General features: G+C 41.2%; 3 protein-coding genes across 6 annotated transcripts in view; 1 reads left to right on the top strand and 2 right to left on the bottom strand.

The window, feature by feature from the left end:
• Window positions 1–641: 641 nt before the first annotated feature.
• LOC129521207 (uncharacterized) lies at window positions 642–3,013 on the bottom strand. The gene is made up of 2 exons (XM_055342487.1): window positions 2,671–3,013; window positions 642–2,475 (listed from the first exon to the last, which is right to left on the bottom strand). Exons 1-2 carry the CDS (start codon window positions 2,996–2,998, stop codon window positions 2,357–2,359), a joined length of 447 nt encoding a protein of 148 aa, XP_055198462.1. The 5' UTR covers window positions 2,999–3,013; the 3' UTR covers window positions 642–2,356.
• A 140-nt stretch (window positions 3,014–3,153) lies between these two features.
• Window positions 3,154–121,374, top strand: LEF1 (lymphoid enhancer binding factor 1). Of its 4 annotated transcripts, XM_055342484.1 has the most exons (12): window positions 3,156–4,059; window positions 6,553–6,619; window positions 8,053–8,186; window positions 86,187–86,319; window positions 92,319–92,409; window positions 94,022–94,105; window positions 96,242–96,364; window positions 97,361–97,523; window positions 102,364–102,471; window positions 107,458–107,506; window positions 108,154–108,194; window positions 120,687–121,374. In XM_055342484.1, the coding sequence occupies exons 1-11, from the start codon at window positions 3,835–3,837 to the stop codon at window positions 108,186–108,188; spliced, it is 1,212 nt and encodes a 403-aa protein (XP_055198459.1). In that variant the 5' UTR covers window positions 3,156–3,834; the 3' UTR covers window positions 108,189–108,194; window positions 120,687–121,374. The 4 variants fall into 4 exon arrangements, with proteins under 4 accessions (XP_055198460.1, XP_055198461.1, XP_055198459.1 ...); XM_055342486.1 differs by lacking the exon at window positions 94,022–94,105 and having other exon boundaries at window positions 3,155–4,059; XM_055342483.1 differs by lacking the exon at window positions 108,154–108,194.
• Window positions 121,375–131,813: 10,439 nt separating this feature from the next.
• HADH (hydroxyacyl-CoA dehydrogenase) overlaps window positions 131,814–144,179 on the bottom strand; it is a 44,713-nt gene continuing 32,347 nt past the window's right edge. The window contains exons 5-8 of the mRNA XM_055342462.1: window positions 143,325–143,414; window positions 139,676–139,748; window positions 133,797–133,913; window positions 131,814–132,680 (exon numbers count right to left, since the gene is read on the bottom strand). Coding sequence (XP_055198437.1) covers window positions 132,562–132,680; window positions 133,797–133,913; window positions 139,676–139,748; window positions 143,325–143,414 — 399 coding nt within the window. The 3' untranslated portion in view covers window positions 131,814–132,561. The remainder of the gene's footprint in view (window positions 132,681–133,796; window positions 133,914–139,675; window positions 139,749–143,324; window positions 143,415–144,179) is intronic.

Consider the following 144,179-nt stretch of genomic DNA (forward strand, 5'->3'; position numbering starts at 1 on the left):
CTCCCGGCGGCAGAAATGCCTTCTTTGGCTGGTACAGCGCCGAACCTGTTCGGGAAGAAGGACCGTCTTTCCTAGGGTTCCTTCACCCCTCCCGAAGGACCCCAGCTTCCCAGCACCGCCCCCCCCACACACACACCCGCCACCCCCACCCCAGGAAAGACAGACTTCGCGGGGAAACGTCCACCTCTCTCCCGGATAAAGCTTTAAATGAATTTGGACGAACGCTTTCTCGCCTCGCAAAGCCCCCGTTACGTTCAGCCCATCTCAAGATCTGCAGCAATGCTAGGGACAATCCGTCAACAACCGCACGCCGCAAGGAGGACAAACAGCCACAGAGAGAGCAAAGCGCTGGTGATTTCGTTAGAAACGTTTCCGTAAGAGAGGGTTACCGAAAAATTCCAAACAAAGCCACCTACCCTCGGTCCTTCTAGTGAACAGTTCCTACTAGTTATTATTCCCCAAACTCCCATCTCCTCGAGCTCCTAATCTCCAGGACACCTGGAGCTGAGCTCCCCAAAGACTCTGGGAGTCCAGATAATTAACATGAAGGAGAAAATGGGATTCGAATGAGTTGCAACACTTAAACAGGGAGATGTAGGAGTCGTCATTTAATCTCTCCTTGGCTCCCAGAAAATATTCTATGGCCATTCTGTGTGCCCCCGCCCCAATTCCACGCCCTCTCAATATTTTGATGAAAAGGAACCCTCACTCTGGCTACTTTGGTGAAACTGCATTTCCCAGCTCTTTTCCTACCAGCCAAATTGGCACATGTATTGGGAGGACTTTTGACTTTGCTTTCCCATATTTCTTTTAGAACAGAGGGTATTAATGTCTGACATAGCTACATGTTCACATCACCGGTACTTTACACTCGCATTGGTGCATGACTTCAAGGGAAGTTGACTACCGCCATCAATTAAAAAAAATGGTTTCTTTCCAATCTTTTTTTACTATTGTCTTACAGACATATTGTAGTAGAATATTCTTTTCTTCTTTAAGGCTTTGCATTGTCAGCTATTTAGAGTGTGTTTAATGTTTTACTCTTCCTGCCTTCCATCACTAGCTCCCTAATTTTGCCCCAATCCCCCAAATAGAATATGTGTGACAACTGACCATGCTGTATATGACCAATAGAACCCTTTGATAGTATTTAAAATTGCTTTTTAGTAAATTTCCCATCCTGGGGCAAAGTTTTAAGTGCTCTTTTGGAGCACTGTTAAGGTCTTTACTTATATATAATGCCCAGCAGCATGCAATTTTCTCCTTAGGAAAAGAGGGACCTTTGCATGACTATTCCTATAAAATAGAGCTAACGTCTGATTCTGTAGAGTTTTCCTTATTTTCAATTTAAGGTAGATGGAGACACATTTCTTCCTGCCTCTTGTTTACTGTTCTGAGGTTTTACAGATGGCTAGTGTATTAGGTATAATAATTTTGCCTGGATTTTTAACTGAGGGGGTTTGAGAGCCAAGGAACAAAATGTAATGTGTTTTCAAACTTCAGCTTCGCTTATACTGTAACTTTCACAAAGCATCTCCTTAAAAGTCCTGTCCTTGTACAAAATGCATCAAAGAGATGGTGGTGCCTGGGGAATTTTTGAGGTTGGATTTCGGATTTGCATCTTCAAGGGTCCCTTTGAGTGCGCAGTCCGAGGTGCCAGAGACTGCCCAGTCCTCCCTCCCTCTCTCTACTGGCATCCCTCTCCTGGGTCCCTTTGCCTTCCCCCTCCTTGGGTTGATCTTCCATGCTCTGCGAGGTTCCCATACGTTGTAGCGTGTATCTCCTGAAATCCAAGAGAGACCTAGCGCAACTCTCTCTGTACATCTCACGGTGAGGATGCACAGAAAGAGATCTTGTTTTAAAAGGCGATAATTAACATCCAGTCTTCAGTTTTTTCTTCTTTGTCCTATTTTTCTCGGTTAAGACCGGAGATTTAATTTTTGCTAACATGTGCTCCCTTGTCCTTTGACATTATAGTTTAGGAAAGTCACAACTCTCTTCCTTGTCCTTGTTTCCGTTTTCTTAGTTGGGCAATCTCTGTTATATTTTCCCCTTTTCCTTCTCTCTGTCCCCAATTCCCGCCTCATCCGCTCTGTCAGAGCATCTATCAATGTGGTGTCGATCACAGCTGCGGCGGCTTCTCTTTCATCTTCTTTGCCCTGCCAAGGGGAGGGAGGGAGAAGGAGGCGGGAAGGGGGGGGGGCGGGCGAGACTGGCAGAGGAAGGTGCAGGGGGTACAAGAGAAAAGATACTTAGATGATGAAGTTAAACCGTTCTGGCAGAGTTTCTTGTCAATTTCACGCGGGCAAAGGGTGCTTCTCCGTGGGTTACAGGAAGCGCCGGGTCCTTCCTCCTCTCAGCGACTTTCTAGATCCTTTAGGCGCGCGCGCACTCGCTCGCGCGCGCGCAGACACACACACGCGCCGACACACACACACACACGCACACACACAACTAGGACTCGTCCTACAGGCTCTGGGAAAAGAAAAAAAAAAAGTCCTCAATCACCACCTCCTTCTCGCCGCCCCCCCCCCCGCCCCCCCAGCGGGCGGCCAAGGAGAGCTGGAGGCGGGGGAGGGGAGAGGGAGGAGAAGCGACGCAAGTGGGTAGCTTTTCAGCGCCAGCGAGGCGCGGGAGGAGGAGAAGCGGTGGGGAGGCGCAGCCGCTCACCTGCGGGGCCGGGTGCGGAGGAGGGACCTGGGCTCAGCACTGCACTCTCGGTCCGAGGGCCCGGGACGCGCCCGGAGCCTCGAACGCGGCCAGGCTCGGGGCACCCCCCCCTCCCCTCGGCCAGGCGAACCCGAAGGGTGCAGCTCTTTGCCTTGACAGAGCGGCCCGGCGGCGGCGTGGAGCGCGGCGAGCGAGAGCGCCAGGCTGAGAAAGTCGAGCCGGGAACAAAGAGGGGTCGGGCTGTGAGTGCGTGTTTGTCGGCTCGGGCGCCCGGCAGAAGCACTCGGGTCCAAGGCCCCTGCTGTGACTCCCCGAGACCCCGCCGCATCCTCCACTGCCGACTCCCAGCGCCCGCCGGCACAAACTTTATTCTTGGCAAACTTCTTCTCTTTCTCTTCCCTCCTCCTCCTCCTCCCACCCCTCCTCCTCCCCCACCTCCTCCCACCCCTCCTCCTCCCCCACCTCCTCCTCCTCCACCAGCAGATTAAATGCGCCTGGAGAAGGAAAACTGAAGCGAAAGGGAAGGAAATAAGAAGCTTTAAAAACGGACATCTCAACCCGGTGGCTCTTTAATTTTTTTTTTTACCCTCCAGGAAGCGGACATTTCGTTATCTTCTGATTCTCCTTTGCGCCCTGTGTGCTGGGGCAAACGGAGCCTTTGCGCCCAGGTCGCCTTTCTCGGAAAACAAACTCCCAAGTCGGCCACCGGGGAAGCGAGGGTGGAGAGGTTTGCTAGAGACACACGGACCGACCCTCCTCGGCGCGTGGGAGAGTCTTGCCTCCTCCGGAACCGGCGTCCTCCGCGCAGACCCTGGAGGCGCCGGGGGCGTGGGGTGGCCGCCGGGGCAGCCCAGCCTAGCACGCGCCCCGCAGCTCAGACGCCCCCAGAGGCGCCGGCGCCGGCGGCCTTAGCAGCCCAGCGCCCTTCGGCCGCGAGGGCGGGCGCCGGGCTCCGCGGAGTGGAGCGGAGCGGGCCGCCGGGGCTCGGGCACCGCCGCAGCTGCGCCGGCCTGGGGCCGCGGGCCCGGTTTCCGCCCGCTCTTCCCGCTCACGCATCCTTCCAGTTCTCCTTTTCCTCCTCCCCCTTTCGTTGATCCTCTGTCTTTCCTGCTGTCGCCTCGGGGGCTCCTCCTCCAGCGGAGCGGAGATTACAGAGTCGTCGGGATGCCCCAGCTCTCCGGGGCCGGCGGCGGCGGCGGCGGCGGCGGCGGGGGAGACCCGGAACTCTGCGCCACCGACGAGATGATCCCTTTCAAGGATGAGGGCGATCCTCAGAAGGAGAAGATCTTCGCAGAAATCAGCCACCCCGAAGAGGAAGGCGACTTAGCCGACATCAAGTCCTCCTTAGTGAACGAGTCCGAAATCATCCCCGCCAGCAACGGACACGAGGTGAGCGGGCCGCTGCCCCGAGGTCCGAGAGGCGTGGCGGGTCCCCGGGAGGAGCAGAGGAGGAGGAGGGCAGGCGCCGGGCAGCCGGGCAGCCGGGACCGCCGGCCCCGAGGGGGTCCCCCGTTGGCGGGGGTGCGGGTGGGGGTGGGGGCTTGGACGGGCCCCCGGTCAACATTCTTCGCGTGCATGCGTGTGCGTGTGTGTGCATGTGTTGGTGGGAAGCGGAGGAGTGTGCAGGGAAGGTTACGGATCAGTGCTGAGGTTCGAGGAGGAAATTGTTGGCTTGTGGGCAAGACAAGCTGCCCTTAGCCCGTAACGTGTCGCCTGCGGACTTTTTAGCGGGGTTGAGAGGGTGCGAGGCATTAAAGCGGAGATTCCCGAACAACACTAAGAAGTGCTTCCGTGGGACGGAACAAAGTGCACCCCGCGCTCTCCCTCGGTAGATGTCTCTGCAAAAGTGCGTTAAACCACCAAAGGCTTAGGTAGAGAGGAGCAGAGCTGCAGGCGGAGAGGAAGAGGAGGCGGGCGTGGGCCGCGGCCAGGCGGGGCGGTCCCAACCGCCGGGGAGCGCGGTTCGCGCGGAGCCGGCCAGCGGCGGGGGCGCGCGCCTGGGTCTCTGCGGCCGCCGCATCCCTGCGCCCCGGCCGGCGGCTGCTGGGAGCCGTGGGCGCCGCGAGCCGAGCCGAGCCGAGCCGAGCCGCCCTGCGGGGGGCGGGGGGCGGGGGGCGGGGGTGGGGGGCGCCCGGGACCGCGGGCAACACTCGGTCTCTCCAAACCTGGTCACTTAAAGTACAAAAGCGCTTACACTTGGTAAGTTTGAGTGCGGCTCAGGCCTCAAATCTTTGCAGAAGAAAGGGGGGTCAGAGTCGAGATGGGGCGGAACAGGGCACCCACTCAGGGAGTGTGGAAAGCGCTTTATCTGATCTCCTGGGCCGCTGCGGGCGACGGCGCAGGTAACCCAAGTAGAGTAAATAGAGACACGTGAGTGCCGGCGAGGGCGAGCCGCGAGCAGGGCCGCGCGGAAGGGCTATTTTCAGGCGGTGGAGAGTTTCGGGAAGGGGGGTTGGGGTGGGCGGATGGACCCTGATACCCGACACTCCACCGGCCACCCTCGTTTAACAACTGGGAAACGAGCGCTTTGGAGGAAATCCGGTAGAAAAGTCCTGACGCTCAAATGATTTCACCAACGCTTTTTCCCTCCAAAGAAACTTGGAGGGTATACCCTTTTCCCTTAAATGGCATCCTTCTGCCCCCAAAAAGAAAGCCTGTGGTTTTGGGGGCGGGGACATTTTGGGTTTTAAACAACACGTTTAAGAACACTTCAGACTTACCTTCTTAATACCAATGGCGGGGGTGAGTACGCATTTGGAAGCCTGGGGGGCCTGGGTTCTAAGAACACAAGGGCGCTCGCGATCCTGATCCTCGTATCTTTCATTACAACACTCCAATTTGAAGGGGGGGGGGCTAGGGTGCACGCAACTCCACTTAAAGGGTTTGTGAATATGCATTTGGGGGAGAAGGTTACCTGGAGGACATATGTCCAAGGAACCAAATGACATCTGAAACAGAAGCAAACTCTTGCATTTATAGAGCAGCATCTTTTTCTGCTCGTTTTGCTTGTCCTTTCGTATTCCATGAATAAATCTGCCACCCACTTCACATTTTCCGTTTTTGCTCTGGGAAGAAGGGTCCTACAGTTTGAAGCATAGAACCCAGGGATTAAGGCCCTGTTAATCTTTGCCAAGGTTGTAAGTGGGCATGGGGCAGACCAGGGAAGATGGTGAATGGGTAATACCACTGATTTGCACGTGGTTGAGTCTGGGTGGATGGTGGTTACCAGAACTGATATTAACTGGGCTACCTTTTAGATGTTTATAACTCAAGTCTCGAATTTTCCTCCCTTTAACCGCAGAGTAGTTCACTTTTTTTCTTGTCAGCTTGCACTCAGCCAGCTGTGGTAGGTTTTAGGGAGGGGGTCTCCTGCTGGGACTGGTTTAGGACAGTCACCTTAAGACCCCTACCTGTAAGTGCCTAGTTTTTATTTTATTTTAGTTGCAAAATGGTATTTCTGCCCAATTTTAATTGGCTCTGATCGACCGTTCACAGTGGTTAAAGAAGCTATCAAAAGAATGAACTCCATTAAGTCAAACTCCTATCATACTAGGTATCTAAGTAGCCTTGATGTGTTGTAATAATCAGCAGTCAGAGGAGCATGCGGATCTTTCCCAGATTTACTATACTGTTACTGTTTTTCTTAGTATTATTTATACTTTCTAGTCTTGGGTATATAATAATCACTTTAAAAATATGTGTTGAAAAGAAAAAGCAAAAGATTTCCAGGTTCTCAGCCCTAGCCTATCCCACTTAGGTTGATAAGATAGGTAGGTTGAGCCTCACCCAGTCCTCCTCCTTTGAATTACCAGTGGATACACACTTAATCACAAACTCACAGTTGGTTTTCTTTTTTTTGGGGATGGGGATTCTTGCTGTTAGGTGGCCAGACAAGCACAAACCTCTCAGGAGTCCTACCACGACAAGGCCAGAGAACACCCTGATGACGGTAAGACACTAATTCTGTTTCTCCCAAGTTTATCATTTAATAGGTGCAATTTGTGAATATAGGTATATTTCTGATTTTTATTTGAGCCCAAGAAACAGGAATCAGATGTGATAAGACGGTGCCCACTGTTTTAACAAAATGGGAAAGAAAACCCAGGAAACTCACTGCCTATTTCTCATGTATGATTTAAAAACTGTCTCTGAATGAGTTAGGGGCCTTTGGATTTTAGTTGGCTTCTAGATTCTCTGTGGAAGAGGAAATGTCTATAATTTTTCCTTTTTTCCTTTTTTTTTAGCCCAAGTTCTAATTGGCTTCGAACTTTAGTACTTTTTTCTGCATTGTACAGTGACAGTCTATACCAATTTATTTTCCAACAAGAATAGTTTCAAATGGATTTTCATTTGTAAAATTGCTGTTTCTTGTTGTAGTGAGAGGGCAGGCAGTGAACGTACAGACTAAATATGGCTCAGTAAATCAGAATCTAATTTGTAAAAATATAAAACTTTATTCTTAGAATTAGGACCTTTGCATGTGGAACATTATTATAGACTTTCTCCCCGTTTCTAATTCTTACTCAAAACTTTAAAAATTGCATATATTTTTTAGATTTAACTAGAACTCCTTGTGACTTTAGAATAATCAAGTAATCTGTAGGGTTTTCTTGTTGAATAGTCTGCATTTCTATTTTCCTTTGCTTACAGTTGGTTTGACCAGAATGGAGTGTTCATATACAATCAGTCAGCTAGGAAAAGAGGGAAGAGAAGTATAATATCAGACTTTCTTCAGAGCTGCAAAGGAGTTATACAGATTAAGAAATGTATATGTTAAACACACAGATTTCTTTGGCAGAATGGTGTAGTATGTAAAAATAAGTCTCCTGGAGTTGATCCTTCATAAATTTGGGTAATTGTCCATCTACTAGATATAACTCTTTCTCCCTCAATAAAATCTAGAAATTTTTTTAGAAATCTAGTAGCACAGGTAGAATTTTTTACTTTGTTGCTAAGGTGGAGCATAACTTCAGGTGTGTAAATATATGTGTGTGTGTGTGTATGGCTAGATGGCCTAATGTGTTTATAAGACAGCTTTAGGTTTTGTGTGTTCTTTCACATGTGTATGTTTCTTGGTCCAGTTTGTTAGTTTTAGAACAAATTAAGTTAGTTGAATAACACTTATTTTTGTAAAAACACCAGTCAGTAGTGGAAGTAAATTGAACCACATGTTTTTAAAACATCTGTTTCACTGCTAAGCCATTTAAGAGAATAAATGCTGTCAATCTAAAATAGAGCATAATAATCCAGTTACAGTATTTTGTAAACAAATCCATTATGTAAGGTCTGGTTTGTCATAGAACTATTAGATTTTCAGATGAAAAATACACTGATATAAAAAGGAAGTCAGTGCATCATTGATTGTTATTTGGATTCCCTCAGGAAAGCATCCAGATGGAGGCCTCTACAACAAGGGACCCTCCTACTCGAGCTATTCCGGGTACATAATGATGCCAAATATGAATAATGACCCATACATGTCCAATGGATCTCTTTCTCCACCCATCCCAAGAACAGTGAGTAACACAATGATGATGCAAATTATTTTCAGAAGCGCAAGCTAATTTATATTTTAGCAAAATAGTTGTTTTTTAAAACACATTGGAAGTACATTCATTCTATGTGAGGAGTTATTAGTAAATAAGACCTGCTGTGAGGAATGGCTGCCTTAAGAGAGTGCTACCTTTGATGTCTTACACTTGGAATCTTAGCTTTTGTCTTACTGGTTAAGATGCATAAATAACAAATCTCCAGTTATCATGAAAGCAAGCAAAGTTAAATCAACAAATTCATGATTTTATATGTATTGTGCTTTTTATGCTGATGAGAGGAAAAATTGATTTAATTTTTCAGTTAGCTATGTACTGTATAGCTTTCACTGCCCATAGCTATCTAGAATCAGAACTACTTTAGCTTATTTGGGGCTGAACATTTAGAATGTTACTTCAGCTTTTAAGATAGTGTCTCATTTTGTTGCATTATCTGATGTTTTTTAAAAAGTCATTTGGGGGGGGGGTGCCTGGGTGGCTCAGTCAGTTAAGCGATTGACTGGGTTTCAGCTCCAGTGATGAGCTCAAGCCTCTGGTCAGGCTCTGTGCTTAGCATGGAATCTGCTTGGGACTCAATCTCTCTCTCTCTCTCTCTCTCTCTCTCAATCTCTTTCAAATAAATACATTAAAAAAAAAACAGTTGGCAAGGGGGTGGGGATAAGTGTTGAGAAAATACCACTTGAAGATAACTCCAATGAATATTGTTCTTTTTATCTCATGGCTCAGTTAACTTTCAAAGTTCTAAAAATGCAATAGCAACATAACTGCATTTTGCAAATGTTTAGCACTGTGAAGAATTTCAAATATATCATTTGATGATATTTCTCTTTTGTTGGGAAGTGGAAACATCATTTATATAGTAAGAAAACACCTAAAGGGTAACTTACATACTGTGTGAATGTGAAATGTGCTGGTGATGGAGTTCTCCCTGAGAATCGTCTCTCTCATGGTAGTGATGGATTTTCACTGATCTGTCAATATATTTACCCTATTTCAGCCTTTTTCTCCCTCTATCACCTAGCCTCCAGTGAAGAACGTGTGTGTGCGTGTGTGTGTGTGTGTACAGGGTCTTGAGGATTAGGGTTTCAGTATGGCTGGCCTTCTAAGGAAACCCAGGATTGTGAAGATGGAACCCTATGGTCTTAGCCTTATTAGTCCAGTGCTTTCACAATGTGAAAAAAAATTCAGTCATGGACATCTAGGGAAAGTACTACTAACAATACCTCAGTGAACAGAATCTGGGATCTAGAAGATCCATCAAAGTAGCAGAGAGGAATCAATTATCAACAAGAGTATTTGTGTGATTATTTGTAGTCTCCAATTGTTAGAATGATAGGTATATGAAATAAATATGCTCTGTGTGGGCACTGTGATTTGGAAGTTCCTGTAATTATTTTTCCATAAATTTCAAAAAGATACTTGAACTTTCAAGTAGGAAATAAGATATTTCTGATTTTCATATAGCAGTTAAAATGGTGACCTTGGAGATTTTATGACGGTTGTCATAGGAAATAGTGTTTTCACATTTTATTTTAAAAGGCTTTTCAAATATTTAATGGTAGAAGTGTCTGTTGTGCATATGAATGTCCTGCCTAAGAAGTGACTAATAAAAGCAAATACAGTTTAATAATTAGGGACTACCCCCAAATAAATGCTTCTGAGTTTTAAAACTTGTAGGAGATTTTTCTGTTTGTTGAACTAAATAATGCAAACGTATCAGATACTTTTTTTAATAGTTGGGACTGTTTTTTTTTTTTAAATGGTGAAGAGGAGAATATGTTTTAGATAAGGAATAATTGAAGATTTTTGTTGAAAGGCTTTTGAGAACAACAAATAATCTTTCTGACAAATCTAAATTGTAGTCTCTGACTTAGTAACATTAGAAAATAGCCCCTAAAATGATCTTAAAACATTTTTCAGCTGTAAACACGGTTAATGCTTAATAAGTATCTGTGGGCTTTATTCCTTAGTTAAGGCACTTCTTTCAAAACAATAATCTATTAAAAGTCAATATAATAAAAATCTGGTATAAATTATCCCTCAGCATCTTGAAAATTAAGCATTTCTTCTTTATTTATTTTAAAGATTCTGTTTATTCATGAGAGACAGAGAGAGTGAGGCAGAGACACAGGCAGAGGGAGAAGCAGGCTCCATGCAGGGAGCCTGACATGGGACTTGATCCCAGGGTCTTTAGGATCAGGCCCTGGGCTGAAGGCAGTGCTAAACCGCTGAGCCACCGGGGCTACCCAGCATTTCTTCTTTAATCAGATTTCGCCTTTAGGTCTCCTGCCCCCCCCCCATACTAATCATTTTGAAATTTTGATAGCATAGAAGGTATTTATTGTTAGTACATATATTAAAATTTTGAGGTCAGTGAATTGAACAGTCATTCATTGTTTAGGAAAGATTTTGTGGCCAGAACAATGTTGGTGGGTGTAGGGTGGAGGAAAGGGGTGTGGTCAGGAAACAGTTACCTTACCTTGTTATCTGCTTTGGTTTATTCTGTTACATTTTAGAATGCATTTATTTTAGACACATCGTCTTGCGATATTCTGCAGTTTGCACAATTACAGAATCTTTTCCGTTTTAACCACAAGGCTACATCCATTTTTTTTTTTTAAAGGTCCTACCAAAGTGAGTTGCAGTCTTTGGTTCTTAATACCCAACAGCTGTTTTTAATGTGTTTGAGATCCAAAACACTAACCGGAAGGCAGCCTCTCTTATTCACCCCTAACCATGCTTCTGCCTTCTAGTTCTTTAACTCTGTCCTTAGCAGGACTTGGTGTTTGTGTAGCTGACATCCTCAGTGTTAAGTTTTCATCTAGGGTGTCAGGAGCAGGGTGACCATTTGTGTTTGAGCTTAAGGTGAGACCATACTTGAATTTGCATTACAAACGACTGCTTGTTTACTACATCTGCTGGTTGCAGGTGTTAGGGCCGGAAAAACATCTGGGGGTGGGGAGGGCCCTGACTGTCCCTTCCTCTCATAGAATTCTCTTTTTATATGTAACTGCATATAAATTCAGTTACATGCAGCTAGGGTCAATTGGCATGCACAGAAGTGTTTCTGTTGGTAGCTCATTTAAACGACTCTACATGCTTTTGCTCAGTTTTAGACAAATACTGACCTATGTATGCTTGCGCAGCTTTTTACTTATGACCTAACTACAGTATCACCTACTCAAGAGAATGAAGCATTTTTTACCAATACAGCTTTTTCCCTTCTGTAGGGAAATTTTAATTGGTTAATTATATCCTTCAAAACTGGAATTCTTAGAGGTGTGTTTATACCAAAAATCTTATGAATGAGTGTCTCACAGAATTTTAAATAAGAATTCTTAGTTCAGATAAATCAGGCCTAACAAGAAAGTACCTATAATAACACATTTGGTGTCAGTTCTCATAAAGCACAGTGAACCTTGGCTTGAGTTGGTGGTTTTCATAGACAGTAAGAAGATGCCGAAGCTTGTTAAATATTTCAGAGCAAGGACCCTAGAGAATTTATTAAAAGCGTACTCCCAAGCCTTTCTTTCCGCGAGTGTTATTTATGGCAATCCCTGTAGGCCAATGGTAAAGTATTAAAAGAAAAAAATAATTTGTTACCTCCGTTGGGTCCTAGCACTTGGGTGCCTGAATACCATGTGAGCAGTGAGTTTGTCTTCAACATAGTGAAAGTTCCCACTGGCCTAATACGCTGTGGTTATTAATCTTAGGTGTCAAACTTACATCTGTCCTTTAGGCAACCCAAGTTTTTAACACCTCTGAAGGGAAACATCTCGTTTCTCTTCAGACGCTCGGGGAGGGCCAAGCAGCAGACTTGGTGCAGGAAGCTACAGCGAATGTTGCAGCGGGGTCACACCAACCGCAGTAACACCTGGCCAGCCCGTGCTGCTGACTTTATTGTGTTTGTTTCTTTGTGCTCTTTCTGAGGATCGACTTTTAGGTGGGAAAGGAAGATGCTGTTTTTTGTCTTTCCTGTTTTCCTTCTTTTTAGTAGACATTGCCATTAAAGTGTTTCAGGGAATCTTTTTTCATTATCTTGAGCATCTCAGTTTTACTCTATGGTTTTTACTTTAAGGGAATCATTAATTTGATTTCTGATGAACAGAATTATACCATTATAACTACATCTTAACCTACCTCCATGTTTGTATTTGCTTATAAACAGCTGAAATTTGATTTTTTTTGTTATTGCCATATCTGAATTAGGAACTAAATATGCTTATGCTTATCAGGATGCTTATGTTTATGCCACTGTTTATTCCACTGTACTTCACATTGCTGCATAGCTTTGAAAATACAGAAATAATAAGGAATAGAGGGAGAGTATGGCATATATTTTGAGCAAGATTTTTAAGATGGAGTATCTTCACCTTACTACAAGAAGCTACTTAATTTGACTTAGTGATAAATTATTTTAAATTTTCTAATCTAACTTGCATACTTCTGAAGCTAAGTATATTAAATTTTCCTCTTTACCCCAAGTGTGGGAGAAGCTAAATTTTAGAAGGTGCGTTTTATCTCAGATTTGAATGTGAATTATCAGGAGAATGTGTGGGAAATTCCTCAGAGCCTTCAAACTCTTCTGTTTGATTCATTTTTAATTGTACTGCTGCTATAAAGTTGGGAAGGATCTCAGTCAGAATAATTGGAAGCTGTTGCCACCCCCATTCCCCCAACTTCATATATCTTAGATAATCTCATGACCAAACAGTTTGCTTATGCAAGTGTCCCAGGGAGCCATACTACCTACATATGATCCTTCAGGAGCTAATACTGTACTTGTATGACTTGTGTGGCCAGAGTATGATCCTCATTCATCAATGCTTTTTTTTTTTTCAGAATGACTCTAGAAATTTCTTGTTCATTCAAAAACATGGGAATAACCCAATTCACTAAAACAAGACCATTAAGCCAACCTGCCGAAAATCTTACTCTTTGAAGTACCTGCTCGCATATAGGTCCTGAACTTGCTCTCATCAACCCCAGTATTTTGACCCAGTCTCTCCTGTGGTCAAAGACTCCTAGGATTTAACAGGACAGAAATGGGTGTTCACAAGTGGGTTCACCTGGACTTGAACTTGTAGCCTCACAAGTATTTTTCCATAATATCAGTTGAGAAAATTTTTCAGCTTTTGAGTCTTGTTTTGTTGTTGTTACTGTTTTTAACAAATCTTGTTTGTTCTTTAAGCAGAACCATTTTTGGTTTATGTGACTGTTATTTCTTAAGGCAGTCAGATCATTCCATTCCTCTCTGACTCCTTTGTTCCTCATTTATATATTATAGACATGATTGGAATTTTATAAAACTAATTTCCCTTTGATTTCACGATAGACTCGGAATTTAAAGAGAAAATAAGGCAGCACTGTCTGTAAGTGAGCAGAAAAGCATATATGTTTTATTCTTAGACAAAAGTAGAGCTCAGCATATATAGATGCTGCTGTCATGGGAGTGAAGGTGTTTTTCTTTTTTTTTTTAAGAGTTTATTTATTTATTCATGAGAGACACAGAGAGAGGCAGAGACATAGGCAAAGGGAGAAACAGGCTCCACGCAGGGACTCTGGGGAACTCCATCCCAGGACTCCAGGATCACGCCCTGAGCCAAAGGCAGACACTTAACTGCTGAGCCACCCAGGCATCCAGGGAGTGAAGGTTTTTTTAAAAAAGAAGGTATTCATTTAAAACTTGTGTATCTTTAAAATTATTACTTAGGGGGGTGCCTGGGTGGCTTAGCTGATTAAGCATCCTACTCTTGATCTCAGGTCTTGATCTCAAGGTCGTGAGTTCAAGCCCCACTACTTAAAATAAAATAAAACAAAATAAAATAATTAAGTAATTATGCCAAACTGAGAGAGTCTATAGAAAGCTAATATTGGAGGTGGCTGTGTGGCTCAGTTGGTTAAGCGTCTGCCTTTTGCTCAGGTCATGATCCCAGGGTTCTGACATTGAGTCCCACATCAGGCTCCTTGCTCAGCAGGGAGCCTGCTTCTCCCTCTCCTTCTGTCTGCAGATCCCCTGCTTATGTGTGTTCTCTCTCTCTCTCCTAAATAAATAAAATCTTAAAAAAGAAGAAGAAGAAAGCTAATACTATAGCAATCAAGAGACTTATACTACTTTGTATTGTCCTGACAAGTCCTTACTCATTTGAAAAAGACAGCCATTGGACTTTGTTAAAATAATTTTTAAAATATGTTTTAGATCATGATGACTTTCTCAATATTAATTGTGACTTTTTGAAGTCACAGTATAGGAACTGTAGACTTTGCTATAAGCTCTTAAGTCATTTTAAGCATATAAATGATTCAATCTTTATAAAATTTGGAAATGCAAAGCCAGAAGATGACCTAGAGACCAACCACAAAGGTTAGATGGGGTATAGGAGTAGGCAGAGAGGGGTATTAAAATACACTGAAGTAGAGAGTGGGGAGTTGAGTAGAGGATGAATAGGAAATAGGGATTCCTAATTCCAGAGATTTTGATGCTATAGCCAATCTAGCCCAGACTATTTGCAGAATATTTAACAGGATGTTCAGGGGATTTTAAAGTCTTTGTGAAATGACACATTTACACGCAATACCCACTCTAGCTAAATTTGTAAACCTGCTGAAATTAACTACTTGTTATATGTAGATCACTCACAAAGGCACTGAGAATTTGCATGGGGAATATTGCAAGGGCATTACAGAGCAAACAAGAATTTTGCATACCTGTCCCCTTTTTCCCATCTATGGTGGAAATATGACTGAAAGAGATGTTGCATCACAGGGAGTCTAGAAGTATCTTTTATTCTTGCAGCTACCGAGGGGCAAGTAGACTCTAAAAAACTTTTGATTGTTCACCTTTGTTTCTAGTTATGCCCACAAATGATTCTGTATGAAACTTGATGATAGTTTTTCAGAATCAAGTTTTGATCTGCATCACAGTAATTTTATTGTTGATGTTAAGTTCACTTTAAGGAAGAGGCCTATTGCTACTTTACTCAACATAGAGAATGGTTGCATGAGGGATAGATAAATGGAAGTCTCTATAATATAAAAAGAGGAGTGGCTCTGGTATAGCTTTAATTTTCCTTTATTATTGTCAACTTCTGAAAGAAACAGTAACCAAACAAATCTTTTTTTGTTTTTTGTTTTTGTTTTTTTTGTTGTTTTTTTCAAACAAAAGTTTTTAAGTAGTCTCTACACCCAGCATGGAGCCCACTGCAGGGCTTGACATCATGACCCTGAGACCAAGACCTGAGCTGAGATCAAGAGTAAGATGCTTAACAAACTGAGCCACTCACATGCCCCTCAAAACAAATTTTTTATGCTAACATACTAAGATTTTTTTTTCAATCCTAAAAAATTTTATAGTAAAACCTATCAACTGTTGATGATAGTTGAAAATCTAGTCAATTGGTCAGGGACTACTGATGAACTATGAAATAGTTCTGTTTAGCCTAGCACAGAATAGACACTTTAGTCAATTTGCTGAATAAAAAAATGTACTAGAAATTTTTCCATGTATGTGTTTTGGATATTTCCAAGGGATCTTTCTTTATCAAACCAAATGTTAAGTGAAAAGCAAAATCTGACAGTGTCTACTACATAATCCTTAGTATTTTGTTACTTTTTCTCTGACTTGTTGCATCAGTGAAAAAAAGAGAACATTAGAGTCTTTAACGCAAAAGTTAAAGTTGCTCCTTATAAACTGTTAAGTTTCCAAGTAACAGGTAAAAACAGTCAGCCAGGAGCTTGCTGCAATAATGAAAAAGAATGGGACTCGGCCCTCATTTAAGGACTGGTCATAAGAAGTACTTTCTTACTTAGTCCTAGAAATCTAATTGAAGAAAAAGAGGTGACAGAAACACTTTCTTCCAAAGGGTGCTTGAGATCCAAATATGACAGTAATAAAAAGAAAACCACCTTCAATTATGTTTTAGTATCATATGATTAATGCTCTTCAGTGAATTTTTTTTCTTTCCCAGATAGAAAGGACTTTTTTTTTTTTCAGTAACACTTGAGGTATTTTCAGATATTAAAAAATTCTGTGTGTTCTTTCTAAATATACGTGGCAAAATCGGTGCTGACTTTTCTAGGCCAGTGGGTACTGTAAGTTGTGTCCTGCAGTGTTGAGAACATGTTTGAATCCTGGGTAGGTGGAGGTAGGTAGTCCCCTGTGAAGGGGAGCCTGTGGAGAAGAACAGTACTGGGTGAGATGTCAGAGACCTGGGGGCTTGTCCTAAGTCCACTATTCTTCCCAACATCCATGGGGGGGAAGTATTTAACTTTCATCACCTTTGTTTCTTCATTTATGAGATGGCCTATTTGTATTGTGCTTGCCTACTTTATGTGATTGATGTAAAAATAGTACAAAGCCTGTGAAAGTACTGTTTTCTGGTGAAGGGAGCAAAGCATGAATGTCAGATGATGTGAGCCGGTGTGTGGCCCCCACCTGGTGGGAATTGTTTAGCCACAAGAGGTATTTGGCTGTAACAGGAAGCTCCCGAGAAAGGGAAGAAGGTTTTGGTTTTTACTATGCCATCATGCTAACCTGGAATTTGGACGCTGTGTGAAGGCCTTCCATTCACCTTTAGAAAGTACTTGCACAAATAAATTTGGGGATTGTCCTTGCATCCCTTACAGAGGTGGCTTTATTCTCTCAGGCTCCTTTTTCTCTCCAGTCATGTTAGGAGAGACCTGATTTTTCTCTTTAGCACCATAGAGAATGAGATGTGTGAAGGAACAGATTTCTAAATCTCATATCCGTGAAAAATCTCATGTCCTTCTAATACTTGATATGAAATTGCCAGATAACTCCTAACTCCTTGGCTGGAGGTAATATTTTTTTTTGGTTAGGAGACTTTTCTCTTTAATCCTTTAGGAGCCACGTCTCTTCTCTCCACTGCAAAAATTATATATAGATAGGATATCCAAAAGCCATGTGAATGTAGAGGGTGACAGGCAAGTTATTTTTTTCCCCTTTGAATTTTCTTCTAACTTAAATCTTTCCAGCTTTCCTGGCACCTACAAGGATCAGGTCCAAGGGGATATGTTGGCCTAGCAGCAAGGAGAAATCAGTGGTTTTCTAGCTTCATGGAAAAGTCCAGCTTCCATCCTTCAAGACTTGACTTTTTCTCTCAGTAAAACCCAGTAAATGTAAAATGTATTTCAACATGAAGTCAGCTTTCTTGACAAAGAATCCTTCCATTTTTAACAGTATGTATTATATTTTATAATAATTATGATCACATATCATCATGGTGCACTGGTACAAATGACTTGGATCAAGAAAAAGTACTGTAATCTTATCTCCAGGATGTTAGACTTTGTCTTTGACTCCAACACTTAGATTTTTTTAAGTCTGGAATAAACCCAAAAGTACCAAAGTAAAAAGTTGTTTACTGTTTAACTTAATTGAGCTAACCAGTTTGCTAGCTAGCAGGGTCGGAGAAAGAATTAAGTCACCCAATCCATTGCTTGAATTGGGTTTTGCTCATTTGTATGCATACACTAAAACTCAAGATGTTGTTATTTTGAAAGGTAAAACAACTACCTGTTTTTGTTTTTTTTTTTTAAACTCCTACTTGGAGCTAGATACTGTTCTTCAATTTAATCCTAACTGAAAAACTGTAGGTGAGTGTTACAGTTCCCGTGTTAGAGATAGGGGCCATCCTCAGTGGTAACAGTAACCTGCTTCAGTTTAGCAAGTTGCAGAGTTAGTGCCTTTCCTTAAGGCATAAAGATGTGTTTATTTTCATTAAAAATAACCACATTTGCCATTCAGAACATAAAACACTTATTGAATGAACACAATATTGAATAAAATGTAAAACAGAAAAGTAGTCATTTTGATGACTGTTGGAAATTTCAGTAATGCTTAACTATTTTTTGTGAAAATAAAAATAATACTTTTATTTTAAAAAGCAATAAATACATGGTCACTAGAAAAGTTAGAAAGCTCAGATAAGCAAGAGGAATAATTGTCAGAGATGATCACTCTTTAAACTAGCTATGTAGCCTTTTGGACCTCTTCTGATGCATATATAGAGATATACATAAATATATATTTTATACATTCATGGCAATGGGAACATAATATACTGTCAATGTAATTTGCTTTGCTTTTTTCTTACCAAGATGCAGTGGATATCTCCTTCACTTTTTTTTTTTAAGATTTTATATTACTATTTATTCATGAGAGACACAGAGAGAGAGAGGCAGAGACACAGGCAGTGGGAGAAGCAGGCTCCATGCAGGGAGCCCGACGTGGGATTCAATCCTGGGTCTCCAGGATCACGCCCTGGGCTGAGGGCAGCGCTAAACTGCTGAGCCACTGGGGCTGCCCTCTTTTACTCTTTTGTAACATTTTTAATGATTGCCTAATTTGTGTAATCAGCCTTTTATTGAAGACATTCAGATGAAGTCACCTTTTTCCCAGTCTTAGACAATATTGTGATGAAATGCATATTTTATAACTAAATCTTTGCACAGATTATATTTCATTGGAATAAATTGCTAAAAGAAGAATTTGTAGAGTCAAAGGCAATGAATGCACTTTATTTTTAATTTGGGATTAACCCAACATTGCACTTTAACCTTAAAAAAATACATTCATTTAAAAATCAGTATTTAGGGACGCCTGGGTGGCTCAGTGGTTGAGTATCTGCCTTTGGCCCAGGATGTGATCCCTGGGTTCTGGGATCGAGTCCCATGTAGGGCTCCCTGTGAGGAGCCTGCTTCTCCCTCCCTCTGCCTATGTCTCTGCCTTCTCTCTGTGTCTCTTATGAATAAATAAATAAAATATTTAAAACAATAAAGTTAGTATTTAAAAGTATGTACTTGATGATGTTCAGTTTTGACTATGGTTGATGTTTTGAAGCTGGTAATTTTCATGCCTCTCCAGTCAAGAATCAGTCCAGTGCTAGTGAAGAAGTTGGACAGATGGAAAGCCTTATTGATAAGGCTAGATGGGAGAATGTAGCTTGAACCGTGAGATGAATTTGGACTTCCTTTGATTTCCCCAAAAGAACAACACATCACTAAGCCACAGGCTTCCCCAACAGAGGTGGGGAGCTCACCTGTAGAACCGGAGGTGAGAACAAATCCATGCTTGGAGAAGCTGATCCCAAAAGACAGAACAGAGAGTCAGTCTGTTCTTGCTCACTTTCTCCAAATCACCAGAGCTGAGTAGCTCTCCCTTGGTGGAGAGTGAATGAAGGAACAAGAGAGGTAAGGACTACAGTAGCTGCCCAGAGACCAGAAGTTCCTACTTTACTGTCCAAGCTAGGGAGGAGGGAAGAAGAACAGAGTGTGTATCCGCTTAGTCATAATCCTTGATAGGCTGATGAGACTGTGGGCCAAGGATCGTAATGGTAAAATACATACGCACATGGGATGGGAGTTACAGCAGAGTATTGCTGATGGAGTCCAAAGATCTAGATCCCATTGCTTTCTTACTGATACACTGTGTGTTCCTTAGCCAGTCACTTATTCTTTCTGGACCTTGGTTTCTTCACCTGTAACATAGAGTGCCACCTGTTCTGTTTGTGAAAATATACAGTACTGTTGTGTTAGTGGTGGTGTTTCTAGAACAAGGACTGACTGCATCTGAATTACTAGTGTTCTTGTTAAAAAAAGGCAGATACCTGGGCCCCCTGCAAATGCTCTGAACCAGAAGTGGCAGGCAGGTCATGCATATTTACTTTTAACGTGTTACTTTTTTTATTCTTACCTAAAGTAAGTTTTGGAAAAACACTGATCCAGTTGATGCTTAAAAATTTGACTGGAGTTCAGAATACCTAAGTGACTTGCACAGGTCTCAAACCAAGAAAGCAGCAGTAGAGTACTTTGGGCAGTTCAGCCCGAGTCCACATTCTCTCTGCTCAGCCCTATCCTTCTTCACAGACCACTGGCACTCAGTTCACTTCTAGTCAGAGTTCATCCCCAAGTGCTGTGCTCCATTGGCTACAGAATAAAACCCATATTCTTTAGCATTATTTTCAAAGCTTTCCACAGTGGAACCATCTACCTTTCAAGGCTTGTCTCCTCACCACCCTACCCTGCAGCTTACTGTTAAGCTACATTTCTAGACCTGCCCCTTAAAGTCTTCCCAAATTCCCATCTTCCCTGCCGGCACAATCTTGTTCATCCTGAACGGTCCAGGCTAAATGGTACCTCCTTCATAAAACCCTTCCTGATTCTACCACCAGTTTAAACTAAGTACTGTCTCCTGAGGGTGCCCACAGGATCAGGATCTTCTTCATAACAGTTACCATGTCTTTCAATAATAGTTGGTTGTCTCTGTGTCTGTATTTCTTACTAGTTGTTGGTTCCTTCAGAATAAGGCACATGTTTTATTCATCTCTGTTGCACAGAAACTGTTACACTACCTGGCATAGAGCAGGTTACTTCCCAGATGTTTGTGGAATAAATTCAGAAAATTTAAATTTTCACCAATACAGCGCAATGGTATCAGATGTCATTCCATATTTAAATGAAGACTCTTAAAATAAGCTCATAGGGGCACCTAGGTGGCTCAGTTGGTTAAGAGTCTGCCTTTGTTTGGCTCAGATCAGGGTCCTGGTATTGAGCCCCACATCCAGCTCCCTGCTCTGTGGGGATTCTGCTGCTCTCTCTCCCTCTGCCTTTCCCCCTGCTTGTGTTCTCTGTCAAATAAATGAATAAAATCCTTTTTTAAAAAAATAAAAGCTTACATATAATCACAAAGCTGAAATTGAGCTTAGAAATTCTCTGAGATGGGATGCCTAGGTGGTTCAGGGGTTGAGCATCTGCCTTTGGCTCAGTTTGTAATCTTGGGGGGGTCCTGGGATTGAGTCGTGCGTGGGGCTCCCCTCAGGGAGCCTGCTTCTCCCTCTGCCTATGTCTCTGCCTCTTACTCTGTGTCTCTCATGAATAAATAAAATCTTTAAAAAAATTTTCTTTGAGCATTCAACGTGGAGTCTATGGACTAGATAGTAGCTATCAGTTTTGTGTATATCCTACATAGGAACTGTTGTAAGTACTTTGTATATATTTGCCCACTTCTTCCTCAGAACCACCTGATAATTTCCCAAATATCCCAGTTTTACAGATGAGTCTAGGTCATAAAGACGACTGAGGCATAGAGGCTCTAGAAAGGATTAAGAACCACTGTAATACAGATCAAGAAGTGAGAGGTCGAATAAAGTAGGTCATTTGCTCTAGTCACACAGCTAGTAAGTAGTGGTACCATAATTGGAGCTCCTACTGCTGGGTGCCCTCTGCACCTTCAGTTTCTTATTATCATCACTGTCATTGGCACACAGATGCCAGGTGACCTTGTGATCAGTTAGCTTCTCACCAGTAAAATGCAGCTGATTCTTATAAAGGTTTTATGAGTATAAATGAAGTAGTATATGAAATTATAAATTTCTTTAACATTGTATTTGGTATAAATAGCTGTTGTGCTCATGGAGAATATGGAGTTCAAAGGCAAACCAGTTAGATGCCCAGGGACGGGTGATGTATTTAAAATGATGAAAGTTCTAGCTTGATGATGAGGGGGACAGCATTGGTGGAAATAATGAATTTAGAAAGAGGAGCACGTTTCAGGACAGACATCCATGAGTTTGGCTTAAGGATTATTGTGGTTTCTCTTTCATGCTAAGAAAACAAAAAATTAACCAATATCTGGAACCAAACATTTTATATTATGGCCAGGCTTTGGTCCCTGATTGATTGATTAATTGATTGATTTTTCTTAAAGATTTATTTATTTGAGATAAAAAGAGAAAGCATGAGCTAGTTGGCGTATTAGAGGGAGAGGGAGAGAGAATCTCAAGCAGACTCCTTGCTGAGGACTGAACACAATGTGGAGCTCAATGCCAGGACTCTGAGAACATGACCTGTGGCAAAACCAAGAGTCGGATGCTTATTAACACACTATGCCACCCAGCCACCCCTTGGTGCATGATTTATTTAAATCAGCAGTGCCTCACAAAATCACAGCACTTACCTTTGAAGGTGTCTGGATTTTGAGCAGAAGCCTCTGTATGATTATAAGACATAGAACTGCATTTTGCCCAGAGGTGAGGAGTAATACACTTGTATGTAATATCTAATGAAGGCATTTATATGCATTTTTCTTATTAAATCCTTGAAGTGAATATTACTAGGCTTTCCATATTTCCGATAAAGAAACTGGGGCACAGAGAAGTTATTTGATTTCTATAGTTCCAAAGTTAAGTAAGTAGTAGAACTTAGATTCAAAGCCAGATATCCCAGGGGCCAAGACCCAGTCCATGAATTAGTTCCTCCCTTGAAAAGGTGTTGAGAAAAATTCTTAGTCAATGTCAATAAACTACTTTGAGGATTAGAAGTATCTATTATACATGTGTTTTATTAAACAATGGAAATGGTTCGGCTTTAGTGGTGGCTTAAGTAACAGGTTCTCAGAATATTTAGAAATTGTCTTCTGTTTTTTTTTTTTTTTCTACACATAGCCATGTGATTGCTTTAAAGCATTCTTGAAGATTCCTGGGAAATATTTGTTCTTTGGTATATCAGACACATTTTGATAAATGTCTGATTTTTTGTCGGAATCCCTATTGCTCACTTCTAGGACCCAGTGTCCCCAAGTCACATGGACTAAATAGATTAATAGTTGGGTGGCCAAAGGTTTTATGACTCTTGGGATCTCTTTGATAAGTGATGTTGCCTCTTTATTCCATAAGAACTGAGCATTTACAGGCAAAAATCTACTGCCAAAGTGCTCTTTGCACAATAAGCAATTAAAATGTGGTAGGCGCTTCATTTTTAGTAGTTGTTAGTGGTGATTTTTGTGGTATCATGATGTTAGGTTAAGTAAGAGAAATTAGTTTAGAATTAACTGGAATGGTGATCATTCCTGAGAAGTTGCAACAGTGGGTTTCCTTTAAAAAGTGAAGAAACTTTTCTTATTATGGAGATACTTATTAGGAACAATCTTCTTTCACTCAAAAAAATTGTCTTTTATTTTTTAGTTGTTTTTTCAATAAGTAGTATATCTTTTGTAAAAGTTGAGAGAGCTCATTAAAGAGTTTAAAAATCTGTATTTCCATCATTCAGATATAATGGTTTCATTTATATATATGTATACACACATACACATGTTTTCAGCATCTGTGCTTATTACAATATAAGCATTTTATAAATGGGCTCATAAAGGGACACCTGGGTGGGTGGCTCAGTGGTTGAGCATCTGCCTTCAGCCCAGGGCCTGATCCTGGAGTCCTGGGATCAAGTCCCACATCAGGCTCCCTGCATGGAGCCTGCTTCTCCCTCTGCCTGCATCTCTGCCTCTCTCTGTGTTTCTCTCATGAATAAACAAATAAAATCTTTAAAAATATATACATATATATATATGGTCTCATAAGATTGTTTTATTGTAATCTTTTTACATAAAAAATGTACCATGTGTTTATCTTTTCATGTGAATAAATATAGATCTGTATTATCAGTTGTTAACGGTTAAACACTATCCAGTTTTTTTAAAAAACACTATCCAGTTATAAGAATATTTCAATTTATTGGTTATATCCTCAGTTATAGACGTTAAAGTATTTTGGTTTTGCTTTAAACAATGCTAAAATGAAGCCTTGTTAAAAATATACATAATCGGGATCCCTGGGTGGTGCAGCGGTTTGGCGCCTGCCTTTGGCCCAGGGCGTGATCCTGGAGACCCGGGATCGAATCCCACGTCGGGCTCCCGGTGCATGGAGCCTGCTTCTCCCTCTGCCTATGTGTCTGCCTCTCTCTCTCTCTCTCTCTCTCTCTCTCTCTCTCTGTGACTATCATAAATAAATAAAATAAAAAAAATTTCAAAAAAAAAATAAATAAAAATTTAATAAAAAATATACATAATCTATAATTTACTTTTTATAGGTTATATAGATTTAAGTAGATCTAAAGTTAGGTTTTCTTTGGTTATATAGATTTAAAATAGCAATTTAAATAGATTGTAGATAAATATGTGTATATATTTATGTTTATATGTTTACATATTTATGTGGTTTACATGTTTATGTGGATAAACATAATTTTGTTTCTTTTAAGATTTATTTATTTATTCATTCATTCATTCATTCATTCATTCATTCATTCATGAGAGAGAGAGAGGCAGAGAGACAGGAGGAGGGAGAAGCAGGTTCCATGCCGGGAGCCCGACGCGGGACTTGATCCTGGGACTCCAGGATCGCGCCCTGGGCCAAAGGCAGGCGCCAAACCGCTGAACCACCCAGGGATCCCTGATAAACATAATTTTGATCAACTAATCTTGAAATAATAATGGTTCAAAACAATTCACCAGAATTAATATTTTTCTGTTTCTTCATAACAATACAAATGAGATCTACCTGCTGGTTTTTGTATAAACAATTAGCTACTTAATTAAGGAAATTGCTTTCCAGCATGAGCTTGGCTAATTTCTTGTATTTTATTTCAGGAAAGAAGATGCTAATAAAACTCTTTTGTCCCTGGTAGGATGGTACAGTAACCAGAAAGGACATTTTATCCTATTTGACTATTCAGAAGAAGATACCTGTTATTGTACCTGTCTCACTTGTCTCTGAACTAACCCTAAAGTTCAGAGTTAAGCAGGTATCCTGGTAGAATGAAGACAGACACCAGAGCATGTTTATTTCAGGGATGATTTCTCATTCATCTGAATAATTATTCATTGAAGGTATACCTATTTTTAAAGTCATTGTGCTAAGCCATATTGTGGATATATGTCCGTGAAGACAGGACCCTAAGGGAGCTTGCCGTTTATTTTAGTATTTTTTTTTAAGATTTTATTTATTCATGAGAATCACAGACATATGCAGAGGGAGAAGCAGGCTCCCTGTGGGGAGCTCAATGAGGGGCTCAGTCCCAAGACCCCGGGATCACGACCTGAGCCAAAGGCAGATGCTCAACCACTGAACCTAGGTGCCCTAGGGAGCTTATCGTTTACATGTGAACTTGTGTAGACACCTACAACTTAACACAGAAAGTGAGCAGGAGCTACTTCAGTTGTATAGAACCTGTGGTGCAGGAGGGGCTGAGATGAGCCAGGTCTCCTGGAGGAGTGCAGCCTATTACAGCAGTTCCACACAACTACAGGTTGTACACTATGCCATTCTTTCTTTACCTGCTTGCAGTCCAACATGGCCCATTTGAAGTATGATAGAGAGTATTATACTTGTTCAAAATGGTTGTGTAGATAGCTCTGCTCTGGTCAAGCCAGGAAAGTTGCTTAATAAATACTTTTTAAATTAAAGGTCATGCTTATGAAGTGAATTAGACCAAGAAAATAACTATTTCTAGAGCATTTTATTTTTTTAAATAAAGTTAGTTTAACTCATCCATCCTAAAACGTTTTAAATGAAAAAGTTTATAAACATTGCTGCCAAGTGAACCAGTTGTTGGTGAGAATGAAGGCTAGGGGTTAGACCTTCTTCTGTTTCACATTGTTGGTACTGTGGCACTATTTTGTTAGCACAGACACCAGAAACCTTTACTTGTAAGACATTTGCTCTGTGTGCTCTTTAACCATATTTTAAATAGTAGTTGTCAGATTTGACTACAATTAGACAAGCAGAATCTGATGAAGATAGACAAGAATCTATTTATTTATATCATGTAGTGGCCTGAGCCCAAATCCAAGAAGAGCCACTTGCTAGGTGTCTAATGGGTACTCTTATCTTTATTTTTGTTTCTTTACTCACAATTTGAAACATTGTATGATGGTTGCAAACACAGCTTTGAAAATGATGTCACCTGGTTAACATAGGAAATACTTGATCAAAATCCATAGTAGGGAATCACTGCCTGCTAGGGCTAAGGTGCTAAGATAGATCTATGCATTGTAGGCCTGAGGATGTTTGCTTTCATGCCTTATATACCAAATAATTCTAAGCTAAAGCTGAAGTTAAATAATGCAAAATCATGTTAACTAGATTTTATGAGGGATTCTTATGTATCTAATTGAGGAAATTAGTTAGAAATTAAATTTTTCAAAAAGAAACATTTCCTCCCAAGATGGCTGGGTATCAGAAAAGAACAGAGGTCTCTGTGTAATGGCAAGAGAAGACCTTTAACCTACAAATGAGAAAACAGTTAATAGTTCAGGAACATCTGAGATGCTTATTTTGTATTTAATAGTTTTTGAACCCAATAATATGTATGCAATGCGAAGTTTGAAAATACTTGGCTATATGAGGAAAACCGAATTTTAGAATTTTTTTTTAATGTTGATAATTTCATGGCGGGGCAAAATTACTGATGTGAAGTTAGACAAGTCATTCACTAGCTCTGTGTCTTTAAACATGTTCCTAATTTGTTTGAGTGTTAGTTTTCTTATCTGGAAGAGGTAATAACAAATTGTTGTGTGGACTAAAGGCACAATCATGTTAGTGTGTTTTCCTGGTTTAGAAGCTACCAGGCTTCCTGGTGCCAGACCTTTGAGCTGTGTCAGAGATAGAAACATTTGCATTTCTCTCTAGTTGTTTTATCAGTATTGAAAGCATCAGAATTGACTTTAGCACTTTGGCAAACGGAGGTTTTTCTGCTGTTGGGAATACAGCAAGGTCTGACGGTATGAGAAAGGTTGAAAATTGTCCCAGTACTGCTTTTGCATCCTGTGTGATAGTAACTTTCTGAGGACACCAAACCTGCAAACCTAATACCAGGTGAGATCTGGACATCTAACTGGAGTAATTCACGGGGTTGAATTGCTTACCATTAGAGGTCTGCCTTCAAAGAACCAGCCCATACCTATTTTTTGCTTTCCTCCTCTTCTCACACCCCAATATATTTCTAGAATTCATTGCATGAAGTTCTCATCCAGATACTGCATCTTCATGAGTAAATGTTTTGTTGTTTTAAAGTCACAAGGTACCTCTGTGGACAAGTATTAAGCTCATCCAGGAGATTTTTCCCCTTGCCTTTATTTGTTTATTTTTTAATGGGGGGAGGAGGAATATATTTACTTATTCACCATTTATTCAGTAGTCTTTTATTTTTTAAATAACTTTATTGAGATAAAATTCATGTTACCGTACAGTTCACCCACTTTAAGTGTAGAGCTTATTGGTTTTTAGTACATTCATGGATGTTTGCGACCATAACCACAGTTTTGGAACATTTTCATTATCTCAGAGAGTAACCTCATACGCTTTAGCTCTCACCCCCATATCTCCTCATTTCCTCACCTCCACCCCAGATCTAAGCACCTTCTGATCTCTTGTTTGTCTCAATAGATTTACCTGTTTGGGACATTTTATAAGAATGGGATCATAATATGTGGTCCTTTGTAACTGACTTCACTTAGCTTAGTATTTAAGTTCATCCATGTTGTAGTACATATCACTACTTCACTCCTTCTTCTCTGCCTTTTCATAGCTCTTTATCTTACCTCCCTTAGGTTAGATCCTTTCCCTGATGCATATATAAGTATCAGTGCAGTGAGAAAAGAAGTTGGTTTACTCTATTTGGAGAAGAAGGAAGTCAAAGTTAATTGATAATTCAGATATATAAATCAGTGGTGAGAATTTTTTTGATTGTAGGTCCCTATCAGCTAAAAAATTTGACAGTTTTATAATTATTTATTAATTAAATGCCCAATTGTATAATTGCCTACTAACTCAGAGTACCATATACACTTAAGCAATGTTTATGGTCACTGATGGAAGCTGCAAATCTGTATTTCAAATGAAATTGATAATTTCTCATTATCTTGGTCAGCTTCTTATCAGATCTTGCTATAGATTTTAGCTCTAATGCAAACTCTTAGAGAGTTTGTATTAGACGTAGGATAACTTTGTTTTGCCATTTTTTTGATGTTTGCTTACACTTGCATTAGCATTATTTTCAATCCACTTGGCACTCTTGCCTATCAGAGCAAATGGGGGATCTCAGCGACAATGTATATTAAATCTTTTTGTAAAGCTTAAACTTTTTAATATAAAAATATGTATTGATGTTGTAGTGTTTTATTCCTGTATCCCAGGGGATGATGCTGTATACTCTTTGTATAGTACATTAGAACCCACTGCTGTAGATTGATGGGGAAAGTAAATTAGAACTGCATTCCTATTTGTTCCGACAAGATTCTTCTGACAGTCTGGCGACTGTGTTTCGTGTGAAGGTGTTTATGAAACCAGTAGATTATGCAGCACTATGAAAATACTTCTCTTTTTGTCTGGTTGTGTCAGTTCTTTGTTATGTAGGTTACTTGCAGATTGCTCAAAATCACCTGGATTTCTCACGCCGGGCTCTGGGCTGAGGCTGTATATGACCCTGGTGTGGCCCAGCTAAATCACATCATTTGAGGTTGTGCTTCATGGTGACCTCGTGGTGTCTCCTGCTTATCCTTCTTGTGGCCCTGCCCTCTAGCAGCTGTGTGGGAATTCTGCTGCCTTCCTTTCCCTAGATTAGATGTCTGTGTTAGGGTGTTTGCTATTTTAAACCAAAAATGTACTGTGTGTGCAAGTGATGAAACCACTTGGAAAGAAAGCCCTGTGCTATCTGAGACAGTTCTCAGGCTTTGACGAGCAGGTTGAAAATTGGGCACTGTCCAAATCTTGACATGTCCTTGGGGATCTTGATGGGAGAACTCTTTGCTAGTCCCCACAGAGATCTATCTGCTCAATAAGAAGGTGGTCCTTTAACTTGGAGAAGGCAGAAAGGCGGTTTGAAACATCTCTTAGTATAAGACTGTTTCTTTAACAAAAGTTTGTGACAGCTTTGTTCTTTGCTGAAGAAATATCCAAAGGAAATGGGCTTAAATTGTTGAAAGAATTTAGGTTGGAAGAATTACTTCAGAGGGAGGGATTAATAAACACTCGAATGGTTTATCAAAGGAAAGCATGGAATCTGATTATTTAAGGTTTGAAGAATAAATGTTTATTTGTATCAAGCGATTTAAATGCCTCACCTGGAGGGATCCCAGCCCTTGGGCTGTGCCTGTTGGTCCTGTTTCTTACCCAGCTCATCCCCTCCTCCCCCTCATGCCCCCCAGTCCTTACCTCTGCGGTAGTTTTATTTTCTTTTCAGTAAGCAGCATATAAACCCTCCAGGTCCTCTAAGAGATTATATTCCTTCCTGAAGGGAAAAATAAATAGGCCAGCATATAGATTATGCTATATAACGAGTCTCCTGTGTATTATTATAGTGTTGTCACCGCAATTCTCAATTATGGCAATTTTTGCTGAGGGGTAGTCTTAGGAGTACATGGGGCCCACGGCTAGTGAGGCTACTGAGATTCCACGTGCTTTCCGTGTGTCTGTGCTTCTCTGCCGTGGTGTCTATCTCAAGGTTAGTGGCTAAGTACATGGTGCTTCTGTATATGGTGCACCTCACATGCACTTTAGGTGACTACAATTCTAAAATTCTGAATTCAGGTTTTTCTGAGGAGAGTCTTGAAGAATATTAGATTCACTGTAAAGAATCAAGGAAAAGTGGAATGCTTGTTTGTGAGCAGGGGGCCTGGGTTCAGTTAGCCTCTACTGTACTGACTTACTTAGGTGTGAATGAGAAGCCTGGGATGCTTCCAATGGTTATTTTGCTTGTTACTCTGCTGGAGAAGGCTGATGATAGAATCATAAAAGAAATGGTTTTTGCCTGATATTCCGAAATTAGAATGGGGCCTTGGGATATGAAAAAATGTGATAAGCTTATTAGGAATGCAACCTAGAGAAAAATATTTAATAACTGGAAATTATTTCTGGCCTTTTCTGAAAATGGCAAAATTAAGGAAAGATCATTTTTCTAAAAGAAAAAAAAATCTAGACTTTGAAATGTTATTCATATTTTCTTGCTGATTTTTGCCCTTGCAGCTCTAAATTCATGTAGTTGGCACCCCTTCCTCCAAAACCAAAAAAAAATGAATCCCAAATAAAACAGACATCGGAACTGTAACTCAGTAAACTGAGGTAGGCAAGCTGCTAAGAGTTTTCCAGTTCAATATAGTTTCAGATGAATTTTTCAGAGAAAATTTACAGTTTGGTACCTTATAATCAGGCACGTTGATTCAAAATCCTATCGAACAGACAAAGGCCGCTTTTGTTCACCAATTACTTGGTGTTTCAGAACCAAGAGATTTTGTGCAAAATGAAAGGCAGTTCTTTCAGAGTCACTTTTTCAATGTCAGTAAATTTCAGAACTTCATAGGCTAGGACAAGTAGAAGACTAATAGTTCTTTGACTAATATTTACATAAGCAATATTCTTTGTGTAAAGGGGGCTTTAATAAATGTGATGCATTCAATTTTGTAAATTCTTCTGACTTTTCTGTTCTTTCCTCTCTTATTAATCAGAAATTACGCATTTATAATTTACAAAATAACCTGTGATTTATTACAGATGCAAATTTTAGCTCTGGTTAATAGATTGAAAGGGCACAGGGGAAGGGGGAGTAGTTTTTGAGAAGCAGCACCAGTGGTTCACCTTGCATCAGGTGTCTGCAAAGTCTTCAGACTGAAAGCATGTTAGAGTCCCTTTCCCAATTGGAATCACTTACCCCATCATTTTCGTTTTACCCTTTAGGCTTGAAAAAGTGTGTATTTAACCATCAGTTCATTTTGTGTGGTCTGAGTTATAAAAATGCCCCTGCTGGTTTTTCCATATGAAAGACATGTTTTTCATTTGTGGAAACTTATATAATTTTTTTTTTTTTGCTGGCTTTCTTTTGTGCTGCTTTAAATTAAAAGCAAATGTACTTCCCTCCCCTTCATTCTTGCTTCCCCACCCCCATCTTTGCATGTTCCAATTACAGAGTTGTGAAAATAAGTCATCTTTCGGCTTTTGTTACTTTAAAACAGCTATCGGTGATGTCAGAGTCAATACTAAAAGCATTAAGAATGCTGGCAGAATGTAATGCAGCTGCAATCCAACATGATGCTGGAAATGGGGTTGAGAGCATAAAGGCTTTCCATATTCCCAGGGCGCACAACTGCTTGCGGCCTTGGCTTTGATCTCTTCAAAGGCTGCTGCCTCCTCCTAGATGGAGAGACTTGGCTGCCACTAGCATGCATTGAAAAAAGGCAGAGGTCTCTATTCAGGCAGAAATCAATCACTGTGCAGAAACAATTATGTGTAATTCAACCATCATGAAAACAGGACGAGATTACGGGTTTGTTACCTGAGTGACTGTGTGGAGACGGGGAGCAGAGAACACTGGAGTCCTGCTGACATGCCACATCTCGATGACAATTATAGACATATGAATGATGTGGCAGGCGGGGGAGGCATGATGACAAATGCTGGTCACGCTGTCCAGCAGAGCAGAAAATGAGGTTACAATTGGGAGATAATGTTTGCATATGTAACCATATTTCAGCAAGCCGAAGAACTTCAGGGAACAGACCCTCAAAAACTCTTGTGGGTATTTGTATCTGTGTATACTAGCATTGGAATTTGATAGCTGAATTAAGGCAAAAATAATCCTAGTGATTTGAGAATTATACTGGAAGAGAGAAAGAAAGCTTCGAAGTGAGCTTCACTTTAGTACATTTGCTGATTTGGAGTATATCCTCCTGACACCAAACTGAAAACACAGAAGTTTCTAACCTCATATGTGTGAGTCTTCCTAAACATCTTCTGGTTCAAGAGTAACATTTTTGTTTTGAGTTCATTTATCTGCCTCAAAAAAGCAGTATATATTTTTCATTTTGATTTAAGCCCCTTGGAAAAATGATTTTGTCAGTTGTACTATCTTCCCTTGTTTTCAAATGTTATTTTTCTAAAGCAACCTTCTGAAATGCATTGAAGTTTCCTTTCATTGTGCATAAAAGCAGGGCCTTTTTTTCTACGTAGGAAATAACTCTTTGCTTTAAGTAGAAGTATATTTAATCTCAGAGCCCTGGCACGCAAAGCTGTCGAGGCATTTATTTTTATTTTAACTTGCTCTTGTCACCTAACAAAGGCATAGGAGTAACCTCACACTTTGCCAGCTAGCCTGGCGACGGGGTGGAGTGGTGCGGGGGTTGGGGGGACAGGCAAAATAAGATGAAAACCTAGATGGCTGATTATAAAATGGTATTGCTGCTGCTCAGCTTGCTATCCAGGCCCGGGTTTACCTTTTATGCCGCTCCAGCTTAGACATCAGAGGCGTGAGAGCTGCTTTGAGTTACAGATCTTCAAACAATAAGTCAAAACAAAAAATCAATCCCCTCCGGTCCCTGGGTGCAGTTATCGAAAGATAAAAGAGAAAAATAAAGTTATGCTAAAGTAGATAGAGGAAAAGAGCAGAGATGCCAAGGAAACTCTGAGGACAAGCGCAGAGTTGAAGTGGGCCTCGTGTGAGCCAACATCAATGGATTTTTATCTTATCAAAAAGTTTTAGGGTTGCCAGTTCTTTTCAAACCGGATCCAGTCCGCTCCAGGGCTGCCTGGAGCATGGGCTTCAGTAAAGTTGCCCCTCTCTCTTAAATATAACCACATAGGAATTAGACTGCATTTCACTCAAGGTATAAAACTTGCCATAGACTTCAACAGCAAATTAGAGGTTTCAATAATCCCTCGATACTTTGAATATAAATTGAGGAGAGGGTTTTTTTTTTTAATGTTTATTGAAAGCTGTAGATGTACATGAAAAGTAAGGCAAATCTCAATAGTGTGTGTTCTTTCTTCAAGCCAAATTTCTAAGGAAAGCAGGAAAGCCCCCAGGAATTCTTTTTGAGGTAAGAAATCTGTGTTTTTTCCTCTGTTTCTTGTGGATAATGTCAGATATTTTTGGAGATTAACTTAACTATCTGTCTGAAGCACTTTTGCTAGCATTTTGCTATATGAGCCAGTGTGCATTTTTATGAAACCAAGTTACAGGAAAAAAGGGGGGGAGGGTATCTTATGCTTTTAGATATCTGTTGCGGCAAACATTTTTGAGATTATTCAAAATCTACTTCCTTCATTAGCTTCCCTAAATGTTTTTTGTAAAATGGCAGCTCAGATTTCATTCTTCCCCTTTCCTTGGTTTCTCCTTCTTTTCCTCACTGATAGTGTACCTGAGCTTCTGTCAAGGGAGGGCCAGCTCAACATCCATCTCCCTAACCACATGCGCAGTCCTCTCTGTCCCTTGCTGGGTAATCAGTTTCCAGATTTTAAGGGGGAAAGGGTAGTTAGCTTGGCATTGTAGAACTGGATACCCTGCTATTTAAAGAAACTTGTTATATGTATAACTATAGTTAATCATTTGAGTAAAACCATCATAGCTTTCATTTGCATAGTTCAGATGACTCACTGTTTTGAAAATTAAATAAACTCAAATGGAAAACAACCACACACTGTGGGTTGCAGCTTTTATTTCCTAGTAGAGAATTAATGCACAGAACGATGGCAGAACCATTTCCACACATCTAAGGCTAATTTTTTTGAACTATTAATGAATGTACTTTATTATAAACATTGAAGCTTAGAGTATGTGCTGCAGGCCCTGAGAGAAGTGGAATGAAGATTTCTTATAGTTTCTTAATAATTAAGCAATGGTAGGAAATCACAATCTGTATTTTTAGGCCTTTGTCCTCTGACTCTCCTTCAGGCTAGGTTCAGCTAGCATTTCCACGCCAGGCTCTCTCTACCATTTCCTATCTTTAATCCCTTCTTGTCATTCTTCCAGGCTACTTAGAGGATGTAGTTAGAAGTGGCTTCATGTTTATATCCGAGGAAGGGAAGAAAGGCAGGGGAGGAGAATGAGGCAGTGGTGAATGCTGCACAGAGGTACCATGCTTCAGCAAGCTTTGGCCTGGCCTGCGTGGAAGAACCTTTGAATTCCTGACATCCAAGCCCTACCTTCTGAACTCTTTTACTATCATATAGCCAGCAGCGGCTGCAAGGGCTTGGCTGGGAAGTGGGGTAGCCAGGATGAGGGAGCCAGCCTCCATAATCTGCAGCAATAATATCCTTAACCACCCGAAATAAACACTTATGTTAAGTAAAACATTCTTCAGGATAGAACCTCTGATCTCCTTCAACCAGGTTGCTGTCTCTAACCACCCCCCCCCTTTTTAAAGATTTTATTTATTTATTCATGAGAGACACAGAGAAAGAGAGAGAGAGAGAGAGAGAGGCAGAGACACAGGCCGAGGGAGAAACAGGCTCCACGCAGGGAGCCCGACACGGGACTCTATCCTGGGACTCAGTCCTGGGACTTGATCCTGGGACTCCAGGATCTCACTCTGGTCTAAAGTCAGGCACTAGACTGCTGAGCCACCCAGGGATTCCCTAAACCCCTTTTATGTAAAAATATATATGCTAGGTAAACTGTCAGGAATAGTCACCCGTGTGTGGATACATGTATATATGATGCAATATATCCAGCTCATGAATCTGATTGCCTGTAGTAGAATCCTAGCTCTACCACTTAATGACTGTGGGACCTTAAGCACATTATTTAAGTATTCTAATCCTCCTTTTCCTTATCTGTATAATGAGTGTAACAGTAGTAGCTACCCATGGGCTCTGTGTAAAGGCAATGCCAATGCAAAGCGTATTTGACATTTAGATGCTAATAAATATTAGCTTTTATTGTTGTTAGAAAAGAATAGTCTGTTCTGCACTAAATTAAAACATTATTTGCATTTTCTTACTAACCTTTTGAGGTGTACTGTCTTATCTGTTTATGCACTTTTGATATTTGAATTTCTTCATGTCCCATACCCAGAGTAGAGCCCAGGCTCTGAAGAGGAATATTGAGTCTGGCTTGTTTTATCTAAGCCTGAGTTTCTATTGAAGATGCAAAAATAGGTTTTAGTGTGGTGGTCTTAATGGCTGCATAATGTGGGAGAAGATATATGGTTAATAATTCCTTAAACTCTAAGGTTTCAGTAATTTGGAATTTAGGGGAAAAATAATTCATTTTTTCTGGCCTTTTAATATACCAAAGGAAAAAGCTTATCTCTTTCGAAGGAAGAAAATTTTTAAATTATATGAGTGGCATATCATATTTAGTTATATTTTGTAGGACAATATTAGGTTCTTATTACAGAGTATGTATATATGTAATTCACTAGCATTCGGAATGGTAAAAGGAAAGCCGTATTTCAAATATTTTGAATCAAAATATGGGTTAAAGATCTAAAATTTATAATATTCAGGGATATGGTGGATGACACAAGCAGGATTCAGGTTACTAGATTGTTATAAAAGCAGACTCTGGGCAGCTTGATAAGTAACTAATACCCGTTCTTCCTGTATTCAGACTGCTTCCCTTACCTGCCAGCACACCCACCTCATGCCATCAGACAGGCCATGCATGCAGACAGGCCTTTCTCTCCTCAGGTCTTTGAGGGCCGTTTTATCACATGCAGACTCTACATTGGAAATCTGAGTAGTAGTGTAAAGGTGATTTTATGTTTTACAAAATATTACTTGGCTCTTCTGCTTTAGTAAGAAATCTCTAACTTTGAGATGTTTTGTGTTGTTTTTGAAAAAAATAATGCTTTTAAACTTATTAATTTGCCCCTTTCTGCACTGTTTGAATAATAGACTTAGTCTGAGTTAAATAGCTTTTCCTTAGCAGAAATGATCAGATAACCTTTCAGATTTTTTCCATCTTTATTGAGGTAGAACTGACAAATAAAAATTTTATATATTGAAGGTGTACAATGTGATCTTTTGATCAACCTTTTAGAACTTTAAAGGAATGCTTAGAGCTCTTTTTGGGGGGCTATTTAACTTTCATTTACTACATACCTCTGGATAGGTAACTTCATAAAAATTATTGAAGGATATTTTTCATTTTACTCTTCACTATTTGGAGTTAGAACGTTATTTCAAAATAAGCAGAGCAAATAGTCACAAACATTTATGCTTTTGAAAGAAAAAATATATATCTTATTGCAGGGCACATGACTCCGTATTATTTTCAGGCATGATTTAATATACTTTACAAAACATGTAAATCATAACTCTAATTCTGCAGGTATGAGTACTAAAAGGCATATTTCTGGCATTCCATCCAGCAATGCACATTGCTGAGCTCTTGAGATTTGTGTGGGATATCCAAACCCAGAATGTTACTATTGTGGTGTAAGTATCTAAAGCTTAAAAACAAAACAGGTGTACCTGGCTGGTTCAGTAGCTAGAGTATGTGACACTCGATCTTGGGGTTGTAAGTTCAAGCCCCACATTGGGTATAGATTTGGGTGGAGAGATTACATAAAAATACAATCTTTATGGAGATCCCTGGGTGGCTCAGCAGTTTAGTGCCTGCCTTCAGCGTAAAGCGTGATCCTGGAGTCCCAGAATTGAGTACCGCATCAGGCTCCCTGCATGGAGCCTGCTTCTCCCTCTGCCTGTGTCTCTGCTTCTCTCTCTCTCTGTGTCTATCATGAATAAATAAATATAATCTTTTTTAAAAAAATACAATCTTTAGGGATCCCTGGGTGGCGCAGTGGTTTAGCGCCGGTCTTTGGCCCAGGGCGCGATCCTGGAGGCCCGGGATCGAATCCCACGTCGGGCTCCCGGTGCATGGAGCCTGCTTCTCCCTCTGCCTGTGTCTCTGCCTCTCTCTCTCTCTCTCTCTCTCTCTCTCTCTCTGTGACTATCATAAATAAATAAAAATTAAAAAAAAAGCTTAAAAAAATACAATCTTTAAAAATGAACAAATAAACCTTATAGAAGCAAAACAACCAAAAAAGAAAAGGAAATTCAAGGAGATGTATGTTATTTCATTAGAAGTATTTGAACTGGGCAGCCCTGGTGGTTGAGCGGTTTAGCACCTGCCTTCTGCCCGGGGCGTGATCCTGGAGACCTGGGATTGAGTCCCGCGTCGGGCTCCCTGCATGGAGCCTGCTTCTCCCTCTGCCTGTGTCTCTCCCTCTCTCTCTCTCTCTCTCTGTGTCTCTCATGAATAGATAAATAAAATCTTAAAAAAAAATTATTTGAACTGACAATTTAGCATATACAGGTTTCTATAAAGATTAATCCTTTGATTTTAGAATAGCCAGTGCAACTGAAGTATTGAAGGCTTGAGGGGAATATTTATAGCAGAAGGACAAAGCAAAAATGGTAGAAAAACATAAATTTTGTAAAATGCTAAACTAACATCATATGGAAGTTTTAAAGAGTTCGTTATAAAATTTGTAGAACTTATGCATCTTAGAAATGTTGAACTATGCTTTATAATTTTTAAGTTTTTAGCATAATCCTCTGGAAATTGTTTTGCCTTTCAGTTCAGAGGGGTTCCTCCCACCTTGTATATCATGTTTTGTTTTTCTGCCTGAATTTTAACCTTTGGAAGATTTAATTAAGTCTTTTTGCCTCAGATTCTCATTTTCCTATGAGCAGTTGCACTGCTTTTAGGTAAGATGAGGCCAGTTTTGGTTCAGTTTGCCTGTTTGTCTAATAATTTTGTGACCGGTTTTCTTTATGGGTGAAGAAGTCAGCCTAAGGACTTTAAGGATGTATTTAATCACACATACTGTTTTGATGTACATTGGGGGTGGGAGGTGGCTGTGATGAAACCAAAAGGAAGAGATTCCTTGGAGCCAGCCCATGGGGTGAATGGAAGGACGGCAGAAGGAATTGCAGGCTCCAAGCTGGGTTAGCCCCTGAAGGATTCAGAGTGGGTAATTACCTACACTGTAGGGCTTGAGGAGGGCTACAAGTCAGTGCTTGCCTAAAAATCTCTCCCCTGCTGGCAGTCCATTGAAGTGTCACTCAGCCAGCCTACTTGTTCCCAATTCCCTCTGTTAGAGGTTTTCTGCAGACAAAGCTGGTGCGTTGTTGCCTACAGGCCTTTCAAGGCCTGTAACCTAGACACAGCACTGGGAAGGGGAGGTGGGCCGGCCTAACTTTCTGGCTGGTAGACTGGTCTTGTAGCTTTCCCCAGGTGAGGCCAACCTTCTGCTGCAGTAATTCCCTCACGTCTCACTCTCCCCCAATCCTCTACCCTGATGGGAGGGGCACCTGCAGTTGAGGGCCGTCCCTGAAAGTAAATGGAGTCACTCATTTGTATTTGAGATTGCTATGATTGCCTCCTCCCTACATCCCCTTTTCACTCTTCCAGGCAACACAAACATACCTCTGGTTTCCAAAGTTTTGCCAGTCTGGTCCCCCTCCTATTGCATGTTTTGCTTTGATCCCATAAAAGCTTGAGGTTTGAACCATGCTGTAACTTCAGATTGGGTTTGACCACTACAGTGTGGTGATGATCTGTGTGGCATCTTTTCTTCTGGGCATTAGAATCCTTTTAATGTAGCCACAGGTTTTAGAGTTTTAATCACCTCTTCACATCTGGACTCAAGGTTAACTTGGGGCAACTGAAATCTCTGTCTTCCTCCAACATGTTAGTGTATGAATGCATCAACTTGCAAAGGTTTACATTAAACTTCCTCTTCTCAATGTCACTTGAACATTTTAACCATTGTGGATCCAGTGGTCCCATCGTTTTTATTCTTCCTGTTTTCTTGTCCTACTGGACTATGAAAGGGAAGCATCTTCATTCTCTTTAAAGTCATTGGTTAAAATGTGTGTAGAGGTGGGGCTAAGAATAGACTTACTGAATCATTCATCTTCAGTCCCTTGTGGATATTTTGGAAGTATGCCGTTTAAACTTTGAATCAGAAAAGAATCTTGGTTTTACTCTTGGTTTGCTCTATGACCTTGAGAATTTAATTTCCCAAGGTGTTAATTCCTTCATATATAAAATGATTGTACCTCCTACTTATAGAGCATTGTAAAGATTGGAGATCAGGTATCTAAATCCATAAAAATAGTACTGAAACACAGAGTTGTGATCAACAAAGATAAGTTCTCCTCTTTGCTTTGGAATCACACAGGTAAAATTTAATCCTTCGTCCCTATGTCTTAAATTAATTGAATCATCTTGCCTATCACCTATAAGTCTTCTCTTTTCTAAGATTGAGTGCTGCTTCTTTTGACTGCTCTTCCTTTGCTGTCCGTGACTGCACATTTAAACTTTAAAGAAAGAAGTAAGGCTGCTTTGAACTATTTCCCTAGTCCTCTTTCATTACACTGAATTAATGTATCAGTTGATAATTTAGAAAATGGTGACATGGAGGAGGCACAGTGGGTGAGGGAATGGGTTAGTGGTCGTCAGATCATTGAAGGACTACTAGTGTGGAAGAAGTAGATGTACTTTTTTTGTGATCACAGAAAACAAAATTTTATGGATCCACAGTCCTTTATTCATAAAATTGGAATTGAAAAATATCTGAAAATTGAGCTTTTTGGTGAATTTGGTGGCAAAATCTGACCCTAATGTGAAGTATTTATAGTCTTTATTCCACTAACTATGAATATTCATGTGCCTCACTGAGAAAAATAAAAATGTGTCTTTTAAAGAGTACTGCCCTGGATCCCACTGAGGGAAATATGTAATATACAGTGTGTGTCCTATATTACTTTTCTACTTCTGAAAAATCAAGTTATAAAATATGTGGCCCCAAGACATTATGGGCCTCTAGCGATGGGTAAATAGAAGTCTTGGAAAGACCAATACCAGCCTAGTTTAAGGAAGACTTTGTCACATACTTGATGATAAAGTGAGATTATTTTTTATCATGATGACATCTCATGCACAGATCATTTAGGTGGGGGTAGGGAGGTGCATGCCGCCATCTCTCAAAGATGTTGTCAAAGGAGTTTATTGAGTCGAAGACCTCTAAAGCCTCTTTAAACTTTACTTCAACTCTACATTTATTAACTTAAAAGACATAGTTGAGGGGCATCTGGCTGGCTTAGTCAGAAGAGCATGTGACTCTTGATCTCAGGGTTGTGAGTTCCAGCTCCATGCTGGGTGTAGAGACTACTAAAGAAGATAAAAAGAAAGACACAGTTGAGTTAGCCCTAGGAAGATGAGTTCCAACAGAGGTTTCTCTGGGAGAGTGAGCCCATAGCCCCAGCTCATTCTGCTAATTAGGACGTCAGCTAATGGGGTGCCATGCCAAGAGTGCAGGCACTGATGATGGAGGAGACTGTAATTGCTTTACATTTATTAGTTAGTCTCATGATTACATAGAGTGCTGTAGTCATTGTAAGGTTTAAATTCTAAATAAAAGTTGTATGATAAACTTCTTTTTCGTGAGGTTGTGCTAAGAGGTATCAAAGTGTGATCCCTTGACTAGCAGCATCAGTATCACTTGAGAACTTCTTAGAAATGTTAAATTTCCACTCCCATCCCAAATCTACTGAGAACTCTGTACATGAGGTCCATATTTTTATTAAGCCCTCTAGGTGATTCAGATGCATGCTAATCCAGTAAACATTATTTAGTACCTTTCATGAAGAAAACACCTGGAGGAGCCCATGGTGTCTGCACTCTAGGCTTCAAAGTATGGATGATAGATAGACCCAGGTTACTCTCTGCCAACGTGCTATTTTAGAAGGGCTATAAATGAAACTCAAAAAGCAGAAGAAAAATAGGGGAGGAGTAAAAAGATTCACACTGGGACAATGAGAAAATCTCATTGGGAAGAGTGTGCTTTAAGACCTGTATAATACTTTTGGGGCTACAGAATGGGATAGCATTACAGGCTCAGAGGAAAGAACAGTTAATCTCCCCATTGAGGAACTCATTTGTTTCTAGAATGTCAGTGGAGATAGAGCATCAACAAGGAAGAGTTTAGACAATACTATCAGCTAGACTACTGGATTACATTTTTCACATAGTTCGGGTATGAAATTCTCTTTGGACCCAAGTGCCCTACCTTATTTATCCTTGTTAAATTTCATCTTGCTTGAATAGGCACATCAGTCTAGTCCTATAATGTTTTGGATTCATGAATCTGTCAACCCCATTGCCTAATTAAATCATCATCCAAGTCATCAATAAAAACTTTAAACTTGCATTTGAAATTTCCCTTCTGTTTAACCTAAATCCTAACACCATTTCAGTACTTTCTGAACTAGAGGATATAATCCTGATTTCTTGTGTTGTTTTTTAAAAAAAAGTCTCGTTCTGTCATCATACCATATGCAACACACTCCTTTATTTTTTACTGGGGACTTTTTACACTTTAAGCTTTTTTATAAGATAAGCTTTATATGATAAATTGTACAAGGGCAGAATTTGCTTGATTTTTATCCTGTCAGAAATTTTTAAATTGTATTTGTATTCCCAGAGAGCTCATCCCCACAGAATCCATAATTGTGACTAGTAGCTAGTAGCATATACTGGGTTTTGCCAGAATATCACCCCAAAGAGTCAGCCTTCAGCAATCTCCTTTTTAGACCACTTAACAAAATTTGTGGAGATAGACTTCGATGCTGTTGCTTGAGAATTCAGTGTTTCCAAATGTCTTTCTTTTGATCAAAATTATATCTAATGATATATGGAAGTCTATTTTTATGATAGCCTCATGCATAATTGTGTAGACATTGCCTAGGGACTTTTGAATGGTTTAAATTAGGGAAGACGATTTCTATATAGCACCCACCACCACCATATAATACTTTAATATTGCTTAAGATAAAAAAAAAAGGTACACCTTATTAATTTTCTTTTCTTCATTAGATAGGGAAAAGGCTAACTGAGTTCCAGGAACTTGGGGAGGGTAACGAAGGGAACAGGTTATTTTTACTGCACAGAAAATTAATTGGAAAGCCTTTTGATGAACTGTGAAGAATTAATATAATCATAGGCTGATAACAGCATTATGGGATGGTTGAGTAATAAGAGTATTCTTTGCCTTTAAGGATCTCATCAACATTATCCAGATAGGTATTTATCTGTCCAGCTCTTAATGGCTTCATTTAAAGAGAATCGTTTAAGCAGTTTTAACAACTGGTTCTGGTCACCTGTGTTTCAGGCTTTCCATCCTTTTTCTTTTTTTTTTTTTTTATGATAGTCACAGAGAGAGAGAGAGAGAGAGAGAGGCAGAGACACAGGCAGAGGGAAAAGCAGGCTCCATGCACCAGGAGCCCGACGTGGGATTCGATCCCGGGCCTCCAGGATCGCGCCCTGGGCCAAAGGCAGGCGCCAAACCACTGCGCCACCCAGGGATCCCCCATCCTTTTTCTTTTTTAACCTGAAATCCAGCTAAAAAATCCTTGTATGAAGGGAGAGATTTGAAGGACTATTTCAACTGATCCTTAACCTCAAAAGGAAGTGTATGAAGTACTATTTTTCTGTAAGTGATCATTGGGACTGATGATGTTATGGAAGAAAAGAAATGAAAAATGGGTTCACTATTGAATACATTAGTGACTGCTTACTCTGGAGATAGCATTACCTCCGATAAGATGGCTTACCATATTTCTTTCTTTAAGAAAGAAAGAACCGTATTTCTTTCTCTTTTTTTAAATTTTTATTTATTTATGATAGTCACAGAGAGAGAGAGAGGCAGACACATAGGCAGAGGGAGAAGCAGGCTCCATGCACCGGGAGCCCGATGTGGGATTCGATCCCGGGTCTCCAGGATCGCGCCCTGGGCCAAAGGCAGGTGCCAAACCACTGCGCCACCCAGGGATCCCCCGTATTTCTTTCTTAAATAGATACTATATATTACTGGTACTTTAGACAGACTGAGAACATTATTCACAATATATACACAGTGTTGACTCCTAATTATATGGGGGTAGTTGCCCAATATTGCTATCACAGTTCATGTGCCTCAGATTTGCAACTAGCTTTTACTAACATAAGATTAAGTACGTTTCGGGCAGCCTGGGTGGCTCAGTGGTTTGGCGCTGCCTTCGGCCCACGGTGTGATCCTGGAGACCCCGGGTCGAGTCCTGTGTTGGGCTCCCTGCATGGTGCCTGCTTCTCCCTCTGCCTGTGTCTCTGCTTCTTTTTCTCTCTGTTTGTCTCTCATGAATGAATAAATAAATAAAATCTTTAGAAAAAGATTAAGTACATTTCTAACTTTATAAAACAATTAGAATACCAAGATAGGACCTGAATTAATTGGGAACACTTTGTTGTTGGATAGACGTATGGAGAATGAGGAGAAGAACCATACCTAAGTTTTGTTTTTTATTTTTATTTTTTTAAGATTATTTATTTATTCATGAGAGAGAGAGAGAGAAAGGGGGTGGGGGTGGGGGGCTCCAGGATCACGCCTTGAGCCAAAGGCAGGTGCTCAATCGCTGAGCCACTCAGGTGTCCCATATCATTTGTTTTTTAGATGGAATACCCAGGTCAGGATTTGTTCTATATCTGGAATTTCCTCAGAATCTAGAAAAATGCTGTTTTACTTGGATTGTTCTGTCCCCTTCTGCCTCTCTATTATTCATGAACGACCATGTTTTTCAGAACAGAGAATTCAAAATTCATTCAATCCATACATGGTTTGAACTTCTAACTACTCCTTACAAAAAAAAATGTTGTGATTTGAGGCTTAGAGAAACTATAATTCAGAGATATTTTTTCCTCCAAAAATTATAGAATTTTCTTTGGAATTCTAGTGCTCTTAGAATGTTAGAGGCAAAGAGAGCATTTTTTTAATTTATTTTTTTAAATTTTTATTTATTTACGAGAGTCAGAGAGAGAGAGAGAGAGGCAGAGGGAGAAGCAGGCTCCATGCACCGGGAGCCCAACGTGGGATTCGATCCCGGGTGTCCAGGATCGTGCCCTGAGCCAAAGGCAGGCGCCAAACCGCTGCGCCACCCAGGGATCCCAAAGAGAGCATTTTTTAATTGACCGCTGGTCCTTGGAATTGGGAAGCGTTTGTATGTTTCTGTAGCTGGCTGGCTAATCTAAAGAACTTGGAATTGAACAGAGCTCTGTAAAGTCAGCAAGACTCTGAAATGGCAGAAGCCTGTAAAGTGCTCTGGAAACTTGGTTTTCTATAGTCCCTTCTTCCATGGGAGTAGCGGGTTGAGTACGTCAAGGATTGAAGAAAGAACAGAAACAGAAGAAATGTCCTGATTCCCTTTTGAGGGATTAGGGAAGGAGAGAATGGTGATGATGGAATCCAGTGGGCTTTTCAGGGTTTTACCTGGCCTTATTTTCCAAAACGAAGGTGTTACATATGATTTAATAGTTTCAGAAGCTCATTTATTTTTATCTGTGATAAGATTTATGTGATTGCCACAAACAACCTTTAATGATAGGCATTTTTATGGATTCTTTTCCTCTTTTTATTTTTGACCTGTATTAAAGCAACAACAAAAGAAATAAATGAGCTAAGTTATACACACACAGCCTTACCACCCTAATAAATTACCCTTTTCATTATTCATGATCTTTTCTTTCTAGTGCTTGCCCAGACACATACATATCTTTTACATTTTTGTAGTCCCATCTGTTTAGATATTTACATTTATAAAAATAGGTGCTGCATCTTATCTGTATATTTATTTTCTATTTATTTTAAAGATTTTATTTATTCATACAGACACAGAGAGAGAGAGAGGCAGAGACACAGGCAGGGGGAGAAGCAAGCTCCACGAAGGGAGCCTCATGTGGGTCTCAATCCCGGGTCTCCAGGATCACACCCTGGGCTGAAGGTGGCATTAAACTGCTGGGCCACTGGGGCTGCCCTTTATTTTATATTTAAAGTGAACATACCTCATAATTTAGAAAAGGCCTTCTTTAGAGTAAGCTTTAAAATAAGTAATATCTTTTCAAAGGGTAAAAAAAAAATCTCTTTACTTTCAGTCATCAATTTATCCTTTAAAAAAAAAAAACACTTTTTTTAATCCCTTTGATTTTCTAACAGTGACTGATCTCTTGCCAAGCTTTTATGGATACAGTTTTTTAAATGACAACTAAATAATTTTGCTAATATTGTAAACACTGATATTTTGAGGTCTTGCTCCAGTTTTGTTCATCTTTTTATTGTTTTTCTTGAACCTCTAACTTGTCATTGGAGAGCAAGACTGAACGTCTTTGTGAAGGTCCTGACTGCTAGACTCCCATCTCCATTAGTTAAAGTTCCTTTGTGGGAATTCCACAACAGGTGAATATTCTCACTTTTGTAATATGGTTTGCTATATGTTTATTTTTGAGAGTAATACTCCCTCCTGAGAATGGTACATAATTCATTTGCTACTTTTTCCCCTGCAGTCATATATTATGAGAATATTCTTTGCATGTGTTATATTAGCAAATCTCCAGTGACTGGAGAGTTAGAGAAATAAGGTTTGTGGCATTGAAATGTCCAAAACAGACCCCACAGAGAAGATTCAGGGCCATGGTGGAAAACTTCAAAAAAAAAAAAAAAAAGACACAAGGACAGACAACCCAGACTTTGACCTGGTTCTCTTTGCCTGACTGAAAATACTTGAAACATTAAATTCCGTTCCTACCGTCCAGCCTTTACTGTCTTGCACAAGTTATGCTCCCTACATCCAAAAGTTCTCTGTGACTTGCTTTCTCCTACTATTTATATTCCTGAAATCTCTGGTTCCTTGTAGTGGCAGAGTGTTGTAATATTCTATTCAAATAGATGAAGTGTGCTGTAAGACCAGTAGAGGAGAATACCTACAGTCCCGTTGAGTTGGTTTGACAGGTGGTTTTCAAATATGTGGAAAGAAAGAGAACAAATTTGTGATAACATAATAATTATAAATAATTTCTTATCATTAGTAAATTCCTGAGCTTGCTTCTTTCTAGCTACCATTCCCTTCTGCTCTGTAGCCTGCCTCTCTGGAGGATCATGAGATTTAGCATCAGCAATCTATAGAGCAGTCTTCAAGTGGTCAACATTTGCTTAGGACACACAGCTTTATAAATGAAATAAGTAATTTTTAGAATCTTCCATTTCTCTGATAGTCCCTCAAATTTAGAGGGCTTTGAAATAACATAAGGATAGAATGGGATAAAAATATTATGAAAAACTGATTTGTCATGTGGGAAGTCCCAAGTGTAATTGTAGCCTATCCTTGGTTTCAGTATGCTATTCTTGGATTCTGGGCCTTTTCTTGTGCTATTCTTTTTGTCAAAATGCCCTCCCCCACACACACACAACATGAAAAACTTTTACTGGACCACTGACCCAATTTATATGTCTCTTCCCCAGAAAGCCTTCTTTGAGCCCTAGTTGGCCTTAATTACTCCTGTAGAATTTTATTCATGCCTCAATTAATAGCATTTTCCACATTGTGTCAAAAGTTACTAATTGGAACACCTGGGTGGGTCAGTGGGTTGACTGTCTGCCTTTGGCTCAGGTCATGATCCCAGGGTCCTGGGATTGATTCTTGCATTGGGTTCCCCACAGGGAGCCTGCTTCTCCCTCTGCGTATGTCTCTGCCTCTCTCCGTGTGTCTCTCATGAATAAATAAATAAAATCTTTTAGAAAAAAAGTTATAATTTACATCTTATCCTCCTCATTAGATTGTGCACAGATTGTTCAGGACTGGGGCCCCCTATATATGATTAGCTCCTAAAATAGGGCCACCTATACACAAATCAGTGAATAATGGAGTAAATAAATGGCACTTTTACCTTTTTTTTAAATATTTATTTATAAAGTAAATTACTAAAAATATTCATAATATCTGCATTTTTGTCAGAATTCTAGAATGTCATATGTATTATATATAAATTTTTTTTTGCAATTTAAGTAACTTAAAATTGGAGCTTTAAGTGCAAATGAGAGAGTTTCAGAACATAGTTAAGACCAGTGGACTCTGAAATAGGACCATTTCTTGAAACAAACAACAAAAACTACCCCATTCCAGTAAGGTTGTTTCATGTCCATCAAAGAACTTAAACATTCAAAATTGGTAGATTATGGGTAGTGTTAATAGGTTTTGGTGGTTAAAAAAAAAAAAGGATCAGTGTTCACACTGTTGTAGTTAGTAACTTTTTGAACTTATAGTTTTTTTTGAACTTATAGTTTTAAATAATACAACATAATACATTTAGCCTCATGTCATACATGAATCACCATGGGTTTGACCAATCTTTATGAATTACATTAAATTGAAGTCTGGCAAGTCATGGCCTTTCTTCTTTGGTGGTAAGACTACACATTCACATTGCTGCACCTAAACCATCTGTTGTGGGTCAGTTGTTTCCAAAATTTAGCTACTGTTTTCTAAACCCATGTGCTTAAAAATTTTTTTAAAGAGTTTATATGATATGCAGTAGTAAACAAATGATTTTTTAAAAAACCTCAAAGTTGCAAAATCCCACTAATAGCATATAAATTATCAATAATCTGCTGAACTTCCACAAATTTTCACTAGTTTATCAAGTAAACTCTAATACTAAGCATTTCACGTGTAACATTGGGAAATTTAAAAACAATATGTGTGGAGAGACCTTTTTAAGAGCACTAAAGTCTTACTACTGTAAGTAATATTGGCCTGATAATGGCTAAGTTATATTCAATTGATAAGTGCAAGAAATACTCAGTGAACTAGTCCAGAGAAAAATAAGTGCCAGTCTATAATGAGAAAGTAAGGTGGTGTTTTAGAATTCTAATTTGAGAGGAGCTAAATCTACATGATTAGCCTTTCAGTAAAGAATTCATTTCAGATTTAACAAATAAAAATTAATGTTTCCCACAGTTTGGTATCAGCAATGCTACATTAAAGTATATGGAACAGATCTGGTGAGACCTAAAAAGGTATCACTGAGAAAGGTTGAAAAACCTGTTTTAGTCCTAGATCCAAGTTGGACTCTAGACTCTGGATGAGCTCACAGATGAAAGAATTTGGAAATCCAAAAAAGATCTGAACCCTGAAAGTGTTTTCATAACTTTTTTGATAGCCAAGGCTGAAAAAAAAATTGCTGTGAGACTTTTTATAGCCTTTACCCACTTTGTATGACCTTTGTTGAATTTTGCTAAAGAAAATGTTTGTGTATCTGGTTAAGGGGTGCTGCCCCAGACTCTGTGGGGGTGTTACATATTGTGCAATATATATCCTACATTACTTTTCATATATGAAAAAACTGAAAATTCAAAAGGGTTTGACCCCACAGGTTTCATATAACTAACTAGTACATTGTAGACGAGAACCTCCATTACCTCATGTAAATTAGGGTACCAATATGATGCTAATTGGCTAACAGAACAGATTTTGATGTTAGACCCAAATTTTAATATAGGTTTGCCTCTTACTGTGGGACCAGGGACAGGTTATTTAACCTCTAAAAGGATAATTCTTTGTGTGGTTGTTTTGAAAGTTTCTAAACATTCTGTTTGATAGGTGATAAGTCAAGATACTCCATAAATTATGGCTTTGATTATTAATGTTATATTTAAAACTGGTTTTAGGCATCTTCAAAATTGATGTTGTCTTCTAATTCTGGCACCATAGATGAGATACTCTAACCAACCCTTCTATAAAATGAGCTGAAATTACAAAAATATGTTTTACTTGAACACACTCATATATACAGATATGTGTACATTCATAATATATACACACAAACATGCACACACACATCCATCTGTGTTTTTTAAAAGTATACATTTTGAATGCATCCATGAGTGACTAGAAATGTAGGGGATACTATGAGACCAATTAAAGTATAAGTGGGATGGGAACCCAGTGATGTAAATGGCTCATAGAAGCTGGCTTTGTTGAACATAGTGAATCAAGCTTCATTTTACATCTTGCAAGTTTCACAGGACAAAAAGTAGAGCCTAAGAGAAGAAAAATCCCAGCCCCTGCAGAAAGCTGGACCTAAAGGCTGTCTTTTCAGTGTAGAGCTGAACTAGAAATAACCCACTTGCCCACGGAACTGCAAAGAAGATTTGTTGTCTCAAATATTAGCACTGACTAGAAGAGTAAAAACACTCCCCCTGAGAATTATAACCACAGCTGGCTTTCACTCAGGTTTACAACCTGAGTTCACATTATCCAGGTCGACTGAAAGATCTTAAATTGGGAATTTTCTATAAAGGAGTCCTAGTTTGGTAATGCTTCCCAATAAATGGCAAAAGCAAAGACAAATCCACCCTGGAAGCACTTACCTTCAATATGGGCCTTAAAGAATTTCTGTAGATAAACTTGCAAGAAATGGATACTCTCAGTAAAAGAAAGAAAGGAAAGAAGAGGAAGAAAAGAAAGTCACAACACTCAAGGAAATGTGACTGCATGTGCCATAGCCAACAGATTCAGTTGAGTCAGACAGCAGAGTCTTTAAATCAGTGTTGTGTGTGTTTTCCAGTGTGGTAGTTACATAGTTGTATGTGGCTTTCAAGCATTTAACTAGTATGACTGGGAAACTGAAATTTTCATTTAATTTAAATTTAAGTAGCTACATAAGTAGTGACTACTGTAATAGTACAGTTTTAGAAAAATAAATTATTACACATTTAGTTTAATGTGTTTAAGAAATAGAAAAGGGAACTAAAATATAAATAAAGATCAAGAGAATATATAAAAATGATAATATAGTTGTTGCCTTTTTTAAAAGATTTTATTTATTTATTTTGAGAGAGAGACATGCCAGTCTGGGGTAGAGGGGCAGAGAGAGAGAGAGAATCCCAAGCAGACTCCAGGCTGAGCATAGAGCCCAACATGGGGCTCATCCCACAACCCTGAGATCATGATCTGAGCCAAAATCAAGAGTTTGGTTGTTTAACAGAGCCACAGAGCCCCTCTACCATAACATAGTTTTGAAAAAGAATCAAACAATTTCTAGGAAGAAAAAGAATATTTCAAGTTAAAAGCTAAAATGGATGTGTTTAAGAGCAGCTTAGACTTAGCTGCAGGTGGAATTAATAAAATGGAAGAGTAATCTGAAGAAATTTTACAGACTATATATAGAAAGACCAAAAAAAGAAAATTATCAAAGTGAAGGTATGAAAAATACATATACAAAGATCAATCCAGGGCAGCCGGGTGGCGCAGTGGTTTAGCGCCGCCTGCAGCCCAGGGCGTGATCTGGAGACCCTGGATCGAGTCCCATGTCAGGCTCTCTGCATGGAGCCTGCTTCTCCCTCTGCCTGTGTCTCTGCCTCTCTCTCTCTGGATCTCTATGAATAAATAAATAAAATCTTAAAAAAAAAAAGATCAATCCAGAATAAGCTGATGGAACTATGGTAATATCAGACGAAGAAAAGTATAATTCTAAATTGTTATGCTTATAATACAGCTTCAAAATCTCTAAAGGAGGGATCCCTGGGTGGCGCAGCGGTTTGGCGCCTGCCTTTGGCTCAGGGCACGATCCTGGAGACCGGGGATCGAGTCCCATATCGGGTTCCCGGTGCATGGAGCCTGCTTCTCCCTCTGCCTGTGTCTCTGCCCCTCTCTCTCTCTCTCTGTGACTATCATAAATAAATAGATTTAAAACAAAATCTCTAAAGGAAAAACAAACACAAGGAAACATAAACAAACTTACATTCTCATAAGGGATTTCAATGTATCTCAGTAACTGATAAATTACTAGATACTCCCTTTCTCCTCAAGTAATTATAAGATATTTGAACAACACAGTTAACAAGCTTGGCCCAGTGGATTATGTGGATTGTATTCAGCAACTCCAGGTTATAAAATATTGGAGCAAGAATCAAATGTTATTAAACTTCAGAATGTTAGCAATCATACAAATGTATTCTCTGATTATAAAGGCATTAATTTAGAAGAAGACAAATAGGAAAAACCCTCTTTTATCAATAAGGAAAACTTTAAAATTCCTCAAAAGAGAAAATATTTAGGACTAAATAGTAATAAAAAGTTTACATATCAAAATTAGTGGTTTTCAGTCAAAGGGACACTTAGAGGGAAATTTATGGCCTTAAATGCTAATAATAGCAAACAAAAACTAAAGATACAGTAAGTATAGTGGATCAAAGAGAATGAGGCATGAGAAATTATTGTCACACAGTGTAGGCAAAAGGCTACTCTTTTGCCACTAGCAGTCATTAGCACCTGTATTCATAATTTTATTAGAAGTGGTCTTTCAAGATGTTGGCCAGAAAATGTTGTACAGGTTATCAGGAACAGATGGTCCAGAGGGAGAGAAAAGGGAAATGGTTACTCTGTAATGCCCAAAATACTAGGACATGCTTGGCTTTTACTTTGGTATTTCTATTCTTTGCCCAGAGCAAAAATAAAACCAGTTCCTTTAGTTGAGTGGATCAGTATTGCAGGTTTGGTTTAGTAGACCGGTTCTCAAAGTATGGTCTCTGAACCCCTGAGTCCCTAAGGTACTTTGGAGGAGTCCATGGGATCAAAACTGTTTCCATGACAATATAAAGTCTTTCTCTCTCTCTCTCTTTCTTTTTTTTTTTCTGTTTTCACTGTTATATTTGCACTAGTATTATGAAAGCAATGGTGAATAAAACTGGTAGCAACTTAGCATAAGTCAACACATTGGTACCCACTGTTCTTGTAGTCATTATATTCTTTACTATCCTGTACTTGGTTAATATAACGCTGATGTCATTTGATAAAGCAGTAAAAGTTGTTTTATTAAACTTAGGCCCTTGAGTGCATGTCTTTCTAGTTATATTCTATATATATTCTAGTTATAAAATGACAAGTACACGTACACTTTTACTATATAGTGAAATGTCATGGCTGTTTCAAGGAAAAAAAAACCTATGTGATTAAGTTTTTACTTTAGAGAATGGTTGACAGATCAAATATGGCTTATCAGACTTTGTTATTTGGTAAACCTTTTATCAGAACTAAACGAAGTGAGCCTGTCACCTGAATGAAAACAACTGTATTTGTTACCAATGATAAAATTCAGACTTTCAAGGGAAAATTAGAATTTTGGAAATCTGTGTATCCCTCACCCTAAGATCGAAGTTTGAACCTTTAAAGACTCTTGGTGAGATCATTGGTGATATTAACAAATGTGATTTTAATATTGTATATGAAATGTGTCAGTATTTGGAAGATCTACATAACTCAGTAAACCAGGACTCACCGAATTATTGGCGCTTGTTATAAGATCATACATAGGTGAAAGATCCATTTATTCAATGTGCAAGATAAACTAATGGATTTTAATAAAACAGAATAGGAAGGTTTACTGGTACGGTTTCAAATTCCATATTGCAGCTAACCTTTAAGGAAACATCACTGTGTCTAGTGCAGTATCAAGAGAGAATATTCATAACTATCTTAAAAGCTACTAAAATAATTCTCTTTTCCAACTATATATCTGTGTGAGGCTAGATTTTCTGCATAAACTTCAACTAAAACAACATACCACAGATTTTATGTAGAAGCAGATATGAGAATGCAGCTGTTTTCTACTAAAAGCCAGATGTTAAAAGGACTTTCAAAAATGTAGAATAGTGCCACTAATTTTCCATAAAAATATGTGATTTATGTTCACATGTAATGAATTTACTACTATGGTTTTTATAAATTAAAAAATGTTCTCAGTTTTAATTTCTAATATGGTAAAGGTTAATAGATATATTCTACATAAACAAAAGCTCTTTGGAATTCTCAATAATTTTTAAGAGTAAAGGAACTCTGAAAAGGTTTGAGAACCACTTACCTATTAGTAAGTCAAACTTTTAGGGTCTCTCAAAGGAAAAACTTGAGGCTGCCAAATGGAGAGCACAGATGATGAACCACAGCATTCAACATAATCCCACATATAATATAGAGGCAAAGATTTTAAGACCTGTTTTTGAGCATTTGAGCTATTTTTTTTTGTGTGTGTTGTTATGGTGGGATTTTGTTTAAAAGTGTGGGTAATTTTCAGTGTCATTTCGTACACGACTGTAGTATTCTTAAGTGACATTTTGAGTACCATAAATCACAAACTTAAAGGAGACTCAGATTCCCTGAGTGAAAATTTATGATGAGAATTGGACATGTCCTTATTTTTTACGTAATTAAAACAAAACAAAACTTCAGTATATGTTTTAAAGTAGATCAAGAATAGAAATGATCTATTTTAAATGAAAGGAAAAGAGAAACTTTCCCCACGTTAACAGAACACAGAGACAAATATTTAGAACCCAAACACTTGCTTTTTTCCTCAGTATGCGGTGTTTGAGCCTTCATCCCGAATGTGGGAGTAGACCTTCGCTTTTGTACAACAGGGCTATGATCACAACCTTTCCTCTTGGCCTTTAGACCTCAGAATTCCACAAACACAATTAAGAGAGATGGAAGGAGCAGGAGAGAAACAAACCATCTTGCCATATATCCATACAATACTACAGAAAGAAAAAAAAATACTACAGAAAGTGGAAAAAAAAAGAATCTCACCTTTCTACAGTTTGTACCTGTTAATTACATAGCTGACCTACTGGGAAGGCAGTGAAATTGAATAGAATCCTCCTTTTAAAGTTTACTTTTGTATTTCTTTGTTTGATATAGGTTACTTGAATGTACTTGACCGTAGACCACATGCCATGAAGTATAGCTCCCTCATAAAGAGGCATAGCTGTCTCGTATGTGTTAAAAAAAATATGTAGTTACAATTTTTCTTCAACCAAAAAGCAGCTCAAGAACAGATTAGACCATCACAACAAATGTATGTCAAGCAAAACCCAGAAGACAGGTTGAGTGGATGTTGTGTTATACTGTCTCATTAAAGAAAATGAGTCAAGATTGATCTAATTAACTCACACAGATTCACCATATTTACCCACTAGCTAGGGCCACAGCTGTTTGTTTAAATTGCTCACATGAGTCATTCTGAGAAGAGACTCTGCCTTTTAAAAAATAAGTAAACAAACTATTTGAAATCTTTGTCTCCTACCTGATAATCATCTAAGAGAAGCATTGTAATTATGTACTTGGGAGAGTCCCTGGCCTGAGGCCTTTCCAAGCCCGAAATGGCCTCACAGAGAAATTTAGAAGAAATGTCTTTTTTTTTTTTTTTTTGTCATTCACTGGAGTCATAGTGTTTATCAAGTCTGTCACCTTCCTGCTAGTTAACCATACCTTCTTAGTTGGCACTTCACATTTAGCCTAAACTTGACACTCATGCTGTTATAACCATTATCCTCTAAACTATTTGGCGGTTGACTACCAACAAATTGATCTGTTGAGTGTTTCTATGTCACTGTTTAACAAATTGCAGAAAGTAGATTTGTAAAAAGATGACTAGAGAGATGAAAGCATGAATTCTTTGCCATCTTCTAAATTAGCAGTACTAATAAGCCCATCTTTTAAAAGACAATGCAGTGCAACTAAAAATGATTATTCACTCTTACAGTATGCTTGGAAGGAGCCTGTATTGTGGTGTCAGATCTAGATTTGACTCCTACCTCTACCACTTACTAGGTGTGGGATTTGGGACAACTAACTTAGCCTTTCCAACCCTCATCACTGCCCCCTCCCTAGGATGGGGATAATTATAGCAATCTCACAGAGTTGTTATTGGGATTAAATATTTGTTTATTTGTTTAGCACAGAACTTGGTGCATAGTAAATGTTCCAAATGGTAGTAATAGTAATTGTGGCTGTTATCATTGCTAATATTAAGTTGTATTTCACAAGTCTAATTAAGTCCTGTTATCTTCCTGAGCTTTGGTTCTCTTATCTCTAAAATGGGGAGTTGGTAAGTGAGCTCCAAGAATCTTCCATCTGGACCTTCTGAGTTGTGTTCGGGACATTGGCAAACTGCCCATTGGAGGGTTCTCCCCTCCCCCATCTTCCTTCCCTCCCTGCAGCCACCAGGACCAGCTAGCGCCTGGCAGGAGGTTGCTAGATCAAAGCCCTGGGAAAGGTCAGGCATTCCTGGAGTGGAGAGACACTCAGCTTGCTGCAGGACTGCCCTTTCCTAATCTAGCCCTTGCAGTACTCTAACCCCTAAATGTAGAGGCTTTTCTAGAAGCCACTTTCTGAACATGGGCTCAGCTGAGCTGGGGAGAAACTTAAAGGAGAACCCATGTTTTGGAGTTGCCATCAAAAACTTTGATTGTTACGCTTTTGTTTTCTTTTGGGATACCTGAAAGGTGAGACTAGGAAGGTGGAGGTCCGGTCTCTTGATAAAGATGCTAGCAAGTGGTAAATTACAGTGCAGCCATTGAAAATATTGTGATAAAACATAATCAACAAGGAGAAATGGTCCCAATATACTGATGAAAAAACTAATTACAAAACATCGTAGGTTTGTTTTTGTTTATTTTTTAAATAAAGATATATGTGTGAAACTGTATTAGAGAAAAAAGATTGGAAAGACATTTATCTCAGTTTTTTTCTGGGTGGTAATTACCAGGTAATTTTTTATTTAACTTTTATTTAGGTTTTCTGGATGTTTTACATGAGTTAAAGAGTCAAATAAGGAGAAACAAAGCTGATTTATTTTAAAGAAAGAAACCAAATTGTCTTTCAAATGAAAAGGTTAACCTTTTCAGAGAAAAGAGGATGTGTGAATGTGAATTGTGTGTAGTGACGCCTTGAAGCGACTGTGCCCTGTGTTCACATGTTGCCACCCTCAGAGGCTTATGGGCTTGAAGCCAAGGAATGTAACCAGTTCCTTTACTGGTGAACGCTTATGCAGTGCTTACTGTATGCCGAGCATTGCTCCCAGCACTCTAGGTCCATTAACTTCATGAAGTAGATTCTGTTATCCTTCTGCAGGAAATGAGGCAGAGGGAGGTTAATGCAGCCAAGCTCTCACAGACGGTGAAAAGGAAAGCCAACACTCGAGATCAGAACCCACACTTCAGCCACACACTGTTCCAAGTTGTCCTGAGCTGAGACTCTGACAGCACTCCTAGCAAGCAGTTTTCAAGTTGGAGTTTATATGTGTAGCCATGGTAAGGTGAATTGTGGTAACTCTGGATGATTTCAGTTATAGGTAGATGCAGAGGGCTCCTTGGACCTTTTCTCTTGCTTATTCTCATCATCATACTGTTTCTGCTTGCTCCTGGTTCTCACACTCAGGTTGGCCCTTGTATTACACTGTGCCTTTTGGTCTGATGTATTTGGACAGCTCATTTCTTTTTTTTTTTTCATTTATTTTCTATTTTTTAAGTTTTATTTATTTTTTAAAAATTTTATTTATTCATGAGAGACACACACAGAGAGAGAGAAAGAGAAGCAGAGGAAGAAGCAGGCTCCCCGAGGGCAGCCCAATAAAGGACTGGATCTCAGGACCCTGGGATCACAACCTGAGCTGAAGGCAGACACTCAACCACTGAGCCACCTAGGTGCCCCTGGATAGTTCATTTCTAAATTAAGTTAGGTTTTCATATGACCAATAGAGACTTTTCTGTCTCTAGCAGAGGAATATACCAGTTATAGCAGTGTATTTATGTGCATATATATTCTATTCCATTCAGACTGTGAACAGGTACTTCTCTCAAATATTGCAAATGTGCTTCAGTTTGAGGTCATTAGATGGTGACAAATTATTTCTCATATGGCATGTACCTCTGACAGTGGTCCTAACTTCTCTCCTTTTCTAGAATGTAAGGTGTTTTCCTTGCCCTTCAGTTCCTGCTCACTATATTCCATTTTTTTTCTCCCCAAATGTTAAATCTTGAATCTTCATCTCATGGTGTTTGCTCACCAAAATAATCTCCACATTTCATACTCCTTTACACCATCTGTCTTTTCACCTTTGCTGTTCTCATTTTGACCTTTCCTGTTTTACACAGGATCCTTGGGGTGGTAGTGGTGATGAAAATCTTCTTTCTGCAATAACCACTTTCTGGAAGGGCTCAGTTGATACTTCTTTTCATCCTGCTGTATCGACAACAGGGATGATGATGATGATAGCATTTGTATGGCTCTTTGTATACAAAAGTGCTCTAGAGTCTCTCATTGAGGTAAGCTTGGTTCTTCTCCCTGGCTTGTTTTTAAAGATTTCATTACTTAACTCTGAAATTTTTTTTCTTTTTTTTTAATTACTTATTCATTTATTTATGATAGTCACACAGAGAGAGAGAGGCAGAGACATAGGCAGAGGGAGAAGCAGGCTCCATGCACCGGGAGCCCGACGTGGGATTTGATCCCGGGTCTCCAGGATCGCGCCCTGGGCCAAAGGCAGGGGCTAAACCGCTGCGCCACCCAGGGATCCCTGAAAATATTTTTTACTTTTGTTTGCTTACCAAATGGGTAAAGGAGAGAGAAACTTTCTGAGGGACAGTTTTTCTTTATGTTTCTTGTTTTGCTTGAATGCTTAAATACTCTGAGCTATTTCAGAGTCCGGAGTCTTTGACTTGAGACTTGGTAGCTTGTGACTACCAAAATATGCTGAATTTCTACAATGAAAAAATGGGATTTTGATAACTTTTAATGAAATAGGTAAAATTTTGCGTAGTCGAAACTTTCTAAAGTTTCCCTAACATAATTTGCCTTTTAAAACAAACAAAAAAAGAAATCAGATTGCTTTAAACTCACTTGTTGCCTTTCTTTTATTCTTTGTCTTCACATAATGGTCTTCAATGAGTTTAATGTCCAAAGCTGAATCTTTTATAGATTAAAGTATTGTAAGCAATGTGAAAATGACTGACCAAATGATAGAAATAGCCATATATTGCTTTGTCTTCCCTGCCTCCCCTTCTCTCTCAACACACTTACCTGCAGTTTATTCATGTCCCCAACCTTGCATCATGGTTATTACTGTTTGCATTTGCCCTTCCTCCCGTTATAGAGTGCCAGGGAAATCTTGTTAAATTCTTCGAAGAGCAGATTTGTAGATGTCTTATGTTTTGATATTTTGATAGCAGTTAAGTGCAGGGTTGGGTTTAAGGTGCTTGTGATCTGTGGCAAAAACAGGATGTTTTAGGTGAGCCTGACTGTACAGGCGGTAGGCTTGTGGCAGGGTGGGTGCTCCCTGACTTTGGTCCCCATTTCCCCCTTCACGCCCACAACAATTCAATTTCTTTGCATATTAGTTTCAAGGACTTGTAAAGGGGCATTCATTCAGCAGATGCTCCCTTCTCCCCCTTAACAGTTTTATCAGTACCCCATTCCCTGATGATTCCCTGCAAACCTGAATGCCTCTTTCCCCCTACTGTTGGTCAATAACAGCACCACTGAAGCCCCGTGGACCTCTTTTATCTGCCTTCATCAGAAACTCTCTGGTGCATGTACTTTCTCTGTGATTTTCAAACTAAAAATTCTTGGTTACTGGATTTACTGGCTTAATGTATTTATTCCTTTTTGGTCACAAATGACATTAAACAAAGAGCATGGTTTCCATTGGTACCATTAATGTAACACATGGTATATTTTTCACTTCAGTAATACCCCAACTTTGGATAGCATTCTCCAGTTATAGCATCTAGACTATAGCAGCACCATGCTTCCATTTCTGGGCTCCTGCCTCTTCTATGTTGTTTCCACTCCAACAGGACAGTTTCTGACCATGCTTTTTTCTTGACATTACCTAATGATGTACTTTAGGGGTCGCTATAGGACATCTTAGGAATAGATATCACTGTGGATGTGTGAGACCCTGGCTTGACTCTGCCTTTTCTGAGAGGGCTATTTCTCTATAAGGACTTAGGTTTAAATGAGAAGCACATAGTCATATTCATGCTAAGACATTTGTACAAGGTGCAAATGACATTTGGTTACTGTGAAACAGCTATTGATTTATTTTTACATTTTTATGAGCCAGGAACTGATTCAAAAACTTAACTAATAGTAGCTCATTTAATCCTTAACAACTCTATGAGCTGGATACTAATATCACAATCCTTATTTTTAGATGAGGCACAGACAGACAAGAGTTGAGATTCAGATTTTGGCAGTCTGCTCTAGACACCATCCCTTGCACCACCATCCTGTAGCTGTGAGCCTCCAAGTTGGGAGGTGGCTAACATAGTCCTGGGTACCATTTCAAGAGACAACATTCTCTTTGCCTGTGAAAAACCAAGATAAGAATGGTCTATACAGAGGATTGGAGCATATAGTGAAAAACTGACCCTCAGTCCAGGGAGCTCTTTGTACTGGCATTGTACTGACCCTCAGTCCAGGGAGCCCCTGTACTGGCTCTTTGTACAGGGAGGCCCTTCTTGGGCCTCTTCTAGAATGGAGTAGATATCTCAGGCTCTCATCTGGCCACACCACAACTATCACAGACACAGAGCAGGGTTCTAGAGATGAGAGTTTCTAAAGCCCCAACAACCATACAGTGTATAGCAGTTCCTGACATGTCAACACGGTCTAGGTTGGTTGGTGCCAATCCACCATTCTAGCACCACTAAACCACTATTTCATGTCTTATCCCCATACAACCCAGCTTTTTGCTTACTCTGACCACTAACTGATGACCTCTGAAGGGAGAATTAAGGTATGGCTTGATTTCATGGATGAGAAGATATAACATGAATAGTCCTCTTTAATCCATCTGCCATTCTTGTATGCCAGTAAATTACTTGCTCATCTTTTCTTCTACCTCATCCTTTTTTTTAACATGCCTTCTTCTAAAGAAAGTGATGGGGATAAGTGACAGAGTCATGGCTGAGAATGTATATGCTAGTTGCAAAAGGGAAGGAATCTCATTTTGTAGCCTCTCTTGTTTTTCCCTCCTCTCCTCCCCTCAAGCAGTGTGTTGGGACTCTACAGCATGGCCTGATTGCTTCAAGGTGACAGCCAATGGTGCAGTTCACTGGCAAGGTCCCCAAGCATACTTAGAAGGTGGTGTTTTCAGAAATTAGCTATAGGCCAATGTGCTGGGAATTGTGATGAAATACAGCTCTTGTGAAGTCATCAAAGCTTTATATATGTTCTAGGAAAAAATAGTGGGAATGGAAGGAAGGTAGAGTGTCAAGTCTGCATGGGTGCATCTCACAGGTGAAAGCTCTTCATTTACCTTCATAGAGGTGCTTTTCAGATTACCATCATGAATAATCTTTTCTTCTTTTTTGTGACTCATGTGTTCTTTGGTGTATTAGGAGGAATATTGGGGCAAGAGGTGTTAGCAAACCCTATATTCTGCTTAGGAGAAACTTGCTTGAATTTGTCCAATTGTTAGGAAACTCAACATTTAAAAAGATGACCCATCTTTCTATCAATTTAATAAATGCTTAATCCAGACAGATTTCAGAGACCATACAGTTAGAGGACCCATCCAAGGTTTGAAACAATATGAAAGGTGGTCATGTACTTACTGAGCTGCTACCAGGACCATGAATTCTATATATTTTTCCTTAAGCCTTACCATAACACTGCTGGGTGGGTATTAACATTTCCATTTTATAGTAGAAGAAACAGATTAAGTAAGTAGACAAGAATTATGAAGGGTTCAGAGTCAAGATTCAAAAACAGATCTGTCAGTCTTGCACTATATCAGGAGGCCTGCATGGAGAGCCTATGCTAGAAGAGGGGCATAGATCAGCTAGGATGATTTCCTGAGAGAAGTGGAAAGGGAAGCATTCTTAAGAAAGTAAAGATATAAAAGACATCGATATGTCTGGCTCTTTTGTTGGAAAATAACCTCCTGTGTTTTTTGTTATTAAATGTTGGTAGCATGAGTGTCAATCTCAAAGACAATTATAATCATCCTGTTAGCAACCTTCTAGGCAACAGACAAATCCTTGTATCACCAAGGACAGATTGAAGCTATTAAATTGTAGAGATAGAAAATGCCTATACTGTATGATGTTCGGAGGAAATTCTGACTTCAGAGAAATGAGTATAAAATAATGAAATGTGTTAATTTTAGAAAGTGAAAACAGGCCCCATAAGGAAATGATTATAATATTTAGTGACCCCTGTTGCTGTACTCAAAATAGCAGACAAAAATCTATAACAAGTATTGTTTGGAGGATGTTAATTTTCTACCTGGAAAACTGTTTAGCCAACATTGCCGTCTGCCTTTCTTCCCTATCTCCCCTCCCCATTGGAGGCTACTTGCTCTTGCTGAATATAAACAATTGAAGGGAAAAGCAATTCTAATACAAATCCTCATTACTTTCCCTTTCACACCCCTCCCCCACTAGACTTTAAAAGTGATAATTGCTTGAAATACTGGGAGAAAGTAATTTGTATTGTTAAAGCTCTGGTGAACTTCAAACAAATCTGTGTTCTGTAATGGTGACTTCTTTTTAATTATGGGGCTGGGCAGATGGGTATTTCTGTGGACCTGCTACACTTGACCCCCACACCCCAAGAGCTTGGTACTTGATGATGGAAACTAGCTTGTCTGGATTTTTAAAAAATCTGTATACAGCAAGAGGTCATAGTTTAGAACCTCAGAGAATGTCTTTGTATCCAGGACCCTAAATGCTTGAGCTCTATTTTCTAGATTAAGATTTACATTAGATACGAATAGTAATACCCCATGCATATTGGCCACCATTCTAAGCATGTTGCGTACGTTTATTTTTGTTTGGCACTTACATAGTACTTACAATGTGCCAAGCACTCTTCTAAGTAGTTTGCAGATATTAATACCTGTACTCCTCACATAGTCCTTCAAGGGTACTCCTGTTTTTCCCCATTTTTTCATTTAGTCTGGGGTACATGGAGGTAGTGTGAACTTGTCAAAGTCATCCAGCTGGTTACAGGTAGGCGTAACATTCAAATCCAGGCAACCTAGGCAGTCTGATTCCAGAGTTCATGCCAAATCACCTGACTCTCCTGGAAGACAACTTATGCCCTCTTCATTTGCAGAGACGGGTCTAGATGACAGCCTCCAGGAAGTCAACAGCATTTAGTTTTCATCTGTTAATCATGGAAACGAATTGAGGAGGTGTTCAGGCTAAAACATTAAGGAGGAATAGTGGATGGCCTTACAGGGAATGGATTTATCTTCCCTTGAATTTAATTAGTTCTACCACGCAGGTGCTAACTTAAATATGCCAAAAGATTGCATGCCCTCAGCAGATAAGTAGCTTCTAGAAGATTTAACAAATTTTCCTTTGTCTGCCAAGCTCCTTTGTTATCAAAACATCCCTAGGTAGAAATGTAAGTTTTTACAGATCAAAGTTTGCCTCCTAAACTGGGGACAGGAGGGACCCATTGAATTTGATACTTGGTCTGGATCAATCCTGTATTCCTGGTTGTAGATAGAGAATGAAAAACACACATAAGTCAGCTCTAATTATTAGTAAGATCTTTACTCCAGATCCTTTTAATGTAATTAAGAGGGTTAATAGGGCCATGAGTACAGCTCAACAGGAAGGGCTTGTTTGCTTGTTTTCTGTTTATTTTTAAACCTAATATTTAACTGTTAATCCTAACTTCATGCCGAGTGTACCTTATAAATAAGGAAATTGAGAAGGTAGTAATTTATATGGGTTTCATGGGTGATCCTGTTTACCTCTTGGAAAATATCTGGTAGGATGAAGTGGGACACCTTTCCATCACTTGACCTCAGTTTCTCCTGACCATGTGGCTGCTTGTATTTTGCTGGAAGTGTCCCCAGTTCCAAGGCCATTGGGTATCTCCTATGTTTTACTGTGATTGATTGTACACATTCAGAAGGAAAATACCTAACCTTTATGCGTGTCATTGCTTTAATTTGGATAGGAAAAAACCAAGTCCAGTAAAACATGAGTGCTGCACCTCTTAACCAGGTCAGGTTGCAAGGAGAAAGGATACACTATGAGTGAGTCAAATCTAGAAGAAGCCGAAAGTAAGAAAGAGGTGCTATGGCAAACTGATCACAGATAAGATGATGATAAACTGAGACCTTTTAATTACCAGCACAATGTTATGGCATGTTACAAAACTGTCATCTCTTGCAAAGCACCTGAAGGTTGATGTGGAAAATCTGAGCCATTTGGAGAGGAAACCTCAAAGTTGAAGCACACTGTTATAAAGCCACATATCAAGGTTGAGGTCCCTTGGAGCTGTACAATTTCCAGAATGATTGAAGATATGATTGGGTCCACTGATAACTTCCATTTCTCTCTTAAATTCAATTGAAGAAGAGTTTCACTTCATGGCTTTCTTTGTCTTACCCATCTCTACCCAGAGGACCTGTCCCTTTCTGGCAGGTTTACACTGTGGGTGTCTGGATATGGGTCATCAGAATGGTGTTTTCTGAGGATATCCTGGCTCCCGTTGCAAGACCTTCATGTGGTAATTGTCCCCATGAGATGTGTGCCTCTACTAGGTTTTCTGTGTCTTGTTCTTTTCTCAGTAACAGGAGAAATGGCTCTGGATAGCAGAGGGGGCTTGGGTAAAGAGTGTTGCACTCCATGATGGGAAGGCATGATGCCCAGTTGTTCTGCTTCAGTAGATCTAATAAAATGTTATCAAACTGTGTGTGTGTGTGTGTGTGTGTGTGTGTGTGTGTGTGAAGATAATCATGTACTTGGCAGAAACATAGGGGGAGATTGTGTTAAAAAAAAAACTAAAAATTGACATGTTAGGCTGAGGCTGACTTCAGTGGCTATCTGAAATAAAATCCATAGTATGCAATTTCCTTCATACTAGAGAGCTCATGTAGCACTAAAATTTCCCTTCTGTATAGAATACATTTTTTCTTTGATTATAAGGCTAATGCATAATATTCTTGGTAAAAATTTTAGAATATACAGAAAAGTACAAAAGACAAAAAAACCCACCTCTAATCTTAAAAGTTAACATGGTGGTTAACATTTCAGTGCATATATTTACATACTTTTCTGTTTGTAGACATTATATGAAATTTCATTTTTCCCAGAACTGAGACTGCTGTACCTGTGTGGTCTTTAAAAAAAAAAAAAACCCTGTTTCCTTGTTTCTGCCTGTGAATGCCAGCACATTTACCTACAGAGAACACTGACTTCGGTCCTCCTTTCTGGCGTGAGTCCGCACATTCATGCAGAATACAAATGGTGAAGAGCAGAGAAAGGGAGCTATTTACGGCCCAGTCAGCCTGTCCACCAATACCCACCAGCCTTTTATACGAAGGGGCATGAGAGGTGTGGGGTTGGGTTTTTTCTTCGTTTCCAGGCCGGCTCAAGTTGCCAGCCCACTGTTGGGCTCAGGGTGACAAAACATCTGTGGTGGCCTGCTGTCTGATTGCTACTTGTCTTTCTGCCATTACCCGTTTTCTCAGCCTGTCCGCCTGTGCATTTCCTCTCAGCATTCACAAAAATTGAAAGAGAATAGAAATATGTATAAATTGACTTTCATCGTTGGGTGTTTTTTGATGATCATGTGATGTCACTTTTTCATACATACTTTTTACCAATATGACTGGGCTTTGGAAAATAATTTCTTTTTATGCAACTGAGCTTTCAAACTTACCCATGATAAGACGTAGCATTATGAAGTCTGTAGAAATGGTTGGTGACCAGAAGAGGTCAGGCCTTGGAATCTGGCATGAGCTCTGCCACTTTCTAGCCCAGTGACCTCACACAGGTCACTTTGGTAATTGTGTTGCATGAAGCAACAACAACAGTAACCCTGGTCAGTACATGAATGTGTGGCATTATTACCATTGCAGTTTGTTTTCAGCAAATGCAGGAAACCTGGCCTGTCATTGTTTCATCCACCTCTCTTTCCCACTCTGATCCCCAAAGGCAGCCTCATGCCCTCTGAAGCTTCTGTAGTTTGGAAGTTTTTATTTATAGTGTTTTATAGTATTTTTCTCCTGGCCCTTCCTTTCACCACCATGTCCAGTCTGTCACCCCAGTCAGCCCATTGTCCCCTGCATCCTCTAGGGCACTCACATTTGTGACCATTCCCTCTGTTGGTGCCATCCTCCCAATCCTAATAGCTGCTGCTGGACTCGGTCCTCTCCCATCTGGTGTAGTTTTGCTTCAAATATTCCCCATCATCAGGACGCCTGGGTGGCTCAGCGGTTGAGCATCTGCCTCAGTTCAGGTCATGATCCTAGAGTCCTGGGATTGAGTCCCATATCAGGCTCCCTGCATGGAGTCTGCTTCTCTCTCTGCCTACGTTTTTGCCTCTCTCTTGGTGTGTCTTTCATGAATAAATAAATGAAATCTTTAAAAAAAAATTCCACATCGTAGTTGCTTGCACAAGGGTCTTACGTCCTTGAGTTAGGTACTAAGTTCCTTAAGAACGGAGATGATATCTTATCTTTACCCCCACTACCACGCTTCCTTGTCTGGCCCTGCACCAACAAGAGAGGTGCTCAACAGAAAGTTTAATAAAGAGAACTGCAGTGATTGGATTGTTTAATCTCCCTGAGCCAGATTTCAGCTCACCTCTGAGTACTTTTGCTGAATCTGGTAGTAGCACCATATCCAAGGTAGAGCACTGAATCCAGAGTGGGAAGATCTGGAGCCTGGCTGCAGATGACCAGTTACCTAATTTCCCTCCAGTCACTTTCCCCATCGGACACTGAGGATAGTAAGACTTGTGGGCCCTCAGGCTCCTTCCAGCTCTCAAATTCCACTTCAATAAACTGCTTTGCACTCGATCACTTTGAAGTGGCAATTTTCCTCCTCTTGTATAAGGTAAAATGAATATTTCATCTCAAGCCCAGAAGTCATTTTGCACATATCCTATGATGGGAGGCTAATGAAACACTGATAGAGACTTTGCAAGAGTTGGGATTGTTTTCACTCCTCTATAAGAATTTGGCCAGATCTTCTATAGAGAAATGAAATAGAAAGCTTAAAAATTTCATTCATAACAGTAAAAACCATCCTTTGAAACATTATTGAAGTTAATTTTGAAACCCATTGGGAAAATGGAGATATTTGGAGTGAAAACAATGTTTAAAATTCTGAGAGAATAGCCTTTAAGCTTTTTATTCCAACCCTAGTAGTTCGCTTAAGGAGTAGATATTACATTAAAGTAGATTCTTTGGGGCAGCCCCGGTGGCTCAGTGGTTTAGTGCCACCTTCGGCCCAGGGCCTGATCCTGGAGACCTGTGGTTAAAGTCCCACGTCAGGCTTCCTGCATGGAGCCTGTTTCTCCCTCTGCCTGTGTCTCTGCCCCACCACTACCCCCCTCTCTCTCTCTGTGTCTCTCATGGATAAATAAATAAAATATTTTTAAAAAAATAAAGTAGATTCTTTGTGTGCTTCTAAGTTTTGAAAATTGTTGCATTTTTAAATAAGGGAAAAAATATAAAGCACAGTAGCACTCCAAGTTAAAAATGTATAGTTTTTAGGTTACCAATGACTGAAAACCTGGCTTAATGACTGGGCCAGCAGAACGCCCTTGAGCCTTTCTGTGCATACTTTGCTCAGAGTCTGCAAGGTATGATCCCTTTAGCTCCCCTGGCATCCGTCCATCTGTCCACCTGGCAACCAAGGGGAAGCTTAGCAGACCATGCCAGATCCCAGAAGGTTTGCACATACCCAAATCACTCTCCAGTAGGTTAGAGAATACCAGAAAAGGTGCATCTCCAGTTCACAACTGCCTGTTCACTGGCAGTGCTCATGAGAATCAGGCCAATGCTGTTCATGGGACAACTCCAGAGAGTACTCCTGGAAGGGATGTGGGGCAGAGAGAGGCTAAGGGCAGTTGTGAGATAGGCCCAGGAATTGTGTCTGTGTGGGAAGGTGGGAGGCTAGCTGCTATTGAAGTCTCAATATGATAATGTGGATATCGTCCGTGTCCCTGAATACACACAGTATGTCATGCTTTTGCTGTGGTCTATGCTTTGGTTGTATATAATCCCAAGTTTGACCTTTTGAGATTCCCCTGCACATAAAATTACTAGGTTCAAAGATACAAAAGGCACACACAGTAGAATTTCACTTCAGTTTGCCTTACAAGAAAGTAAAATTAGCTTCCATTCAATGCAAGTCAGTTTTTGTGCCTTTAGTTTGTTTTTAAAAATTAAGACATAATTCAGATAACCTACAATTCAACATTTAAACTGTACAGTTCAGTGATTCCTTACTATATTCACTAAGTTGGTGGAACAGTCACCCCTAATTCCAGAACTTTTCTATTACTCCCAAGAGAAACCCTTCACCACTTAGCAGATAGTCCCATTTCCCTCTCCCGTTGGATTCTTACAACCTCTCATCTACTTTCTGTCTTTAAGGATTTGCCTATGCTGGATATTTCGTCTAAATGCAGTCATACAGCATGTGACCTTTTTTGTCACTTAGCATAGTTTTTAAGGTTAATCTGTGTTCTAAAATGTATCATATGCTCTTTCCTTTTTATGGCTGGTTAATATTCCATTGTAGGGATATACCACAGTGTATCCATTCATAAGTTGATAGGCATTTGGGCTATTTTCAGTTTCTGGCTATTATGAATAGTTTCTGCATTTGTGCACAAGTATTTATGTGAATACATGCTTTTGGTTCTCTTGGGTGTAATACTTTGGAGTGGAATTGCTAGGTCAGATGATAATTCTCTTTAACTATTTGAGGAAATTAAAAGCTGTTTTCCTGTTTAAAATTTTTAAAGATTTTTTTATTTATTCATGAGAGACAGAGAGAAGGAGAGGCAGAAACACAGGCAGAGGGAGACACAGGCTCCCCACGGGACGATGTAGGACTCGATTCCAGGACCCTGGGATCACGACCAGAGCCAAAGGCAGACACTCAACCACTGAGCCACCCAGGGAGGCCACGCAGCCTCCCTCTTTTAAATATTTTTAAAGCCCCAAGTTTCACCTCATTAAAAATTTTAAAGAGAGGTAGCAGTTAAAGAAAACATGTTTAGTTAGAGAAAACACAACTGAATTAGTAATAAGCTGAGGAGGAAAATTCTAGGTTTCATTAAACAAAGAAAATGTGTTATTTACAGTGGCTTATGTTATCTGCACATTTAGACATTAAAACAGGCTTAAATAGGGCTGGAGAGAATAGAAATGACCATTATTCACATAAACTGAAAAACTAAAGGGAAAGAAAAAATAGCACATACATTTCTCAAAATGATTCTTTGTTTTATAGACAAATTCTCTATATAGATATCATTCTCTGAGTAGAGTGATACCTTTACATTCCATCTTGACGTTCCATTCATCAGTTTTGCTTGAGAATCAAGAGTCTTGTGAATGATTTATTGATTATACTGTTCGTTAGCATGTTAGGATCTCAAAAGCACGAACACAGATCGTGATAGCAATGATACCATTTTAAGAAGAAGGGAACACTCTTCGGTGATTTCTTTTTTCGCTGTGCATTTCTAGTTTGACATTCCTCATAACTGCCTTTGAGACCCTGTTGGCTGTTCCAGGTCAACTTTTCAGACCAATCTAAAAGGGGCTGTTGGCCACTGGAAAGTGAGAAAATGGGAGCACATCAGCGTTGGGTGAAAGGAAACAGGATTGAGTCCAACCTTTTCTACTTGCTCCGTGATGTGATGTTGGACTTTCTGGAGCTTTGGTGTCCTTACCTGAAACATGGGTGTTGACAATACTTTCCTTACAGGGTGTGGTGAGGTCCAAATGAGATAAAGAACATGAAAACACTTTGTAAACTAATATAAACTTGGTTGTTTTGCTATAGTTCAATTATGGCCTTTCTCCCAAGACCTCAGCCTTTCCTTGGAGTGATTTATTCACAGCTGGACCAAACTGCCAAAGCTGTGTTCTCTTTGATATAATGTACTCAGAGGAGCCCTAGAAGTGAGACTCCTGAAACGAAGCTGACTCTTATTCCACATTTCCTGTTATGTAGAACCATAGCTCTGTAATCATACAATTCTTAGAGCCTGTAAGTACTGAGAGTCAGCTCACTTTGTCAGTGGAGACGTTGGGCAGACCTTTTTGTGCATATGCAATAAACTCTAGGTTGTTGCTATCTTCCTGCCCTTCTGGTGGGGTAGTGCTACCTCACTGGTCACAGACAAACCCCAGTTGGGTTTGTCTTTGAAGGTTCACTTAGTGCTAGAAATTCAAGGTAGATTTGGGGTGCAGGAATACCGAGCAGGTCCAGGCTTTGCTGTAGAAAAGGAGAAGCCTTTAATGGAATTTTGGCAGTATGACCCCATCTCATCTGGGGGTTCTGTCCTGAGGTTGTGATTAGCATAGCCTTACAGGTCCTTGCACTAGGAGAAAGGTTTAATGGCAATTAAAATGCCCCTGCTTTCTGTTGTATATCAGTTCTGTAAGCTCTATTGGTGTTCCTTCACAATACCAGTACATGCTGCCATTGAACCTGTGCCCTATCGGCTGGCAGTATGGCATTTTTCCATCTTCAAAATGATTTTTTAAAAATAATCTTTATTTATTTATCTGTTTATTTATTTATTTATTCATGAGAGACATAGAGAGAGAGAGAGAGAGAGAGAGAGAGAGACACAGGCAGAGGGAGAAGCAGGCTCCATGCAGGGAGCCCGACGTGGGACTCAATCCAGAGATCCCAGGATCATGCCCTGGGCCAAAGGCAGATGCTCAACTGCTGAGCCACCCAGGTGTCCTTCAAAATGATTTTTTAAATGTTCAGGTAGATAACTCATCTCTAACTGTGCACATTTCTTTTTTGTTTTGTTTTGTTTTTTGTTTTTTGCCTTCCTAACTTTCTTTTTCCATAGCTGCTACCAGAAAAAAAAAAAAAAGAGGTGCAGAATATTAGACTATTGGAATTCAAATTTTAGAACTCTTGGGATCACAGGGTCATTGGTGCTGGAAAGGACACTGAATGTATTCAGGTCTCTATGTTTATCATTTGCTGATGGCAGGAATTCAACCCTCAAGGTCACATTCAAGTTGTTATACCTAAGGTTCTTGCCTACCCACTCCTCTCCCTTGCATTTACCTCCCGTGTTTATGGATGATCTGTGGTGTTTCTTGGCTCCCCAGTATATATATTTCCATTTTCTGTATTATCTTACCCAGCCAATCATTCGTTCATCTGCCTTCACTCAAACATCATTAAAATACTGGCATTTAGATGGAGCAGGTGATACATATTAAAGAGGTGAAAATATCCTCCTTGTGTTTAGATGGACCTTGTTGTAACATATTTGCATCATAGAAAAAACATTCTTAGGTAAAGACCTTATCCTAGTAGGGAAGTAGAGGCAGCTAATCAGTAGTGAAACAATGATTGAGAGGATGCTTTGAGGCCATCACTGTTTCAGCAAATTTCAAAGTTAGCTTCATTCGATTTTCACTGAACTTGTACATGTTGATTCAGGTAATAACCTTCTCATTGTAGGAAATGAGCGTAATGACTTCTCTTTTTCCAAAGTGGAATTAATACATGATGTTTTACTATTTGCAAAGTGTTTTTCTATGCATGATCTCATCTGATCCTTACACAGACTTAGCCAGGGAAAATAATTAGCCTCATTTAATAAGGAATCGGGAACACAGAAGAGTTAAGTCATTTGCCTAAGTTCACACAGCAAATAGCAGGTAGGACCAGGAATAGTAATTACCTTGAGTCTTTTGACTTCAAATCTAATATGCTATTATTTTTGCCCGAGAACTGGTCCCTCCCTATTGACTATCTTGTACCAAAACCTGGGGAAAAGTATTATTAAAGCAAAAAGGTGAATGTATTAAAGAACATTCCTTAATTAGCCCTTAAATTTTTTTTGCTTCTTTATAACTCTCCCTAAAATTCACAATTATTTTCAGATATCCCTATAAGAATTTATGTTACATTTCCTGAATGAATATGCTGCAAAGACAAGAGCTCTCATCTCCTTTTTTAATATTTAGTGCCATACCATATTCTGTGCAGATGGCCTGGATGATTGCACTCGATACACCACCCTCATGTTGAAAGCTGCATTCTTTAATGCATATGTCGCACAGTCTCAATTATTTCCTTTCCAGCGTAAGATTCATTTGTTATACGTAACTTTAAAAAATATTTATATAGGGGATCCCTGGGTGGCTCAGTGGTTTAGTGCCTGCCTTCGGCCCAGGGCGTGATCCTGGAGTCCCGGGATCGAGTCCTACATCAGGCTCCCTGCATGGAGCCTGCTTCTCCCTCTGCCTGTGTCTCTGCCACTCTCTCTCTCTCTCCCTGTGTCTCTCATTCATAAATAAATAAATAAATAAATAAATAATAAATAAATAATAAATAAATAAATAAATTCTTTAAAAAATATATTTATATCAAGTATTTTCACACTTTTTTGAATACATTATTTCCTTGAATGGAGTGTGGGGGGGGATACCCATGAATCTTCTACAAGTCTCTTCTCATTTCTGTGCAGTGGAGCTCCTTCTAGTAGTCACTCAGACTTCATGCTGTTAAGGCTCAGGCATAAGGTACCAGGCAACGTGATTAATGACCACATGATGGCTACACGTCCCACCCAGTGTTTTAGCAGGAATCATCTGTCAAATGATGATTCCTTATTCTGGAATGGTTTCAGACAAAGATCAAAATTATGTTCTGTTACTTGTCAAAGAGATATCAAGAAAGAAAAGTTTGTTTCACCTAGTAATTTAGGAAGCATTTCAGGGATTGCTAGTGGTGTGGTGTGCTGTTACATGTTTAACAACAGCTTCAGGGGAAGTGACACGGACTTTTCACATTTGCCAGTTTCCATGGTGTAAATAATCCCACCATGGCCAATCTCTAGCTACCCACATAATATTAACAGACTCTCAGAATTCCTGAAAATGTAGTAATTCACTCTAGAGAGCAAGTACAAGCCAGCTTCAGCACACTACTATAAATTAAAGGCAACCTAGGTTGCTCTTATGAAGGATTTATAGATAGGGCATTCAGTATCTACCTTGAGTTCATCAGCATGAACCCCCACCCCCAAAAAGAAACAAAATAAAATTCAGGGAGGATGTTTTCTATTCACAATAAATGGTACAAAATAGTTTATTTTTAACTTTATGTTTGGTGAAGTATCCTTTTTCACCAGCAAAGGATAAATAACTATTTTCATCTTTGCTGCTATGATTCCCACTAGCTATAGAACACTTCTCTTTCATAATATATAAGTAGAATTTAGAGTCTTTTAAAAGGTCTTTACAAAAAATTTTAAAATTATAAAAGGTCTTTACATTTTGCTTCCTCTTTTTATACCATTGAAGCAAATGTTTTCAAGGAAAGTTTTCTAGTTTGACTTACTTGGGGGCTTTAAGATGAATCAAAATGTGCAAAATTACATAAAACCTAATTTTGTAATCTACTGTATTTGTCATTTAAGTTTTCTGCCTCCATTCTGCCTCAACTCATTTCAGGATTTTGTTTTTAAATCCAAAACAAAAGGTTCTTTTTCCTTGACTCATACAAGTATATCCTATGAATACAGCTTCATTTTCACTCAAGATAAGCTGTGGGGATTTTTTTAGGCAGTATACTCTGATGTGAGATGGAAAAGATGGTTACCCATCAAGGAATGAGTTGATCATTAACTCGTAAAGAATCTGAAAATGTGTATTAGGTGTTTTTAAAAGTAATCTGAGCTGACAAGCTGAAGAAGTTACATGTAACTGCTTATTTATTCAGAAGACTCTAACCTATGAAAGATACCATTTAGTTATTTTTTCATTACATTATATGAAACATTAGAGTTTTATACTGCTTATCATGTAAATACTTGGATTTAAACCTCTTCACTTGGCTCTCAGTATGAGATATTGAATTTTAATGTTTGCCAACTCCTCCACTAAACTTTTCTACTTTCTTTGTCCTAATCTGTTTCCTTTAGCTAAAGGAACTTTTCTCAGTAAACATGCCTACTTTTTTGTTGTTGCTTAAGCCAAATTGGAGTATAGTAGGGAAAAAAGGCAGTCTTACATACAGATTTTCAAACTCTAAAGCAGAGCAGACCTGCCTGATAAACATAATGTGAGTCACAAATAGAAGCCATATTTAAATTTTCTAGTGGCCAATGAAAAAAGTAAAGAGAAAGAGGTTAAATTAATTTTAGTAATAACTTTAATGCCATAAAGCCAAAATGTTATTTCAACGTGTAGTCAGTATTAAAAAAGAAATACTAAGATTTTTTACATTCTTTTTTTCATATTGTTTGAAATTCAGTGTGTATTTCACACTTACAGCACTAATAGCCACATTTCAAGGGCTCAAAAACTAGTGACTACCAGCTACTCTATGGAGTGGCTTTAGTGCTTATATTACAGTGTAAATACATTTATATATTCATAGAAAATGACCTGAATTTCCTAATAAACCTTAGCTCAATTAGAGTTTTAGTGTTAGTAGCTGAATGCAAAATACTTTATTCATTGTATATTTTTCTTTTTTTTTAAGATTTTATTTATTCATGAGAATACACAGAGAGGAGAGGGAGAGGGCAGGCTCCATGCAGGGAGCCTGACATGATACTAGTGATACTTGATCCCAGCTCTCCAGGATCACGCCCTGGGCCGAAGGCAGGTGCTACACCGCTGAGCCACCCGGGCTGCCCTGTATATTTTTCTTTTGATTTCTGAAAGACTCTTAAGCAAAATGTGTAGAAAAGTGAGGATCCCTACAGATGTAAATGTTACTCCTTTCACTTTTTAAAACACCCAGTTTTTTGTTTTTGCTTTTGTTTTGGGGGTAGGGGCAGAGGGGGAGAGAGAAAATCCCACACAGTGCTCAATCACATGACCCTGAGATTGTGACCTGAGCCAAGCCAAGAGTGGGACACTCAATTGACTGAGCCACTCAGGGGCCCCTTAAACACCCTCTCTTAAACACAGAATATTTTTACACTTACAACATTTATTAAAATCAGAGATAGTTTGGTGGGACAAAATTGGCATAGAAGCCTTCTTATTATTGTTTCGTAAATGCTTCACATCTGATCTTAAAAACAAAAATCAGTTTTATTTCAAATAAAACAGTGTCTTCACATAGTTACTTAAGTGTAAAAGATGCCTTTCCAATATGAAATTATTAGGTTTAAATCTGTTGCCTTTGTCCCTGTAGAATTGTGTACCATGCTTTTGCAGTCTGAACATATAAACAGCTCATCCACCCTCTCCCTCTTGGGAGCTGTGGTACTTCCCTGATCTTGACCCCATGCTGGCTTCAGACACCCTCTGTCTCAAGGGGAGAGCTACAGTCACCTCGTTTTGTGGGCCACAGACATTCCTCCCGTCCCATTGGACATCTCAAGTGCCACAAGGCAGTCTCCCAGCCCTCTGAAACTGGGTAATAGGTATTGCCATGGTGGCCATGGGAAGACTTCCTTTACCCTTCAAGTATGCCATTCCTGGGCAGTGGGTTGAAAGAGCCTTTTTAACCAACATGTGCCAGACCAGCACCAGAAAACCTGACTGAACCTGTTTAGGAATAATGGCTGATAAAGTTCAGAGGAGAGCGTCTGGGAATTCACTCACCCGAAGCAGTGCACGCCCTCTCTTATTCTGGGGCTCCTGGAGTCACCTCATTCTGTCCTTTTCTATTACCCGCTGTCATTACACAGCCTTGTCACTGGGTTACAGAGGGAAGTAGAGCCTGTTGCCTCTGCTCTGAGCTCTCCATGGCTAGACAAAGAAGGCTCTTGCTCCTGCCTTCTCACCCAGCTTCACTGACTTGTTTACCTTCCATTATTTCCCAGTGATCTAAACTTCTTTTGATTTAAATCAAACAAATACTAAAACAAATACTACTTTGGACAAGCTGATTAAACTCTATCTTAGTAATACTATGCAGTGATTGCTAAAGCTCTTCTCTCTTAGAAAACAGCGGCAGATTTTAATCTAGAGCCCATAGGCCTTATTCTCCCCTATGCATGATACTGCAACCTCCTGCCATAATCCATTGATGTGTGATTGTATCTGTGTATAAAAACATCTATACACAGCTTTTTATCAGATCAGTGTCTGTGATCCAGAAAATGCTATAAACCATTGCAATCTTGCCCTACCCCTTGTCCTTCCACTGCAAAATTTTACATTATGAGGAATGCTTGGGTGGTACAGGCAGTTAAGCTTCTGACTCTTCATTTTAGCTTGGGTCATGATCTGAGGGTCATGAAATCAAGCCCCATGTTGGGCTCTGCTTGGTGCAGTCTGCTTAGGACTGTCTCTGCCCATCCTCCATATTCACATTTTCTTTCTTTCTTTCTTTCTTTCTTTCTTTCTTTCTTTCTTTCTTTCTTTCTTTCTCTTTCTTTCTTTCTTTCTTTCTCCTTCCTTCCTTCCTTCCTTCCTTCCTTCCTTCCTTCCTTCCTTCCTTCCTTTCTTCTCTCTTTCTTCTTTCCTTCTTTCTTTCTCTCTCTCTCTCTCTCTCTCTCTCTCTCTAATAAAATAAATCTTTAATAAAAATTTTTACATACACATATGCACCCCATAGAACCTACACTTGTACAGCTAGTGGTCCAGGCAGGCTCATCTTTCTCTTTATCCTGCCTGATCTAAAGATCCTTTCTTTCACTTCGGCCTTTATTTGGCTCTGAATTAGCCACTGGCTGGCCTTATTTGTAATATTTCACCACTATCACAGTAAATCTCAAACCTGTTTGTTTTGTTCTTTGGTTTGTTTGTTAATCTTGAATGACTCTACTTCTTTCTCTTCATTTTCAAAAGACAGTCTTTTTTATTTTTTACTTTTTAAAGAGTTCATTCATTCATTCACAAGGGACAGAGAGAGTCAGAGACACAGGAAGAGGGAGGAGAAGCAGGCTCCATGCAGAGAGCCGGATGCGGGACTCGATCCTGGGACTCTAGGATCACGCCCTCAGCCAAAGGCAGACACTCAACCGCTGAGCCACCCAGGTGTCCCTCAAAGGACAATCTTAACATGGACAAAGGACAGTCCTTAACACAAAAAATAAATGCAAGTACTCAGAGGATTAGGGATGTTGTGAAGGGAGGTATGAAATCAATCAAATAATAGGATGTTGCAACTTTACATAATTAGAAGTGATTTTCCCTTTTACACCAATCTTCTCTCAGCTTCCTGCCCCAGTCCCTTTATCTGGAGACTCTTATTACTGAAAAGTGTGGGTCCCCTTTTGGCTCCCAGAATGAATTATTCCCTTTTGTTGCCATTCTTTTAAGCCATTCACAATGAAATGTTCAGTTCTTTGGGATAAAACAACTCTGTATTTGATCCACATTCAACCATTCACAGGCTGATCTGGGGCAAAACTTAGCCTGTCTGAGCCTTAGTTTGTGTCCTCATTTGAAAATGGGGAAATAAATTGGAGCGCAAGTGTAAAAGCATCACTCATAGTTCCTAGAATATAGTCAGTACTCAGTGAATATCCCTTCTCTTGTCTTTCTCACTGAAGCATCCAGGTTTTAGCTGTTGCAACCTGTACTTTCTCTCTTTTTAATGATCTTTTTTTGATTTACTTCATTTCTACTATGTTTGTTTCATACAGCATAGAGTGCGTTATTAATGATTCATAAATGGTAAGGCAATTATATAACTCTTTAGTCACCCTAAAGGATGAGATAATTAAGTTAAAATAAAGTTATATATAACCTTGTAATACAAGAGTTGCACTTAAATAAATATAAAATGATTTTTCAGGTGCCTGGGTGTCTCAATTAGTTAAGCGATTGCCTCCAGCTCAGGTCAGGATCCCCAGGTCCTAGGATTGAGTCCCATGTCAGGCTTGCCATTCATCAAGAAGTCTGCTTCTCCCTCTGCCCTCCCCTCCCCTCAACTTGTGCACTCACATGCCGTGCTCTCTCTCTCTCTCTTTCTCTCTCACTTTTGTTCTCACTGTCTCTTGCATAAATAAAATCTTTGGAAAAAAATGATTTCTCTAAAAGTTTTCTTAGAAAACTTTAGGTAAATGATTGGCCAAAATCTGACATGTGGATATTGGATAGAAAACCAAATCTCTCTTAAAATTTCTTCAAAATAAATTTATTTGCTCTCTCAACTCTGTTTAGTGAAGATTTCCCTTTCCCATTTCTTAAGCCATGACCCTGTAGTTAATGTAGAACTTTCCTTGCACATAATTCTCCCTGATTTCCCTGATATTAGAAGGAGGGAAGGGAAGGATGTGCTAATCCTAACTCTTGTCCCTTCCCTGCTGAACTACAATACCTCTCAATTCTGGCATGTGTGAGTAACATACTCTTGAAATTGTGGCCCCTGGATAAAAAAAGAAAAAAGAGAAAACACAAAACTAACTGAACCTCAGAACTTTACAATATAATCAGAATAACTATAATCAGAAATAACACCAAATAATGTTTGTTAAGGCACTTCATTTTTATATGCTGAAGATTAATTGTTGATAATGTTTTGTAAACAAGAGGGGAAAAATGAGGTTAAAGGATTATCTTTGTCTTAACAAGTGATACAGGTCTTGCAGTACCCTGAGCTTATCCTAGCCACCCCACCCACCTCTCCCACTCTCACTGGTGACTTAAGGAAAGAGATTATAAGATAGGCCTGACATGCTCACATGGAGCCCTTAAAAAAGCAGAAAGGTTTCTCCACTGCATATAAGAGGAAGTTAAGAGATTCAAAACAAGAAATCTTTGAGGCACTATTGCTGGCTTTCAGATGGAAGGGGTATTTGTCAGGGAATGTGAGTGGTCCCCACCTGACAACTAGCAAGGAACTGAAGTCTCCTAAACACAGAACTTGAGCTTGCAGATCCTGCAGACAGGATTTCTGCCCAGCCAAAACCCTGCAATAGCCAGAGCAGAGAACCTGGTCACACAGTGCTGAAACCCTGCCCCATGGAAGCTGTGAGACGGTAAATGGTGATATGTCAAGCTGCTGATACCTTAGTGTTAATTTTTTACACATCAATAGGAAATGCAAGGATTGATCCCTGTTTAAAATGTAAAGGTATGAATTCTTTCTTAAAAGAAATGAACTTCTTAGTGTTGGAATGCCTCATTCAGACAATGTTATGAGAAACAGATATTGACTATCTCTGCCTTGCCAGGACCTGCGGGGGATGCTGCAGATAAGTCACCAAGGTGTGACCTCTAGTGAGAGAAAATAGATGCACAAATGCTAACAGTACAGTGTGATGAATACTGTCGAGTCCTAGGGGTCAAGTCCTAGAAGCTGTAAGTACAGTGCGGACAGTGACTGAGTGTAACTGAGGGACTTGAAGGAAGCTTTTTAGCACCTAAGTGTGCAAATCCGTATTCCTGCTACTGTATATCAAGAATCCCTTTGAAGAAAATAATTCAAAATTGATGAAAGAGCACAATTCTGGCGTTCTGTACTGACTGAAATGAAGGGAGTCAAGGAGTTTTAAAATGTTTTAGATACCATTTAGATATGGCATACATTATTTTTGTTTGCTTTTCAAATTTCTCTTGATTTGGTCTATTTAGAATACTAGCAAATAGGAGGGGAAAATGATAGCTTAGTATATCACAAAAACACTCCATATTTATAACCTACAAATGAGTTTCTCTCTGAATTCAAACTACTTGAAATCATACTCTTCACTTTATTAGCCTCAATAGTCTATAATAATCAATAACTATTTCTGCAGTATTCTTTACTATAGGTGGCAGTTCTCAAAGTATAGTCTTTGGGACTTTGGGGTTCCCTGAGATAGTTTTACCCACAAGGTCAAAACTATTCTCATGATGACACTAACACATTATTTGTCTTTTCTACTGTGTTGACATTTGCATTGATGGTGCAGAAGCAATGGTGGGTAAAACTAGTATTTGTAATCATTGAATTTTGCACAATACCCTCCCATGGGAAAAAATAATTCACAATGTCACCTAAGAATATCCTGATGAAGCAGTAAAAATTATTAATTTTATTAAATGTTGGGCCTTAAATGCATACCTAACTATGGTTCTTCCAACTTTGGTATTTGGCAGATATTTTCTTGTAAATGAGCAAAGTTAATCTGTCTTTAGTGAAAACAGTTGACTGTTGCCAGTGATAGAATTTGAGCTTTTGAAATTCAAAAATTAGAATTTTAGAAAGCTTGTATCTGCTACTCTGGGCCAGATAGCTTCCCAAATCGTTAAAGCTTTTCTAATGAGATCAGTGATGTATTAATGAATGTGATTTTTATATTATATAACAAAATATGTCAACTCAGTTAACTAGTATTTTCCAAATAACCAAAATGCATGATGTTACAAAATCATGAACAGTTAAATTGAAAACTCTAGATATATCAGTGGATTTTAATGTAAGAGTAGGAAAAGTATATTGATATGATTTTTGACTCTACATTGCAACTAGCCTTTAAAAAAATATTTTATTTTTTAGTAATCTCTACACCCAATGTGGGACTCAAATTTATAACCCCAAGATCAAGAGTCACCTTTCCACCAACTAAGCCAGCCAGGAGCCATAACACTGGAACTAGCCTTTTTTTTTTTTTTAAACTTTTTTTTTTTATTTATGATAGTCAGAGAGAGAGAGAGAGAGGTGCAGAGACACAGGCAGAGGGAGAAGCAGGCTCCATGCACCGGAAGCCCAATGTGGGATTCGATCCCGGGTCTCCAGGATCGCGCCCTGGGCCAAAGGCAGGCGCCAAACCGCTGCGCCACCCAGGGATCCCCTGGAACTAGCCTTTAGTAAATTACCACTTGTTAAGTTTTGGTATAGTATCAAAAAGTTCCACAATAATCTGAAAAGACTACTAATAATCCTCTCCTTTCAACAACACATCTGTTGAGGTTGAATTTTCTTCATGTACTTCAACCAAAATAACATCAAAATGGAGATCTGAATGCAAAAGCAGATAAGAGAATCCAGTTATCTTCTGTTAAACTAGATGCTAAAAGAGATTTGCAAAAAAATGTAAAACAATACCACCTTTATATTTTTGTTTGGAAAATGGTCTTTTTTCATAAGAATGCTTTTTATGTTAACATGCAACATAAGATTGTTGTTTTTAAATGAATTAATATTTTTAAATTCCTCATTTTAATTTCTAATGTGGAATTTATAAATAAACTCACACAAACGAGCTCATTGGGATCTTCAGTGATTTTTAAGAGTGTTAAGCACTCTGAAAGCAAAAAGTTTGAGAACTACTGCTATAAGAGATTTTTCAAATGAATAAACTAAGATTGTATGGCCTATTAAATTATAATGTAGAAGAGGAAACAAAGCAAACACATAGAAAATCTATGTGTACATGTATGTTATAGCAAAGTCTAAGCCGTCTAAACTCTTAAAATTTACTGTGTCTGAGAGATAAGCGATTTGAACTTTTGAGAGCCAGAGTAATTCACTTATTGGGCCTCTTTTTCCTTTCTTCTTTCCTTTACTCATTCCACAAATATTTATTGAACATATATTATATGCCAGGATCTGATGTTTTATTTGCATTGTTCATTAATCCTTGCCTTAATTCTATGAGATATTATTCCACCCATTTTACATATGAGGAAACTGAGATTCTAAATAAGTTTATTACTTAAGCGTAGCAATTAAGTGGATATGAATGTTTGGGATCAGAACTCTGTGCCTCCACTTCCCATGTACTTGAAAATTAAACTAAATTAGTACTTATCTCTTCCACGTGGAAACCAGAGGATGGCAAGACTGCCCACTTTTGGGTACTTGGGATATGAGCTGTGGACTTGAGAGTCACCTCCTTGGGTTCCAGTCCTGTCTCTACTACTTAACATCCTGTGTGACCTTGTACAGATTACTTACCCTCTCTGAAGCTTTTCTTTTTGATAAAACATAAATTATAACAAGTTAGGGTGATTTCAGAATCACGTGGTATAATGTCTGGAAATCACCACTGTAAAGAGAACTGGGAAAACAGTGGGTACAGACCTGCTGGTCCAAGTCGGCAGTGGTTGCTATCCAAATGCTCGCTGCAGTGGGGCCCATGGCAGGCCACTGTCACCTGGCAGAGCAGTTTGGAACAGAGGTGGAGAGAGGAGATGAGGAATGAGCATGTGGAGCAGGAAGAGCAGGGACTTGGGTGTCAAACTAAATGCCAGTACAAGTCCTTTCTCAGCTAATTATTACTTAGCTCTGTGTCCGAAAGAACTCTGCCTTCTCATCTATAAATATAGAGGTGATACTGCCCACGTATGTGGATGAGTGCCAGAGAATATAAAGGCATGGCCATAATGACTAGCACTTACTGGCTGTCTAATCCATATTAATTCCTTTCCCTATGACATATTCCTTCCGCTCATAGGAAAACATTCTGGGTGTCCGATAGAGACCATCCCTTTGCCTCCAGACTTAGGCTCAGAGTTTGCAGAGTGTCTGCAAACCTTAGAATTTATCAGTTCCTGCTCAGGAAGTCTTCAGAGCCTAGGCTCTAATTATTATCTTAGAAAACTACATCACAACTAGTCGTGGTCTTAGATTTGAAGGCCACATCAGACTAGAATCAGGTATTAAGCTTTGGTGGATCTTAGAAGATTTCCAGTACAAAATATTACTTTTAAGGTCTAGTTGGTACAAGAATCACTGTATCTTTTCAGAGTAAATTAAATCTCCTCTTTGTGGGAAAGCTTAAGAAGCTCAAATTCTCAGAAGAGGAGGAGAAGACACAATATAAAATTACATGGCTTCTATTTCATGAGTACCAGATTTCCTAAGAGTTTAATAAAAAGTAAAATGGCACCATAAAAAATTGAGGCCAGATGAAATTCTTCATCTCGGTAAGTTGGTGGAGTGTTAATATTCCCTGAATTTGGTTATTACCAGGAGGATTATTGATAAAATGCACAGCCAGTTGAAATGGAACTCAAGGCCTTTATGCACAGCTAGATCCTGCATTGTGGGTTTAGTTGAAATCTCAAGATGTGCCGGGTGGGGACTAGCTCCTAGACCAGCAGGTTTCTCCCCCAATTACTGCACTTACCAGTAGGCCCATGGCCTTAGCTAGGAGGGCACTGAACCATTTTTTAGTCCTTCCCAGAACCACATCCTTGGAGGCTGACAACATTCATGACAGCTTGAGTTACTGCCAGCAGTGAGTGGGTCATTTCTGGGAACATTGCTTTGGGGGTGGCTCTCAGGATCCCTAAGTGGCACCCACTTCGTGTCCACAGGAGGTGTGGGTTTTATTGGCTGTGATACCAAAGAGGTCCTTACCTGCAGGGACCAGCCTGGACGGCAGCCAAGCTAGCTTCCTTGGAATGTTTCCCAGTCCTGGAGAGAAAGCCGCCAGTTGAGTCTTTGCAGCTCTAACCCCTTCTACTGAGGTGCCTCTTTGTCTGATGTGATTCCTGTGCCTGGGACAGAGACCACACAGTCATTTCATCGATGTCACCTACTGTCAGGCCCAGATGGTAAACTCACTGTCTAAGTTGTTATGAACTTGGCTCTTCAGGGAGCCTGCGTGGTATGCTGGTAACAATTGTGGTCTCCAGAGACAGAGTTTCTGCATTTGAACCTTAGTTTTGCCACTTACTAGCTTTGTGCCTTTGGAAAAGTTACCTGACCTCTCCATGCCTCAATTTCCTCATCTGTAAAAGTGTCCTCACCTGCCTCAAAGATACTATAAAATGCTTAGCACACACTAAGCGCTTGGTAAGTGTTAGTTGCTATAATTTTTATGGGCTATGTGGGTAGGGTGGCCTGATGATTTTTCAAGCTTGGGAAAAGATCGCAGGCTTCCTACTGAATAGGCATGTGTGGGTGCTGAGTGTAGGTGAGAGGGTCGTCTTCTAGAATCTTACCCCTCATATTTTTCTATCCCTTTTTGAGTACCTGCTCTCTCCATCTTTCATACTTTTCCTTTGCTTGCCTGTGTGAGATGAAAGAATATGTACTTGGAGGATCAGGGTCTGTGGCCTGGCTTGGCCACTTATTGCCATGTGAACTTAGATAAGTTTCTGAACCTATCTGAGCAGCAGCAGAGGATTTGGGATGTCTTAAAGCTGCCAGGTATCTCATAGGGGTGGAATAATCATGGGTGCTATTATCCTGGGATAATGAAACAAACGACACACATTGGGGCTACCTGGTGATTTTCCACTGGAAGCTAAGACTTTACCTATGAATGCACCTGTGTACCAGTGACTGCACCTGTGAATGTTCTTGACTGTATGTATGAATGAAAAAAAGAATCAATATGATTTTCACCTTCCTCTCTCCCTTACAGAGAGATGTGTAGTTGGAAGAAGCACAAGAGTGGGAGTCAAGAGACTTGGGTTCTGTAAGTGAGGTACTAGGTAGACAGTAGTCAGTCAACACAGAGTAGAAGCCAAAAATATATTTCTCTACTACTTGATTGCACTATACTGAGTGACTCCAGGGATTTCCATTCCCATTTTATTCCCAGTGACCCTATTATCATTGGAGTTGTGTAGTGAGCAAGGTTGTGTTATTAGAAGTGCTGACCATGGTCATGGTTTGATTATTCGTTTCCTGGTGACCTCCGTTGCTCAGCTTCCTATCTTAGAAAATTAGAATCTTAAACTAAATGCACTTGTGGTTTCTTACAGCTTTAGTGGAATATGAAGGCATATAATTACATATACACTGTTTCTCCTGTCACCCAGTTCCTTTTTTTCATAGTACTTGATATACCATCTTTTTGTTTTGGTTTGGTTTGGTTTTTCTGCATATTTATTCTTTGTCTTATAAACTCTTAGAAAGAAAGCTGCATGCGATTAGGGACCTTGTCTGCTCCGGCCTTCAGTGCTAGAAGAATGCTTGGCACATTATTGGTCTTAATAAATATATACATATGCCCTCATATACAGGTATAATCATGCATTATAATATAACTACATAAATTTACTCATGGTAGACAAATTTGACTAGGTAATCAATTGGTTGTTCCTCCCCTCTCCTACTCTCCACCACAACAAATACCACACTGTTATTTGGAGATTAAAGGACTAGAATTAAGAATGGTTATATTTTCTGTCTTAAAAATTACACGAAGTAGCATTGTCTGGGTTCTTGCCTTGTGTGTGCATATAGTATCAAAGGACAATAACTCCTGATATCAGAGGAAGCCCACAATTTAGGGCTGAGGTTACTTGACCGTGATGGCGATGTGCATGTAGCATAGGGTTGGATATTTATATACATAGTGAAGGTGGTCTGCAGGAGGCAAAATAGAAACCTCAGAATTGTGCTCACACACATTATTGAGAATTCATATTGCTTTTATTATTTGGCCACAAAAATGGACATAATCCTTGTTGGCTTTAACACACCTACTAGTACTGCTTTCACTATCCATCTTGCAAAATATAAGACAAGGCCAGAGCTTAAATTAAAATCCTCAGCTTCTTATCTCCTTCCCACAGGAAAGCAAATCTGTGTTGAAAACCGTAAAATTAAGAGGAGAGCAAGGATAGCATAATTTAGCAAAAATTCATGGCACCAGATTCTGAGCTATATGACTGGAGGGATAGGTCAGACATTAAGAAGATGCTGCCTGCTAATGCAGGTTCCTTAAGGTGGTGCTCTGGAAATAAGAAAGACATGCAAAATATATATATTTCCAGGAGATTTCTGCAATGCTTACTCTTTGTAAGCACTCTAAGAAAATACCTTTGTAGATTGCTTGGCAATTATGCTTCTTATGAGACTTTTGAAATGAAACTCAAAGCAGTTTAGAAGAGTTGAAATATATTCATTTTAGCATTTGGGTGTTGAGATTTTTGTTTCCATTTTAAAGAGGGTTTGTAATAATATCCTCCTATCCCTGCACCCCCCCACACCTCCTCTAGCATTCTAAATTCCTTGTATTTAAGAAGCTCATTCTGTGTATTTGGCAACTGCATCATTAACACTTGAAAAGCATTGAAACATTTTTTTAACCTTTTACACATTTATATGCATAGATGTCTGTACTGAGGTATACAGAGAGAAGGTGGGGGGCTTTGATAATGGTACTCTATTTAATAAATGCCCAGGGCTATATGAGCTGTGCAAGTTCTAGCATTAGAGAGGAGCTGATCATTTTATAAAACGGAAAATCTAGTATGGAAATTATATCATTGTCTAAAATGGGTTGATTTTTTTTTCGCCTTTTTTCAAATAAACTTTTTTGGGTAGAGGTTGTAATGCTAGGGTATAGAGAATTAGTATTACTAGCTATAAAGAGAATTAAGTGTTACTAGGATAATTGTTCCTAATTTTTCTGAGCATTGGAGCAACATATTTTTTATATCTAATTTGTAAGGAAAAAAAATTTAAATGAGCATGTAAGTCATAGGTGCCATCACCACACACAACACGTGTGTTACAGGGGCTTCAACTACTGAGATATGGACCTACATTTTAAGCAGTTTATACGGTGCAATTGTCAGGTAGCTGCTCAGTTTTTTTTTAATACATATATTTACTTCTGGAGAAACAGATTTCACATACATTTTAGTTTATAGCGCATTAAAAATCTCACTAATTCAAACTAATTATGGTGAAGACATGTCTGAACTAGTTAATTACTGAATATTCAAAATTCATTGTATTTTATTCCTCTTAAATTCACAAGTTACTTATTACTGTAGCATTTGTAAATAGAGATCTTCCTGGGACTGCTGTAATTAGTAGATGACGTTAAAATCAAATATGTATTTTTCATGTATATAATTGTGTTGAATTTACTTTCTTTTTGAGGTGAGGGAATGTAGAGTTTATAAAAACCAGTCTCCCTAATCAGGTTAAACTGCCTGGGTCTTGCTTGTATTACTTGATTTGTTTAGTAAGCACTTTGGGGAGGTAGAGGGGAGAAAAAAAAATCACCTTTAACCAAATAAATAGAGTCCAGCTTCCAAATTGATAAATTCCAAAAAATAACCTGAGCCTTTAAAAACTTATTATTGTTATATAATTTTAGACTTCCAAATTCAATAATAAAATTTGTTTTTAAATTAATATAAGACATATAAAGTGTCAAATATAAAGTGTTAGTAATTTAAAGCCATATTTCATGTTATGCAGTTAAACTCAAGGTTAGAAGTTCCCTTTTATCAGTTAAGACTTCTGAAAACTAGAGAACCTAAAGATGAACTGATTAGTGCTAAAGCATAACAGATGGTCATGTTTGATTGACAAAGCTATAAGACATGAAAAACAGTGCTGTAACATGGTTTTTAAAGATGTACAATTAGAGAATTACAAATTCTATAAACTAAGCAAATTTTTATTTATTGGGTTGTTTAAAAAGTTGACCTTCAGATTGGTAATATTTATTTATTCACTTGTTCATTGAGCAGTTCAGTGCTTTTTTATTGCCAGAGATATGTAATGAATAAAAAGAGCTTATAAAATATTTGTAACTTTTGCTCCAGTAGCTACTGGTTGAATTGAACCTGAGGAGATAATCCTCAAAAGGAAGTATAAATATATACATACAGAAATTTATGTCATATGAAATAATAGTAATCAACCTAAATCTCCAAAAGGTGCTGATTAAATAACTGATAGTCTCTTGATGGGATATTCATATACTTGAATAGTATTTAACATGGAAAAATTCTGAAGATGTAATGAGTACAGCAGATGAGTTGAGTTATCCAGGTCTAGAGATGTTTCATGGGTTATGCTGATGCCCAGTTACTGCTGTTATGTGACTTTTTCTTTGGAGAGGAGACAGGAGCTGGGTATTCCTATTAACCATTGATCTTGTGGTTACTTTGCAGTCAAATAAGGTGCCCGTGGTGCAGCCATCACATGCGGTTCATCCTCTCACCCCCCTCATCACGTACAGCGACGAGCACTTTTCTCCAGGATCACACCCTTCACACCTCCCATCAGATGTCAACTCCAAACAAGGTGAGAGCCCCTGCCTTCCCAGGTCTTTCTTGATAAGTAAGGAGCAATATCTTATCAGTCTGATGCCTTTACAAGTGTCTTTGCTAAATGTCACTTTGTGGATCAAAATGTATTTGTAGGAGAGAATAATAATTTACTTGATAGCAGTTTTTTTGTAAACCCACAAGAATTTGCTGTTGCTTCTCTTGTTTTTCAGGATTAAAAAAAGAAAAAGAAAAAGAAAGGGTTATTTTCAAAATGACTGCTTTGAAAATCTAGGATTCACAGTATAAACCAGTATGTTGTATAAATATACTAAAAATTCAGTCCTCAGTGCCTCCTACAGTATTCGTGTATTGCATGTACTAAGTGTTGATGGTAGTGTTAGAAAAATGTTAGAAAAAGGACAAAAGATAACATCAAATGTTATCTTTTTAAGTCTTTTGTGATTTCATTTCAGTCCTTAACATTTTATCCTCTTTTTGTTATTTACCAGCAGCAACCTAGATATAATAATAATTAAAGTACAAAACCTCTCTGTTTAAAGTCAAGTAACATGAATCTTATTTTAATTCTCTACATTATTGCCCAGTTCTGCTTCTTTTTCATTTACAGAAGAACACATAGCATATATCTGAAAAATCAGAATGCCCAGTTTCTCTAGCCTAATGGATGTGGGTGTGGGTGTAGGTTGGTTGTAGGACTTAAAGCTGAGGTTCTACAAGCTTTCTGGTCCATTCTGCTTAGAGCACACTTGTTCACAGGGTGGCCTTTCCTCTTCCCATGTCCATGCACACTTGGACCTTAACAGGATCTTTAGAAGTTCAAAATAACAGAAACTACAGAACTGTGTGAAAGTAGGGAATGTAAAGGTGTATAAAATCTGCCATCACCAGCATTTTACTCTTTTGACCAGCTGTATCTTTGACCTATAATGAACAGCAGAATTTAGCAAAGGAGTGGAGTTCAGAGGCTGGTGTTTTTTCCACTACTATGAACTCATGTAGGTTAAATCTGTAATGCTTTCATTTCCATCCATTGTTAAAACAACTTATTTGAGTACTTAGTCACTGTTGGACTCAGGCTTAAGTGGAGCTATATACCTTTACTTAGGGAAGGTGAGAATCGCCTATATAGATGTATCCAGATTTTCCTCTATTGTATTCCTCATTTCGTTTTTCCTCTACTTCCCTTTTGTTGAGGACCTCCAAAGAATAAGAAACATTCAAGACATATGTCAGAAGACAATGGTGAGAAAGGGAACTAAGAGAAGGTATTTTAGGAAGAAGGTGGAATTTAAGAGGGAAAATCAAGAGTGTGACCTTGGTCTTAGTGACTTCAAGTGCCTTATAGATAGATACCTGGAAGGAGAGAAGGGGTAGGTAACTTATGGGTCACCGTCCCAGAGCAGTGTCTGAACTAGAGATACATATCTGGGAACCATAAAGCTATAGATGACAGTTAAAGATAGATATAAAAGCTTCAAACAAGCTATTAGCAAAAAGAATTGAAGAGTGTTTTTTACTTGTTTTTAAACTATTTAATAATAGTTTTAATAGTTAAAACTATTTAATAATTACATAGTGTGTACTATGTTCTAGATCCTATTCTAAACACTTTGAAACAAACTTATTTTAAAAAATAACACAGGATATTTCATTTAGGGAGCCCAACATGGGACTTGATCCTGGGTCTTCAGGATCAGGCCCTGGGCTGCAGGTGGCACTAAACCGCTGAGCCACCGGGCTGCCCAACAGGATGTTTCAGTAGTTTTTTCTTTCAAGAACTCTGGGATAGTTCTTTTTTAAAAAGACAAGTTTTTGATGAGCTACCAAGTACATTTATATTTCTCTCTCTCTTTTTTTTAAGATAGATAGATTTATTTATTTTATTTATTTATTTATTTATTTATTTATTTATGATAGACATAAAGAGAGAGAGGCAGAGACATAGGAGGAGGGAGAAGCAGGCTCCATGCCGGGAGCCCGACATGGGACTCGATCCCGGGACTCCAGGATTGTGCCCTGGGCCAAAGGCAGGTGCTAAACCGCTGAGCCACCCAGGAATCCCCTATATTTTCTCTTTTGTTTCCATCTCTTCTGCTGCCCCACCTTGTTTTGTCTTACTAATTGTAGTTTATATCATTGCTTCTCAAAAAAAAAATTTTTTTTAACAAACCCTCTAGAACTAGAGAAAGAACAAGAAGGCATGATCAGAAAGCTGCATTTTCTTTGAAGTCCTTATTTTGGCCTAAAAATTTGTGTCATTTCTGCATTCTACTCCATACACTGTTTGTTTTAATATAAAGTCCTATTCTTTTTTTTAATTTTTATTTATTTATGATAGAGAGAGAGAGAGAGAGAGGCAGAAACACAGGCAGAGGGAGAAACAGGCTCCATGCAGGGAGCCTGACGTGGGATTTGATCCCAGGTCTCCACGATCACGCCCTGGGCCAAAGGCAGGCGCCAAACTGCTGCACCACCCAGGGATATAAAGTCCTATTCTTAATTACTTTTTTGTAAACAAAGACTTTCCATACCTTGTCACCATTTATCTCTGGAGATACATAAACTTTGGTTTGAGAGAAACTAATATACATGATTTGGGGTTTATATGATTCCATTATTCATATTAATCACCAAAAAATAAGTAAAAAGCTGACCAAGTTTCTTGCTTTTATCTCTTTTTCTCATACTGCCAGCCTGTTTAGTTATATCATGTAGCTAAACTAGTTAGAACGTGGTGGTACTGAGGCCAGAGTTACTAATTTCAAAGTTCCTAGGAGGCTGGTTAGTTTTATTTAAAAAAAAAAAGTGTCATGTCCACACTCTAACCATACATAGAACTAAACAATCAATATAAACCATTTGTCAGCAAAACTCATCCTTTTTTGTAGGAAAATAACTAGGTTAATTTCAGAGTAAGCATTTTTCATTTTTACCTTTCTGTCATTATGTTGGTGTGAGGAATGTGTGCAGGTGTAGGAAAGGGAAATGAAGCTAATACCAGTCATTTTCTTCTCATTATGTCTGCTAAAAATGTTAAAAATAAAAAGCTTTTAGGAAATATTACGTTTATATATGTATCTGTTTATGTCTTTGTATTACCCATTGTATCCTTGTAAATAACCACAAATACTCACATAGGTAGCACTTTTCTGTAGTACACGTATTCATGTATTCCTCACAACAACCCCTGCTCCATTTTTGTACTGATTTTAAAGAACTATGGGGCACCTGGGTGGCTCAGCGGTTGAGCATCTGCCTTCCGCTCAGGGCATGATCCTGGGGTCCTGGATTGAGTCCCACATCAGGCTCCCTGGGTGGAGCCCGCTTCTCCCTCTGCCTGGGTCTCTGCCACTTTAGATTTTAAATAAAATCTAAAAAAAAAAAAAAAAGAACAGTAATAATTACATAGCTTTCTCAAAGATATATAGCTTGTGCAAGTGGCAGAATTGATAGATCCATATAAATCTGACTCCAGAATCATTTCATCCATAATTATTATCAAGCTTACTTATAAAAGCTTAAGAATTGTTAAGGCTATGCTGTGTGTAGCCTCTAGTACATAGTGAGTATTCAGTGAATACTAGTTAAATGAATGATGTGAAACATGTCTCCAGTAGCATAGCAGTTGGTGGAGGCATACACTTCTAGGATCTTAACATAACAATAGGCTATGTAGAAAACACAGATCCATTTTCTACTCATGTAATGACCTAAGCCACATCATGTACTTGTAAGACATGCAAGATTGTTGGTAATATTGGCCCAGAATGAAGAATGGGTCTGCTTAAACACTTTTAATTCACTTGTTCATTTGTCCAGTCATTCAAAAGGATTTATCGAGAACCTTCTCTGGAGACAACCAGAGTTTGATACCTAGATTGGTAAAATATAGTCTCTTTTTTTCCAAGTGGTATATGGCCTCATGCAGGAAATCATTTGCACAAACTAACTATAAAATAAAATGAAGAACATCTTAAGTGCCACATTAAAAGTACAAATTAAAACTTAGTAGATTCAAAAAAAATAAAACTTAGTAGATTCAAACAAGAAAGAAGGATTTCTCTGAGCTACAAACATTAGAGAGGCATATTTGAAATGTGAGTAGAAATGTATTTAATAGAAACCATCAAACTAAATACCCAGCATATGAACTAGCATGTAGCAGATGCTAAATAAATGGTAGTTTCCTCCTTTCTCCCTTGAGCAGTAAAACCAAATCACATTAGTTTGTATTGTGTTCAGTTGTATTGCTCCTGCTCCTGCTCCTACACAGAATCACTGCTGTGGGATTCTAGGCTTACTTGGAACATGGACAAGAGTGGACAGCAAGATTTTAGCCTCGTCTGCATAGATATGTGATTGCAAGCAGGTTACCTGTCTGTGTCCCAGTGATAAAAGCCCAGGAAAATACGTATTTTGTATATACCCAACCAGGATGCCTGAGCAGTCATTCCACACCTTGGTTTCCCGTTTGTAAAATTAAGGGATTAAAGTAGACAGTTCTGTTGGTCTATGACCTGTAGTCGTGATTTTTCAAGCTCACATTTCCACGAAGTTTCCAAAGCTCTTCTGAGTTAGTTTGGTTTTTCTTTTTAAACTGAACAGTCGCCCTGCTTACCCTGAGGTTTGGGAAGGTTTCTGAATCTGAAAGGTAGGAGGGCAGCAAGTTGGAGAAACTCCCCAGTGATTCTGATAGGTCAAGAATCATCACCGTAGGCTCTCTTAGATTTACTCCTACTACCCAAACCTCCCCAGACCCAAGAAAAAAATCCCGAATATGAAATTTGGGATCCACTGTGAACCCAAAAATAGTGGTATTTCTAGCCAAAAAGGCAAGGGGGTGGGAATTTGACAGAATCTTTTAAAAACAGCAAAATATGAGATAATCTCATGTAAGCTCTCTGTGAGGGATTAAAAACCTTCCTCTTACCTGTTTCTTATAAGAGTTGAGTAATAGTTTGTCCTAACCTCAGAGTCAAATTAACACCAACTTTGAAGGCAACACATCTTAAGTCATTCCCATAGGTTCAAGACCTTAAATATAAGACCCAAATGAAATTCATTTTTAAACAGTAAAAAAGCAAAATAACTAAAAAGCATCTTTCATATGTTCACCTAAGTCCACATACTGGTCATTTCTGGGTGTTGAATCTGGAAAGGCCAGGTTAGCTATATAAAGAGAAACTTTTATGGTTTGTTTTTTTCTAATCAGAATCACTTTCACCCAAATACACTGAATCTATGTTTTTATATTTTGCATTTTCTGTACCCAAGGTAGAATATAAACAAAGAGATGCCATGTGGGACTAGGATTAGGTATAATCTTTAGGTGGTTTTTACAGTTTTAGGGCAGTGTACCCCAGGGAGTGTGAGCTCAAGAAACAATTTGGTGGCATTTTCATTTTCTGTGGAATACAACTAATCCAGGACAGCTTGACCTTGGAGCCCAGAGGACTCAACTTGATGAAGAGCTTAGTTGGAGCTAAAGTGGCAGAGACCAAAATGAATCATATCAAGTGTGACCATTATGGGGCTGAAGATGATTCCTAATTAATCTTTGATCCTCGGAGGTATCACATTTCCCAAATCTTTGTGTCCATAAGGGAGCCAATGAAAATATGAAAGTGGCAATTTACCTAATCTTTGAACACCATGGTCATCTACTTATGAAGGCTGTTATTTTTCCATTCTACACAAAAACAATTGTCTACCATTTTCTTAACCAAAATGAAATAATGAGGGCAAACTACATAATTTAAAAATCTTACTATGGTCACTGTTTTACTAGCAGTGTATTTACTCTTTTAAGAGTTTCTCAAGATGTCCTATCTTAAGACTTGTTTTCTCAGATTTTGAAATCTTGAGAAGAGCTAACAAACTGACTTCAGTTAAATATATCCAGTAAACATTGTTTCATGCTAGACCTTAAGTATTAATGGCTTTTATTTTATTCTTATAGCCAGATGTCCCGTGAATCTGAAAACTCTACTTCTCCATTGTTCTTTTGAACAGGCATGTCTAGACATCCTCCAGCTCCTGAGATCCCTACCTTTTATCCCCTGTCTCCAGGTGGTGTTGGACAGATTACCCCACCTCTTGGCTGGTAAGATCCTTCCTATAACCTTCAATCAGACATTTGAGCATATGTTCTTCTTTCCATTCATGGAAGTTAGCTTTATGAATGATAACACTTGTGGAGTTGAAAATTTCACATCAACAAGCAAGGTGCTAACTTTATTTCATTTCAATTTGAAAGCTTAAAAAATATACGGACTTTGAAATGGATTGAATCCTTTTGCTAATATGTGTAGAAAATGTGTAGCATTTGCTTTGAAGCTTATAGTTTTATGGGTTCAATTTGTGGCTTTGGGCATTTGCTATGCCTATACAAAGTGTTCAGAGTGGTTATTCTTGTCTAGTTTTTTATGAACAACTTATTTTTGAAACAAACTTAGACACATTGAATATTAGTCCTTGTTTATAAAATAAGCAAATAACAAATAGAAATTCAAGATTAACAAAAGATCTTTTGAATGTTAATAAAGTAAGCACCAGTTTGAGTTCAGACAGGTGAAAAACTGATGTTTGGGCTTCCTTTTTTCAGAATCCAAACACTCTCTATTTTGTTTCTTTCTAAAAAATTCTTACTGCTATTTTCAAAATTTTTTAAATTATGAAAGGAAAGGAAAAGAAATAATATTTTTGGAAGAAAGACTTTTACGTGGTGTAGCCTATTTTTATCATCTTATTGTTAACACACAGCTTACCCCCATTGCACTCCCATTCCTTTTCCACTCCTCCCCTCCCCCACTGCTCACTCCATGGAAACACTGCTTCAACTTTAGTAGGTGAACCCTCTCCTTTCTTTATCTGGCCCTCTATCCCCAAAACCCCCTATCACTGCCCCAGTCTCCCTACCTTGACATCCTTACCTTATCTCCTCTTTGGCAAGAAGGGGTCATCCTGTCTTGGAAATTCCAGCTGTCTCTCTCTCTCCCTCTCCTCTCTTTAGCACTAAATCTCCCAGTCGACTGTTTAATTGATTATGCATACACTTTCAAACCTACATCAATTATTCTGTCTGAACTTACTACTTAGGGGCAATAATCCTGTGCTGAGTGGCAGCTGGAAATAAAGATTGTATAAATGAGAAATGTGAGATGTGGGGAAAAAGAGAGAGAGATATGGAATTCTCAGAGTAGAGTGGGAATAAGTCCAATAGATTTATCTCTTATTTCTTGACTGTAGCATGGATATATGAAGGGGTGGGGAGTACAATGTTTTTAAAATATTTGTTCATTTTTATATAAATTTTATTCCCCTCTTTCTTTTTTCCCCTGAAGTTTTCAAAGATTCTGAGAGGAGTATTTCACCATTCTCATGGTTCTGTTACATTCACTAAACATGTGTTATATGCCTATTTTGTTCAGAGCATTAGTGGGGTTGGGAGAAAGGAATGGGTAAAAGGTAATTCATGGACTGGTTTGCTTTTCAGGCTGAAGGTGGGAGGTTTTCTTCAAGGTAAATGATGCTTTGATTGGGTGGAGGGTAAGAAGGGAAGCAGCTGATTAACTGAAGAAATGCTGTGGTCTGTAATTACCCCCCACGCAGTTCTTTTTGGATACCTCCCTCTTCTCTGAGCCTCATCAAACTCTTATTGCTGGTTGGTAACTCGTGTTTTTTCATTGATGGGTTCCTTTCTTCTGTGACCTCAGGCAAGGTCAGCCTGTATATCCCATCACGGGAGGATTCAGGCAACCCTATCCATCCTCACTGTCAGTCGACACTTCCATGTCCAGGTAGGTAGAGGTGGAAACCGGGCACCCCAGGACAAGTTGCTCTTCTTGCGCTTGCATTTTGTGCGCCTCTGCTTGCCTCTTGGTTGGCTAGGAGGGTGCATAACTCAGCCATGCGTCTGTCTGTGCAGTGTGCCTGGCTCCCACACTAGGTGTCCTAGAGATTCCTGGGTAGGAGCCAAACGCTGCACCCCACCAGCACCAGCCACACCCCTCAGGTAGACTCAGGCAACACCCTGGAAATTGTGCATCCAAAAGAATTCACTGCCACCTGACTGCGGGATGTGAAATGCCCCGAAAACAGACATTTCTAAGAAGAGTTTGTTTGAGTCAAAATATGCTGGGAGTGGGTTAAGGGGGTGGATAAAGACTGGTTTGGTCTGAGTTTTCTAATTTGCTTTCTTTGAGGAAAGTTGTTATCAGTTTAATGTGACAGTGTTTGAAAATGCCCAGAGAGTCAAGAGCCTTCCTGAATCAAGGCTGTCAGAAGAGAAAGGATGGTGCTTATTGGCTGCAGGCCATGCGGGGTGTGTGTCCTAGTGTGTGAATCAGGCCCTGTGTGGACATGTTCTAGTTCAAGCGAAGCTCTGTGAGACCTGCCATGCCACACTGCTCTGTGTAATGCTTTTGCTTCTGGAAAGGATGGCGTCTGTGCCCTGTGCTTGATGTACACACACATTTGTTGTGCATCATCTGTATGTTCAATGTGGCTTATTCGAGGGAACTAGCATCATTGTGCTGGAAGTCAAACTGGGGCTAGTAACTGATTGTGAATCTTCACTTTTTTATTATGTAGGTATGAAATCCGTAGTTTCTGTGGTGAATTTCAGCTTTTTACAAAACCTTTATTGGCTCAGCAAATTGTAAATCTAGCTGGTTGGGAGGGAATGAAATTAATATCCTTCCCCCAATATATATTCTTACACCTTGTAACATTGTAAGAACTGTCTGGTGACAGGATGTTCTCCCATGCAAGTAACCAGCATCATGTATCTTTGCAAACAGTATATGCAACAGAGCACTATCATTTACTCAAATATTTATATTTTTCCCATGCCTCTTTAATTTCTAAAAATTTGTTTCTAATCCAGGCAGAGTTCCTTCTTTCCTTCCCAGATGAAGAAATTAATTGTGCTGGCTGTGATAAAAGACTTGAGAATATTGTTCTAGCTAAATGTTAACTTTCAAACAGTTTGAAAAGCAGGGCACCTGGTTGGCCCGGTCAGTAGAGCACGTACCTCGGGATCTCCGGGTCATGAAATCAAGCCCCTCATTGGGTGTGGAGCCTACTTAAAAATAAATAAACAAGCAATACTGTTTGAAAACCAAAATTTTCTAAAGCATATTCGAATGTATCCAAAGCATTTATTGAAAGTTATTTTTCTTAAATGGCAGTAGCCCTCCTTTGTGTTGTATGGTGGTGGATACTAGAGATTCTTTTTTATGGTCTACCAAGTGTACTTGGGAGAAAAGCCTTTAGGATGTGTAGTTTTTTACCTGGGGCAGAACTGTATCCTTCCCTTAATTTTATTACCAGTTTTCCATAAGACTAGGCCTTTCGAACAGTACTTTCTTTCTGTGTAGATTATTTTAGATGATGCTGGTGGCAGCTTTATTAAATTGGGGACTAAAAACAAACTGCTGTCCCTTATTTTCTCAGTTGTTTTCTCCATATATCAATAAAGAAGCCAACAAGTATGAGAAGACTTAATGTGACAGGTTGCTTAAGGATGTAGGCAGAGATATTTAATATGACGTCTTTAGCTTTCATTTATAAATCATTTAAAAAGCCAAATCCTAATAAAATGTTATACTTCCAGCAATTTCACTTACTGAAGTGTTTCTTTGAAAACTGCTTTGCAAGAAATTTCTTAATCCGATGACCTATAGCCTTCCTAGGAAAAATGTCTATTAGTTTGAAAATAAACTCTGTTCTACAAGGAATAAATATAAATATTTCCACTTGAATACAGAGAGAAATTAATTATTGGCCCACTCAAATTTATAGGTAATACTCTTGTGTATAAAGATGTGTTTTCATTCTCAGCCAATAGCAAGTTAGTGGATTATTTCAGAATTCTTCCTCTTTTGCTACAACAGCCACTAGTACATATGTTTTCTTTTCTTTCCTTCTTTCAGGTTTTCCCATCATATGATTCCTGGTCCTCCTGGTCCCCATACAACTGGCATCCCTCATCCAGCTATTGTAACGCCTCAGGTCAAACAGGAGCATCCCCACACTGACAGTGATCTAATGCACGTGTGAGTACACCTCTGGTTTCACCTGTGAATGCCTTAAGATACTGAGGATTTAAACACAATTTCTTCTTGCTACTGTTGAACATTTTCTCCCTCTCTTTTATTATGAAAATCAGTGTGTCTCTGCCTTGAAAGTTCTGCCCCTGAGGACTTTAAACAGCTCGATTCTCACTGCACTGATTTTAAGATTGGAAAGGAGCATAGACCTCAAAAGATCAAGGGAACATCACCAAACCTCACCAAAATGGAGTAATCTTCAGTGTGGGCATTGAATAATCTTAAGCAATTTACTACCAGGTTTTAGTTGGTTCTGATTGTTGGGGAGCACCTGATGGTACCTGAGGGAAGTAGACAGGAGGGCTCCATGCATTTCCTTCCTGACATACACTTAACCCTGCTGCAGGCTTCAGAAGCACAGAATTCAAAGGAAAGGGGCAAACCAAGCCCAGGAGGCCAGGTTTTCTCAGGCAGTGAGAACAGGACTAACTTTCCTGAATTCCTTAATCTAGGGTCTGTAGACCTGGACAGGAGGATGGGGTGGCTGGGTGCATATGATAGTGCATAAAACACTTGCAAGGGCAGGCAAAGCCAACACGCATTGGTTTAGGGGAGAGAGTCTGGAGTTTCATTAGTTTCTCAAAGGGGCCCTGCACCCAAAAAGTTAAGAACCTCAGTTCTGGAAGAGGAATAACCTCCATAAATACTATGTGTTCAGCCTTTCCTGAGGTAAACAAGAAGCTCAGTCAGCCTCAGGGCCCATTTTGTGTCAAACACTTCTATGGCTAAAGGTAAACTTTTTCAAACTAAAGGATCCTTACTCCCAATGAGCTGTTCTTCTAATGTGATTCTGCTCTGGGTGCTTGTCGAGCTTCTAGAGTGTTGTCCTCGGCTTGAGTTTGACTGGTGACATGAATAGATGCTCTACTTCTCTCCTCCCGTGTCCTCCTTCCCCTGTCCTTCCCTCCCCCCTCCCCCAACACCATCCCAACCACCTTTTAGGAAGCCTCAGCATGAACAGAGAAAGGAACAGGAGCCAAAAAGACCTCACATTAAGAAGCCTCTGAATGCTTTTATGTTATACATGAAAGAAATGAGAGCGAATGTCGTAGCTGAGTGTACCCTAAAAGAAAGTGCAGCTATCAACCAGATTCTAGGCAGAAGGGTAAGTAGTGGGGTGGGATGTAAATGTTCATGGTAACCTTGGAACGGTTTCATTAAAGGTGGTTATGGAATGTGGCTGTATAATCACCAGCCACTTTGGGAAGTAACAGAAAGATAGGATAAAAACGTTTAGGAGGATTAAATGATAGAATGCATTGTAAACAACTTAGATTGTACCTAGCACACAGAAAACCTCCTATATATAAATGTTAACTGTTTTTCCTGTTAGCATTTATTGGGTGTCTTTTATGTGCCATGTACTCGTAGGCATTAGATAATAATTGCTGAATAAAATAGATAGGTCCTTGTCTTCGTGGAGCTTAACATTTTGTGATGGGATGCAAACACTAGACAGGTAATGATCCAATATATAATTAAAATTATGATAAATACTGTGAATGTAAAGAGTAAGATTCTATGAGAAAGAATAGCAGGGAGCTAGGGAAGGTCCCAGGAAAAAAAAAAACAGTATTTAAGCTGAGACCTGAATGAGTAGAAATTAACCACATGATCAGTGGAGAGAGGTAGACCCTCCCCAATGGAGTGACATGTGTGTGCACTCATGACTGAAGCAAGAAAGCGCTTAGCCCACCTAGGGAACTATAGAAAGGCTTTGCAGTACCAGCCATGTTTCTGGAAGAACCCCGGCAAACACAGGTGGCCACTCCTTCCAAGATAGAAGATGTGTTCTACTCAGAAACTGGAAGAATTTATATGGGCTGGAGAAGCCTTTATTCTAGAAAAACTGTTCTCTGGGTCTTAAAATATGTGCATGGTGTCTGCATTGCCTCTTTTCTTTTCACTCCTTCTTTTACTCACTCCATGATGCTCTTCTGATCACCTACTGTATATCAGGCACGAGGCTACAGCTAGGGCAGATGCTATAAGATTTCTTTATCCAGCCACCAGCCCAAAGGCTAGTTAGTCTTTCCAGGTGCTTTTTATAAGGATTGAAATGGTCTTAAAACATTAGGTATATGAAGAATGGTGAGAAAGATTGGAGTTTTTCTAATACTACATTATAATTTTAGAAATGCTTCATTTTAATTTGTTGATGCTCTTCATGTATGTGATAGTTACTTAAATTATGACCCTATGTATTTGTTTTTGCAACCTCAAGAAATTCATGATTTGTAAATGAACATTTAGACAAGGAAGGTCTAACAGCTTTTGTAAAACTTAAATGATCATGTTTTAGCTATTGTGGGTAATTTTTACCATGTTTGATACGAACCTAATAAACTTCAACATACATAATAGAAGATATGCAGGAGATTTCCAAACCATATGAACAGATGGAGAGAAGTAAGCTTTCTTGCATTATCGATTCCTATTGGAGAGAATAAAAATGTGATTTCCAATCCGCAGGACACAAGGGTTTCAGGGGTAGGATTTGGTAGCAGATTATAGCTCTCTTGGTGCCCTGTGTATAATACCCTCCCTCCCTGTGGATTCTTAAACACTTAATAACAATAATTACAATGATTTCCCAAGCCAGAACATAGCAGATAAATGATTCCCATCATCTTTGAGGAACTTTGCCTTAAAAGCTTAAAGGCTGATGACCATTCCCCCTGACCCTTTAAAAGAAGAAACCAGAGGGAAAGAAGGGTTGATGTTCTTTTCTAATTTATATAGAACTCTTGACTCTTTTCCTTTTTTGAGTTAAAAGTCCCCTGGCTCTGCAGTGGTAATTATTTTTTGCTCAAGAGAGTAAGTTAGGATATGATACAGAGGTATGCTTCCTATTTTTAATGCACATTTCCAACAATTGCTACTTTCTCAGCTTCCTTAACGATCCCCAGATCAGAGCGTGTGTCCTAAAGGATGGTTCTCATTTGGGGTCTCTCTCTGTCTTTGATTTGGACACCTGTTTCTATTTATAGGTCTCTGAGATCTTTGATTAAGATCAGATTTTCTCTCCTTTCATAACTTCCCTCTGGCAGAGTAGTCCTTGCTGGTTCTTTAAAGTTCCTGCTTTTAAAATCATGAAGTTTTATACTGGAATAATTAGAATTCTTAAAAGTAGACCTTAAATCCACCCTGGAACATTTTATCTTTTTTATTTTATTCATCTATACTGTATCTCTAAAAAGAAATATTCAGTCATATGAATTAATAGCACAAATCTTACTTTAAAAGAAGCCTTTTCAGACCTTCCAGGCTGTTAAAGGAGGTCCCATTTGTTGCAAATTTGTCAGAATTTTTAATATGTTTTCCAACAACTTTGGAAATGTTGACAATGAAATCGGATTTTTTCAAAAAAAATTAACTCAGTTTTTCAGTAAACAAGAGATACAAAAGTGTTTTTTTTAGCCCATTGTGTTTCAGAAATTCCTATTAAAAAAGGCCATCTTTCTAGTTTGTACTGGACTGTTTTCATTTACAAGGCTTTAATACCATTGTTCTATCTACTGTTTTACTCTAGTAAATGATCTTTTTGTGGATAGATTTTGTGCATTAGAAATACTTGGGAACTAAAAGCGATTGAGACTTCAAGTCAATACTTTGTGGCCTGCTTTTTCTCTCCTTGCATTTTGCTCAGTTAACTGGGATCATTTTGTCAACCTAAATGCTCTGTTTTAACTGAATAACTGGTTGTTTGGGTAAAAGACCCAACCCCCATACGTATTTTGAAAGAAGTTTTATAAAATTTAATCCAGGTTTTCTCAGCAAGTTATAAAGCTGCCATAAACTACGTAAAATTATGCCAATATATTTCATTAGTCAAATGAATAAAAATTTACAAAAGTTGTAATTTTACTTTTTTTTCTTTTTGTCTCCCAGTTTGTTCCTTTTTGGTAACATTTTGCCTCTTGCCAATCACATTTAACACCAGAACTGTGTAAATATTAATGATCAGTGTTTTCTTAAAAAAAAAAAAAACCACCAACCCTGTCCCCCCACCCCCCAAAAAACCCCAAACAAATAATCAAGGCCGATCTTCTCCACTGTGTCCAGTTTGTTTTCCACCCTGTGTAGGTCTCTGGTACTGGGTCATTGTTCCAGATTTAGGAAGGCCAGTGGTGGGCAGAAGCCTGGTTTAAACTCAAACTACTGTCCCAGACCTGCCTCCTTCTTAAGATTATTTTCACCTACTGTGTTTACTTTGCTGGTGTATAAGGAACTGTGTCTCAGGTAACTTTTTTCAGGTTTTTTTTTCCCCCTGTCAGCTCTCTAGTGTCCATTCCCCCCACGTCCCCATCATTTCTTAAAAGAAAGGCTTATTTCCTGATTTGCCCTCAGGTTCGTACCCAAGTCCTGCTGTGTGTCATGCTTCTTAACTACTCGATGCTCTGTTCTTCTAAAGCAACCAAAAAATAAGCCGTCTGCGCTATCCAACATAGAGGCCCAGGCGTCTCAGGGGCTTTTGGAGGAACTGAATCTGATGCCCTGCTCTGGGGCACCTCCTGCGCTGGAGGCTGGAGAGGGAGGGTGGGGAGTGGCAGAAGGTGCTTTAGTGTTCTTCTTGAGATCGTCCCAGGTCTTTTAACACAGGAGCAAGCAGGTGTTTGTTTTTCTTGAGGAAAGCTGCCTAGCCATACCTCAGGAGCCTCCTCCGGGAGAACTTTTTCTCTCTCATGGCCTCTCTTCCTCGCTCCTTTGTCTTTTCCCCAGTTCAGCCACATCTTTCTTTTCTTTTCCTTATTTTTTAAAACTGGACAGGGAAATTAAATTCAGGGCAGACCAGCCATGAATGAGAGAGAATCTCCTAGCACTTTAGAGCTGGGGCCAGCAGGAGTGGACAGGTGGGAGCTGACCCAGAGCGTGGGTGCGTATGGTGTGGGTCAGACCTGCCCCTCCCGTGGCTGCGCCTCTATGCCATCCCTCTGGCTAGTTGGTTCCCCAGAGCCCAGCTAGTTCTCCTGGAAGGTTCCACTGGCAGATCCTAGCATTGAAGAAATGGGGAAAATACTTGAAAACTGCCTGCTAGGGCACCTAGAGCGAGTCATGTATGAACATATGCAAAGCAATATCCAAATATAAGCTGCTTAAATTACCAAATGGATGCCTTGCGTACATTAGCTATCTTGCTGTATATGACACATAATTATGTCAGCTATTATAAGGGAAATGGAAAGTTCGCAGGTGTCAGCCATTACATTCTCCAAATTAGATACCACAGTCTCAGATTCTAGATGGCAAAACAAACCTAGACAGTACTCCTTGCTTTCTGTCAGAAGGAAGCTAAAAACTGTAGCCATAGAGTGCACATACGATTGGACATTGCTGTCAGTGTGCTCCCTCTAGACAAGTAGTGTTTTGCAAGTGTGAGGATAGGGTGAAAGGGGCTGAGACAGACTTATTTAAGGTCTTGCTTTATAGACAGGATCACAGGATGCAGGTTTCTGACCTTCTGTATGACAGAGTGGGTGGGAGAGTGTCCATGTGAGGTGAGGATGCATCTGTGTGGAAAAGACATCTGGAAATTATCACATTTTGCATAAATAAATGGTACTTGGTCTCAAATATCAGAATATGGTACAGACTGTGAACAAGGCCTAAGTTGGGTGTTGAGGCTCCCCAGTGAAAGTTCTTTCTAATTTATATGGGAAAAGTGAAAGGGTGGGTAACAGAATATTTTACTTTGGATATTTAATCACCTTGAATGCTTCATGTGATGTGGGAGGAACAGGATAGAGACCAAAGTTTGAGTTTCACTCTCCCTGCCAGACTCTAAGTGGATTTCTGCAGTCCTTGCTCTTCCACCATTTAAAAATAAATCAGAATTTAAGTGCTTAATATTTTCATTCTTTAATCTTTGAAACATGAAATATATAATATTGTTGCTCTTTTGCTTGCTTTCATTTGATTTGTTTTCCTTCCTCTTTTTGTTTTAGTGGCATGCCCTCTCCCGTGAAGAGCAGGCCAAATATTATGAATTAGCACGGAAGGAAAGACAGCTACATATGCAGCTCTATCCAGGCTGGTCTGCAAGAGACAATTACGTAAGCTCCTTCTGCATACCAAAAGCTCCGTACTGTCACTTTTTCTTTCTGTCTGTTACTTTTGTGATGGAAATGTGTTTTAGAGTACAGTAGCTCCCTCCATCCTCCATTATTCACTGGGGATATGTTTCAGTACCCCCAGAGGATTCCTGAAACCACCAAAAGTACTGAACCCTGTATATGCTGTTTTCTCCTTTTCATACATACCTATGATAAAGTTTATAAAGACACAGTAAGTGATTAACAACAATAAAATAGAACAATCGTTAACAATATACTGTTCTAAAAGTTATGTCAAAGTAGTCTGCCTCTCTCAAAATCTCTTCTTGTACCATACTCACCTCTCTCCTTGTCATGATGTGAGATGGTAACATGAGGACATGAAGTAAGGGGACTGAGCAGGCATTGTGATATTGCATTAGGCTGCTGCTGATCTGCTGACACCATGTCAGAAGGAGGATTGTCTGCTTCCAGACCCCGCTTGACCAGAGGTTACTGAAACTGTGGAAAGCAAAGTTACAGATAAGGGAGGACTACTGTATATGTAATGGAAGTTAATGAATTTTATAATAAAGATTTCAAGGATATATTGCATTTAGAAAGCTTCGAGCTGTCATACTTTTTTTCCTCTAGTTATATAATGGACTTTTTTAGGTAAAACTGTAATCCAAAAAAATCCATTAAAATGTTGGTAAAAAAGATTTTGTTTTAAATGCCCACAATATCGGGGCACCTGAGTGGCCCAGTTGGTTAAGTGGACAACTCTTGATTTCAGCTCAGGTCATGGTCTCAAGGTAGTAGGATTGAGCCTCCCACTGGGCTCCGCTCTCAGCAGGGAGTCTGCTTGAGATTCTCCCTCTCCTCTCCCTCTGCCCTTCCCCTGTGCTCACTCGCTCGCTCTCAAACAAATAAATCTTTAAAATAAAAATAAGCCCATAATCTCATCATGTAAAGGCAACAGTAGTAATAACTAATTATTATCTTTCAGTTATTTTTTTCTGTGTTTGGTTTTTTAACATGGATATAAGTATGTGTGTGTGTGTATACATATACTTTTGTGTCATGCTTGCTTTTATATATAATAAGCATTTTTCTGTTATGGGATAGTTTTTCTATATATCAACTTTTTTTTTAAGATTTTACTGATTTATTCATGATAGACACAGATTGAGAGAGAGAGAGAGAGAGGCAGAGACACAGGCAGAGGGAGAAGCAGGCTCCATGCAGGGAGCCCGACGTGGGATTCAATCCTGGGTCTCCAGGATCAGGCCCTGGGCTGAAGGTGATGCTAAACCACTGAGCCACCCGGGCTGCCCCTATATATCAACTTTAATGGCTATATTATAGTATTTTGAGTGAATGTCACAATTATGTAACCATTTTTTCCTCTTTTTTAGATATTTAAATTACCTTTTTTTTTAACAATTGGAAACAATCCTACAATGAAGAGATCTGTGTATAACAATTTTTTTTTTTTGTATTTAGGGCTATTACTTCTGTAGGATACATTCACAGTAGTGGAATTGTTGAATTAAAAGATATAAGCTCTTTGGTACTTACCGTCCTATTTCTTTCCAAAAGGATATTATCTAATTCTTAAAAAGAATGTATTCAAATTGACTGTTTTGCCACAGACTAATTAAAGCTGGATTTAAAAAAATTGTTTCATATTAGTGTACCTTGATGTCTATTATGTATTTTATTTAGATGGAGTAGATATTTATTTTTTAAATTGTACTAATTGGCCAGAAATACCCCATTTATAGGGCCTGTTATTTTATTACTTTGGAATTTGAAGATTTTACTAACGTGGTCTTGATACAGCAAAGACTGTTACTGAGAAAGTGCATTATAAATTATATATTTCAGTTTTAGATTTTATGGAAGGGAACACTTTTGTTTATTTAAGCTCCTAATTTAAAAATTTTGAAGATCATTCACGTTCCATGTGAGCCCGACATTAGAAAAGCCAACTAATAATATTAGGTGGAACTGTCCCTTTAAAAAGGGTGACGTTGAAGCCATTAATCAACATATAATTTAATGTGTGACCATTGCTGTAGGTGGTTCTGTGGGGCCCCCTGTCTGAGGTCAGACATCCCATATAATGGAACATATTTGTTTCCTGTAACATGCTTCTGAAAAGTCACTACTGGTCAGGATTTGAAGCTTAAACATTGGCTACAACCATGACATAGGAAGGAAGAATCATGGTGTTTGTTACTTAGGAGCGGCAGCTCACTGGAATCTCCTGAGCTCTTGTTTGGTTGTTTTAATGACTACCATATGCCTGTCATCAAGAACTGTCTTAAATGTTTTCTGTGATATTTTTCTAATCCCTATAATAATTGAGGGTCATGAAGAGCATTATTGCATTTTAATGCAATATGGGGGAAATGGAGAGGTCGTCAGGTTAAGTAATTAGTCCAAGGCCATGTAGTGGCTAAACTGCAAGTTATACCTGGTTCTCCCTGACCTTCAAAATCTATGCAGTTTGCCTTCTCTATAGCAGACTAGCACAGTCTTTCCAGTGCCTTCTTTAGTAGACTGCTTTAATTCAAGAGTTTTCTCCCCTGAGCTGTGCTGCTTTTCTCCAGGCAATAATTAGCATCCTTCTGGATAGATTTGACCCAGGGAAGAGCTGTGCTGTGAAATTTGTATAGATTTAGCATTGCTGGTTGAATGTCTTTGAGTGAAGTTTCTGTTTCTGAATCTTAGGTAAAGGATAAAACTAAAAAGAGATAAACACATATTCTATCCCTCTCTCCTTTTCTTCATGTGGGGAGATGAGAAGAAAGTAGTTTTAAAGAAAGCCAGTAAAATGTAAATTTACCTTTAAATTCTTCTGCACAATTTTTAAAAGAAATTGTTTTGCATAACTTGCTTGTGGGATCCCCTGGAATGAAGGGAAAACCCAGCTTTGTGACATACAATTCTTATAACAATAAATATAAGCCTATTAATGACTAAGGCAAACAGAAGCCAATCAAGTGATAGCACTTTAGCTAAAAAGATTATTCTGAAAATAACAGCATAGGAATGGAATCTAAACAAGATACATGCCTTATGTCTTGTATCTTAGCAGTTAAGTGTCAGATTGTCATCCTTATCCTTATTGAGATTATATTAAATATATCTCAGTTATTGAATATTAAAATGCTCTATTCTGTGGCATCATAGATTTTATAACTTCAGTTCTTCTAATTTTTATTTTTTATAACTGAAGGTTTCATAAATCAGCAGTGCACATATTTTCTTAGGTTAAATCAGCTAGATATTTGTAATGTTAGAGCATTTTAAATTTAATGCTTAATAACCTCAGTATTATACATAATTTTAATGAAAAATATTTATATATTACCACACACAGATGATTTTTTTTGTGTGTATGTTGACATCAGTACATCCAAACTACTCAGGTCATCTTTGTCTATCATAAAATGTTGGTTCTCTTGAAACACTGGTTCATACCTAGAATATAACACAGGTTATTTCACAAAGGCTCTAGCAGTCCAACACCTCAGGCCAGTCACATATACTGGGCATGCACAAAATGGCATAGATGTGCTGAGACGCTCGGGGTGCTCTTAGGAGCCAAGGGCCATGTGGTGAGGGACTCAGGGACACAGCATGTTACAGCACCTGGGAGGGGTTAGGTTCTAGTGGTGAGGTCTGCCTGAGGGAAGGGTGTGGACGGACCAGACCGGAGGGGATGGGCTTTGAGTGGTGCTGAGAAAGTTCCTGGAAGAGCTGGCACTTGAGATGAGTGTTGAACAGGCAAATGGGAACAAGGAGGAGAAAGTGAGAAGTTACTGACACATGAAACAACCTCAGAGCGTCTTCTGAAAACCACAGTTATGCCATTTGAAAGGAAGCTTTGGAAGGTAGGGGCAGCCCATGAGAAGCATGCTCTCTCTCTGTGTGGTCCCCTCCTCTCAGAGTGCTTTTAATAATAGTGTTAAAGATGACTCCATTATTTTTGAAATGCTGTTTCCCAGGGTCACGAATATCTGCTGTTTGGGAAGATAGTTTGAGTCAACCTTCCAAAGCTTTAAAGCTTCAATGGTCAGGTCATGTGACATGAAGAAAAACTACCCTGGAGTGCATAAAAATATAGACTTTTATATATTCACGCAGTATGTTCAATGTAATCTTACAGTTTTATGTTTTGTTCTTTGTTAATGTGACTATTACAGTAGACAAAATAGAGCTATTCGATGTGATATGTGTTCTGTTCTAGTTATTTGAAAATACCGTTCTAATCCAGGTCAGCTATTTACTATTCATGTAAATCAAATATGTGCTGTATCTATGCTGTATTTCAACTATTTTTTAGAGGAAATTATGAAGATAGAAAATAAGACCACTATAAATGAGACTTAAAATTGTAAATCTGTGCCAAAGGTGATTTTGAGGTATATTTGCATTATTGTGTCTGCTTTAGGAAACAAGGTCCGAATTTGCCAGAAATGTCTTTGAAATTACCTTTCATTTTCTCAGGTTCAGTATTACCTTTCTGCCACTCTCCTTGATTGCCATCATGCCTGTGCCATAGGGGCTAAGGTTCTTTAGCTCATGTCGTGAATTTTTAATTACATGGTGGAATTCACAGTAAGGATTTATCATGAACACTACCAGAAGTGGGTTCTAAGTGTGGTAGTTAATAATAGACTGTCTCTGTAAGTGGGCTTTCCTTGAGTGGGAGTCTGTGGCCACAGCCCTGGGACATCATTACCCTTGTATGTATATGGAAAACCACCTCCACTGTCAATACAGATATTAAATTATGACGCCGTAGAGACAAAGGTCACAAAGAGGTAAGAACTTTTCCCTCGCTGTTGCTAGGTATAGATGGCAAAGAGAGAGAGAAAGAGTGGGAGCATCTCTGTCTCTTTGTTGACTGCCTACCTTTTGTACTTTAGTATCATATCATCCATGTGTTCATAGTCCAGTCTGTAACATGACCATATACCCATCTTCTTCCAGGGTAAGAAAAAGAAGAGGAAGAGAGAGAAACTCCAGGAATCAACATCAGGTAGGCTCCATGTAACTTTCCAGTCAATTCTCCTGCCTATGACAAACACCTTTTAAGGTAGTCTGCATCTTCTAGACACTGCTTTATTCTGCAGCTGTAACCTGTGGTTTTTTTTAAACTCTGCTTTCCTTCCTGAAATTCTTTAAAAATGTTTTAAAGACCTTTCTTTTAAATGTGACTATGTGAAGGTATGTCTATAAATGCTCCTTTCCCAAATCCTGGTTGTTAACTGGTGGCTTTTGCTTTCATCGTCTATATCCTCTTTAATACTTCTGCTATGTTTCTATTTGTACAACTCTTCACAATAACTATTTTTATTCTGATTTTTTAATATACTACCTTATGTGTCCTAGAGTATCTTTTCTGTGGCTTGGGTATTCTGAAAATAGAAAACATGACGATAGGATTTATCTTTCCTGGATATTAATTCAAGGCATCAACCAGTGAGGTCCTATTTATTTCCCCTTTTTCTTTCATTAAATGTAAGGCCACTACTTGTACTGCACAAATAAAAATGGCTGGTATAAGAACCATAAAAAGTAAAGCAAACAAGTCCACATGATGTTGTAGCTACTACGTATTTGTACTACTACAAATGTACAAAAACCTCTTCAATAAAAATTTGTTAAAGACACAATTTTCTGCAGGTACAGGTCCAAGAATGACAGCTGCCTACATCTGAAACATGGTAAGAACGACTCTCTGGTCCTACTGCTGACACTAGTTATAAACAGAGGCCACTTGCTTGTGAACCTTCTTGCTCATGCTGATGCATCCAACACTGACCTTTTAAAGAGGAAACTCCAACAAAATCAAATTAGTGCTTTAGGAAAATCAGATGGTTTTTATACCGGCTATGTTTTTGCAATATAGTATGAGTATGCATTTCTCTCTTCTTTTCTTCCTCTTTTGCCCCTTTAATTTTTCTTGATTCCCTTTCCCCTAACTCTTCTCAACCATTCCTTACTGACCAGTGGCAAATCAGCCTGCTGAAGAAACAAACGACAAAACTGGCAAGCAAGCAAAATGCCCTCTTAACTCTGCAAGCCCAGGGCTACACATAAGGTGCCCAGACCATTGCAGCCCAGGATTTGGAAGTTTTTGCTCCAAAACTTCTCAGATGAGATGATACAGAGATACTTAAAAGTAATAGAGTTCTAGTGAGGAAGAGCAGCTTTATGTATTTTTTTCTATTATTTAAAAATGTAGCATGGGGACTTGATTGACTGTATTCTGCTATCAGGCACTTTTCTGACTTGGTAACCATTACTAGATCCCTGTCAAGTATTTATAGGCAATGTGTAGTTGTTGTTTACTGTAGTGACCATATTTTTGACCAGTTGGGTGGGAAACCTCTCTTTATAAATCAACTTAGTTTTGCTCAGCTTTGAATTCACAGTGCATTGACATATTTCCCAGTGACAAAGGAGCTACTGTTGACTCTGCTGCCTCTCCAGCAGCCTACATCCAGGTCCCACCAGGTCTGTCCTTCGGGCCTGTGTTGATGGAGTCTTTCCTCTTCCACTCATCACGGCCACAGCCCCTGCTCAGGGGTGCAAACTTTCTGTCTGGATTATTGGAATAGCCTTTGGATAATTTTCCCACCTCCAGGCTTCTTTCCTGCCAATTGATTCTCCATGTTGCCCCCAGAGGGATTTGCTAAAACACAAAGTGATTGTGCCACTTCCCCACGTACAAATAGTCAGTGCTTTTTGTTGTCTGGAAAATAAAGTGTAAACCACTTATTGTGTCTATCCGTACCCACTCCTGGGTTCTCCCTTCCGTCTCTCTTGCTCACCTCTATCCTAGCCCTTTTGAGTCCTGTGCTCAGTCCAAACAAGATGACTAGTGGTTCCCTAATACACACCATAGCCAAGGCACATGCTGTCCCTGTGCTTGCAAAGCCCATTTCCGCTGCAGAGGAAGGAAGGGATAGATCTGCAGTGTTTCTCAGGAGAGAGCAGTAGCCTACAGATTATTTAGTTCTTGACTAGAACCAGATGACCCTCACTTAATCTTTTACAGTTTCATTTTGGTGCTGAAATTTCAGTGGACTTTCCCGAAGAAGCCTGTCGACAATTTTGGTACCAGATAGGTAGGAATTTTCCATCAGATGTTTGCCTGAGCAGTCTATTTGAGCTTTTCCCTCTTGACTTTTCCTTAACTGTGAAACAGGAATGACACGCACCACCCATGGTTGTTCGTGTATCATATATGCCTTCCTCCTTCCCCCCACTCCTCACTGAGACCTAACTTAGTTCTGTTCTCTGTGAAGCTTTCTTGACCCTTATTCAGATTGCCCAGGCTCTTCAAAATGCCATTGCCATAATTTTATGACCTCAAAATTCTTCCAGACTGAGTGGCAGCCTTTTCTCTGACTGAACAGTGGATGCCCCCTTGACATAGATGACCGATCAATACCTGAAAAACAGTATCACAGATGATGTCCGTGTTTAATTCAATATAATGGCTATTACTGGCAGACCTCTTTTCAGCTGGCCTCGTGGCTTGGTCATTAGGAGCATGGAGAAGACGATCACAGGCCCTGAAGCATAGTAGAAGTAACTCTAGTAGCAAGCACATACTCATGCTTTTGTACTTGATGTTTGCATTCTTTTTTGAAAGAATGTTGTCCTTTTAATTACTGAATACCTAGGTATGGACAGCAGCTGTTCCACACTCTGCTTCTAAATGAAAAACCCTCACAAGTGCAGTGTGCTGAGGACCGGCATTTGCTGATTTGCTCCATCTTGTTTGCCCCAAAATCTTTAACACTATTTCTGTTGAAGACCATACAAAAATCTGTTTCTATACTTCAGAGTTTGCTGTTTGGTTTGTGTCCTTAATGATCAGCATGATATAATATTCTAGACTAGAAGATTAGGCAGAGAATGTTTTTGTCCTAGAATGTATCCCAAACATCTTTTTTTAATGTCAGAGCTGTCACTATGCTTTCTTGACACTTACGTATTTTTTCTAAAAGTTAAGGTGGTCCAGGACACCTGGGTAGCTCAGTGGTTGAGCCTTTGGCTCAGGTGGTGATCCCGGGGTCCTGTGATCAAGTCCTGCATCAGGCACCCCACAGGGAGCCCTGCTTTTCCCTCTGCTTGTGTCTCTGCCTCTCTCTGTGTCTCTTAGGAATAGATAAATAAAATCTTAAAAAAAAAAAAAAGTTAAGGTGTTCCTTCTGCCCTATCCTAGAAAAACAAAGTGCCTTCTCCTGCACCCACCCCAGCCCCTTCTCAACAGCTGCTGCAGTTGATTGATTGGTTTCCTTCACTTTATCAGAGTCTGTGGCTTTTCTGCTGCTATCATTGCTGGGCTGGTCCTGCAGCCTTTGAAGTCATTGGCCTCCTTTCAGAGAGCAGCACTGGCGGTCATTTGATAAGAACTGCAGAGAGGAGCTCCGATTCACATTCATAAAAATTTCAGTGATTTAGGAATGATACTATTCCTGCCAGTTTCCTCTCCCCTTTGTTTTGGGATTTCAGAAACTTCTGTTCATACAGTAGTTGACTTTAGTCTTTGTTTAGCACTTACTGAGCACCTAACAGATGCCAGATAGCATTGTAAGACCTGGAAATACGGTGTTGAATGAGGCAAAGAAAGTCCCTGTTCTTGTAGTGCTTATGTGGCTGAGGGCAGTTATTACATAAACAGGAACATACGAATGCTATAATAAAAATAAAACAGGGCCCGACTTTGGGGTCTGCTTTAGATGGGATGGTCAGGAAAGGCTCTTCTGAGAACGTGAACTGGTCATTGGTAATGACCAGTTATCCCTGAAAAATGGAGGGTATTCTGTGTCTGGTTCTGGAACATAGCAGTGGCAGAGAAATGAAAGACATGGGGAACCAAGCATCACGCTGTGGAAAGCACTTAGGCTGGGAATGAGGCCACCCAGGTTCTCAGGCCCCCTTCCCCAACCGTGAATGGCCTGGGGTAGGTCCTTTAAAGCTGCAGACCTCCGGTTCCTCAGTTCCTCACTGCAGTGAAAGCGCTGGGTCCTAAGGCCTCTGAGATACCCGTCTGTGGCCCTACTTCCTGGCGCTTTGCTCTTCCGTGGTCTGCACTGCCTCCCAGTGTTGTCAGAGAGACTCAGGTCTCTTTTATATTTACTGATGTGTAGTCCTCATTCTGTGAGTGGTTCTGCAGAACTATTAAAGCACCTGTATGGTCTTGAAAATGACATAAAGACAGTATGGCTATTTTTCAGCTCTTATATAGGTCATCTCCTGCCTCCTACTCTTCCACCAGCGCAGATGCCTCAGAAGCATTGCCTGTAGTTTGGGGGTTTGATACTCCACTCATGTGTGAGCATATGGCTCCTTGTTTGACAGACTACAGCCACACAAGTGCTGGCTTCACCTGAGAAGCCAACAACAGATAAGATGTTTGATTAGAGCTGATCCTGCCAACAATGGGGAGTGAAATCTCCCTTGACTGGTTTCAGTTCCGCAGGGAAGTTACTGAGTATTAGCTAAATCCCTCTCCATCTCCCAGTCAGTGAGGTAGAGCTAATGGAACCGAATGCCCAGGAGGAGAAGAGACCGTGACTCCAACACCAAGAGAGTTTTTGAGACAGTTTCTCTTATGTACACAATGAAACTTAGCACTGTCTTGGTGTCCTAAAAGAAAAGTCCTGTTCAGTTAGATCTTTGAGCTCAGATGGCCATGCATGTAGCACAAAGGCTAGGGAACTCTCATTCCTCTGAACTAGTCACAGTAAGGAATATACCCCCACTTAAAAAGGAAAGGCTCTCCTCAGTGAACAAAAAAAGCTCTCTCGAAACTTGTATTTCTGATTCTTAAAAGATGTATGTTTCATCTAATGCTCTCATATTTTGGTGGGAAATACCATTACAGGTGCCTCATGCAGCCCAACATAGAAACTAGCCTGTTAAGAGTTCCTCATACACCCAGCTGTGTTCCCATCTCTCCCTACGTTTCTGCTTCAGCGCTTTATAAATGTATCCACTCTGGTGGAATCAGGTTGAAACAAATGAGCATTAACCTAGTCTCAACTTTTAGGATAATCAGAAATGGGCTCCATAAAAGACATTCTTTCAGGTTAGACATGATTCCCAAGCTGTGCAGTCTTGCAAGAAAGCCAAATTCATCCTTAGCTTTTGGATTATATAACATCAAAGAGCTAGTTTAAAAGAAAAAACGAGCTATCTAAAAAAAAAAAAAAACCCTTTGGTTAAACAGATACACACTGGCACCCACATACAAGCATACTCGCAAAAACATAGGTTTTAGGTTTCTGACTTTGGTGTGATCTCTGCCTTGTATACTTGCTAAACTGAGAAATTAAAAATTATTTTTTACTTCAGCCTTTATTTCCCTGAGGCCAAGAGGTGTGTGAAGTATAGAACACAATAGTTGAATACGCCGTGCTTGGATTCACATCTTCTGAAAAACTGTCTTTAGCTTCCCATTTCAGGGTGATGTTGGGGAGCCTGATGAGCTAGTAATTAAGGCCTGGGGCCCTGGGGCCCCTGGAGCATATGCAGCATCACTGCAGAACTTTAGAATGGGGCTGGAGCCACTTCAGGACTGGCCGTGGCCCTGAGGCCTGGAGAAGGTCATCTGGAACCCGTGCCCCTGTGGAGTCAGGGGGCGGTCTGTGTTCACTGGCCTCAGTGAAAAAAAACATTTCATACAGTTTCTGATGCTCAGCCTGGTGAGTTTGCTGCTTCTGCCTCATCTTTGCTCCGAATCCTGTGCCACAAGAGCAGATGTAGTCACTAGGTATCAGTAAGCCTCTGGGTACTTGCTTCTGGTTGCCATGTCTGTTGGAAAGCAAAGACAAGCTCTTACAAAATAATAAAGTCAGAAACAAGGGCATCTTAGCCTTGTCCAAAGTCTCAAAAATTAAGACTTTGAAAATGGGAAAGTGAAAAGATGGCATCCTGCTTTCCATTTTTCATCTTTTGGTCAAACCCTTAGAACTGTCACTAGGCAAGCAGGAGTGTGCGGGGGCTAGGGGCTGAGGTCTGGAGGTCTGGGAATTAGCAATACCCCTAGGACACAGCAGCAGTGGCAGGGCAGGACTCTGCTGCCTCCATTGGGCCCCAGGCGGTACCCTGCTCCCCGGTAATGGGCCCAGCCCAGTGTGGCGGGGGGGCTTGGGGGGGCTCCTGCCTGGCATTTTGCCACGTGGCTGCTGGTGTGCCATTTAGTGTGGCACTTGTCTTTTCAGGGTCAGCAGGTTGCTCTCCTGGCAAATGGAGATTGTGGTGGCCCGGAAAGGCTCCTTCGTGGCATCTTCTCTGAGGCGGTGGCATTCTCTGGACTTCCTTCTTCGTAGGCTTGTCCACAAATTCCTGCTGAACTTGTCCAGATTCTTAGAAACCTTGTAGAGGATTTGCAAGGCAAGGACACTTGATTACGTCTCTTACTAGGAACTCCATAGTAAGAACATTCAGGAAGGAAAATCCAGATGTCTGGCAGAAAGGGCAGGCTTGGGCACATTGTCCTAAAGAGAGTTGGCTGCACGGGACACTGTGTGGCTAGACTAAATGGTGTGTGGAATGCAGGTTTTCAAATTTTGACCATTCTCCAGGGCACTTTATGCTGACTCATATGATGGGATCCTTTGATGTCAAGAAAGAGACGGCCTATGTTGGAATTAAGGAGAATGGGGAAGTCCATCTTAAGGCTGCAGGAGCATCTTGTGGGAGCCAAAGACAACAGTATACATGACCCTAGGAGAGGACTGGAAGGTGGCCTTTTCCTGCTCTTACCTCTGTCCCTGAAAAATTGCTTCCTTCTCCCTTTTGTTGATGACTTTCTCAGTTCTTTGGTCCCCATATCCAGAACTCCTAAGCTTACACATTGTTAGTGTCAGTCTCCTAAAGAAAGGATTCAAATTCCAGGGAAGGGACCTCGGTCAGCCCAGCAAGAGTCAGACTTCTCAGTCTGTAATCAGCTGTGGCCACAGGGGACGGTCATACCGTACAATATTGCCACTGACGCACTGTGCTCTCATTGTGGGTGTGTTGAAGTCTGGACAATCAAGAGAGGAGCGAGGCAACAACCTGACAAGGTGTCCGCTACAGCTCACCAGTAAGCAGCTGGCTGGGGTCTGTTAGGTCGGCAGACAGGTTGATCGGATCTAGCCGGCCGTGCCCCAGAGAGGACACAGGTGAAAGCTTTTAAAATCTCTCCTGTGCTTCAGTGTCCTGTCAATCCCTTTCTGCTCTTTAATGGTCAAAAGAGCTAGAATTGTGTTGAAGTTGCCTTGGGAAAACCAAAACAGGGAACTGGACCCTTGGCTACCAGGGTTGATCATGTGCCATTAACAAATAATAGGAGAGGGAGAGGCTCATTTAAACCCTCTTGAGACATGTGATATTTAGTATTGTTCATGAAAGAACATGAAATTGAATTAAGATCAATGCACTTAATAGTTTATAGAGTAAGAAAATTATTTTGGACAAATTTGGTTTAAAAAGAATGTTTTTCTCACTGAGCCATCTGGAACTGTTGAGGAAATGAGCCCTTTTGGAGAATGGTTTCCCAGAGAACTCTAGGTTTACTTCTGTAAGTATCAAAACCTGTAATTTATTTAAGTCTTGAGTGCAACCTCTATCTCTTTTAACAGAGTGCATGGAAATTAAACATATCTTAATACTTGATGCTGTTATTCTACAATGCACGTAGTATGTGCTAACAAGGAATTGGTGCTGTTTACCATGATGCTAGATAACCACAAATAATGCGGGATTTTAAGAAATCTGCTCTTTATAATTTCTGCATCTTCCTTTTTTTGTCTGGGACTCTGCCCTCCCCTAAGGTAATGTGTTCCTCTGCTCTGTTGTGTGGATTCAGGAACCAGGAAAAGAAACTTATTTAAAGAATTTATAAGTTAAATGTAAATGCTCTTGAGTTGGTATATGGAGGGTACTCTTACAAGGCAGGGTGAAAGGTGTTGGTTTTGTGCACGGATTTGTTGAGAGCATGGTGATAGCTTGAGGCTTTTTTGCTTCTTTCCTCTCAGCTGTATTCTTTAGAGCCGAGGCTGCCAGCTCACTGAGATCCAGATGATTTAGATGGTCCTGTTTACTTTTATTTTTTTTTAAGATTTATTTATTTATTCATTCAGAGGAGCAAGAGAGAGGCAGAGACACAGGCAGAGGGAGAAGCAGGCTCCATGCACCGGGAGCCCGATGTGGGACTCGACCCTGGGTCTCCAGGATCACTCCCCGGGCCGCAGGCGGTGCTAAACCGCTGCGCCACCAGGGCTGCCCGGTGGTCCTGTTTAAAACCGTCTGTGAGCTTTGTTCTTTTTGCCAGAATGAGGGAAAAATTAGAGCATTTCAGAAAGACAATACTGCTCGCCTTTTTGCCTGAATTTTAATTCATACTAACCTGAAATTTTCTACAACTTTAGGTATGTTCTTTGAGAATATAACAAATCTTTTTTGCTGCCATTTTGGGATTACTTTTCTCGTTTTCTGGAGATACTCTGGCTCATAAGAGACATATTTCATAAGAAAGATTTTGCAGAATTAATGGCATGAATCTTGCTTACTACCCTAAACATGTTGAGGGTGGAATAGCAGAAATGGAACAGACATTTCTGGATCACATACTGTGTCCTGGGTGCTCCAGTAGACACCTCTGCTTGGGGTGCCTCATGCTGCTCTTGGGGAAGCCCTGGGCAGGGTAAACCTCTGGCTTGTATGGGGGAATGTGAAAACACCAGTAACTTGTCCAGGACCACATGGCTGCTGTGCAGCAGGGTCAGGTTCAAACCTGGCTCCATCTCTTAACTCCCAGTCTCCACCTGCTGCAGTAACAAAACTTTATTTTGCCCTTCAGATGCCAGACACTCCCCAAGCTCACCACACACGTGATCTCCTTTTTCCCCCCTCAACACACTTTATGAAGGGTGGGAACTTATTATTCCTATTTTACAGATAAGGAAACTGGGGTTGGGTAGATCCAGGTAACTTGCCCAAGATAACCCTGGTGGTATGCTGGAGTCAGTGTTCAAACCCAGCGTAGGACTGTCCTCGGAGCCCTGCTGTGACCCCACGGTGTACTGTTGCCCGCCTCTGCCACATAGACACATGCACACACGCACAGGTGTTTAACAGGGAAAATGTTTTGAAAAGGATGCGCCGATCCTGTTGCTTCATTTTTAGAAGGCGAAGTTAGCATCTTTGGTGTAAGAAAATGTACAGAGAAATGTGAATTGGATAAAGAATTTGGAGGTGGGTGGATGAGGTGGGTCTACATAGTTATTGTTTTCCTAAAGTACTTTAATTTATAGAAATAAAATGATGTTTTGAGGCTCTCTTACTCTACCCCTTCTTCGAGAATATTTCTGTATTATTTCCAGGAGTAGCAAGACTGGTGGGTAAGACCTGCCCTGGGAGGCCCAGCATCTGGCTGTGATCTAGGTTCCCACAGATAGGGCACAAAGGGCTGATGGGGAAGAAACTAATGGCCGGCAGCCAGAGACCAGAAATGCCCCTAGGGCAAGTTAAAATGGTTACAGGCCTGCCTCCAAGTCCTCCCAACATTGCCCAAGGCTGCTCTCACTGAGAACTCACTTCGAATAACCACAACAGAGGTAACTGCAAGGATTCAGTCTCCTGCTTCCATCTGTAGAACATGGATCCAAGCACGGGGCCAAAGACCCATCCTTGCACTGATCCCTTCCTCTGGATTCTGGGAATCGGCCCGCTTCAGAGCTTGTGGCTCGCAGACAGGCTGGTCTCGATCACTGGGACTAGGGCCAGCCTCAGCTGCGAAAAGGAGTCTCCGTGCCAGCCTTCCTCACCAAGCGTCACTGTTTTCCCTATTTCCCAAATACTAGGCAGCGTTCACTTACAAGGAGCTAGAGCTGGCTTTTGTAGGTTATACTTTCCATCTTAGAGGAGATCTAGGTTTCAGAGATAACTTCTAAATGCTTTTTGTTCTCTTCAGCATCCTGCTTTCTAGTAGAGCGTAGGGTCTTGGGGCAGGCAGTGGTCTGGAAGCCGACCACCTCCACAGTGCCAGGGACTGGTGATGGACAGATGGATGGTTGGAAGGTAGGCAGGAGAGAAGAAGAAAATGAATGATAATTTACTTCCAGGATACAGTGCAGAGAACATATGTTTTTTTTTTTTTTGTTAAAGATTTTATTTATTTACTCATGAGACACACACACACACACACACAGAGGCAGAGACACAGGCAGAGGGAGAAGCAGGCTCCATGCTGGGAGACCAACGCGGGACTCGATCCCGGGTCTCCAGGATCACATCCGGGGCCAAAGGCGGCGCTAAACCTCCGAGCCACCTGGGCTGCCCGAGAACATATGTTTAGGACTCAAACTCGCATCCTGCCACCTACAGGTTGAGTGACCTTAGGCCAGTTGTTTATCCCTACACAGCCCCCGCTTTCCTTATTTGTAAACAGGCAGAAATTTTGGGGAGCTGTTGTGATGATGCGACATTGCACACGCAGAGTACGTGTCCCAGTGCCTGGTGCATCAGTGCCCAGCGGACGCTTTTTCTTCCTTCTCCTTCACCAGCTGGCAGACAGGGCCACCTCAAAGTCACGAGGGAAGTCATGAGGCTGAGACCCACCTGGAACCAGGAGGCGTGTACTCTGTAGGGGCCCCCTGGGACCAATCATCCAACAACCTTGTGCCTCAGTGTCCTGTACAGTGCCATGGCCAGACTAGCTCTATCCTGCCGGCGTCCTGCTCTAGCAGTCTGTGCCTCTTCCCTACACACACACACACGTGTGCACGACATGGCGCAACAGGAGAGTTCGCACCCTCAAATAACAGGCTTCTGTCAGTTTGCCCCTAGGCCAGGCAGCAGGACTCAGGCAGTTGGCAGGAGGTGTGTGGTGTGCTGCTCTAAGGCAGTTTTTGCAATTAAAATCTGCCTCTGTTCACCTCTTGCAAAACTCATCTGTGATAATCTCTCCTCACATTTTACGTACTAACTAAAAACAGTTTAAAGCTCTTGTTCCTTACTAGTAACATTTGGGAGGGGGAGGCAGGATCTATAATTCCAGCTCATCTTTCTGGGTTCCTCAGCATTTCTAAACAAGGATATGATGCCATTTGATATACCACGGGGCAGGGGGGTCTTCCCCTGTTGTTCCTTCGGGCCAGCTCTGCTGCCCCCAGACGGGCCTGGACAGCTTTCCTCTCATGTCCACCTCAGCCTCACTAAAGGGCTTGTTTCCTTGGCGCCTCCTGCCCGGGGGACAGCTTGGGGCAGGGGGCTGGGCTGGGCTGCACTCAAGGACGGGGCTGGTGAAGCACTCAGCTTTTTAGTAGTCACTTATGTTTAAGGTTACGGAGAAGGATTCTCCCTCCTGCCTTTCCTCTGCTGCTTTTGGTCAAGGCCTAGACATTCCTAATGCCTCAGAGTTAGTGCTGTTTATCTTCCAGAAATAGACCTGCTCATGAAATCTTCAGCTTCCCCTTTCCTACTTGAGCTCTTCATAGGTGACTCCGCCCATTTGAGTTCCAGGTTCCATTTGGTTGGTGGAATATTTTTGTGAAGATTGGAGTTTGGTCCAAGAGAACTTCATGGGTTTCAGCTAGATGGTAGGGGGGTGGGTGGCAGGGTGGGTGTCTTATACTGCCTCAAACCCACTCTCCAACTGGCCCACGCAGTGACTCCTGGCAGAGGGAGCCCAAGCCTTAACATCTGTAAGATGGGCCTCGCCGAGCTGCCTTTGAAGCGGGAGCAGTAATTGCCAGCTTTGATTGCACCGACTTCACTGGTGGGTTGGGCTGCGCTGGGGCTCGCCTGGCCTGGCCCAGCCACAGGCCCCCAGTGAAGTCTTAGATGTGGGAAGTCTCCAGTCTCCAGAGCCTCATGCCTGTGGTTTCTTGAAAAGGATCTTGATTTGACCTGTTTTATATCTATAAAGCAATTCTCTAAGGCCCCCATTTCTCCCATTTGGAGGTAAGACTTGGGTCTGCCCTGATGGTTCTGTAGTTTAAAGAAGCAACCACATTCAGTCTGTCTTGTTTGATAGCAGGACAAATTCTTTACCAATTTATTTCAATACTAGTTATGCTATTAGGATTTATAAGAGGACACTGAAATAATGAAATAACAGTGGGAAGATGTGAGGCTGTAGAAAGAAATGGTTTTATTAGAAGACGTTGAGATTCTTTCGCGCATAGTATCCGTGTAGTAAATGGCCACTCTGGACAGCCTGGTTCGCTTTAGTAATTGTGTGACTGTGCTCACTCCAGAAAGGAAGAGGGGAAGGCCCTCTGGGTGGGGCAGGGAGGGGAAGGACAGGACGGCTTGGTGAACCAGACGTGCTGGGTGCTGCCTCAGGAGGCATTGGCCTACTGGAGAGTGGGGGCCCGTGGTCCTCAGCTCCTTTGGAGTCAGCCTGCAGCTGGGGCAAGCAGTCCATTCTGATCACAGCACTTGTCTCCAGCTGTTGGGAGCTCCTAGCCCAGGGCTGCAAGGCCATTCCTCATCCGGAAGAGCAGTTTGGACCAAACTTTTGAAAATCTGTGCTGCAAGAGTACATGTAAATAGGGATCTGTGAGGTGCCTTCCACTCTGGGCCAGACTTTGCTCCTTCTTAGCTCTTTGATTTTCCTGTGTGAAGGCTCTGTACCCTGCTGAAATTTCAACCACCAAAGTGCTGTAGCATGTGTTCCCCTGCTAAATAGGGAAAGGTTAGCTTTACCAAAGAATAGGAATCGAAATGGGCATTACAGACCTCCTCAGTTGACAGCATTCTGTGGCTGATTTGCTCCCATTTGTTTTTTTCAGTAGCTACCTGTATACATAGATTCTTCACAGTTTCCATCAGTCCTCTTGAGGGACAGTGTTTATAGTAGTTGCATTAATGGTAAGAAGAGCTACCAGGTCGCTAGAGTGCTAACGGGCCTAATACTGCTCTGCACCCACCATGCGCTTTGTCAGCACCCAAAGGTTAATGCACTCCGCCTCCCTGTGCGCACATATACGCATCCATGGAACCAAAGCAAAATTTCAGTAAACTAGACTTACTCTCTAATGTGGTCCGAAGATGTGGGGCTACCACAAGGCTATCATTTTAGCCATCACCAAATCAAAAAAGTGGACTATTAAGTGCAGAGATCTTAAGACACGTGCGGTATGCCACAGAGGCTAAAGGCCTATGACAAATGCACATTAACAACATTTCATTTGTTCCTTCTTGAGGTGGAAAACGAAACTCATTCCCAACGTGCAAAGCCAAGGCAGCGACCCCGGGACCTCTTCTGGAGATGGAAGCTTGTTGAAAACCCAGACTGTCTCCAGGGCTTGCCCAGTCGACCCCAATGGAGAATTGACACCACCTTCACCCTGAGGTCACCGCTAGAGACGCTGATCCATAAAGACAATCACTGCCAAACCCCCTTTCATCTACTGCAAGAGCCAAGTTCCAAAATAAAGCATAAAAGGTTTCCTAAATGAGAAGTACAAAGCACCTGAGAATGCTAGCAGGCCGAGCAGCTGTCCCCCCTCCTCTGTGCGCGCACTTCCCAGAGCATCTTGCGTCCATACCTGTAACCTTTTGGCAAGGACAGTAACTTGGCTACTTTGCCTGCCAGGAGCAACTGGGCAGCCAGCACATCCATCAGCATCCCAGTGGGGGACTTTGTGGAAGAGTTCCCGCTTTGTTTCTTCTTTTTTTTTTCCTCTTCCTTTCTCCTAAGGCTTTTATTTAACAGTGCAAAAGAATCAATCTTATTTGCTTTTTTTTTAAACTTGAATTTTTTTAAATTTTCACTTTTTAGTTTAAACTCTCTTGTTGTATATTTTGCTAGCTATGAGCTTTTGAGTAAAATTCAAAGATCTGGAAAAGTTGAAATAAAAATGAAAAGAAGCCGCCCTTTTTTGAGCGGTATCTTGTCGGACAAGTGGCTTCTCTGTGAATTACTTGTAACAAATAGTGGCCTCTCTGTCTTTGTAAGGTGTTTGATAGAGCTAAATAAATGGAACAGCCAAACCCATCCTGTTGGTAGCAGTGGGCAGTCCTATTTCATTTTATTTTATTTTTTCTGATCTCCTTTGTTTAAATGGTAAACCTTAACCCATACTTTCAGCAGGCCGGTTTGCAGTGAATTTTCATTTCTTTCCTTTTTCACCCCCTTGTTGTAAAAAGCCCAGCACTTGAATTGTTATTACTTTAAATGTTCTGTATTTGTATCTGTTTTTATTAGCCGATTAGTGGGATTTTATGCCAGTTGTTAAAATGAGCATTGATGTACCCATTTTTTTTTTTAAATAACAAGGCACAGCCTTTGCCCCAAACTGCCATCTAACGTTTGTCATTCCAGTTTGAGTTAACGTGCTGAGCATTTTTTAAAAGAAGCTTTGTAATAAAACATTTAAAAACAATGTGTCCTTTCTTTAAAGAGTGAAGCTCTTGATAATCTGGAGCTAGTAGTGGTGAACTAAAATCCATGGGCCAGGCCCGGACTGGCTTGTCCACATCAGAGGGGGGTGCCTTCCCCTGTCTCCAAGGCACAGTCCTCAAAGGGACTTGCACGACTTGGACACCACCTCCTCCTCTCCAGGTGTAGACATAAAAGGGGGCCAATGGGAAGAAGACTGTCACCAGGATTCAGATGGGAGTGATTCTCTTCTTCCCTCAGCACCTCAGACAGCCCTCATGGACTCCAGCCACCAGTAAGTGTACAGGTCATTTTTCATCATCAGAGCTCATCTGTTCTCACTCTTTGGGGTGCTTTGGGACCCCCCAAAGCAAGGTGTCCCTATGTTAAAAAAAGGTCTTAACTCCCACTTACCTCCCAAAAGTCAACATTTTCCCAATTTTCAGTTGTATTCCATAATTTTCTCTTAGGCTTTTATTAGGCTAGTATAGAAGTCAGTATCTGATTTAGCAAAAACTGTATATTAAGGTTGTGGGTTTTTTTTTAAGATTTTATTCACTTGAGCGAGAGCGAGAGTGATCACAGAAGGAGGAGAACCAAACTCACTGCTGAGCAGGGAGCCCGATGTGGAGCTCGATCCCAGGACCCTGGGATCATGACCTGAGCTAAAGGAAGATGTTTAACTGACTGAGCCATCCAAGTGTCCCAAAAACTATACTTTAAGTTTAAAAAAATTAATATTGAATTTGAACTAGTTTGAGAACTACTGATAGCACCGATCTAACTTCAATCTCTTGCTGAAATTGTAGTCGGTTTCCCTTTCCCAATCTCCAGTACAGCTGGGGAACAGCTGGATGCCATACTTGTAATAACCCTCCACCGACTGTACTTGAAGATTGCCATTAAATCACCCCTCCAATTTCTCTTCTCCAGGCTAAGCGATCCCCACTCCTTGAACCTTTCATCATCAGCCCTTTAATCATTTTCATTACTATCCTCTGGAACCTCTCCAATTCCTCATCATTTAGTCCTAAACTTGAACCAGGGAAAACTATTATGTTGAGGAGACCTACTTGTTAGGTTTCATATTCATTTGAAAATCATCTGACTTTTCTTAATGTACATGAACCAAATGGTCTAATGCTGCCATTCAAGCTTTTGCTGGGAATTAACTAGAAAGTCCAAACAAAATGGTGTAGGAGGTAATAGTTAAGGGTTACTTTTAGGGGGGTGGGGAGGACTTATGCCAACAGTGATTGGCTCCCCTGGATCTTAGAAGGAAACTGAGTAATGATAGTCTCTTCAAAACAAAACAAAGTAATAGTCTGTTCTCCAAGTATGAGCAAGGATACGAAGCTGAGAATGGAAAGCTGCCAAAGCCCACTCAAGTCCTCTCTACTTCAGTAGTTCCTCCACATTTTTATGACATAAAACATGAGTAAACATCAGACAAGGGGTTGAACAATGTTGAAGACGGACTGTTTGGGACCTTTGAGCCAGTTACTCCTTCCACCAACTTGGTACCCCTCTAGTTTTAGAGAAAACTAAAGAGTTCCCTCTAGAATAATGTGTTTCTCCCAGATCCTTGGATGGCACAGCTCAGTGCTCACTCCTGGCTGGCCCACCCTACCAAAACGCTGCTTGCTGCAGGCAGCAGTGTGGGCAGGGAGAGTCGCGAGTCCCTGAGCAGTATGGCCCAAGGAAAGTCATCCTGGGGCATCTGCGGGCAGAGGAACGCGCCTCTGCTTCTGCCTCTGTTTGATCTGGAAGTGATTTGGCTCCGTTTGCTGCAAGCTCAGAGCTGAACTGTGTGCCAAGAGGAGGAGGATGGGTCAGCCTCTCTTGGAGCCCAGCCTTCCTCTGAGGCCACAGCTGGCATGCTGGTTCCTATGAAGGGGTGTTTTCCTCCTGGTTTTAGTTTGTGTGGTTGCTAAGGTTGCTGGCAACTACCTGTTGAGCTGTTCGAAGGGGCCTTTGAACTATTTCGTGACTACAGCTGTCCTAAATACAATAATTTTTTCCTCCGGAGTTTGGTCTAAGGCTGAGACAACATGGAAACCTCTAATCAAGGGCCTGCGAGCAATAACAAGATGTCTGTGTGGCTTTCCTTTTAAAGAAGAAAAATCCTGAGGAGTAATGCATGGTTCTGACAGAAAAGAGAAACTTAAATGCTCCACATGACATAGTAGTTGTTCTACAAATTACATTTACTACTTCTGCCACAGGATATTATCTTTCATACATAAAAACCTGGGGAATGTCAAGAGCTGCCCTGTAAAACCTAATTTCTAAGTTTCTATAAAGAGTTAATATCCAAACTATATAAAGAACTCCAACAACCCATAGAAAAAAGCCCCAAACACTGATTACAAAATAGGCAGAGGATCTGAATAGGCATTTTCTTTTTTTTTTTTTTAAGATTTTATTTATTCATGAGAGACACAGAGAGAGGCAGAGACACAGGCAGAGGGAGAGACAGGCTCCATGCAGGAAGCCGGATGTGGGACTCGATCCCGGGTCTCCAGGATCACGCCCTGGGCCGAAGACAGGCACTTAACTGCTGAGCCACCCAGGGATCCCTGAATAGGCATTTTCCAAAGGAGACTTAACAGATGGCCGACAGACTCATGAAAAGATGCGTTATATCATAATCAGCAGGGAAATGCAAATCAAACCACAAGGAGATACCACCTCACACCTGTTAGAATGGTTAGTATCAAAAAGACAAATAACATGTTGGTAAGGATATGGAGCCCTTGTGCACTGTTCATGGGAATGTAAATTGGTGCAGCCACTGTGCAAAACAGTGTGAAGTTCCTCAAAAAAATTAAAAGAACCACTATACTGGATGCAACAATTCCATTTCTGAAGACAACACCAATTCAAAAAACTACATGCACCCCCGTATTCATTGCAGCACTATTTACAATAACCAAGATATGAAAGCAACCAAAGTGTCCATCGATGGAAAAGTACATAAAGAAAATATGGTACAACAGACACAATGGAATGCTACCATTCAACCATAAGAAAAAATGAAGTCCTGACATTTGCAACAACTTGGGATAGAACCTGTGAGGGCATTATACTAACTGAAATAAACCACACAGAGCCAAACACTGCATGATCTCACTTCTAGGTGGCTCAGTGGTTGAGCATCTGCCTTCGGCTCAGGGCGTGATCCCGGGGTCCTGAGCTCACAGATAACAGAGAACAGACTGGTCGTGGCCTGAGGATGGGGAAGAGGGTGGGATGGGATGGTGGCAAGAATGGGTGAGGAGGGTCAAAAGGTACAAACCTCCAGGTATACGGCCTGGAGAGGGGTGGCGCCTGGGTGGCTCAGTGGGTTAAGCATCTTGACTTCGGCTTAGGTCATGATCTCAAGGGTCCTGGGATGGAGCCCGCATCGGGCTCCTAGCTCAGCGGGGACTCCGCCTCTCCCTCTGCCTCTCCCCCTGCTTGTGCTCTAATAAATAAATCTTTCAAAAAATAAGTCCTGGGGATGCAACGTACAGCATGGTGACTACAGTTAATAAATACTACAATGCGTATTTGAAAGCTCAGAGAATCTTAAAAATTCTCACAAGAAAAAACTTCTGTAACTATGGCGATGGTGATGGGAACCAGGCTCATGGTGATCATTTCACAATCTATACAAATACCAAATCATTATATCGTACACACGCATCATCTGTTATATGTTAATGACACATACTGCCAAAAAATCCACCTAACTTCTAGGGATACCCACACATACAAAAATCTGAACTGCTTTTCAGTAGAAACTAAATAGTTGGCTGCAGCTGAGCATCTTAATACTACTAGAAAGATGCGACTGTAAATGTACTATGGGACAAAATAAGATGGTAGGCCGGGCTGGCCATCACTCAGCGGGAACCGCTCCGGAAGGCGCTAAACTCGCGCAGCCCTTGGTGGGAAAACCCGCATGATCTCGCTGTGCAACGAGGAGCCGTTCACACGAAGAACGAGGAAGGGCACGCCAAGATTGGCCATCTGAGATACACATTGCTAGCATGAAGCCACCCAAGTTAAAACTCTTTGTGTTAGGCAATATAGAAGTAATAATTTTTAGTGAAACTTGAAGAACTCCAGTGAAAGCTGCTTGCTGGCTTGCTCCTGTTGAAGAAACAATGCTAATGTGTCCATCAGCGGGCCTGTGGGGGGCAGGATGCTGGTAACAAAGAAATGATCCTTGTGCCCACTGACCTAACGTTGCTTCCGAGCACCTGGCAACGGGCTAGACCCGAGGAAAGGGGCTTTATGCTTTGTAGGGCTGTTGACCATCTGCACGTGTTCTCACATACGAGCATCCTCTCCCCGAGTGGACTGTCAAACACAAGGGGCTTGGGGGCCCCTGGGTGGCCCAGTGGTTGAGCATCTGCCTTTGACTCGGGGCCTAGATCCCGGGGTCCTGGGGCCGAGCCCCACCTCAAGTTCCCCGCAGGGAGCCCGCTTCTCCCTCTGCCTGGGTCTCTGCCCCTCTCTGCCTCTCATAAATAAACAAAATCTTTAAAAAGAAACAAGAAGGGTGGGGGTTCCTCCTTTCTTTTGTTCTCATATGTGAACACACACTGACATCGGTGATAATTTACCTCAATGTCTGGTTTCACTCACCTTAACCTTCTTCAAGGAGTCAACAAAGGAAGGGAGATGGAGGACAGACTGAGGGGGGCCCTCGGGGGCCCTGAGGCAAAATGCAGAGACGCTGTCAGGGCTGCCCCGGGAGCAGGGTTTCCGTCAAGTCCCTGCTGAGGGCCGCCAGACCAGGCGTTCTAGCGGCTTTATGAAGTCGGACGGGATCGACGGCATCGATGGGGTCGATGGGATCGTACCCTGTCGTACCCTGGCAAGAAAAGAGGCTCTTCCGTTAGCAAGGAGCGGGCACAGTGGGGAAAGCCGGTTCGGAGTCGCGCAGAGGGCACCACCCCGCGTCCCCACCCCAGGGCGCCTGCCCCTCGGCGCCCTTCCCCCGGGCCCAGGAGGCCTGCACCCCGGACGGGACTCACAGACGCACTTCCCTTTGGATGGGCTTCTTCGAATTTGTCGTCAGCATGGATAATATGTGGGTTTTGTGTCACCTGTGGCCAGAGAACGGACGAGCATTATTCCTTCTGCCCACGGAAGCTGCTGGTACCCAGGACTAACCGAAAACCTGTCTTAGACCGAAGATCAAGAACACACGGAGTCCAGGAGGCCCAACCGGGCTGTGCGGGGCCCCCCGCGGCTGCGTCCCCCCGCAGCTCCCGTCCCAGCAGAGGCAGGGCGGCGACACCGAGTCCCGCGCCCGCAAGGTCGCCCCGCAAGGTCGTGGAGGGGAGTCGGAGCCGACGGACCCTTGCGGCCGCCTCCGCCCTCTGTGCTCCCGGGGAGCCCGAGGAGTCCCTCGCCCCCCCCCCCTTCGGCTGGGCAGGTGAGCCCGGCGGACCCCGGGTTCTGTCCCGCGCCGCCGTGGGCCTTTCTCCCACCAGGGAGGCCGAGCAGGGCCGAGGGGGCCGAGGGGGCCGAGGGGGCCGAGGGCTGGGCCGGCCGGGCGGCTCCCCAGGCCCGGCCTCTCCGCCCCGCGCCCCGCGCCCCGCGCCCCGCTCTAGGGCCTTGACACTACCTGGACTCGGCCCGGCCCCCCGGACCAGCTCCCGCCCGTCTGCGCGAGCCCCGCGCGGCCCAGGAAGGCCCAGGAAGGCCCGTCGGGCTGTCCCCGGGCAGGAGGCCCCGGGCACACCCGGTCTCCCTCCCCCCAGAATTGTGTCGGGGGCCGTGTTCCCTCGTTTCTAAACCCGCTACCTCGGAGTCCAGTGGCTGTTCTAGGAGGGGAGCAGGGAGCACTTATTCCGGGTTTTCCTGATACCTACCTGCCCCGGAGCGGCGACATCCTCTGCGGGAATGTTCCAGGAAATGCATCTAGAGGAAAGGGCTGAGGCCTCACGCTGAGCTACACCCAGGAAACACCCCCCGCCCTCGGTTCATGGAGTGAAGGTCGGGAACTAAGCGCCTGAACCCCAGTGGGCCTCCCCCAAAGCCCGAGGGGCTTTTATTTTGCTTGTAAATTGTGCTTTAATTTCTGCAATCAGGGGATCCCTGGGTGGCGCAGCGGTTTAGCGCCTGCCTTTGGCCCAGGGCGCGATCCTGGAGTCCCGGGATCGAGTCCCACATCGGGCTCCCGGTGCATGGAGCCTGCTTCTCCCTCTGCCTGTGTCTCTGCGCCTCTCTCTCTCCCTCTGTGTGACTATAATAAATAAATAAAAAATTAAAAAAAAATAAAAAAAAAATTTCTGCAATCAGATGTGACGCAGTGGATACAAGTGTAAACTTTCATTGTACACTGGGAAAAGAAAACGCACATTTATACAGCTTATTCCCTTAAAAACAAAACTTCTGAATGTTTTCAAAGCAAATTCCTCTTCAGAGTAAAAACTTGGGAGGTACAAACTGCTGTCACACGGGGTACTCACACCTCGGCGGTCTGAGGCCCGAGCCGCGGGCCCGGGTTCAGCCGCTCCTGCCGCTGCGCGCCGCACGGGCTGGGCCCCGCTTCCGTCCTCGGCGGCCCGTCGCTCCCACGGGACAACGGCGGGCAGGTGGCGGGGCGCCGGGCCCAGCAGCGCCGCGGGCCCCTCTTCACCCAGGGGCCGCAACGGCTTCCCGGCTCCTGTAGGAGACTAGGGCCGGTTCTCCACCCTCAGCCCTCTCCCGGAGGCCTAGTGTTCAGGACTCGGGAAGCCCATAGGTCTTCGGGAACTTTCCCTTACAAACGGGTCAGAGAGGGGGGACGTGGGGTCACAACTAGCCTGTGCTGCTGGCGGGGTGCCCAGACATTCGCGATCCATCATCCCGTCTGGTCCTCAACAATCCCGAGCCCGTTCCACCATTTTGCCCATTCTAGCAGATTCCCCAGGAGGCAAGGCGCTCCCCCCACCGCCAGGGCACACGGTGGGGCAGGGTGCGGCCTGCGGAAGTCACCGCGTGCACTGACGGCCCGCAACAGAGCTGCTTGCTGATTTCAAATGAAACACTGAATAGAATTAGTATCAGTGATGGGCTTTTTCCGTCTTCCAGTGGGTGAAATTTGTTCTGCCTTGGACCGATTTTAAAAATACAATTTACGGGGATCCCTGGGTGGCTCAGCAGTTTGGCGCTTGCCTTCGGCCCAGGGCCTGATCCTGGAGACCCGGGATTGAATCCCACGTCGGGCTCCCTACATGGAGCCTGCTTCTCCCTCTGCCTGTGTCTCTGCCTCTCTGTGTCTCTCATGAATGAATAAATACAAATCCTAAAAAAAAATACAATTTACCCAAACAAGTGTGTTGAGAGTACAGCAATGCTTCCATTGTTCAAAGCATCTCTGAGTTACTATTTTTGTAGCGTCAATACCTATTTCCAAGAAAACAAGCCCCACAAAATTCCAGCTGCACCCTCTACTTTTGGTAGACTTCATCGGTTCTGTAGGTTGAAATGTTACGGGGATTAAAATCGAGGTGAGAGAAGACAAAAGCTTATTTCAAATGTGTGAGAAGGACGACTTGCAAACCAACAGAGAAAGCGTAATCATGGGGCAGCCCGGGGGGGCTCAATGGTTCGGCGCCGCCTTCAGCCCAGGGCGTGATCCTGGAGACCTGGGATCGAGTCCTGCATCAGGCCCCCCACAAGGAGGCTGCTTTTCCCTCTGCCTGTGTCTCTGCCTCTCTCATGAATGAATAAATAAAATCTTAAAAAAAAAAAGGGTAATCCGCATATGTCATCTAAGCTGGTGCTTACCCACGAGCTCTACCCTCCCCAAGGGTGGGTGGCTGGGCCTCCACGGAGTTGTGAAAGCTGACCTGCTGAAGAGCCAGAGAGCTTACTGCACAGCAGCACCCACAGGGGAATCATTTAGTACCGCCAGATGTTTACACAGAGGTTTCTGGGCTCCCAGAGCCACCTTCCCCCCATGCCGCACCACCCAACAACCCCAGACTGGAAACACACCTCTGGATGAATGTCAACAGGCGTCAGCCAACACTTTTCCCCGAAGAAACTAAGAGTGAATCTTACAGACATTAAAGGGCCACAGCTTCAACTTTACAAAGACCTCTTCGGGGCACCTGGGGGGCTCAGGGTGTGATCCCGGGGTCCTGGGATCGAGTCTCGCACTGGGCTCCCCGCAGGGAGCCTGCTTCTCCCTCTGCCTGTGTCGCGGCTCTTTCTGCCTCTCTCATGTATGAACAAATAACATCGTAAAAAGAAAAGGCCTCTTCAATTAGCACGGACCCGTGCTTCACGGCTTCACCGGACTCCCCTGCTAACCCCAACTGCAGGCCAGGGGGACGGCTAAGCTCAGAGCTCAGGGCCTTTCCTTGGGCCGCCATTTCATCAATTGTGTGGTTTTCTTTTTCATCTCAGATGTTCATTTCTATTCTAGGAATAAAACTATCACTAGGAGGGGGTACAGGAGAGACGGGGAAACAAGCATCCTCTTGACCTAACACCTGGTAGCTACTTTCCGGATCCCATCAAAGGTCCCCGCTTGCTGTGTGGAGGAAGGACGGGGCGGAGGAGCAGCAGCAGCAGCAGCGGGGAGGCCAGGCCCTGCGGCCCTGCGGCCCTGCCCAGCCTGCCCTCTCTCCTGCCTTGCTCCTGCCCCACGGCTGCCCGGCAGCAGCGCCCCCCGCCCCCGCCCCGGCTCCTGCTGTGGCCTAGTCCGTGAACACCGGCGCAGCCAGCATTGGGTCCACGCCAGGACCTGAGGACCTGAGGACCTGGACCTGGGGCGACCCGCCCTCTCCGCCGGGTCAGGGTGGGAAGTGGCCGGGCCAGCGCGGAGCGCAGAGACCAGGAGCGCGGACTCCCACGGCCGCCCCGCCTCCCACACTGGACAGGATGTTCACGACTCTTCCCTGGCCCCAAACATCACATGTGAGACAGGGTTTTTGAAAATGAAGAATGTTCACAGGCCACACTCTCCGACCTTTCGGTAGGCGACAAGTGCACTTAAACACCTCGGCCAGGAAAGGGCCACCGTGACCCCAGCCCCACATCCCGGCCGCGGTGGTCCCATCACCAAGCTCGCTCGCTCGCTCTCCCCTGGAATTTGATGGTGGAGAGAGAGTCCTGCCATTTCCAGGACAAGGGCCCCTGTCCTTCGGGCACTCCAGTCACAGTGAGGAGGAAATGAAGTTCCCTCCTAAGCCCAGGGCTCCTGTCAAAGGTCAAGAAGCAGCCTGAGAGCAGCAGGGGCCGTGCGACCACAGGGGACTTCAGTAAGGCAAACGGTGGTGGCCTCACAGGTGCTTCCTTTCTTTCGTTAGGAAATGTTTTATAAGAATAACCTAAAAGTTTCCTAAACCAGGTTCTATGTGTGGTACAAATGTATGTAACGTATTATTTTCCCATGATGCTATAGTTAGAGTCAGTAAAAGGATTAATAAGCTCCCTTTTATCAACCATGAAATGGGGGGGGCAGGGGGGGTGTCTCAACCATTAACCCTGTGACCCAGGACACCAAACAAGGATGGCCATATTGGGGACAGTCCTGTTGAAAGGTTGTTGAGGTTTTCCAACTTGCTATTTTGCTGTGACCCAGGTCTGCTACCTTAGGCACATCACTCAAGCCCTCTATTGAGGCCACTGGACTTGAGGGGTCTCTGATGTCTTTCCAGCTTCAAAACTCTATCTTGGAAGACACTTTCTCAAGCCAATGATTAAAAGAAGCTTATGTTACACTATTTTTCTTTGTTGGCAAAGAAGAACCAGATGTTCCTTAAAAAATTGTTTTCTGTGCCATTATTGCTTTCCTCATAAGAAATCTGCAGAGTGACAGCTGCAGGAAGGTTCTTCGTAAATGCCTTCCCTGCTGCGGTCACTTGAAAAAATATACTAACAATAGGACCAAAGAAGATGGGGCATAGCTTTTGCCTAAATTACCAACCTTTACTTTTGCAACCATTCGAGCATGTTACAATTTTAAATTATATATGTTTATTTTGATTCAAATTTTCACATATTAAAAGATTGCATTTTATTAGAATCAATTTACAGGCAGTCTGCAGCAATTATTTCTCATGAAAAAAAAAAAAAGAGACAGACAATAATCATTCAGATTCTGGATGTGAATGAAGCCTCTCCCTGCGAACCAAGTACATGGGAGGTATTCCCACCAATCCAACAGCATGAGCTGAATAAAGACATGACATCTTAGGTCGTGCCCAAAATGTAGGGTAAGGCTTGAAGCTGCAGGTAGCAAATGTTCTCAGAAAGGCAAGACGCAGGTGCTGCTCCCTGCAGCACTTCACAGACATGCCACATACGCGTCCAATGGCTCAGGACTCGCCCGTGTGGCCATGGTGAACACAGCATGCACTCGGAGGAAGCACTGTCCCCTTCACAAGTGAATCAATCCAGGCAATTCTTTACGAAAATGGTAAGGTTCAAAAGAAATGTTTGCTCCAAGGCACCAAGGGCGTAAAGCTTTTTAGAAAATACACAGAAACGCACAGACTAAAAAAGAGAATTAGTTCTCAATGGAGGAATCTGCTATGATAATGAGTGTAAATAATTACTTCAGACAGATTACAATCAAAATGCACATCGAACAGACTGTGCTGTGTGGGGGAACATCTGACCAAAGAACATTCCCACGGGCACTTGGGGATGCTGCTGGTATGCGCTTGCAGGGTTCCTCCCGGAGCCAGAGAAGCTGCGCCTCACTTGTATTTGTAATATCCTTCTCCAGACTTCTTGCCAAACTTGTTCTCCGCTACCAGCTTATTCAAGGACGGGATGGGCTGAAACAGGGGGTTCTTTGGATCCATTTCATACCACCCTATTGGAAGGAGGAAAAAGGGCTGAGGATGAGGCGCTGGGTTTATTTTTACCTCTCAGCATTCCCGGGGCAAGGCTGGGGGCACAGCTGGGGAGAGGGGTCCCTACTGTGATGTGCTCGAGCCAGCAGGCCACCGTGGCAAAGGCAGAGGCAGGCCGGCCTGGCACAGCTGGGGCGCCCCTCCCCGGCCTGCCTGTTCAGCCCGTCTCCGCCTGGAAACTGCTGATACCCGCAGTCCAAGGACAAAACAGAACCAGTTCATCTGCTGGCTGGACCACTACTAGCCCCGTGAAGCAACTTTTAGAACACACGTTAAAAATCTGAATTTGCGGGATTCCTGGGTGGCGGAGCGGTTTAGCGCCTGCCTTTGGCCCAGGGCGCGATCCTGGAGACCCGGTATCGAATCCCACGTCGGGCTCCTGGTGCATGGAGCCTGCTTCTCCCTCTGCCTGTGTCTCTGCCTCTCTCTCTCTGTGACTATCATAAATAAAAATTTAAAAAAAAAAATTTAAAAAAAATCTGAATTTGCGACCACTGGCATTTTGCATCCTCATAAAATACAAAAGTTCATGCTTCAGTAAGAAGCCGCCTTGCTCCTCGCAGGTCAAGCATCCTGTGAAACACGGCAGCAGGAGCTATGCTCAACCTCAACAGTGCCATTTTCACACCTACCTGTACCGTCTCAGAGCCACTAGAGTAACCTAGACACACTGTTCTCTTTAAAGGGGTGTAGAAGACCTCCGCTCAAGTGGAGGTCACACAAAAGGACAGAATGCCAGGGTGGTTGTGATCCTGTGGAACCATTACGGTGTACACGGGACCGTATACGTACACGGGACGGGGTACACGGGACCTGGCTGTGCTGTATTTGAAACTTCCTGTGAGTCTCTAATTCAAAATGAAACAACTTAAAAATAAGGCCCTGTGAGGAGACATCAGGCAATCACGTTTTTCCTTTTTCTTGCCATCTTTTAACCTGAATCTGTAAGCTGGTAGGCAGAACTTTGGAAAGTCTACTGAGTCCCCTGGTGATTTGTTTTAAATAGGCATTATAATTCACAGTTGAGACTACCTCAATTCCATTAAAGACAGAGAAGAGAGAATTCCAATTCCTACCGTCCATGATGAACTTTGTAGTATCCAGCCCCACGTAGTCGAGAAGCTCAAATGGGCCCAAGGGGTACCCAGCTCCCAGCTTCATAGCGGTGTCAATGTCCTCCTTGGATGCGTCACCTACGGACAAGAGGGCAGCATGGAACCATCACCATCCTTCCTACAGTTGTCCTTGTCATACTGTTAGTCCCAGAATTCACAGAATTTTACAAATTTGCACATTCAAAAACCATCCAAAGTTAGGGCTTCTGGCTATGATAAGATTTCATCTCAGAGGTACATGCCAAAGAGATCACAAGATTTTCAAAGCTATTCCACCACCAAGCTATTCTGTGAGGTGAATTCTAGAGTACTGCTACTGTGTTCATGGGGAGAGAAGACTGTGATGGTCTAGAAACATTAGTTATTTTTAATGGATTGGGATTTTCCAACTCTAAAATAATTTACAACATCCCTTAAAGCTAGAGCATATTTTTTTAATTGACAAATGGACTTCTTTAAAGTAGAAAAGAACTAAGCTTTATATGTTTATATGTATTATATGTATATTTTTCTTTTCTTTTAGAGATTTGAGAGTGAGCAAGGGGAAGCACAAAGGGAGAGGGAGAGCATCTCAAGCAGACTCCCTGCTGACCACAGAGCCCAACATGGGGCTGGATCTCATGACCCTGAGATCATGACTTAAGCCAAAATCAAGGGTCAGATGCTGAACCTGCTGAGTCACTCAAGCACCCCATGCATATTTTTCTTTTCCAGCTTTCTTGCTTTTACAAGTAATGAGTATTCCTCTGGAGTCACACTCATATCAACCCTTTAGTCAAGATAAAGTTTAAAAAGAAGCCCAAATCTGCTTTAGAATTGCCACTCAAGTTTGAAAGTGTGTTTAGCAGATTCAGACAAGAGCCAATGTGCTTCTTCCCTAGAATTTTACCCTCAACTATTATGTTCTGGGGCCAGAACCTGTTCCTTTTCTCCAAAATCAGGAATAGGAATGGTCTATAACAAGTGATCCTCAAGAATTTTGTTCCAAAGCATAAAGAAATGGTCAATCACACCAAAGCTAAATAAAAGGAGAAAAAGTTCAAAGAGAACTTCATACCTAAACATATTTCAGATTCTTAGGCATGAGGAATAGTCTTAAACATCTATAAAGATTTTATATAAATTTTGATTTATTTTAGAGAGAGCAAGAGTATAGTGGGAGAGGAAGAGAGAATCCCAACGGACGCTGTGGTGAGCGTGAAGGCCGACACAGGGCTCCATCTCATGACCCTGAAATCATGACCTGAGATCACAATGTGAACCAAAACCAAGAGTTGGACTCTTAACCAAATGCACCACCCAGGCACCCCAAGACTATATTTTTAAAAAGCATATGAAGTACAGTTGAAGGTGATTAAAATACCAACTGATTATTTCTTATGAGTGACATTATTAATGCTTCACTAATTAGTCAACCAGAGGACGCTGAGAATCACGATTTGAGTTTCAGGCCATAAGAAAGCAAAAAGAGCAAAAATCATCATATACATCAGCTGCAAGTGACATCCTTCATTCATTCAACTTTAATTTATATCTGTTCCACAGCAGGCACCAGAGACTTAGGATGAGACAGAGAAAAACAAGACAAGCACTCCAGTACTTGTGATAAGAGTGGGAAGGACTCAGATGTACACCAGTGCAGAAGATTCATGAAGATTCACAAGCCTCTGTGTGAGCAAAGGTGGAGAGATTTACTAACAGTGCCAACATTTCACCAAAACTACCCACTAAGGCCCAGGCCCCAAAGGCTGAAGAGAATCCCAAGGGATGAACAGGCAAGAAAAGCATTCCAAGCAGAGGGAACAGCATGAGCAAAGGAGAAATGAGCAGGAACACAGTGACTGGTAAGTGGGTTCTGCTCAGAGGATTTCATCTGACCCTGAGGCTTCTATGCAGTTGGAGCCAGAATGCTAAATGGCCAGCCAGCACACCCCACTCCTGGCCCAGCACCTGCTGCTCCCTGTGCCTGGTGTCCTCCCTCCTCCAACATTTGACATTTGCTTCCCACAGGCCTCTCTGCTCAGGTGTCACCTCATCAGAGCACCCTGCCCCTCCCTGCATAGAAACTAGCAACTGTAAGAACTCCAGGATAGGACCCCCGCCATCCTCTTCATTTTATCTTTCTCCTGGCTTACTGGTCGCAACCAAACACATTACCGACTGGTTCATTTACTGTGGACTGTCTGCCTCTTTCATTAGAATACAGGATCCCAGGGAAATTTCTTACCTAAAGCCATTTAACTAAATCTATATTCAAGGACAAGTAATGAACCCTAGAGTCAATTCTGTAATTCCAGATTCGGTGACTCACTTGAAGACTAGTTGATTTCAAAAAATAATATGAAGATAAAACAGATCAACAACAACAAAAAAAATCTAAGCAGTGTTACAAAGCCAGCAACTCTAAACATTCTGAGTACTACAGAGCAAGAGAGGCAAAAGGAGGGAGAAATAAAACACACAGACTCCCGCCAAGCGGGAGTTAAAGATGATACTGTGTTTTAGACCAATAATTTCTAGACTTGTTTAGAGTCAAGCACTTCGCTGAGAATACACCATGGGTCCCAAAGAAAACATGCACCAGAACTTTACATCAACCTCAGGAGGTTCATGGGGGCTCCCTCCTCTCTTCAGTTAAGAGCCCCTAACTCTAGACAACAATGAAAAGCTTCCTCATGAACCCCCAGAACTTCTGCAAGGTGGGTGGGGACCCTGGGCCTGCCCTGACGTGTTTCTTAGGCTGGCTCATTGGCACCACCTGCCAGCCATTTTTGGTATTAACAACAAGCCTGGGCGGGAGCTACAAAAATCACAACCACCACAGGGCCACCATTCCTCTCTTCAACAGCCACCTATGTGCCTGTCCTATGCAAGCACTTTGGGACACAGGAAGAGGAGATACTTCCCAGGTACTGCAAAACAGTATAGCAGCAAAGAAAAAAAAAAGCCACGTCATGCCACAGGGAGGAGAGTGGCCATCACCCTGAGGGAAAGCCAAAGTGTAACACAGATTATGTCCAGCTTGGGACACTGAGGACACTTGGTGGGACCCTGTAGTAAAGTGCGGGTAAGGTACGTGGCGACAGCAGGGGCAACGGGCAGTAAGAGCAGCTTCCCCAGTAAGCAAACTGTATTTGTATTAGTCTACAACAGAAACACCCAAGAGGTCTTCAGCAGAGGAATGACAGGAGGTCACACGGTGACTGGGGGACAGGAAATGACACTCCCAGAGCCTGCAACCAGCCTTGCCCTCTCCGAAGAGCTAACCATCTGGCCCCACCAGCGTGGGGAGTGGGACCTGTTGGGAGTGGGCATCTGACAGGGGGCAAGTGGCTACTGGGTGCCAGCCTGCTCAAAGATCTGGAGAGAGCCCTCAAAGGGACAAGGGTGACCAACTGCACCAGCCAGGCCTCAGTTTAACAGCAAACAAATGCAAGCCACACTGAATGAGAACAGAAGGCAGGTCCAAGGAGGAAGAAGCCATGAGGCTGAAAGCATCAGAGAGCAGTGGCGAGGAGGAGATGAAGTGCCACCAGATGCCCCGTGGCTCTGGTGAACAGCACTGGTGCGGGCCCCAGCATTCTAAGAGCTGCTCAGTTGCCCAGGGGGTGTGAGTGGTGATGACAGAGGTGACTCTGCTCTGATGCCAACACATTCTCCTGATGGGCCTCCCCCACTCAGAGCAGCACTTCGCTAAGCAGTGCATATAGCACACACCTCCCAGGCTGACAGTGTTATGTGCCCCCGGAATTCACGTTAAAACCCTACCCCCAACATGTAGTAACAGGGGTAGGCCTTTGGTAGGTGATGGGGGTTAGATGAGATCATGCGGGTGGAGCCCCATGAGGCAACGAGAGCCCTTCAAAAAGTCAGGAGAGCTTGTTCCCTCTCTGCTCCCCGTCCCGTGAAAATATGACGAGAAGTCAGTGGTGTGCATCCCAGCAGAGGCCCTCACCAGAATCCCACCATCTGGCACCCTGGCCTTGGACTTGCAGCCTTCGGAACTGTAAAAAATAACTGTTGTTTATATGCCACCCAGTCTATGGTACTTGAGTTACAGAAGCCCACACTGACCAAGATGGTGTTGTACGGAGAAGTTCTCCCCGCAGAAGTCTGGGAAAGGCTAGGGGGAGAAACCAAAGTCACAGAGTATCTTCACTGCACAACTCTGCTGCTGGACCCCAAGACTCCCCAAGCTGTGTGGGGGTAGGTACAGTGTATAGTGTCTCCCCACCGTCCTGGACAACATGACAAATGAACAAACAGACATGGCAGGCAAGAGAGGAAGAATCCAAAAGAGCTTCCAGTTTCAAAGCAGAACTGATGCAGTTCGGCCAGCTGCTCAGAGCAGGCACATGGAGACCTGCAGGTGAGTGTACATCGAAGTACCCCCTCAGCGGGCCAGACTGGGGGCCGGAGTGATGTGGCAAAGGGACACAGTAAGAAGCCCGAGGTATGACATATGGAGTCCAGACTATGGTGTGTCTGCAGGGCAACAGCACCCACACCCTGGACACCCCAGCTGCTCCCATAGCAGATGCTCCAGCTCCCAGGCCCTGAGAAGCCATGGGGCAAGAGGCAGAGGGGTGAGCAGTGGTGTGCTGTCCAGGGCAGCACCAAGGACAGTCTAAGAACACGGTCCCCTGGGAGGCAGGGCACATGATGGAGGGTCAAAGGGACCACTGCCAGTGGGAGGGGAGGAAAAGACAAGAAAGTGCCTTTCAACTCACAATCAGATACAAGGTACATCTGAGAATATATCAAAGTGACAGTATGTTTCAGTGAGAAAAAAAAACATTAAGAGGTGGATTACCCACATGCTACATTCTGAAACATTACATTAAAAAAAAACCCTGCCGTTCAAAGTAGGGTAAAATGCTTCACGCATTCTTTGAGGTGTAATTAGGCATATTTGTTGATAGATAAACACAGAAGTGCTGGTTTGATCTTGGAACACAAGTGTGGCAAATGCTTCCATAAAACAGAAAAGTTTTAATATTTAAAGCAGATTTTGAGGAAGCAAATGTGCTTTCATCTCTCTGGAAGAACTGGTGTAAATATTTTGTTTCAAAAATGACATTCTCAGGAGCCGAGCATTTGTGAATGAAGTAATTGAAAACAATTACACTTGCTTTTTATCCAGTCCTATTAAAGCCTATTTGCCTTTGAAGCAGACATGATAGTTACCTTTCCAGAAATGTGGTAGGGAAGGTAGGCAGGAGGATGCATGCCATTTTATAGCCTTGGACCACATCCCAAGTTTTATATTTCTACAACAGGGGAAATCATTCTTTGTAAAATCAACAAGTATCAAAAGAAGCATTTGAGATCATTCTTAAGGTTTAAAAAAATGCATTGGCATCATTTAGTAAGGATGGGGAAATCACTGTCACCATCAGCCTTGTCACTCACTTCCCATCACCTGTCACAGCAAAATTTTAGAACTTTAAGGAACTTTAAAGGTCCCTCAGTCTAGTGACTTACATTATTTTAAACAAGAAACTTTTTAATCAAAAGCAGAGATTTAGTATATAAATCCGCGCGGGTTATGCAATTGCTCTGGCTGAGCAATCGCATGTAATGGGGGTGTGTGTGAAAGTGGGGGGCACATTCCAGAGCCACATCTCAGAGGCTCAGAGGCCTCGCAGGGAGCCCTGGGGGACTGGGGAACACAAGGACAAAGGTTCCAGGGTCCAGGACGAGGCTGATTCACAAAGCTGAAAAAACAGGTTCCCTCCACACTAAGCATGGGCTAGCCATTAATACAGGGCCTGCTCGAGGACAGTGAGCAGTGCCAACAGCTAAGACCTGCCGCTCCCAGCCCAGGTCCAGACAGCTACCTCGTTCATACAGCCTGATTGCTTCCATGAGGTATGGTAACAGGAGACGGTTCACAATGAACCCAGGAGTGTCCTGTTTTAGGAGAGAGAAGAGACAAATGAATTTTCACTGAACTTTCTCTTTTGTGAAGTCACCAGACTGCCATTCTTACTCTGCATCATATTACCCACACTTATCAAGCTCTACATTTTCAAAACTTCTTTTGAAGTACCAGCACAGCTCTACTTCTATATTACAGGACAATTTATCCAACAATTGTAATACTTAAAAAAAATTTAAAAATCAAACCTAGATGCCTCCACTGTAGGACTCCTGAAATAAAGGCAGATCGAGGCAGAGAGGTCCCTGGAAAGAACACAGCGGTGATGGCAAGCAGTCTGGGCTTAAATTCTAATAGTTTCTGACACTGTGACATTCGGAAATCAGTTTCATCATTTGTAAAATGGGAGTAATAATTTCCACAAATTGTGAAGATAAATCAGAGAACACACAACATGCTGTGCCCTACATTCAAATGGTAGTCCTTTCCTCTCCTGCATCACTTTCAGGAATCTAGAAAAAGTGTACTCCATCTTGAATAATAATCTTCACAGGAGCACCAATTCTCGAGCTCCCTGGAGCCATTTTTGGGCTACTTGGGATTTTCTCATGCTCTAGCACACAGCACAAGGAGGTTGCACCAGGGACGGTACCAGGGAGGACAAGGAAATGCCCTGACGAACCTTGGGCCTTCCATGGCAAGGCACCTCAGCCTCTCTATCCTGGATGACCCCCTTGTACTACACACCCCTTTCATTGATTTCCTCCTCATTAACATGCTTAATCATCTCTCCTGGAGGCTTGCTGTGGGATTTGGAGTCTACCTACTGGTTTTTTTGGGGGCATCTGTGGCGCAGGCTAGGCTGGTAATTTTTGTGGTGGTATTTATGTGAAACTGATTTCCACTAAGTAAATGGTGTAAATTTTAACCAAAGGCTGTGATGTTCCTGCAGGCAGAAATCCTCATTCTAGCCCCGGGCCTGTGTTCCCTTTCTAGCACACACTAGGCACTCCATAAACATAATTAATAAAGAAGGCCTGCCTCACACACTACTCTTATAGCTAACCTGACCGCATGCTGTGTGAACGTGGCAGTTAACAGCCACAGGTTTTGTACCTCCTTTGACGCTGGACCAACAGAGACCTTGTCCTACTGCTATCTCCCATAGAGATGAGCAAAACAGCTTTATCAGCTTAACCACAACTATATTAATGAAATTATGTTGACTTTATAACTAGGGCAAAAGTGCTTCTCAACTTCAGAAAGTTTATGGAAGAAACTCAGGACAGGGTACGTGAAGCACACAGATACAAGGTTAGAAGTCAGAAAGTACTCTAGGGAAAACGTCTGCCCCGATCATGATACACAATTACACATGATACAATTAATATCATCCACATAAAGAGGTCACAGAACTCAGGAACGAAAAAGTGCTAAAGCTCACAAAATATTCAAACTCACTAGTAATCAAATAGCATTTTGCCAAGAAGATGACTGGCAAAAGTTTTTTCCCCCATTACTAATATTCAATGCCACTGACGATTCAGACACACATATGTTCTCAAAATACTGGTATGTAAATTGTAATGTAAAGAGACACACAGTCTCTCAATAAAGCAATTTAATTTTATGTACATTTTATACTCATTTATTAAATATATTTTATTTACTGCACTATGTGCCAAGCATTGTTCTATGTACTTTACAAGTATTAATCCATTTACTCCTATGATAACCCTATGAGACCAGCCTATTATTACCTTTACATGGTGGAGAGGACACTAAGGCACAAATAGGTTAAGTAACTTGCCCAAGAACACACAGCTAACAGGTGTTTAGATGTGATCCCAGTTACACTGGCTCCAGAGTCCATGATCTCACCCTTTTTATACTGCACTCTCAAGAAGTCTATGAAGAAAGACACATTCTGGGCACATCAATGTCATTCTGCTATGTTGAGCGTTGGTCCACTGTGATCCTCTAAGCCAGATCCAGGCCCCAGCCGGCTTCTGTACAGTTCCACCGCAGTGCAGCCACGCACCCCCAATGCGAGGGGGCTATGGTGCCCCCTCCCCCAACAGCAGACCTGAGTAGGTACAACTGAGGCTGTGGATGCTTAAACATTACTATCTGGTGCTCTACAGGAAAGTATGCTGATCCTTGTTCTTTGTGGTTGCCTTATATTTGGGTTCTTCATCGAGAACCTGCATAACTGACCCAAAAGCTTTAAGGTATCACCCAGGAAAAAGTCTGAAATGATGTAACCAGGCCATTTTATGAGATCAGAGTTCCCCTCCCTGCACCTCCCAGGGCCACTCCAATGGAAGAATGGATCATCACCCTCCATGAGTTAATGACTGTGCTGCTAAAGATAATCATTGCCTGTCCCTGCACTTTTCACCTTCTTATCTAGCTTCTGATTTGCTGCACACTGATGCTCTTTCTTTTACCATTACTACTTTCTGCCACTAACAAAGCACAAACCAGTAAGAAATAACATCTGGTTATTGATGTGAATTTTGTTTAAGTGCAATTTAAAACCACAAAACAAAAGAAAGAAAGAGTGTTAAAAAATGAGACTCCCTAACAACGCTACACTCCTGGACGGGGGGTGGGGGTGGGGATTGGCACATGAGTCTGCTCTCTCAAGCTATGGAGTCCGCACCGACAGATGACTTACTCAGATGTTCCTGAACAACAGGAGTTTCTGTAGGTTACTACAATACTGTGAGTTCAATCTGGAGAGTATTTTAGAAAGCAAAAGCATACCGTAAGAAGAACCACAACTACTGAAAAAGATTGTGGTCACAAAAGTAGATGCCTACTTATAAAAATCTGTTAACGGCACGGCACGTCACAACTACCCATTTAGGAAGATTACCAAGTCATGCAGAAGTGCAGTGCTTAACTTTTGGGAGGACTAAAGAGGAACTAACAACAAATGGAGACAGAAGGGGATCTACAAAGTAGGGGACTGCAGCTGGGGTCATTTCCCATATAACAACTGAGTATTGCCAAGAGGGAAAAAAGCCTGGAGGCATGCTTCCCACTCGGCTATGCTTCTTAATGAAAAACAAAACCAAACCTCAATGCCACACTCCCTGAGAAACAGCTTCATTAATCCTACCTGAGGGAGCGGGCTCTTCCTGTCTCTCTCATTTCCCTAACCACCTGTTGTGCTCTTTCCCAAAGTGAGGCACTGGTGTTCAGTTTGTAATGCTGTGTCCACCGCACTGTGCCGACGCAAAGACTCCTTGGCTCCCCCAGGTCCAGCAGAGGCTGAAGCCAATGGTGTAACAAAAACCACTTAGGGAAACACAGCAGCCCATCAACAGATAAAAGCCAAGATCCAGAGAGAAGTTTTCTACTCAGCTGAAGCTCTGGCTCTATTCAGAATTCGAACTACCAACCTGATGGCCCTGGGAGAGGCTTAGGGTATGGCTCCCCTGCTGGCAAACTAAAAAAGCAGCACAGCTTGCTCTTTACAGCCCCCAGACAGGCCTGAGGTGAGGGTGCCCCATCTTTCACATCTTCCTATGGAAGAATTCTACCCCAAATAAGTCAGTTCTAAGGAAAACCACCCCCTTCCAGAGGTACTTATACTCTACCTTACAAGAAACAGGATGCTTTCCCAGGACTTTGGTGAAGTCTATCAGAGATTCATAAGTCTTCTGGCTGGTCATTGGTGTTTTAATGACCTGGAAATGCAAAGCAGAGAATTATGACCAGAATTAGCAAACAACTGCAACACAACGATTCAAGAAAACACTGATGTGAAAGTGTCTACCCAGAAGGTGGCAAAAATCATCTGTTTCAGAATACAAGGATCTCAAGCCAGAAACAAAGAGCTGACCAAAATGTCCACTTTAAGACAGTGAGGTACTACAAAATGTATAAGATCAAGGCTTAAAAAATAAACGTGTATGTGCGGAAGACAGTTTTATAGACCTTGTCCCCGAGACCGACTGGGGTTCAAATATCCATCACACCACTTACTGGCACAGTGATCTTGGGCACAGTTCTTGAAATTGAAATGACTCTGAATTCACTCCCTCCACCTCAAAGAACCAAGGTGAGGGGACAGTCGAATTAGATTAGGAGGTAAAGCATTAAGTGCAGCTCCTAGGAGGTGTACAGTGCTCGGTAAATGCTGTCTTTTCTTACTGTTTTACTTGGTATTGTTAATTTATTTCATGGAAGTAACTGGATGTCTACTGACTGTGACAACACCCCTTCAAGTACTCTGCCTGGAGTGCCAGCTTCCCCTAGTCTAGATGAGGAGAATGTATCCCAGGAAAACAGAGTGATTTGCCCAAGTCACAGGTCTTCTGGACATTCTGATGAGTATCCCTCTCCCACACAGATGCCCTAGAGCCCACCAGCTCCCTTTGCATCAGAACAGGCTTATCCCACAGAAGAAGGTTTTCATTTCCAGCACACCTGCCAGGCACCTGGGGAAGGCT

This window comes from Nyctereutes procyonoides, unplaced genomic scaffold, assembly GCF_905146905.1.
Source record: "Nyctereutes procyonoides isolate TBG_1078 unplaced genomic scaffold, NYPRO_anot_genome, whole genome shotgun sequence".
Classification (NCBI taxonomy): domain Eukaryota; kingdom Metazoa; phylum Chordata; class Mammalia; order Carnivora; family Canidae; genus Nyctereutes; species Nyctereutes procyonoides.

Coding starts and splice junctions, on each gene's coding strand:
- LEF1 (XM_055342483.1), top strand. CDS start 3,835: ATGCCCCAGCTCTCCGGGGCCGGCGGCGGCGGCGGCGGCGGCGGCGGG. Junction 97,524..102,363: donor ACCAGATTCTAGGCAGAAGG/GTAAGTAGTGGG, acceptor TTTTTGTTTTAG/TGGCATGCCCTCTCCCGTGA. Junction 107,507..120,686: donor ACTCCAGGAATCAACATCAG/GTAGGCTCCATG, acceptor TTCCTTCTTGAG/GTGGAAAACGAAACTCATTC.
- LOC129521207 (XM_055342487.1), bottom strand. CDS start 2,998: ATGCGGCGGGGTCTCGGGGAGTCACAGCAGGGGCCTTGGACCCGAGTG. Junction 2,476..2,670: donor CTCCGCACCCGGCCCCGCAG/GTGAGCGGCTGC, acceptor TTCTTTTCCCAG/AGCCTGTAGGACGAGTCCTA.